This window comes from Hibiscus syriacus, unplaced genomic scaffold (genome assembly GCF_006381635.1).
Source record: "Hibiscus syriacus cultivar Baekdansim isolate YM2019G1 unplaced genomic scaffold, ASM638163v2 tig00117048_pilon, whole genome shotgun sequence".
Taxonomy (NCBI): Eukaryota; Viridiplantae; Streptophyta; class Magnoliopsida; order Malvales; family Malvaceae; genus Hibiscus; species Hibiscus syriacus.
In genome coordinates this window covers 3713629-3857807 of record NW_024063538.1, presented here as the reverse complement: position 1 = coordinate 3857807, position 144179 = coordinate 3713629, and the positions used below count along the sequence as shown (strand labels likewise).

The window sequence follows — 144179 nt, the reverse complement described above, 5'->3', positions numbered from 1 at the left end:
AATATGTCGGATCATTTACAAGTTTAGTTAATTATAGATCATGTTGATAATAGGTCGAGTAATATCAATTATTTACTGGGTTAATCTCGGGTTCGGGTTCATATCAAGTCAGATGCATGTCAGGTTTGATTATCACATTATCAGGTTCAATTCAAGTTCAGGTCATTCTCATGTCGGGTTCAGGTCAACACCAGCTCGAAATCAAATCGATTTCGGATCACCACCACCTCATATCACAAACAATTTTAACTTAAGTCAGTTTTACGGTTCGAATCAATTATTTACCTCCCTAAGTTTGAGTTTGCTTCATTATGTCATTGCCAAGCCATAAGGAGACCAAACCTGTGGCCGCAACAAAACATGCCCAATAAGTGTCAGTTTCAAAAGAAAAGGGGTAAACTATACTAGTTACCACCCAACTATAGCCTTTTTTCCTTTCAACCACAATTTCTAAATTCTTGTCAATTAGACCATCCAACTATTTAAATATAGGGGTGTGCAAATTCGGATATCGGATCTGATCCGATCCGTAAATTTGGATAGATAAAATAGAGATCAGAATCCGATCCAAAAAAATCAGTTATCCAAATTTTCGGATTGGATATCCGATTATTCGATCCGAATATATACCTTATTTTATTTAGAATTAATCAATTTTTAAGCAATGATATTCGATGGTATATTCGGGAAAAATCATTTAATAAAAGCAATTTCATCAAACTAATACGTAAATTTTGTTAACTAGTTATTTTTTTGATTAATTGTTAACTAATTAATATATTTAATATAATATCATTTGAATAATCACGACTTTAGAAATCAAACAGATTTGATCTTTGGTAATGGCTTTAAAAATTAAATTGGATTGACCTATTCAATTAATTAAGTTAGATTTGACAGTTTAATCATATAATTTTAATAAAGAGAACAAAAAGTAGAAATTTGTAAAAATTATATTATTTTATTAATTTTGGATTTTTAAGAAAAAATTAATATTTTTCAGATATTGACTTTTTATTTTTAAAAAATAAAATATAGTTAATCCCAGTTTTTCGGATATTGATTTTTTTTCAATTGTATAAAGGCCAATTTTGAAAGGCCGTGCAGAAAAAGGTGTGCAGAAAAGGCTGAGACTTGGGAAAGCTTTTACGGTTACTGGGTTAGGGCTAAAGGCCCAATAAATTTTCGGATATTCGGATAATCCAAAATTGAGATTTTTTTGATCCGATTATCCGATTCTCTTATCGGATATCTGATCCGAATTATCCGGATTTTTTTTTTTGGATTTGATCATTTGGAACAAATATTTTTGCATAGTCGTATTTAAATGCATTTAATTAGGCCACTAACCGTTAACGATTAATGGAAGTACTGATGTGATAATTAATAAAATTGATATAATTTATATTTATTCTTTATTGCTTATACAATATATCAAATTGGTTATAATTTCAAATTAATTCAATATATATTAATCTTTCAATAATATGATGACACGTGTCATCATATCATTGGATGACTTTTCTAATTTAATTTACATTTAATTTAAATATTTATTCTTCCAATCAGGTGACAACATGAAAGGAAAATAAATTGAATAAAGAGGCTTTAGGAGAGAGTGAAACTTGGGTCTCAAGGAGGCAAAGCAACATACTCAACCACTACAACAACTCTAAAATTTGGTATTGTGATTACAACATTCAACATTTACTTTATTCGATAATGAAGGCCAGAAAAATGAAACAACAACTCTAAAATTTGGTATTGTGATTACAACATTCAACATTTACTTTATTCGATAATGAAGGCCAGAAAAATGAAAATAAAAATAATATATTTATACTAACCAGATTCAAATAAATATATAAAGGGTTAAACTAATCGTTTATATTGGGTTGGGTCAATTCAGTGATTTCTTACTTGAAAATTGCCTCTGCCGCGACCCGATACGAATATATTAATATTTTAAAATAGTCAAAATGATACATTTATAATTATTTATTATAATTTAAATAATAAAAATAATATTTTTTTACCTTAAACCTGATTTGATTCGAATATATATATATAAAGGGCTAAACTAATAATTTATTGTCTTCGTATTAAATTGTTATTATTGGGTCGTTTTTTTAAATTTTGGATTCACAACAGGGCAGGGTCGCGTAAAAAATCAACGATCCGACTCAGCTGGATATAAAATATTAGTTTACCCCTTTATATATATTCGAATCAAATCAAGTTTAAGGTAAAATATTTTATTTTTATTATTTAAATTATAATAAATAATTATAAATGTATTATTTTACTATTTTAAAATATAAATATATTTGTATTGGGTCGGAGCGGAGCGGAAGCGAATTTAAAGTAAGAAATCACTGAACTGACCCAACCCAGTATAAATTATTAGTTTAACCTTTTATATATATTCGAATCTGGTCAGTATAAATATATTATTTTTTTCATTTTTCCTGGCCTTTATTATCGAATAAAATAAATTTTGAATGTTGTAATCACAATGTCGAAAATTAGAGTTGGTGTAGTGGTTAAGTATGCAGCTTTGCCTCTTTGAAACCAGAGATTGATTCCCCCAAAAAGCCTTTCCATTCTATTTATTTTCCTTTCATCGGTGGTGCCAAGTGTTGCCACCTGATTGGAAGAAGAAATAGTTAAATTAATTTGAAATTATTATTAATTTGATAGATTATGTAAGTGATAAGGACTAAATCTAAATTAGACCAATTTTATTAACTGTCAATTCACTAATTTCGTTGATTGTTAATGGTTAATGGCTTGATTGAATGCGTTTAAATAGGTGGGTGGTTTAATTGACAAGAATTCAAAAATGGTGGTCGAAATGATAAGGCGCTATAGTTGGGTGGCCAATTATATAGTTTACCCATTTAAAAAACATACTAAATATGGCCATTTAACCCGAATCCAACAGGTTCCGACCTGATATGGTTGATTTTTTTTTAAAAAAAATAGGTTTGGGTCGGGTCGGGTCAAATTTTTTAAGGGGTGAGATCAGGTCAGGTTCGGGTGGAGGGTAAAAAACTCTGACACGACTCGACTCGAGGATAATAATGTAATTTTCTTAAATTTTCTTATTATTTTTAAATTAAGTTCTTATTTTATAACGGGTCGAATCAGGTTTGTACTTTAAAAATTCGAATCGGGCCTGTAACATCCCAAAGATCGGGTTAATGACTAAAATGAATTTTTTTTGAAATTTAGTGATTAATTTAGGAAAAGTTCAGGGATTGAAAGTGAAATATTATGGTATTGGATTAAATGGTAATTATGGAAGGATTGAAAGGGTATTATAGTAATTTTAGCTTAAAGGATATTTTATCTCCTTATTTAGGAAGATAACACGTAGGGTGTGATAGAAATATCCAGAAGCTTGTTCCTTCTTGCTTTCTTCTTCTTCCCGTTTGTTCTAGCTCCTAAAGGTAAGTTTAATTTTAGTTGTTTAATTCTTGGATTTTTAAGTTGGGTTTTGTTCTTTGGGTGTTGTATAAGCTTTGGAAAAGCTTATATAAGATCAAATCAACAAGAAGAGATAATTAGAAATGAAATTGTAAAAAGGGTGAAGAATTGAATGGTTAGCATGAGGAGGTTTTTGAAGTTCTAATGATGAATTTGACTTGTCAAGGGTCTAATTAAGAAGTTAGAGGTAACACATGGAAAGTTTGATGAAATTCTTGGATTCAAGAATTTTGGTTAGTTATGAAAGATAATGAAGTGTTATAGTGTTTAAAGAGGGTTTACATGTGTATGGATAAGTTTAAGGGCATGAGGAGATGTAAATAATTAGAGTTTGGGGTAAAGTGTTGGAAATTTTTGGGCTAAGAAATGTTTTTTGGGTAAGGGGTATTAGTACCTGTTGAGTGGGTACTGATACTACAAGGCAATTTATGAGGATTTGATGCATGGGGTATCGATACATGTATGAACAGTGTCGATACCATATGGAGGAGGTATCGATACCTATGTGGAGGGTATCAATACCCGGAAACATCAAAGCTAATTTTGGTATCGGTACCGGGGTAGGGTATCAGCACCCTAACATAGAGGTATCGGTACCCTAAGGGTAGTACCGATACTACTTAAGTTGGAAAGTTGGAATTGGAGTTTTATTTGGTTTGCATTAATATGAATCGTATCAAGTAACTTGAATCTTGACATTTATTAAATTGCGTAATTGTGTAGATATTGATCGAAAGTAAAGTTCGGATAGGCTGTCAGAGTAAGATTCGAGAGAGAGAACGAGAACTTGATATTGGCAAGTATGCAAGGTGAGTACATGATAATAAGTGTAAGTTATGCTATGGAATTAAGACTTTTGATAAGTTTAATTCCGATATTAGGTTACATAAGTATGTGAATATAAGAATATAGGGATATGATGCTTAGATGTATTTGAGTTCATGCATATGTTTAGAGGTAAGTGCATTTCTATATGTGATTCGTGTGAATACATGTATGTGTGAATATGCCTTGTATGTATTACATTTATGTGATGTATATGATTATAAAAGGATAAAACATAAGATATATGAAAAGATATGAACCATATGATATGAATTATATGTGCCACATGATATAATGAGTTTTATGAGAAATGATAAGAAGATATGATACTCCAAGTGAGTATTACACGATATATGTGATAAGAAGACATGAGCTTATATGTGTATATGATATGAATATGTGAAAGTGTGATAACATAAATAATAATACCCATGTTATGTGTTATGAGAGCTAGGGGTATAGTTGGCATGCCAAGAGTCGAGGGTTCTATGTGGTTCTTCGGGACATATGTGTTATATGTGGTCCTTCGAGACATAGTGGTCCTTCGGGACAAATTCTACGAGCCCCTAGTGGGAATTATACGAGCTTTGATGACAACATATATGCACAACCTCTATGTACTCACATACATTAAGTTCTCAAAAGTATACATGGGCTTTAAATATAATAAATAACTTGTTATGATAATATGTGTTCCTTTGTGAAATGGAATATGTGTTATATGACGTGTATAAATGATAAGTTCAGGATTATATGATAATAAGAATGATGATAATAATAATAATAAGTACATATGTATATTTGTTATATGAGATGATATGTTCTTGTGTATGATATGATAGTAGTAATGGTTCATGCATTGTGGTGAATTAGAGTTTATATTATATGTTATGTCAAGTATATGCTTATATGATAGAAAGGAATTAGTAATAATAAAATAAGTAATGATAAGCATGTTAATGATGGTTTAAGTATGTATACAAGTATGATGTTGTATTATATGATATGTACATACATTTGTTAGTTTACATATGTATTTACATGTCTCACTAAGTCTATGACTTAGCGTGTGAGTGTTTCACACGTAGCTTCTAGAATGCGAGAAGAGAAGCTAAGAGGAGCAAGACGGGTCAGCATCTCCCTTACTAAGTTCAAATCAGAAAAGAAATGATTTATATGTATTTTGTTATTTTGAATATAGTTGGCATGTACTAATAAAATTGAGTAGAAAATGCTATGATATGTTTTGTAAATCAATTGTTTTTTTAAAAGAATTTGAAATTCTTCGTTATTTAGTAAAAGTAAAGGTTTTAAAAAGTCAATGTGACACATCAAACTCGTATTCAGGTCGGGTACAGGTTGGGGGTGTTACAGGGTCAGAGTCGGTGGATGATATATATTTTTCAGGTTTGATCGAATTCAGTAGGAGGATGCATATTTTTGGGTCGGGTCAGTTTGACCAAAAACCCAACACGTTGCCATCTCTAAAACATACACATATATTTTGATAGTTCTCTGCGCTCTAATTTTGATCAAAACCCTAAACTATGATGATATAATATTAAATTGTACTTATAACGTTGATAAAATAATTATTTTGATTTATATTTTTAATGAAATATTTTTATTTTCAATTTTATTTTAAATTAAAATATCTTTAAATTCATTCAACATAAGCTGACCCTTTTTCCCATATGTAATGGGGTAAGGGAGAGGTATGATAGTAGGTTGCCCCCAAAGTCAGGTTGAGAGGAACTTCCGTGGGAGACCTCCAAATTATGAAATATCCTCCGTGGGACTCGATCCCACGACCACAAGGTTAAGAGCCTTGTGCTCTACCAACTGAGCTGGATGGACATTTCTTAAATTCATTCAACGCCGTTAGCAATAAAAGAAAATATTGTTCCCCCTTGAGGTCTCATATTCAAGTAGTTATATTTGTAGGATACATATGTGTTACCAATAATTAAGAAAGATTATAGACATGTATTACCTTTTAATCATTTTAGACTATTGAAAAATAAGTAAAATGCTCTTTGGTGGATAAAAAAAACATTAATTACTTAATGACCATATTTATTGTTGATGTGGTAAGTTTTATGTTTTTAAGATGATGATGTGATATGTGTCATATCATTACTTTAGACACATAACATGTATGTCATCACTTTTGACAAATAAGATTTATCACATCAACGATAAGCGTATCATTAATCAGTTAATGTTTTTAATCAAACAAAAGTGTTGAAAACATTTTGATATTTTCGATATAACAAATTAAGTTAAATGAATTTTAAGATTTTCCAAATGATTTTCTAAGTATATTCGATATAATTATTCGAATATCAAAACATTACTCCAAATATTTCAAAAATCATTTTTAATCCTTACTTAAGTGTAAAATTAAGTTTTAATCTTAAAACAATTTCAAAATAATCTTTCAAAGTATTTTGAACCATTTCAAAGCCAAAAATTCCATATTGCTCAGAGGGAACCGATTCCCCCCCAAGGGGGTACCGATTCCCCCCTGAATGGTTTGGCTCCGAGATTTCCAGAATGCTCGGAGGTAACCGATTCCCCCCTATTCAACGGTCGAAATATTTGAATTTTACACTTAGGGAACCGATTCCCTATGAGAGGGTACCGATTCCCCCCACGCTCCAAGCATTTTTAATAAATGTTTTCACACTTAAACGGCTATATTATCTTCATTAATTATCCCTAACATTCAGAAGTGATTCAAGGTGTATTTAAGCAAGCTTAGAAGCCATTGATCAAAGACAAGAAACATCAAGCAACTAGAATCAAGAGAGAATCAAAGAGAAAGCATCAAACCTCAAGTTTGAGCATTTCAAGCCTATTTTCATTCAATATTCATTTTGCTTTCAAGAACACATATTGTGCTCAATTGTATTCATCTTTGAGTGTTCTTTTCTTTGTTCTAGAATTGTGCAAACAATCTACCTTGTGAGATTTTCCTTATAAGTTTGCAAATTTGTAATCTTCTCTTTGGGAAAGATTGTTCTCAAGAATGGGGGTATATTCTTGAGGGTGTTGTAAGGTTATCTCTTTGGCCTCAAAAGAAAGAACAAATTAGTAAATTTGTTGGAAAATCCTTAGTGTGGATAGCTAAGGTAGTGGACATAGACTTTGATTGAGAAAGTCGAACCACTCTAAATCGCTGTGCAATTACTTTCAATTTTCTGCAAAAGCTTCTACCAAATATTTAATTGCCAATTCACCCCCCTCTTGGCCAATTTCGTCAATCGATTAACTCAACAATTGGTATCAGAGCCTAACTCATTTGAAGGTTTAATCGCCTCTTGAGTCGATCCGGGAAGAGTTAAATCGATAAAGATGGCGTCCAATTCCGGTTCATTCTCCATGGAAGAATCCAGACCAATTGACGTGCCTCCACACTTCAAATAGAACAAATTATCGTCATTGGAAGAGGTGTATGATGATATTCATCAAAGCATTTGATATGGAAGCTTGGATGATAATCAAGAAAGGATATTACTCTCCTACTAATAAGGCAAAGAAGTGGAGTATTCAAGAACGGAATGAAGCTCAACAAAACTCAAAGGCTATGCACATGTTGTGTTGTGCAATTTATCCTAATGTATATAAAGGAGTTTCTTCTTGTTCAAGTGCCAAGGAAATGTGGGATAAGCTTGAGGAGATCTAGAGGCAAGGAAGAAGAAGAACCAATAAAAGTGATGTCTCTATTAGCTCTCACAGAGCCAAAGGTATCTTCTAACTCAAATATATCAAATTCAAAATCTTTTAATGAGTTACAAGATGCTTATGATAACTTATTTTCGGAGTTTGAGACCATGAACTCCAAATACAATAAATTGATTTCTAAATTTATTGCTAAAAATGATCTTCTTTTGAAAGCCAAAACAGACTTGGAAAATCAAAATGAAATGTTGAGAAAGGAGTTAGAGCTTTCAAAAATAAAATCTGAAAACTTTGAAAAAGAAATTTTCAAATTAAACAAACTTCTTCTAGAAATGAAAATGGATTTTGAAAATCAAAATGAAATCTTGAAGAAGGATTTAGAACTCTCAAAAATGAAATTTGAAAGTATTGAAAAAGAAAATTTCAATTTAAAAGATAAGCTTGAATGTTTAACAAAAGAAAAAGAGATCATTCTAAATAATTCATCTAGTTCAATAATGGCAATATGTTCACATTGTCATTATCATGGTCATAAGGAACATACTTGTCCTTTAAAGAAAGGAAAACGATTTAAAATTAGACAAGTATGGGTTCCAAAAGGAACAAGAGGCATTGAAACTAATGTTCAAGGATCCAAAGCAATTTGGATACCAAAATCTACTAAATGTCTCTTGTAGGTGTGTGGGAGCAATGGTGATGAGTTGAGTGATGAATTCAAGATGCTCTAGCCACACATGAAAAAGTAATGAGTAACCTCTAAACTTAATTTTTTTATTTATTTGGTTGCTCATTTATTCTATGCATGCATGAGGTTTTAAATGTTAAATAATTCTAAATGATTATGTTTTGTCTCATGTATGTTGAAAAATATTGTATGATGAACATGGTAATTTTTGGTAATTTTTTTATAAACTCTAGTTCATCATATTAATTTTTGGTCAAAATTGTTTTTAAAATGTAATTGATATCTCTTTAATAATTGATATGATTTTTCAAGAACTTTGTTTTTGCAAATTTTGATCTGAAATTTTAATGTTTATGCATAGATTTTTTTAAATATTATAAAGTTTTAATGCATAACATTTCAAAAACTTTATGCATGTGCTCTTACTCTCTATAATCAAACATTGTATAATGTTTTATATGTGAATGGATTAAAGCATAATCTATTGAGTATTAGTCAATTAAGCGATAAAGGATTCAATGTCTTATTTGAAATTAATGGTTGTAAAGTCATTGACATTGCATCTAATCGGATTATGCTTGTTGGTCATAGAATAGGAAAATATACATGGGGCATTTAGATTCTTTTGATATGACTAATTTATGCCTAGTTGCTAAGGATGAACATGATAGTTGGTTATGGCATAGGAGACTAGGACATGCTAGTATGAGTTTTTGAACGGTTAATTCAAGGAGACCTAGTAAGAGGGTTGCCTAAGCTTAAATTTGATAATGATAAAATCTGTGATGCTTGTGCTAAAAGAAAACAAAGCGAGTTTCTTTTAAATCCATTAATGATGTATCAACTAGTAGAGTTTTACAATTGATCCATTTAGATCTTTTTGGGCCAACTAAACTACTAGCTTGGGTGGAAAACAATATGCGTTTGTCTTGGTAGATGACTATTCTAGATATACTTGGGTTCTATTTTTAAATACTAAAGATGAAGCATTAGAACAATTCATCACGTTTTCAAAAGTAATCCAAAATAAAAAAGGTTACTCTATAACTAGTATTAGGAGTGATCATGGAACTGAATTTGAAAATCTTGGATTTACTGAATTTTGTAACTCTAACGGTATTAGTCATAATTTTCAGCACCTAGAACCCTCAACAAAATGGAGTTGTTGAGAGGAAAAATCGAACTTTAGAAGAAATGGCTAGAACCATGCTTTGTGAAAATAATTTGCCAAAATATTTTTGGGCGGAAGCCACAAATACCGCTTGTTATGTTGTAAATCGAGTAATGATTAGGCCAATTTTAAAGAAAACTCCATATGAAATTTTCAAAAATAAAAAGCCTAACATTATTTTCATCCTTTTGGATGTAAATGTTTTGTTTTAAACAACGGTAAAGAAAACCTTGGCAAATTTGATGCTAAAAGTGATGAAGGAATTTTTCTGGGTTATTCCTTAAATTCTAAAGTCTATCGTATTTAATAAAAGAACTTTAGTTCTAGAAGAGTCTATACATGTTGTTTCGATGATAATCCCCTTCCGAGGAAGGATTCTTGTGTGAATGATGATGTAGGTGTTATAAATACAAATGACGTTAGACATGACGTTGGAGAACCATCATCAAAGGAAAAAACGAAAAATGAGGAAACTCATGATCCTCTTGAGAATCCAACCATTGAAGAAAGGGAAGTATCTTATCCAAGAGAGTACAACTATGTCAAGGATGGTGAAATTATAGGTGATCCATCAAAAAGGGTAACAACTCGATCTTCTCTTAGAAATATTTGTAATTATGTTGCATTTATCTCATGCATAGAGCCTAAGAATATTAAAGAAGCATTAAATGATGAACATTGGATTATGGCTATGCAAGAAGAGTTAAATCAATTTGAGAGAAGTAAAGTATGGACATTAGTTGAAAGACCTAGTAATAAATCTACTGTAGGTACTAGATGGGTATTTAGGAATAAGCTTGATGAGAGTGGTAATATAGTGAGAAACAAGGCTAGCTCAAGGGTATACTCAAGAAGAGGGCATAGACTATGATGAAACATACGCTCCCATAGCTAGGATGGAAGCAATTAGAATGTTATTAGCATTTGCATGTTTCAATGAATTTAAATTATATCAAACGGATGTTAAAAGTACATTTTTAAATGGTTTTATAAAAGAAGAAGTGTATGTGGAACAACCTCCAGGTTTGAAGATTCAAATTTTCCGGATCATGTTTTAAAATTGACAAAGCACTTTATGGTTTAAAGCAAGCTCCTAGAGCTTGGTATGAAAGATTGTCAAATTTTTAATTGAAAAAGGTTTTTCAAAAGGGAAGGTTGACACTATATTGTTTTGAAGCATAAAGGTAAAGATTTATTAGTAGTTCAAATTTATGTTGATGATATAATTTTGGTTCTACTAATGAGTTCTTTGCCAAGAATTTTCTAAGCTAATGCAAAGTGAGTTTGAGATGAGCATGATGGGGGAGCTCTCATTTTTCTTGGGACTCCAAATCAAGCAAAGAAAAGATGGCATCTTCATCAATCAAGCTAAGTACGTCAAAGATATGCTCAAGAAGTTTGGACTGGAAAATGGGAAACCTCATGACACTCCAATGAACTCTTCAACAAAGTTTGACTTAGATGAAGGAGGTAAATGTGTAGATGTTAAATTATATAGGTCAATGATTGGATCTCTACTTTATCTAACTGCAAGTAGACCGGACATTATGTTTAGTGTTTGCTTATGTGCTAGATTTCAATCATGCCCTAAGGAATCACATTTACTAGCTGTTAAGCGAATCTTTAGATACCTTAAAGACACTCCTAGTTTAGGACTTTGGTATCCTAGAGATTCTAGCTTTAGCTTGCATGCTTTTTCTGATGCGGATTATGGAGGATGCAAATTAGACAGGAAAAGCACCTCCGGTACTTGTCAATTCCTTGGAAATATGCTGATTTCTTGGTTTTCAAAGAAACAAAATTGTGTTGCATTATCTACTACTGAAGCCGAATACATTTCAGCTGGTAGTTGTTGTGCACAAGTTTTATGGATGAAACAACAACTTTTTGATTATGGAATTGAAGTTGGTACCATTCCTATCAAGTGTGACAATACTAGTGCTATTTGTCTCACTAAAAATCCCATCCAACACTCTAGAACTAAGCACATTGAAATAAGACATCACTTCATTAAAGACCATGTCACTAAGGAAGATGTAGTTCTAGAATTTGTTGATACTTTGCACCAATTAGCGGATATCTGTACAAAACCATTAGGCAAAGAAAGATTTTGGACACTTAGAAGAGAATTAGGTTTGACCAACCTATCTTCACTTAGTGTTTAAAATAATTTTAGCACTTTTAAGAATAAATGAAAAATGCTTATAATAGTAATTTTTGATTGCATTCGTTGCTATTAGTTAGGGGGAGTTTATGATTCTTGATGAAAAATTAATTTTATGTTCAAATATCGTTTAAAGATTAATTTAATTGTTTGAACATGATTAATTTTCAATATATGAGTTGCCAATACCACTAGAGGAAATTAATTTAGCATTTTGAGTGTTTAAAATCAAATATTAGCATTTTGGTGCAGAGGGAATCGATCCCCCCATGAGGGAACCGATTCCCCCTTTGAAGGGGAACCGATTCCCCCCACAGGGGAATCGATACCCCCCTGGGGTTCTGGTTATACACGGGTAGAACCCTTCAAAATCCTCAAAAACCATCTATTTTCTTCCTTCCGTCATTTCTCACCCTCTAAGCACTCAAATCTCCATTTTTGCCTCAAATCAACATTTTTAATCGGAATTCACTTCAAATATCATCCTCTAAACCTGTTGGAATCATCAAAAACGAGCAAACTTCATCTAATCTCACTCAAATCTGAAATCATTCAAGGTATTTTTCCAAAACTTCTATTTTATCAATTTATGAACATAGAACTAGTTTTGATTAGTTCTAAGATGAACATTACATCGGGCATTGGTTATATGATGATTTTACAACCAATTTCATAAAAACTATACGTATTATGATTTTCAAACATTATTTTCCAAATAGTTTTTCAAAACATTGCCCTTTAGGATTCGGTTTAGAGAACCTTGAAATATTGAGGACTCATTTGAGTTTTGAGTTTGATTATATTGCATACGTGTGTTTAAATTTGCAGGTTACATGTTTTATTCTGATTCTTAAACCACGTCAAATCCTAAACGACCTAGGACATTATCTAGTAGCTCAAGTAAAAATCTACCTCTTATTCCTCCACCCAATCCAGATAACCCAAATATGACCATTATGAACTCTTGTTTCAACATACCTGGTTATGGACAAAATCTATACCATATGTACCATACTTGTTTGAGTCATACAAAATCTGGGAAGAGCGTATCCTTTCGATCCAAGCTATAGAAGATATGAACTTCCAATATCTTCCTACTCTTAAATCCTAGAAGTTTGATAAACTCTTTAAACTCAAACCTTTGGTTTATCATCAATTAGTCCACATTTTTTATTCCAATGTGGTATGTGTCCATAGATAACTCAGGTTTAATGAAAAAGAGACTGTGGATTCATCCTATAAGTCTAAGGATAGTGAGTACCCTAAGAACTCATCGTGATAGATTCATTCATTATTTGATCTCTTGGTGGTTCAGACCATCCGGAGCTAGGTACTCCTCCTTAGGAACATAGATATATGGTGGATATATTGTATCCAACATAAAAAGAAGATTAATCTGCCATAGATCATCTTTAGTGAGTTTCCATAAACATTGTTCCTTCCAAGAATATAGAAACCTTGGTTTATGGTTGTCTCCTTAGTAATTTGTTATCAAACTCGGTCTTAGGGTCAATGGATTTATCGTCCCGAACTCAGAACTTTAATTGTGAAACATTTTGATGTTCATGGATTGTTTATTTTGGGTGTTTGAATTTGTTGAATAATTGGATATTTGAACTTACATGCTTATATATTTGATTTGATTTTGACTTTCATTTTGAGCTTAATGTTTATTTTTGCATCATTTACATAATTTAGCATATGACCAATTTGTCATGTCACATAATATGAATATTGATTATGGAACTAATGGCTAACGTTCTCTTGCTTGTGATCTTAGCAGCTTAAACATATAATCAATTGGCTAAATGATTCAAAACCTTGTTTAAATTCTTTAAAATGTCTTTTTGATTTAACAAAAAGGGGGAGAAGTGTTCAATGCTTTAAAATGGGAGAAGTGTTAGAGTAAGGGGGAGTAATTTCAAAACTTGATTTCAAAATCTTAAAATTACTAAAATGTTTTGTTATATCAAAAAGGGGGAGATTGTTGAAAACATTTTGATATTTCGATATAACAAATTAAGTTAAATGAATTTTAAGATTTTCCAAATGATTTTCTAAGTATATTCGATATAATTATTCGAAATATCAAAACATTACTCCAAATATTTCAAAAATCATTTTTAATCCTTACTTAAGTGTAAAGTTAAGTTTTAATCTTAAAACAATTTCAAAATAATCTTTCAAAGTATTTCGAACCATTTCAAAGCCAAAAATTCCAGATTGCTCAGAGGGAACCGATTCCCCCTGAATGGTTTGGCTCCAAGATTTCCAGAATGCTCGGAGGGAACCGATTCCCCCCTATTCAACGGTCGAAATATTTGAATTTTACACTTAGGGAACCGATTCCCTATGAGAGGGTACCGATTCCCCCCACGCTCCAAGCATTTTTAATAAATGTTTTCACACTTAAACGGCTATATTATCTTCATTAATTATCCCTAACGTTCAGAAGTGATTCAAGGTATATTTAAGCAAGCTTAGAAGCCATTGATCAAAGACAAGAAACATCAAGCAACTAGAATCAAGAGAGAACCAAAGAGAAAGCATCAAACCTCAAGTTTGAGCATTTCAAGCCTATTTTCATTCAATATTCATTTTTCTTTCAAGAACACATATTGTGCTCAATTGTATTCATCTTTGAGTGTTCTTTTCTTTGTTCTAGAATTGTGCAAACAATCTACCTTGTGAGGTTTTCCTTGTAAGTTTGCAAATTTGTAATCTTCTCTTTGGGAAAGAGTGTTCTCAAAGAATTGGGGTATATTCTTGAGGGTGTTGTAAGGTTATCTCTTTGGCCTCAAAAGAAAGAACAAATTAATAAATTTGTTAGAAAATCCTTAGTGTGGATAGCTAAGGTAGTGGACGTAGACTTTGATTGAGAAAGTCGAACCACTCTAAATCGCTGTGCAATTACTTTCAATTTTCTGCAAAAGCTTCCACCAAATTTTTAATTGCCAATTCACCCCCTCTTGGCCAATTCCGTCAATCGATTAACTCAACAAAAAGGTTTTTTATTTTCAGAATGAAATATTGAATGATAAAGTGTTTTAAAAAAATAAGAGTTAAAATGATTCTTTTATTTTTTAGGGACAATTCTTGTACTATATAAATAAAATCTTTTTATATTTTTGGATTATATAAAATAAAATTAGGGTTATCAAAATGAATTGCCTTTTTTTTTTAAAAATAATAATAATTCATTGAATTATTATTTAAAACTACGATACTGAGTTTTTTAATTTTACTAAGAGTCTTTTTACATTTCATATTAATTAAAAGGATGTGATAGTATTTTAATTTTGTTTGTAAAATTCAAAGTTCAATTATTTTTATACTAAGTACTTATCTTATGTCATCAAACACTATACTGTTTTAATATTTAGGATAAACTACACATTTAATACCTAAAGCTTCACTTTTGGTATGTTTTCATATTTGAACTTTTAATTTTTATAAAATCATACTTAAAATTTAATTTTTATTCCATTTTAGTACATCGCCGTTAAAAACTTAACGGCAGTACTGTCGTGATATTTTTAAACTATTTTCTTAATTTTTATATTATTATTTAATTAATTTTATTCAACTAATAAGTATCACCACCATATTAGAAATGGAACAAAGGAAAAATCCCCTTAAAGGAGACTGCCAGAATTAAAACCCAGGCATTCTTGGAACAAAGAAGAGCGTCCAACCATCTAGGCTAGGCATAACATTGAGATTAATTTGCTGAAATGTGTATTTAACTTATATAAATTATAACTATAAAATGAAAGAACTTTATTAGATCTATTATTTGAACTTAAGACATATCAAAAAAATATTCAAACATTTAACCGATAAATCAGATTAAGAATTGATGTAATACATACCAAAATTATTATTTAACTTGTAAAATATTAAATTAAAATTAAATAATTTATCATTTCAATTTAAAATAAAATAAATAAAATAAAATTCCTTAAGTTCAAATAATAGAACTAATAACTTTCTTTTATTTTATAGTTATAGTTTATATAAGTTAAATACAAATTTCAGCAAATTAATCTCAGTGTTCTGCCTAGTCTAGATGGTTAGGCGCCCAAGGATGCCCGGGTTCAAGTCATTTAAGGAGATTTTCCTTTTGTTCCATTTCTAATATGGTGGTCACACGTATTAGTTGAATAAGACTAATTAAATAAGAATTTAAATAATAAAAATAATTTAAAAATGTCACTTCAACTCAGTCGTTAATTTTTTACGGCAATTAACAGTGGATATTAAAATAAGAAAAAAAATTAAACTTTAGGTATATTTTGTAAAAATTGAAAGTTTGGGTACTAAAACGTACTAAAAGTGAAATTTTATGTACTAAATACATAGTTTACCCTAATATTTATATTAGATATAACAATTGTAAACATATTCCTTAAAAAAATTCAGTGATTCTAGCGTGATTTTTAAAAGTTCAGTAACAAAAGTGCAAGGTCTTTAAATATTTATGGACTGTCGGAGTAGTTTACCCTTGAGCCAAGAAACAAGGGTAAAGTACACAAATGATCCCTGATTATAGAGTTATTTTGTCGAGTCTCCTAACAATTAAAAGTTACAAAATAATTCCCGATTATATGGTGTTATTTTGTTGAGTCTCTTGACTATTAAAAGTTATAAAATGATTACTCGATTATTCATATGTTTCAAACTCATCATTTTTTGTTAAAAAACTAATGGCTTTTTGAGTTGGACTTTAATCTGTTGACTTAGACATAATAAAAATTATATTTTAGTGATGTCTACGAGCACGACTATTGCTTTTAATTATTGGTTCGACGTCATAAAGTTTCAAGCACTGACTCAATGACATAAGTAAAAGGAGAATCAATCCATAAAATACAACTCAAATAATTTTTGAGTCTGATTTTATTCATATGTCAGTCAATAGATTAAACGTTCAACTCAGACGACTATTAATTTTTTAACGAAAAATGATATGAATAGTCTGGTAACCATTTTGTAACTTATAATAGTTGGGGACTTAACAAAACAGTATCATATAGTCTATGAACTATTTTATAATTTTTTAATAGTTGAAGGAATGAATAAAGAATACTTTATAGTTTGGGGACCATTTGTTTACTTTACCCAAAAACAATTCTTCCCACATTTGGCGCGTGTGACAGCCTAAGAGGAAAGCTAGTGGGTAAAAAACCAAAGTTCAAAACTTGAGAAATGGCAAGTAAGCATTGACCAATAACAAACGAATTAAAGCAAGACACCAACTCACCTAGGGGTATTCATTCGGTTAAAACGGTGGCCGATCGAACCGAATTAACCATAACCGAATTAATCAAAAAAAAAATTCTTTAACCATTAACCGAATCGAACTTTTTTATGAAAAAATTAACCGAACCGAACAAATTTCGGTTAATTCGGTTAATTTTTGAATTAATCGAAAATTTTTTAAAATTTTTGAATTTAATATTTTTTTAATTAAAAAACAGTTTACAATATCTAATTAATTTGATTCAAACATTATATTAAAATAAGATATTTGTATCTATCAATTTAGTTCAAAAATAACCAACAATATTGCACTTCTACCAAATAAATCAGAACAAAGTGCAGAATGCAGAACTGGAAGCATAATTCAGTATACAAACCAAGCATAATTCAGTATACAAACAGTTTACAATTTAAGTGTTGGTGCATGAAGAAGGTTGTGCTAACTACTAAGTTGTTTACTGATGCTGCCATACCAACCAAGATGTTCTCTATCAAGTGCAGAATAATTCATATCATAAGAGAACATATTACATGCACAGTGCACAATATAAAAATAAAGAGATGCAAAATTCAGTTCGATCTATCAAAAACAATAAAAACAATCCAAGGTATAAACATCAAATATATCTATTAAGTATCAACCAATGCTAAAATTATAAGTGCTAAGCTAACTCAATCTAATGTAATACAATCTTATTTCAGGTTGATGAAGCTCTTATTAAAAATGAATGTAAGGGAAGAAATTACCACAAAAAAACAGTATTCAAAATACTCCTTTTGCACCAACTGAATCCTCCCAAAAAAAATTCCATTTGCATTATCTCTACAAGAAAAAGATATTATTTTAAATCTAAAAATACAGTATAAAAAAACATATATATAAATTAAAAAATACATTGCAATAATGCAATTTACAATCAATGCATACCCTTCAACTCATACAGTCATACTCACAGTGCTGCAGTGCAGAATCCTATGAGCTCATGAATTGAGGGTAGGTTGTAATGCATTCCAAGATAAATCTAAAAGTTAAAATGATTAAATCAATTAATGTTGTGTCAATTCTCCTCAAAGTAAATTCACTTATTAAATTAAAATTAATTAATAAAGAATCAACATACCATTATCAATCTTGTCAAGCTCTTGAATTTGTTCTTCAAACTTCTTGATATCCTCTTCGGTTGATGACTTTTTAATATAGTCTTGAGTACACACAAGAGCTTGTACCATTTTAGGAGTTAAAGAACTCCTAAATTGATCAAGCACACGTCCACCGGTACTAAATGCAGACTCTGAAGCGACGGTAGAAAGCGGTATAGCTAATACATCTTTGGCCATATTTGACAGAACTGGAAATCTAGGGCTATTGACTTTCCACCATGACAAGATATCAAATTCATCATCATAATTCTCAACAGCCTCCCCTATTTATCTAATTCAGATGTTTGATCCTCACCACCAATTTCAATCACACGCCTTTTATACAAATCTTTCATGCGTCTTTTCACTTTTTGTTGCGGTTCAGAAATTCTCACATTTAAATGGTTTCCATCACTAGAGACTCGAGACTTATACTCATCATACAATTCATTCAAAGTCTCTTTCAGCTTTTGCATCACTTCAAAACTTTTTTTTGAATCATACATCTCATTAAGTGCAAATTCAAGATAACTTAATTTCTGCCTAGGATCTAAAACACAGCCAACAAAAACAAGCATATTCATCTTCTCAATATCACCCCAATATTTCTCAAATTTATCTTTCATCCTCATGGCCATAACACTAAATTCAACATCAGCACTTAATTGAACATCCCTTAAAAGTATGCAAATTTCAGTAAGTTCATCAAAAAAATTGTTAGATGTGACATATGAAGTACCTGAAACTCGCAAAGTGACTTCATAAAAATGTTCCAAGAAATCCCTCAAGTTTCTAACACAAGTCCAATCATTTACAGTTGGCCAGCCCTCTCCTAACTCAAGTTCAGCCCTAAAATTTGTATCTTGCTCCTCAAATCTCTCGAAAGCTCTCTCAAATTTTTCAGCAGTGTCTAACATTAAATATGTAAAGTTTCACCTAGTACAAACATCAAGACATAACATTTTTTTGCTCTCAATTTTTTCCATCTCAACACACTCCATGAACTTTTTCAATCTAGCTGGAGATTGTCTCACATATTTCACAGCCCCCCTAACACGTGCAACAGATTTGTTCATTTCCTTTAAACCTTCAACAACAATCAAATTCACAATATGTGCAATACATCTTATATGAATATTTACCATTTGCAATGCAACCCCCTCGAGGACTAAATCTCTTTCTTAAATAACCAATAGCAACATCATTCGAAGTTGCATTGTCAACGGTGACAGTGAACAACTTATCAATCCCCCAATCTAATAAGCATTTTTCAATCATCAGCCCAATTGCATCTCCTTTATGACTAGAAATTGGATAAAAACTTATGATTTTCTTATTCAATTTCTAATCGTTATCAATAAAGTGCACAGTGAGACACATATAATTAACTCTTTGCATAGAGGTCCACGTATCAGTAGTTAAACAAACTCTAGAACATGAAATTCTTAAATATTGTTTCAGCTTAGTCCTTTCATCCAAGTACAACTGATAAATATCTCTAGTTATAGTCAATCTTGAAGGAATACGAAACTTGGGGCATGCTACAGACATAAATTTTCTAAATCCTTCACTCTCAACAAACTTGAAAGGCAATTCATCAGTCACAATCATTTGGGCTAAAACCTTTCTAGTTGTTTCTTGATCAAATTTCCAAGTTGTGAGATGTCCTACTTCTCCTCGAATATCCTTACTAGGTAACACTAAATTGCTTTGATTAGTGTCAATGTTGTTAGGATTTTTCTTACATTGTTTCATGTGATATATTAATGAGCCAATTCCATTTTTTTCCCATCACAACAAAATTCTTTCTCACAATGATTGCATCTACCCTTGCCTTTACCCTCACTATTTAAAAACTTAGTAAAGTGAGTCCATACTTCTGACCTTAAAGGAATAGCTTTCCGTTTACTTGCAGTCCCTCTTGTGTTGTTGATTTGACTTGAAGCTTCAGTCGTTGAATTTGTAGAATTTGATAAAGGGGGTGAAACACTTCCCTTAGCAGATGCTGCCATATTGGATATCTACAGCAAAATATGAGAAGTAAAAAAAAGTAATAAATAATCACATTAAGATAACATAACTCAAAATAAATCAGAAAGCATAACTAAATACCATTTTTTTATTACAAAAGAATACATTTCACGAATGACTATTTAAAGACTGACACCAAAAATATCAAGTAGAATATTTACACTGGAGTGATAAATAAACCAAATACAGGGAAAAAGGATAAAAGCAAATGGTTCCCTACTTGTTCATTATAATTATCGCTTTACCCTCAAAATTTTCAATTTGCATAAAAAATATTTAGTTTTGTCATTGTTTTACTTGTTAGACCACTGGACTTCAATTTTCAAATTCTGTGGTGGCCCGCTTTTTACTTTTCCAAAGGAACTTAAATACCATTTAATTACTAAAGCTCATTCTCATTTGGATTGTAAAGAAGTTGGGTAAATATGCAATTGGAAAGAAAGTTGAAATTCGCCAGGCCTCTGACAATTTATGCTAATTCCTAAACACAAAAACGATATCAAATCACAAACCCTAAATCAAACAAGTGATTAAAATTTTAAGGAGAGATGTAAACTAATCAAAGAGAAAATCTAGAATTTTTAAGTTAGAAAACTAACCTGAATCGAGATTAGAGAGACTGAGAGAGAGATAGAGAGAGAAGGAATGAGCTGATGAAAGGCGAAAGCTCGGGGGTGTGAAAAGTTTACATTAGTTTAGGTTATTTATTTATTAGTTTTAAAATTTAAATGGGTTTTAAAATTTAAATGGGCAGTGGGTTGTTGTATGAGTCTGATGAAACTTCACCTTTTATATGAATTGGATTCATAGTTTCTTGATTTTGGTTATTCTTATGTTTTGTTGAGTTTAAGCTATGGTGAAAGTATAGATGTTGTCAACTAAGAAGCTGCTCTTTTGCTTGGATTTTGGGATTTGAATGCTATTGTTGTCTTGTTAGGGTTAGTAGAGTAAATAGGAAATCAGTGGATAATGTTTCGATTAGAGTCTCGTCGAAATAAGAGGTTTTCTTCGATTGAACTTTGATCCATGGAGATGGTTTACTTCAACTAAGAAGCTGCTCTTTGGATTTGGATTTGAATGTATTGTGTCTTGTTAGGTAGTAGAGTAAATAGGAAATCAGTGGATAATGTTTCGATTAGAGTCTCGTCGAAATAAGAGGTTTTCTTCGATTGAACTTTGATCCATGGAGATGGTTTACTAGTGCATAACATTCATGTGACTTCAAGCATCTGTGCTTAAGACATTTGATGGCTGATCAAGAGGTTGTTTTTTTAATCTTTTCTCCAGCAGCTGTGTCTGCGCAAGCATTCACCGGAACGTACGGCATTAACTATGGAAGAATTGCAAATAACATACTCTCACCGAATGAAGTCGTCACACTTCTTAGGTCGTCGAAAATAAAGAATGTTCGGATTTATGATTTTAATCACAGTGTCATCGAAGCATTCAGTGGGACAGAGCTGGGAGTGCTAATGCAGATCATGCTATGAATTGGGTCAGGGACAACGTGCAGGAGTATCTTCCCTATACGCAGATTCGTGGGATCGCTATAGGGAATGAAGTCTTAGGAGGGAGTGACGAATTTTCGGGATTTCTTCTGGGCGCGGTTAAGAACGTTTACAATGCATTAGATAAGCTTAAATTAAGTCATGTGGTTCAGGTTACCACGGCTCATTCACAGGCTGTTTTTGGTGAGACCTTCCCTCCATCGGGTGCATTCAAAGATAATGTTGTTCAGTACATGAAGCCACTCTTAGAGTTTTTTTCACAAATCGGGTCGCCGTTCTGTTTAAATGCTTACCCGTTTCTAGCCTACATGTATAATAAAGACCAAATTGATATCAATTATGCTCTCTTCCTACCAACAGAAGGAGCAGATGATCCGAAAACTAAGTTGCATTATGATAACCTGCTTGATGCTCAGATCGATGCAGCATATGCTGCGTTAGAAAATGCCGGATTTGGAAAGATGGAAGTCATCATCACCGAAACCGGATGGGCTTCACACGGTGATGAGAACGAAGCTGCGGCGACTGCAAGTAATGCACGGACATATAATTACAATTTGCGGAAAAGGCTTGCGAAGATGAAAGGAACACCACTCAGACCAAAAAATGTGGTCAAGGCATACGTTTTTGCAATCTTTAATGAGAATATGAAGCCTGGACCAACTTCTGAGAGGAATTTTGGACTGTTTAAACCCGATGGGAGCATATCATACGACATCGGGTTTAAGGGACTTAAATCTTCGTCCGCAGATTCATCATTGCCGCCTTTGAAGGTACGATGTTTTCTCCCAACCTTGAAATTTATGTTACTTGATTGTTCATATGATGCTGGCAAGATGCCAAATAGCCATAGGTGTGTCAATTTGTTATCAGAAATGCCAGTGTCACTAGGCCAAACCAATGCAGTCTAACTATTTCCAGAAATTACCTGCGACCGGAGTTAGGCCTGTAAACGAACCGAACGAACACTAACGGAGGTATGTTCATGTTCGTTTGTTTAACTTTAAACGAACAAATGAACCAACACGAACATAAATGAACAAAAAATTTCTTGTTTTGTTCGTTCGTTAAGGAATGTAGATTGTTTGTGTTTGTTCATGTTCGTTCATTTAAATGATAAACGAACGCAAATGAACTAACGGATGTAAACAAACATAAACGATAACAAACGAACGAACATAATAAATGAACATAAACGAACGTAAACGAAAATATATTTTTTTATTTCCCAACAATTTTAGGATTATATTTTATTTGATTGTTTTGGGCTTTTTTTAATTTGTATTTAAAATTAAATGAATTTTAAAATATTTATGGGTATCAGATTAAAATTTATTGAGATTTAATATTTTTAAATGGGCATAGAGAAATTAGGCTAATAAACGAACATAAACGAACGAACATAAAAGAACATAAATGAACGATCATAAACGAACATAAATGATAAAACATAAACGAACATATTATCGAACATTCACGAACGTAAATGAACGAACGAACTCTTTGTTCGTGTTTGTTCATTTAATTAAACGAACACAAATCTTGTTCAGGTTCATTCGTTTAATAAATAAACGAACATAAACGAACTTCCCGCCGAACGGTTCACGAACGGTTCATTGAACGTTCGGTTCGTTTACAGGCCTAACCGGAGTTCTGCTTCATCCTGTGTTACCAACCGAACAATCATGCCGTTAGCCCGTTCCACCAATGCTAAACCTGACGCACTAACTTCAATAAGAAGCATCTTAATGCCATATGTTGTGTAGTATTTTACTTGCCAGTACTGCATTCATACACTGTACCTCCGGATTGATTTCTTAATAACACGAATCACAATACGGATTCGAATTTAGTTGTACGCCTTTGGGACCGATCAGTAGCTTCTATATTCATTACAGTTGGAAGTATAAAATTGCTGCAGTATGTTCTTTTACCTTCCTATTCCATTGTATTTTCTTTGATGTGAATTTTCACAGGAAATTCGAGTTTTCGGTTGGTTTGGCTCCTGCTCCATAATATTAACAATGAGTACTGCATTACTGCTTCTATTCTGAAGATGGTGATTGAACATTGAATATCTGTTCTGTTCTGTTCTGTTCTGAGTTTGCATCTGCATTTGATGCTCAAGCCAAAATCCAGAAATTCTATATATTTTCCATGCCATACTTCATAGAACAATCCAATACACCTGATTTTTTTACCTTTACAAAACACATGATGGGAAGTTGCTGATTACTTTACAGATCTCAGAAGAAGAATGTATATTTCTTGTGCCTCAATAAATCTCTCTTATAACTTTAGTTAGGGTATATATAATATAATTATAATACATTGGGGTTTATGCTTAATGTAAGCTTTTTTTTATAATCCTCGTATGGTCAACTAATTCAAACTGAATACTGCATAAAATTCATTATGAGATTGATCATTTTAACCTAATTTGAAGAAAGAAGTTGACACATCACTATTTGATTGAAAGATTAGATTTATTGAATTAAATTAAAATTAGGACTAAATTGATGAAATTTATAAGTATTAAGAATTGTATGTATAATTATATAAATTTTATTAACTGACACGCAATTTTCCTTGCCAAAGGTTAATGGCGTTGATTTGATTGACATCATTTAAATAATTAAATAGTCTAATTTTAAATATTGAAAGATTGGTTGTCAATTTAAGATCTTCTTGTGGTTATGAGTGCAATTTACCCTAAAAGAAGTTTTCCAAAAGAAACAGGCTTAATTATAAAATGAGAGCCCAAAATATACCTATTTTACAGATAGGTGCCTAAACTATTTTTTAAATCATTTAGATACCTAATGTTAGAAACGTTGTCACTTTCGGTTCCTCAACTGTAACAACAGTTAAAAATCGTTGTTAAATTACATATGTCATATTTATAAATTTTAAAAATATTAAATAAAAAAAACTTAAAATGGTATATATATTTTTAGAAAAATCCTCATATTTTTCTCAAATATTAAAACAAAACTCTCAAAATATTTCTAAAATTTTAAAATCACCCCAAGCTTTTAAAATCTCTAGTCCTTAAATCCATTCATCATCTCCAAGTATCGGTTCTGTCACCATCATCGATCACCACCCACCACCATACACACTCGCATAATTCCCAATACTCAACCATGTAGAAGGCATCCATTTTGGGGTTTCTTTTTGTTTCGAACCAGCTCCGTAGAAAACTCTACTAGACTTTTTCACAACTTTAGTTTATTTTTTTGGTTCGAGGTTTAAAATTTAGAGTTTATGATTTTTTTCATAGAGAGATTGCTTGAGAAATGACATGTGTCTAACCCAGCTCAGATATTGATTTTTAATCACCTCATGTTAAAAAATGTTTTCAAACTTCTCCAAGACTACGTTAAAGCTTAAATTTTTAATCACTCAAGGGTGTTGATTTTTGGCATTTTGAGAGCAAGATCAACACCAGTTGGAGTCTAAGGAAATTCTTCAAGCTTCGGGAAGAGGCTACTCCTATTATAGCTTCCGTTCGTATTGGGCAAGAGGTTTCTACTACTCGGATATGCGGTGAGATTAGAGGTATGCAGGCCCGTGTATATTGACATAAACTTATTTGATTTCCTCTCCATATTCTTAAATATTCTTTGTAACACCTTTATCTAGTATACGACTTGATATACGAATCAAAGATGTCACATTAACTCACAAAATATTTACTAAACTGAGATTTACCTAAAACTTTATTTCATTTTAAAACGTTTCTATTTAATATTAAAAACTATTTTATGATTATCTCAATTTATAAATAAATTCTTTGTCGTAGGAAAATAAATTCATTTCTTAACTAGTGATTTTACCAAACCATGTCTTTTCGTGAAATCTTTTTAAAACATAATAATATAACATGTTCTTTTCATGCATAAATACTGATAAAACTAAACTAAATAAAATAAACTAAAGTAGTTCTAGTTTACTATTACAGACTATTTAAAATAAATATGATAAATATAACTACTGACATAATTATACATGCCACTAAAAGTCAAAAGTAACATCATAAATGTTTTAATGATACTGATGAAATGTATGTCTTTCCAAAAAGATGCTCTAGTGGCTCCTTATTGCTCGAACTTATCCTTATTAAAACCTACAAATGAAAATCATCATAACTTAGTGAGACAATAATAATCTAAGGTGAGAAAATATGAAAATATCATAAACATAAATAAAATAATTCTAATTAAAACATTAAACTAGCAAACCAATTTATCCAAGTCGATTTCTTTATTGAGACCTGAAATTTCCTTTAAATCATGAACTCATGAAAATTCTAATAAACAATACACGATAACATAATCATATCATGTTTTCTGTCATCTGGAAGAGAATATAAGATACGTGAGTAAAGTGCGCACTATGCACAACATGATGTAAATCAAAACTAATACTGAGATATGACGCACTTCAGTGCAATCATAACCTGAACATCAACGGTACAGAACATTGGTACATGAAAGTACCAAAGCTGATATGATAACTGATAACATTGGTACACGAATGTACCTGTAACACCCCCAACCCGTACCCGACCCAGATACGAGTCTGAGGTGTCACATTGACTTTTCAAACTTTGACTCTTAAAGAAACTCAATGAAATTTTAAACTTTCATTAAAATAAAAGTTGTTACTTTACATAAGTTGACCAAAACAATACAAAATCGATCAGAGCATTCGTAACTAACACATTTCTTACATGACAACACACTATATACAACAAAATACATACTTTATCAGTTACTTCTGGTCTAATCTTCTAGTAATGATGTTGTTCTTGCCACTCCTATTTTTGTTCTTCTTGATACTTGGTACCTATGTGTAAATCACTTACACGCTAAGTCATAGACTTAGTGAGTCATAGACTTAGTGAGGCATAATAATAAACACATAACAATAAAATCATGAACATGTACTACCATCAATCTATTATGACATTGCAATGTACAAGTATACTACACTATAACATATATAAATATCATATGCACAAATGAACTTTCACTGCTTATAATAATTTTCGTTTAATTTATCTTTAGGTGCCCATGTACATTATTGAGAACATGAGGTACGCGAGTACACTGAAGTTGTGCACGAATGCTGTCACCACAACTCAAATAAATTCCCACTAGAGGCATTGAATATTTTTCCCGAAGGGCCACTGAAAATCCCTCGACTCTTGGCATGCCAATTATACCTGCAGTTCTCATATTGAATAACATGTGCTTAAATATGAATACATTTCTCATTTCATATCTCTTTTATAACTTTTCATATAAACACATAATTCACTTCACATGCACAAATATGATCATTTCCAATATTTCACATACCTGGATTGATTCTCTTGTAATGGCGTTCATTCATATAATATCATATTAAAGCATAAATGAATTATGCATGAAATCACTATAACATCAATATATAAAAATGTATATAAATGCAAGTACATGGATATAAAATCATGAATTCAACTATAAGACACATACTTAGCGCAAGTCTATCTCTACATACTCTATCTAGGGTATGCACTTACCTTAGCCTTGCTTGCTTTGACTTGATCTTAATTCTTTGATTGTTTCAGAACGGGATTACGCTCTAAATCTACATAATAATACTTTGATACATATCAATATACTAATTGGTATATTCTAATCTATCACTTCTTAGACTAAAAGAAATATTAGTTTGATTTCTTCATTAAGGTAGGTATCGGTACACTCTACAGTGTATCGATACATCCCTTAACGTGTGTATCGATACACTACTTATGTATCGGTACACAAATTACATTCGATGTTTTTATTTTAATTGGTGTATCGATACACTCTAAATATTTTCTGGAAATTTGCCCTTGATGTATCGGTATATGTTGGATGTGTACCGATACACACCAGCCCAAAATTCACCTTTTATGCACGAGAATTACTTCATTTCCAGCTCAACACTTCCTATTTCATTCCTTTACATATTCTTAGTTCATCTACTCATGCTAAAACTCATTTCTACTCAATAAGAACCTCTTTAACCTCAAAATCTTATCCTTCATATGTAATTCAAAAATTACACCAACTTTGCAACATGTTCTAAATTTAATTCTAACACTTCATACTCCTTAATTAGCTTGATGACAAGTCAAATCCAACTTCCAATTCTTATTAAGAACTCTATTCCAAGATTTCATTCAATAGCTCCTAATCTTTAATCTCTCATAACCTCATCATCCTTTGATTTTAAGATAACTTAAGCTTTCCTTAAGCTTAGTTATCATCTAATGATCAGAAACCAACCTTAAATTCAACAAGAAACTAACTAACCAGAAAAATTACATTTGTTTTTGCTCTTACGTAGGAAGGAAGAAGAAGAGGAAGAGAACTCTGGAAGCTTGTTTTTTTACTTCCTTCACTTCCACGTGGAAACATATATAGCCATAACAAATCAAATTATTTCCCTTACAAATGATCATTTTGTCCTTCAATTCCTCCTTCATTGCATTTCAATCCTACACAATATTTCCCATATAAATCCTTGAACTATTCAATTATTCTACTTTAATCACCAAATTCTGAAACTTTACAATTTAATCACTAACCCGGTATTGAGGATGTTACAGTACCAAAGTTGTTAACTGAAAAATACTCAACTAATAGCATGCCAAGTGTACCAACAATTCTCAATTTAACATACAATGGGATCATGTATCATAATAAAATCCATCATCAAAAATATCATGCTTGGGCAGTTCATACCCTAAATCATTCATAAAACTGATATAAAATAGTATAAAAATATTCTTTATAAACTTTATATATCCTGTTGTAAATTGGAATGAGGTTGACTTATCGCAAGTCGTCATCAATCAAAATAATTAAATAAATAAATGCACTCATCTTTGCCTCACTGTAGTACCTTGTACGCGATATTCCTAATCACGTGCTTTTCCTTTTCCTTTTGAATCGTTAGAATTACTAGATTTATCGTGGTCTGACAATATCAAATAATAACACAAAGTATTCAAACTACATATTAATATCGTACTAACACAAGCTGATTTTAACAGGAAAATTTATAAAATAAAACAGGGATTAAAACGATATCAAACTAAATCATATCTCCACTATAATTTCTAACTTCTCAAAATACTCATACAAATCCATGAATATTTATTTTCATCCTCAACCCTTCGTCTTTTGCTAATTTACACAAATAAGCCATAAATTGTGAATTCTTTTTAGAATTCACCTTAACCTTTCCATTTAGTTCATAATGGTTCCTCACCATTAAGATCATTGCACATTAATTACAAAAATTCCATCACTTTAATAAAAATCAATACCTCAACATTCCAAACATTTATAATTTCAACTCAAACTTTCCTAACTTTCGATTTTCAACTACCTAACCTTATAAATTTGTAATTCAACCCCAACTCAATATTCAATTCAAAATTCAGCATATTAATAAATTTTACAGAATTCAATAATTTACCCAAATAATACTTCTACATTTAATAACTTGCAAACAAGTCCCCAAGGTTTTGGAACCTTTAGAATTCCACCTCCAATTTTACCAAATTTGCAATTTGGTTTCCAAACAACTTTCCAACAAAATTTCCAGAATTACAAATATCAATAATCAACATTGAATCCTTCAAATATTTCAACCTTACAATATTATCCCATAATTTCAAAAACTTGTAAACTAGCCCTTTTGCACTTTAAGGTTCCAAATTGATCCAAATCAATCTCCAAACAATATAGAATACTTCTGATATCATTTCTAATCCATAGGAAATTTTTTAACATTTGTAACACCCCCAACCCGTATCCGACCCAGATACGAGTATGAGGTGTCACATTGACTTTTCAAACTTTGACTCGTGACAAAATTCAAAGAATTTTTTTAAGCATTTCATTAAAGTAAAAGCGGTTTAGTTACATAAACTGACCACAATAACCAAAATCAATCAGAGCATACTTAATTCAACCAATGAGTATATGCCAACTGTATTCAAAATAACAAAAATCATTTAACTCATCTATTTTCTGATCTGAAATCTTGTAAGGGACATGCTGACCTGTATTGCTCCTTACAGCTTCTATATTCACTTTCTATAACCTGCATGTGAAACACTCACACGCTAAGTTGATGACTTAGTGAGGCATAAAGAAAAACACATCTAATGGAATTCATACCCACTAATCATGCATGACTGTTTTATGCTATCAAATTATACAACTCATTTACATATACATCAACATATTTCATGTATATTATGTAACAGATACCATAAACCCTATCACACATATCATATCATGCAATTCATATCACACATCATATACATATATCACATACATTGTTCTCATATCACCAATCTGTTTATCCTTACTAATTCCCTTGTCATTACTTCAATTCTGTCATATGAGCATATAATGAATATAAACATATTATATATTTTAATATGCCACAATACATTACTAATTTCTATAATCATATATACATAAACGCATAGCATCTCATATCACCATGACATATATGCACTTCTACCATGTCACGAGAAATACACATATCATTATATCAAATTATGTTCTCTTTTCAAAGCCCATGTACACATGTGAGAACTATAGATATGTGAGTCTATAGAGGTTGTGCACTATGCTATCACCACAGCTCGTATAATTACACCGAAGTGCCACGTATAATTGCACCGGAGTGCCACATAGAATTGCACCATAGTGCCATATAATAATGTCCATAAGGACCACATATCATTCCTTAAGAATCATATACATATACTAGGGATCAAGTGTGTCTCACCAGACTTCACACATGTTCCAAAGAATACATATATGTCCCGAAGGACCACATATCATTCCTTAATAATCATATACATATGCCAAGGATCAAGTATGTGTCTCACCAGACTTCACACATGTTCCAAAGAATACATATATATCCCGAAGGACCACATAGACCCTCGACTCTTGGCATTCCAACTATACCCCTAGCTCTCATGACACAACATGGGCATTAATTTATGTTAACATACATTCACATATACACATAGTCATGTAGTCCTTTCACATAGCTCATTGTCATATAAATCACATATCCCATACATATAAACACATGGTTACCTACGCGTATAACATTTTTATAAATCACATAGTATAATATTTCATATAACATATTTTCTCTTTCATATCTCATATCATGTATCATATCTTGTGATCATATAATCATGTTACTTATAATCACATAACCTCTACTCATAGGGTTCAACATCATTAAACTTAATTCCCTTTTTCATATCATCATACATTTATATATTCTTATATGTCCTATCAATAACCTATAAACTTACTCATATTCTCATATATCATTTTAATATAATTTGTATAGTAATACTCTATAATTGTATCATAATGATTTTACCCAAGTACTCATTTATAAAGTTTATATTACAGGTTCAATTAGTCTCATTCTATCTTAAATAATTTCCACTTATTTATATCATTTCCTTTTCCACTCACATAAACCATCTATTTATTTAGTTCAATTTCTCATGACTTCCACAATAGTCTTTAATAAACTTGTAGCTCTTCACTTTAAAACATAACCATAGTTCCTTTAATTTATCAATCTTCCCTATATACTTATGTATCCTTATTTATGTTATGCCCTCGAATTTATACTATCCTCGTAGAGTCTCCTAAAATTTCTCGTATAATCACTTATACCATATCATATGACTTATACTTGATTATCTTATTCTCTTATGTTCATTTCATTTCTTATGACTCTATCATATAACTTATTCCATGTTTTTTCCATTATTACATAATAAAGTTTTACATAAATCATATAGCATATACAAAACATATCATTATCTTTAGTCATGCATACATATAATCAATGTAATACAGATAATCACATATAATTATAACAACACATAATCATGTCCAGACTTCATGCATATTACTCTAGGAAATAGACTCATCGCAAGTCTTATTTCCATTAAACACTACATATCACTAGTATGCACTCACCTTGGCCTCACTAGTCAATTCCAATCTCTTATCTTTCCCTTGATCGATCTTACTTGCCAAATGTTCTGGAATTGCTTTACGCGCAGAATCTACATAAATGTACATTTTGAGGCAATCATTAGATACCTACACCTTGTAATTGGATACTAGCAACTTAAACGAACTTATTAAACCAATATTCATATTTTTCCTTTAGGGGGAATCGATTCCCCAATCGATTCCCTCCTGTGGGGGAATCGATTCCCCTATGAGATTCTGGAATTTCTGGTTCGCTTGAGGGGTATCGATTCCCCATTGAATGGGTACCGATTCCCTTGAATGGGTACCGATTCCCCTTGCCCAGAAATCATATTTTCAGCACGAAATTTACTTCATTTCATCTTAAACACTTCATATTTCAACCTCTTCTATATACTAAACTCAAACACACATACTTAAGCCCATTTGTACTCATTTAATCCATCTTAATTCTCAAAATCCTCTCCTCTTAATGAAATTCAAGAATTATACTCAAATTTCAACATGTTCTAAATTCCTTTCTATCACTCCAAATCTCTTAATTCAACTATTGACAAGTCAAATTCAACTTAAAATTCAACTTATCAACTTATTTCAAGATTCATTCAAAAACTCAAAATCTTAATCTCTCCTATACCTTTCATCTTGTTGTTTTAGAACCAATTAAGCTTTCCTTAAGCTTAATTACCATCCAATGATCAAAACCCAACCTTTAGTTGAACAAATAATCAACTAATGAAGAAACTTACCTTTGCCCTTGAGCTCCTACGGGAGGAGAAAGAAGAAAGGAAGAAGAGATGAAATGTTTTCATCTTCCACGTTTTAATCTCCTATTAAAGGGGATAAAAATATCTTTATTGTCAAATGACCATTTTGCCCTTTACTACTTTGGATAATTACTAAAAACTTCCAGGGATTATCTCCACATAAATCATTGAACTTTTCAAATTTTCCACTTTAATCACCAAATTCTAAAATTTTACAATTTAGTCACTAACCCATAATTTGGGATGTTACAACATTTCCCCCCCAATTTGTTTCCCTATGGTCGAATACATTCAGGTCACCTATGGGACTTTTTGTTCAATTTCAAGCATGAATTCAACCTCCTATGATTAAATTCATGCATTTTCAATCATCACAACATCAAATTAAATCAAAATCTCATCATTCTCATAAACCCTAACATGGCCAAATCTTAGATACACATGTACAATTAATTCTAATCATTGTACATGCTTTGGAAATATTCACTAACATGAAAATATAAAAATCCTACAACAATTCTTTACAATCACTAAACTCTTCATAACCCTAATCATCAAATCTCATCACACAATCATCTTCACCATGAAATTTTGGTACCAAATGATAGAGAATTTCATGTAGATTAATTCTCTATCTAATAACTAAACTCAAAAATCAAGTAAATAACTCTAAAAAATTAAAACTTTTACCTTAAAGAACTTCAAGTTTCGGCCCTTGGAGAGGAAGAAGCTGAAAATGCTCAACTTTTCTTGATTATTCTATGATAATTAGCCTTAACACATGGCTTAAAATGGAAATAATTGAATTTTTATTCAATTATTAGGAAATTCCATTTTTGCCATTAATGAAACTTAAAAATTACCAATTTCCTTTGTCATATTCTCCATTAAAATATTCCTTGGTCAAAAATGAATCAACTTGGGTTCAAATTTTCACTTTGGCAATGCAATTTTTAAAAATTGCATTTTAGTCACTAAAATTCCACTGCTTTAGTCAAATCTGAAAAATTGCATTGTTCTGATCCAAATTTATCTGATCTAAAATATGAAATTAATATTTCCAACTATGTTCTAACATCCTTAAAATTTTCGTAAAATTCTGGTTTGATACGATTATCTGATTTCAATACTGAACTTTACAGCTTTATAGTTTTTAACATAAATCCCGTACCGAAAATCTGATTCCCACTAAAATTTTTGTTTTAATCCAAATGCTCCTTTAAAGTCTAAAATATATAACTTTTAAAATTTATGATTTTGGTCCTTAAACTTTTTTAAGTTTATACTTTAGCCACTAAATTTTCAAAACCTATATTTTAGTCACTAGAAAATTTTAGGGTATTACATTCTTTTATAAGTTGATTGGCTATTCTTGATCATTTGAGTACTAAAGATAGGTTGTTGAGAATGAGTATTGTGGTTGATCCCTTTTGTGTTTTGTGTGCTACTGGTTTGGAGTCCAGGAACCATTTATTCTTTGGTTGCCCTTTATCTTATTTTGTATGGGAAAGGATTCTTGGTTTATTTGGTTTTTTAGGCCTGTTTCTGTGTGGAAATAGGAGCTTCAATGGGCTTGCTCTCAATTGAGGGTGAAGTTTTTCCTGGTCTTTATTCTAAAGACTACTTGGTGTATCTTTATATATTTTGTATGGGAGGAACGGAATCATCGGGTGTTTAGGGGGAGCTCTCGGTATATTGATGATGTTGTTGAGGTCATTAGAAAGGTTGTTTGTATTAAATATAGGGGCAGACATAACTCATATTATGTAAACTCTAGTTTTTGTGTTGTATAGGGTATATCATAGGATGTTTGTTATTCTTGTGTTCGTTTTCCGGTTATAGTAGGTTTCCCTGCTTTCATTTTTAGATAATATATAACAGAAGAAGTTTATCTAAACAAAGTTTCAATTTATAACACCGTAATCCAGTCTGACACAAAGATCAATAGATTACGATGCCACACAGAATCACCGAGATGGTTAAACTGATAATTTTCTTTTCAAAAGGTTTATGACATCAAAATATTCATTGTAGCATAATCGAAATCATATTCAGAGTTTACAAAAGTATGGGAGTCTCCCAATTACGTACAAATGCAACAATTATGTTTAAAACAAAATCAAGTTATGACTTAAATAATTACAAGGTCCATATAATACATGCCCTCTAAAATATACTCAAGACATACTCTGCAAACGTCTGGTCTGGAGTGTATTGGTACGATAGGCTTCTCGTCGATCCCGTATTAACCTGTGCATGGAAACACATTCCATACACTAAGATCGCAAGATCAGTGCCATGAAAATAACTATACAATAATATATGCATTTATTACATGAACATATCAGTGCGTAAAGTCATAAACATGCGTAGCAAACATACAAACATGAGATAGCGAGTGATGTGGTCAGAGGAATTTTACATGCAACTCAGACAACATACCAGCCATCTAGGACGTGATAGCTTCGGGGTAAGAATCAAAATTTTACGTGCACCAGAACTTAAAACTCTTAGTCTATCTTGGATCCTCGATAGGACGGGGTGAGGTTCAAAATTTTACGTGCATCGGAAGCTCACTTCCTAAATATGTTCGAGCATAAGGGTATGATCCGAAATTTTATGTGCATCGGATTTTGTACTGGTACGAAATCCGGATATTTTACAAACAAATGACAGTCATCATAATACTAGTGTAACTCGAGTATCCTAGTCGTTTCTTGAGTATCATACAAGGCTAATCTTATGTCATCCTATCTTGCTTGATTTCTAGGTGAGAAATTAGTTAACTTGTTTGTTTTCATTTGCATTGAATACTTGTAACTTATACGAACTCAAAACACCCAAGCTCGAACACCCAAACCAAGAAAACAAAATTGCCCAAAAATCAGCAATGATATCGATATTGTGCTTGCAGTATCAATACCGACACAACTTCGATGTTTTGAAAAACGCCTGATATCAATAATCATATGGTGAGTATCGATAATCTACCCTTGGTATCGATACTCCCATTAGTATCGATACCAAAATTGTATTCTGGAATCTGAAACTTTCCACCAGTATCAGAGTATTGACACTCCCATTAGTATTGGTACCAAAATTGTATTATGGAATTTGAAACTTTCCACCAATATCGATACTACCCTCTGAGTATCGATACTAGACCCCGAGTATCAATACCCCTTGAGGAAGTATTGATACTTCCTTTATAACTTGCCTTGTTTTTTCCTTTCACGAATAACAATATCGATATTGTTCTTATATCGATATCAACGGCTTGAAGTGCCCTTTTGGGCACAAAAATGTGTCCAAATCACACCCCAAACACTCCCCTAAGACTAGCAAAACTTATTTAAGACTTATTTGAGGTTTTAGAGATCAAAAGGTATCATCTTTCATGCTTACAAACAAAAAATAAAAATCTTGCCATGAAATTACTCTAGCATGCTTTCATAAACAAAACATACCATAATGCACATACAATGACCTACATGTGGTATATACAAGTTAGAATCATGTCACCTTGATTCCATGCTGTTGAAAAACGTCATTAACTCACACAAGGACCAATTTCTCCTTGCCTTTAGCTTTGGAACTTTCTCACTTCTCTTGCACTAGCTAAAACAAAGAAATTGAGTTACCAACTCATTTTAGAGCTTAAGGAAGTACTAGGATGATTTCTATAACTCAAATTTTCCCCAAGAATATATTAAAATCCCAAGTTTTCATAAACACCACTAAAACTCGTTTGTGGTGAACATGCCCAAACATTGCAAATAAAAGCTTAATTTGAAGCTTGGGAGGAGTAGTTCATGAATCTTACCTTGATAATCTTAAAGGAAACTTAGAATTCTAAAAGCTTAAATCTTTAGCTTGGCTTGGAAATGAAGAAAATGAAGAAGATGAGATGAAGAAAACAAACTCTTGGGTGAAAAAGACGAGGGGTTTACAAATATGAGATCATCCCACATAAATGGGATTTAACTTTAGTTCAGAATAAAACACCCTTTTAAATATTTGTTGTTTAATACCCTGAAATACAGGTTAGTAGTTTGGGTCAACCTGAGACCTTTAAGTTGAGCCAATTAGACCTCCCAAAATAGTTGGACCAAGTTATATAAGTATTGGCCTTAAGTAAGAACCAAGGGTTAAAGGTAAGTGATGGTTTTAAGCAGAGGTAAAAATGAGAGGGACCAAAAATATAGTTTACCCATAGTTGGTTTTAAAGGTTATAAACCCCTATATTATTATAGAATTCACGTGAACCATCATCCCCCCAAAATATCTTCCCTTTTCTTCTTCCTTTCCTCTCACAGGATCAAGAAAAAAATGTAATAGCCTTTAAGATTTCAAGCTTAGATTTAAGAAATCGAGGTAAGAACCTTAATCTCCTTCCCTTAAGCTTCAATTTAAGCCATAAATCATATGTTTTGGGTTAAGATTTCAAAAATAGGTTTTTGGGAGTTTTTAGGAAACCAAATGATTTAAGTTAGTTTGGGTGAATTTGAAGTATTAAATAAGTTAGTAACTCTTAGATTTGTCTATGATTAGCTAAATATTTGGAAGAGAATATTAAAGCTAGAAGCAAAGGAAATGTAATTCCTAGTTGTTTGAGAGAGGTTATACTATCCAAAGAATCCAGGTAACACACTTATAGCTTTCTCATTCTAGTTGTAGAATCATTAGAAAGAAATTTAGCTTAAAGGTTTAGTTTGAGCGTGTTTAGTAGATTTTCATGGTAGATTTTATGTTTGATTTTTAACATGTTTTAAGCCTTATTTATGCTCCCTTAATATCACATAAGACTTAATAATAAATGGGAAACCTCAAGGTAGGAAATTGGGGATTTTGGAAAGGATTTTATAGTGTTATGGAGAGTTTTCTCGATTGAAAAAACGAATTCTAGAGTATAGGTTTCGAAACCCCTAGGTTGGTTTCGAAACCCCTTGTCCAGAATGATATTTTGCCAGAAAGGTTTCGAAACCCCCCCAGAGGTTTTGAAACCCTTGACCAAAATGTTAAAAATGGCCTAAAACGTTGTCATGGAGGCCCTAGACCCATAGTATGACCATAAAAAAGATCGAAAATGCGTAAAACACTATAATAAGTGTTATAGAAGGTGTTTTATGTTGGGTTGCAATTGATCAAATAATTATAGAGGTATCGATACCTTAGGTAGGATATTGATACTGCATAGTGGGTATCCATACTGTAAGATTAATATCTATACCAAGGGTATAGTTTGAGCTTAAAGCAAGATAAAGTGTAGAGGTAAGTGAGGGTATCGATACTGTAAGGCCAATATCGATACTAAGGGTTTAGTTTGGGATTTAGTTCAAGATATCTTTAAGAAGAGTAGAGGTTTTCTCAAAAGCTCATAATTACTCTATAATAAGACTACAAGTGAGAACAATATTAAAAGATTTTAATCAAACTTAGAAACGTAAATAAAGTATCCTTGTTTGATTCTCAGCAAATGATTCATACACCAGAGTTCATTTAGTTGAAGGAGTCAAAAGTATAGATGCAGTCCAGATATATCCATAGGTAGGGCGCAAAGCCCTTAAAACCGACTAACTAAGGCCGAGGCCTGACACTCACAAGGGGTGGGTTAGTCAGAGGTATGGTGTCCGATGCAGAATTTCGACAGCCATATCCTCAGTAGACTAGAGGGGTGCGTGAGCTCCGAGATGCAGTAATCACTCAACCGCGCCATAATATCTACCATAGTGTAGAGAGTGAGTATACAAGTATACTCACTATGCAGATCAGATTAGTAGACTTGATAGCATAAACCTTTTAGTGATACGCAGTTTGTACGTTTTAGCTATTAGTGTGGCACTAAGCTAGTTATCTCAGCCTTCGGATGTTTATGTTGGCAAGTTAGTAGATCGAACAGTTGAAGAGCCTTAGAAAGAGACTGAGGTCCAAACCTTGTACATATCAAAGTATGTCAGAAGTTTCTTGAAGTGTATGTATATTCATAAACCCATTTGTAATGTAAATTCAGTTAAAAGTTAGTTTGTATATTTTAAAAATGTATTTATTTATTTATTTATTTTGAGGGCACTCCGATGTAAAAGTTTTATTATATTTTAAGATAATTTCTTTATTTAAATGGTCATTTTAAGTTAGAGAAAGAAAGAAGAAAGTTGATCAGCTACTCCGGTGGCTTCGTGTAGTAAGGGTGTACAAATCCGGGTACCTGGTTTTTGGGTCGGATTTTTAGGTACCCAAAAACCGGGTACCCGGAACATCTGAGTCGGTGATTTCTCAGCCCGTGTCTCGACCCGGATATTCCGGGTACCCTTTTTTTTTAAAAAAAAGTTTGATAGATAAATAATTTATACTTGTACATTTACATAAAATACATGAGATTCACAACATTTAGATAGCATCCTCATAAAATAATACATAATCCAACAGAAAGTGAATAGATAAATAATATTATTGTTAATCCTTTGGTTCACTCACAGAATAGATGGAATGGATACTCTAGACGACGTAGCTGATGAAGATAACATCTCTATATCATCAACATTTTATCCTGTCATTGACATTATCTGGAAAAATAAGTCGGGCATTTTTCAATAAACTTTCAGTCGAAGCAAACATGCAAGCGCATTTATATATATTGATTGGCTATGAAATTAAGCACATGAAATTAAACACTCACATGCTAATCACAATCAATCCCAAAGATTAAACGCAAAGGAAGATAATTTTAATAAAAATAACATTATTCTCAGTTCAACAAATGAGTTGGACAAACCCGATTTAAGAATAGACTGCAGATTTATCCCAAACTCTCATCTGAGTACAAACGAATTGCCTTAAAAAACATATGACAACTTAGTAGCTTTTTACCCTAGTAGAACAGGAAAATCAATCCACGCTCAGGCCATGACACCAACAATCCATAACGATAACATCGACGGCAACATTAGAGGTACAACATATCTTACAATAACAGAAAAATGGGTAGCACGGGACAGATGATTAATACAAGATGTCATAAATCTGGAATTAGAACAAATTTATCCCAAACTCTCATCTGAGTACAAAAGAACTGGGCTTTAAATGCAACAACAATCCAGCTACTTAACCTCATCGACCCTAATTAACACTATACCCATTTTCCCTAGAAATCCAAGGATTCATTCATGCATTTCGAGATAAAAGCTACACTAGCCCAGCTGATGTGAAATCAATTTCATCAATCTTTATCTGAATCCAAAACCATATAAAGATTACATATATCAGCAACAAAAATTGCTAAATCGAATGTTCTTATTTTTCCTCTGGGCTTATTATCAACTTTACCTAACCCAGTCTTCCTGCTATTCCAAGGACGAAGTCAGAACCTTACGTTTTCAATTTCAAATAAACGAATTGCCTCAAAAAACATATGATAACTTAGTAGTTTTTTACCCTAATATAACAACAAGCGTGGAAGGCATAGAAGTTAGAACTAGGGGTGTTGACTTAATACTGTTGAGTGGATTGTTACCTGGCTAAGTGGCTCGAGCTGGCCGAAGGGTGGAAGGCTTCCACGGAATTTGAGGTTAGAACTTGGCGTGCAAAGTGCATCGTGGTCGTTTTGAGGTATGGAGCGTGGCTACCTGTTAGAGATTTTAATCAGAAATAATTTCGTTTAGGGATTTTAATTTTATAAATTAAATATTTAGTTAATATATTAAAAAAAAACTTAACCGGGTACCTAGGGGTGTTCATTCGGTTAAAACGGTGGCCGACCGAACCGAACTACCCTTAACTGAATTAACCGAACTTTTTTTTTCTTTAACTGTTAACCGAACCGAACTTTTTTTCAAACATATTAACCGAACCGATTTAATTTCGGTTAATTTTCGAATTAACCGAATTTGTTTTAAAATTTTCTAATTTATATAAAAATTAAATGTTTTTAATTCAAAAAAAGTTTATAATTAATTTAAATAATATATAATTATAAAATAAAAATTTCAGATAAATTTTTTAATTAATTAATATTGATTTAGATTTAAAAATTATTGGATCTTAAATTATTAATTGAGTTTTAAATTGTTTGGGCTTAGCCCAAATGTTATATATAATATATTTAATATTTTTTAATTAAAAAAACAGTTTACAATTAATTTAAATAATATATAATTATAAAATAAAAAATTTATATAATTTTTTTAATTAATTAATATTGATTTAGGTTTAAAAGTTATTGGATCTTAAATTATTAATTAGGTTTTAAATGGTTTGGGCTGAGCCCATATGTTATATATAATATATTTAATATTTAAAATTTAATTTCGGTTAATTCGGTTAATTAACCGAATTCGAACCGAATTAACCGTTAACCGAATTCTAAAAATTTTCTTAACCGTTAACCGACCGAACTAATTCGATAACCGAACCGAATTAACCAAACTAACTCGGTTCGGCCGGTTAACCGAATTAGTTCGGTTATTTGAACACCCCTACGGGTACCCAGAAAAAAACAATTTTTGTGACCCGAGCCCGACTCGTAAAGTGCCCGGCCGGGTAATTTTTTTAGAAAATTACCCGATTTTTTTAATCCAGGTCAGCGGATCGGGTCAACAAGGTCGGGCAATTTTGCACACCCTACCGTATAGCACCCAGATTGGTCGATGGTGAGTCGTACTGATCTAGGGTGTTAAATATTGGGCTTATCTCAAGCCCAAATCAAATGTCACTTGGGTCAAGCTCTTTATGGGCTAAGGAAATTTATTCTAAGGTCCAAATTAAATATACCCAAAAATCCTAACCCAAAATTCGGGTATTACATAATTATTCCATTTTTATGGAGATGGAACTGGAGTCGAAGTTGGAGTCGGAGCCGGTTCAAAACTCAAAGAATCTTGATCGTCGTCATCGACAAATAACAATAAGACAATTGGCCATTTGGGCCAAAATTTGTTGCAACTTGGGGGTTATGGCGGGTGGGATTTTCCCATTTTTTATGAAAAAATAATAATTTTTAAATAATGTTTTTAATATTGTTTATTTTTTTTAAAATTATATAAATATGACATATATCACTTAACGGGTCAATTTAATGGTCATTATGATACAGACACCTAAAATAATAATTTTTTATTATTAAATACTGAATGATTTAGATAATAATTTAAACATCAATTTGTGAAAAAACATATAATCTGAATACTTATTTTATAAATTAAGCCATAGAAATACTTATGTGATCAAAATAAAAAAATAATACTGATGACTGACTGCTATTGTAGTTCTTAAAAAGAAGTTAATAAAGAGGAAGAATCCTGTGCAGCATGACTAGAATCTGCATCGTCATCGTCAATATCACCATCATCAAATATCTGGTCAAGAAGTTAATAAAGAGGAAGAATCCTGTGCAGCATGGATAGAATCTGCATTCTCATCGTCATCGTCATCTTCATCGTCAATATCACCATCATCAAACATCTGGTCAAGAACGAGGATCAACGCCATCGCAAATGCACTGTCGAACCCCGGACTAAGACAGAGCAAAAAGACATCTTTGCCCAACATCACGTGAGTGGAGGGGTCCACTTTTCTTTTGATCTCAGCCTTTGGTAACTTTGATGAGCTCTCCAAAGAAGTGCTGTAGATCGCACAGCAACGTTTGGGATAGGAGCCGTCGATATTGTACTCGTCGCCTGGATCACCGTACACATCAACCACAACATTCGATCGTCCGATGATGGATGATCGACGGACACAGAAAATCGGGCTTTCTTTTTCCCTTTTCTCCCCTAGTAACCCTTCCCACCTTTGATGGAGACTTGGCTTCTGAGATTTAGCAAACAGTAAATTAATTAAATATAATTTCAAAAATTCTCTAATTAAATTGTTTTCTTAATTAATTTTAACATTTTAGATTAATTAAGTTTATAAAATATTTAAAATTACGTTACTCAAAGTCTTAAAACAAACTAAATAATGTACATTCACAAAAGTGTGTGAAAGGAAAAAAATTATAATGACACTTTAAGAAGATAAAAATTAAAATATTTTATATATTAAATTTAAATGAAAAAATTACTTCAAATATCGTATAATAATTTACATCAATTTGATTTTAATGTATTTTTCAATCGAATTAATGTCAATTAACTTCCGACATTAAACTTGTTAAAAATTAAACTAATAATATAATTTTTAAAGTTATACTAATAATAAATTTAAATAATAAAATATGAAATTTAAAAAATGTATATAAAAATATTAAAACATGATGAATTTCTTGAAAGTGACGGAGATATTATGTTCTTCGATTTTTAAACAACATTTATGACTTCGATTAGGCGATAAACTCGAATTTAAACAACATTTATGACTTCAATTAGTCGATCGACTTGAACTCGACTCAGTTAAAATGTAGTAAAAGTTTAATTCGGGTTGACTCAAACTCAAACTCGACTCAAGACTTTAACGAGATAAGTTGAGCAAAGTCTAACTAGACTCAATAGTAACTCTTTAATTTTTTTTATAATTTTTAATAGTTATTTTAAAAAATTCAAAAATTATTAATTTACTAATAGATAATAAAAAATGATAAATAACTAATCTATAAATTTATACTATTAGTATATTTTACATATAGTTAAAAAATAAGATAAAAATTTTCGTGAAATTAACGAATAACGAGCTGAGCAACGGGTTTAATGAGCACGAGTCGAGCAACAAATTTTTTAATGAGTACAAATCAAATAAAATTTTAACGAGTTTAATGAGAAACGAGTCGAGTAACAAAATTTTTTAATCGACTCGTTCAATAAGCACCCCTAAGTTCAACGTAGAGAAATGATTTTTATAAAGATTATTGAATCTTTTGAGGTTAGTTATTACTTTTTAAGATAATATTTATTTTTTAAATTTTTGTGTCTAAACTTTTTTTATTTTTATATGTGTTTTTTCGATAATTATTGTCATTTTTTTATATATTTAGATGCATTATAGGTATACTTTTTGTTGTTGTTATTAATATAATCCAGTTACTTCTGTTCGAAAAAAAATTATTTATAACTTCATCTCTTTAACTTTAAAAAAAGAGATACAATGAGAACTTTGAGTCTCATAAAATATAAAATGAAAACCAAAATAGAATATAAAAAATATATACTTCAAATTTAATAAGATCAAAGATAGATTTTATGTTATAGATGTTAACCTAATAAGTTATACTAGAAATTTAAAAATTATAAAATTTTAAGGATATAAAATAAAATATTAATAAAAAAATATAAAAAAAAATGCTTGAATTATATTGATAATTTAAATTTTGTATGGATGTTAAATTATATTATTAATGAAAAATAATTGAATTATATAGAAATTTAAAATTTATATGAACGAAAAATTAAATTATATAAAAGATGTATAAATTATATGAGAACGGGATCGAATAGCACTTCAACAATCTTCTGTCTATCCCTTAAAAAGCATTGGATTTTTTTTTTTTTTTTTTTTTTTGCAAAAGGAAGTGAAGTTGGAAGATGGAAATTGTGATTGGATGAAGAAAGTGACCTTGCGGATAAGGGTGAGGAGACCGTTGCCGGCAGCGTCCATGAGGACCAGCTCGTCCTTGGGCAGTGAATCGGGGCCGTAGTAGGAATCGAACCTCAAAATCACTTCTCCTCTGGGGCTGTACACAACGAATCCATCTCCCGGGAAAAACACCGACGTCTTGTGGACTGTTAGCTGCGTTTCTTCCTCGAAGCAGAATTTCTCGTCCACGATCACCACTCTCCCCATCCTCTCGAATTGTGCAGAGAATTAGGGTTTAAAATTCACATAGGAATTAGATCTCAGAGCTGCTATGTGGCTGTGGATACGCCCAATTAAAAACGAGATTGGGTTCGTGGGGTATTCTTTGTAGGCCAGGTGAAGCACCCAGCCAGGAATAAATTGAACTTCAACAAATAAAATTTATATTCGTATTTATTTATTTATTTTTAAAGATATTTGTATTTAATTTGTATTCATATAATTTTTTATTATAATATTCGTTTATTTATTTTTAAAGGCTTTTATATTTGTTCTTTCAGTTTATGTTTGTTTTTTTAAAGTTAGCAAATAGTGATGGATCCATTGCGTATTAAAAGTGGGTACATGTACACCTTAAAATTTAAGTTTCTTCGATTAATCATTTATTTCATCGATGGTGTATAGTTTGAAATTTTATTTATATTCACCTTATTAAAAAATAAATTATTAAAATATATAGATCTAAAAAAAATATTTTTAAATCTTCTATTCTCAATCATGTTTGATAGCCTACACTTTTTTTTTACCTAATCAAAAAAATGATGAAATTATGTCAATAGTCATTAAATTCTTTAGATTTCACATTTGAAACTCTAAAAAGTTACTCATTCAATTTATTCTTTGTCATTACTAATATTTAAAATGTAAAAAGATAAAAGGAAATGAAAACCGAGCAAATAAACTTATAAACGAGTCGATAAATGACTTATAAATAAGTCAAAAAGCGAGTCAATAAATGAATTTATTCATAAACATAAATTAATCGAACACACATCTATTTGTGTCTTTTTATTTATTAAATGACCTTCAAAAATTTTGTTTATATTTATTTATTTAAATTAATAAATGAAAGTTATACCAACTGTTGACGAATAATTCGTTGATGGATCAGTTCATATAGATACCCTTTCATACGGCCAATCTTTCTTTGTGGTTTGCCCACCAAGCTTTACACTTTTCACCACTAATAAAAGACCGAATAAATTAATCAAATCGAATCGACCTTTATTGTATTTTATAATAAATAAAAATTTAAATTTTGGATAGTCATTCGTTGAGTCTCCATAAATATGGGACCGGGGAAATAAAGGAAAACAGTAAGGTGTGTGTTTTTATTTGTGGTATTAAGCTTCGATGGGGGCAAGGGATGGGGATGGGGATGGGGATGGGGATGGGGATGGGAATAGGGAATGGGGAATGGGGAATGGGGAATGGGGAATGGGGAATGGGGAATGGGGAATGGGGAATAGGGAATAGGGATTAGGGAATAGTGCTGTGAGCATGGGCATTGTGGGCAGGGCAACTCGAGAGCAACCGGTCTTGATCCCATCGCTCATTCATCGGTAAAGTTGATTGAATATTGTAGGTAGACAAATTATTAAGGGATATATGATATTTGTTATATCAACTTGAAACTCAAGCTTGACATGATGAATATTAATAAAATATATTTTTTCATTTAAAATTTATATTTCGATGTGATAAATTTTAATAAAAAAATATATTTTATTAAAACTCATTATATCGATGTGATGAGTTTGAATAAAAAATTATTTGGATAAATTCTTCATGTGAGTGTAACGAGTTTTCATACACTATAGTATTTTTTTATAGATCCTAAATTAATTTTAGAGATGCCCTAATAAACTAATTTTTAACCTGTTTACCTATTAAGTTAATTTTATCCTCATTCATATGATGGCAACCCATATCAGAGAAATTTTAAGGGCCCATTTTTTGTGTTAATCATTCTTTATACATAACTAACTTATGAACTCATAAAATATAAATTTTTGATAAAATGCGTAATTCAAAGTTGTTGTTTTTAAATGTTTGTAAAGACTTTTTTATGTATTTGATATTATCTAACTTAAAAAGTTGATGATAACTCTTAATTTATTTTTTCAATTTGTGGGTCTACAAAAAAAAATATTTATTTATTATTATAATTATTTTATTATTATTTATTTTTTTATTTTGCAGAGCCCACATACAACCCCTAAAAATAAGAAACATAATCTACCTACCCACTAAACCACTACACCCCACGTATTTCACCATTACCCCACCTCTAATCACCCACCTACTCTGCTACCTTTTAATTCTTCCCATCCCTTAACACACTATCTGCTTACTTTATATAGGAGGAACTCTTACTTGCTGGGGGCAGAAACGAAAAACACACCGGAGGGAGGTTGCCTCTCTTCTTCTATATTGTAGCTTTATGCTTTGCTTCTGTGCATTAAAAATGGTTGAAAGTAAAACAAGGGGAAATGATGGGATCTGCATCATAATCGTCACTCTCCACCCACTCCTTTTAATTCCCCATTTACAAATGGAAAGGCCCCCTGTACTCATAAACCAAGGAAGTAAATGGAGGAATCAGGGAAGAGTGCCAAGAAAGAGTGCAGCAAGCAACCTGCAGCCTCCCTCGCGTCAAAATACACGTGCCCAGGTTGCTACCTCCGCACCTGCAGCCTCCCTCGCGTTAACGCTCACAAGCAACGCACCGGCTGCAATGAAAAAAAGAACATCACTTCCTTTGTTCCTCTCTCTAAATTCGACGATAATCTTCTCATCCCATGAAGAATTGGTCTTCTATGGTGCTATATAATTGTGCTTATCCAAAGAACAAAGGGTTGACACCAGAAGTTGTCAACAACCAAACTGGCGCTTCTCTTTACAGATTCCAGTGGCTTGAAGACAGCGAAATCTGGTCGGTCTCCTGAAAAGATGGAAGGGTGCATGAAAGAAAAGAAATTGAATGCGAGTTAATCAAAATCCGAACATGGTTCTCTGATATTTGTAGTATTTGCTTAACTACAATGCCAATTAATTCTTGCTGCAGTATTATTATTATTATGATTTCTGGATATTGAATTTTTATTGTGAATCCTAGAACTAAATACGCTTTAAGGAAGAGATGGTTTTCTCTCGGCTTCTCAAGATATCGCATTGGGAAAATGCAGCAGTTAAACAGACAAATGGATTACATATATGAAGATGAGCTCAGCAAATTTGTGAACAGTGGTACACTTTTTGAGCTTGTGGTTGCCTTTTCACGTGAGGGACCTATCAAGGAATATGTGCAACATAAAATGATGGAGATATGGCCACGTTTCTTAAGTGTACCATGTATTACACATTTTTTTAATATTTTTCTCTTAATTTATTTTTTTTCTTTAATCTATTTAGTATTTATTTATTTTAATCTAACATTTTTTTACTTTCTTTTTAGGGACAATTTTAACTAATCAAAGACAATTGATTCGAATAGAATGCATTTTAATTTTAATTTCAAATTTTCGCAATTAAGACAATCAATAAATTAATTGGTACCGAAAGGGCGGTTCAATGGTGCTAATCATTCCTTGACCGTAATCGACTCCATAACCTGACATATTTCTGATAAAACGCAGATCAGGTAAGATGGTGTCCGATCTACCTAAACGTTTTTAAAATGATCGGTGGCGACTCCTAATCCATTTTCCTAAGTCGAAGCCAAATTTTGGGTCCAACCGAAAGGTGGTCGCGACAGCTTGGCAACTCCGCTGGAGACAGGTAAGTGAGCCAGGTCAGAATTAATTTTCGGTTATCTTTTTATGCGAAAATAGTAAATTTTAATTTATTTATTTGATTTCAATTATTTACCTTTTATTATTTTTTAAACAAATAATTGTATTGACATTTTTTTTCAATGATTTCATATTTTTTTAAATTTTCATCTCAAGCTCTATATCCGAACTCTGAACCCTTTTTAAGTAGAGGTGAAAACGACGCGTTCGTGAGAATTTATTCTCCGCACAGGCCTAGCAAGTAACCTTCGAGATTCATATACCTTATGTCTTCGTGTGAATTTATTCACCGCACAGACATAAGGAAATGTATCCTCTCGAGTTTAACTTAGTCCACATAAGCTTGTAATGAGCTTAGGACTAAGGGTCTGGAAAGACCAATGGGGCATCAGCAAGGAGAACTCGAGTACCCTTTTAGAATATAAACCGGGAGATTACAGGGAATTAGAGCCCACCCCAAAACCTCATTTCAAACCCTAGGCTCTTTTGATTATTTCCTAATTTATTTTTTGTTCAAAGCATGTGAACTAGAAATTTATGCGGTTAGGACTTATCAACTTACGGGATATAGATCATGTCCGGGTAGGAATAATAAGCATATTGGGTAGATATCATATAGGGAAGGACTTTTATTTTCATCATTTTTTTATTATCCTTGCCTCATTAACTTTTTCCCTTTATTTTTGTTCTTTTTTTCATTTTTCATCATTTATATCATTCAAAAGAGGTGTTGATCCACCAAAAATGTGTTCATTAAACGTAAATAATTTGCATTAATGAACAAAGGGGTTATAATACAAGAGGTGAAAAACACAAAAGTCCAGAAGGGTCCGGAATTTACGTTGAGCACACCAAAAGTCAACTTTTTGAGTTGGCAAAAGTTTGCAGGGGTATACAAGAAAAATGTTACTGACCTGGAGAACCCCTTCAAAGACAACAAGAACAAGATGGTGAAACCCTAGCTAGGCTGGAGACCACTATTGACAAATTCAAGAAGCAAGCTTCGGATAGTTCCTATCGATGGAGGACTCCAATGGAACTTTCGTTAGGAACAAGCTCAGCAGAGAGTGAAAGTTAGAGATGCATTCCTTCAAGACTTTTTTGGGGCAAGTAGCTCGTCACTTGCACAATTTAGCCAGATGAGCCAGAACGGTCCGATAGGGTATTCAACCAGTGATAAAAGAAGGCAGAAAATGAATTAATTTGTCAGAAGTAGTTTGGGGTCTATACTTTTAAAATGTTTTTTGTCTCTTAAGACGTAATACTTTTATCCCCAATAAGGATTATTTACAATAACAGACACATTTTTTGGATCAATGCCTCGAACATTTCATGCATCATGCATTCTTGCATATTTCGCATAATTTTTCATTTTTTTCATTGCATTCACATGAACTAACAAAAGATGTATCATAAAAAGGGGCACAAAAACTGGACATTCCACCTCAAGCATTGGACACACCTCATCCACATAAAACTCATTCAAATGGAAAAGAGCGGGAATTTTTCGATGAAAGCAATGACACTCCTAAAGCAGAATTTTTTTCATCTGAGAGTACATCAAAAGGATCCCCGTTTGAAAAATAGGGAGCAAGTACATATGAAGGCCCTAATCCTTGACATTCTGAAAATAGTAGGGCATCCTAATGAGACTTTATTCCATTTTGTAGCGTTCTGTTTGGACTTGTTTTTTTAACTTCTCATATTTCTTTTTGTAACTTGTTTTTGAACTTTGACATATTTCTTTTTATGAGTACATTTCAATGAATTTGTGTTGAGCATTGAATTAAATTTACAACTTGCAATTATTTGAATATTAGTTGAATTAAAAAACTATGTAAATGATTCATAGTTACAGATCTTTGACAAAGTAACACGATTAAAAGCCGATAAAATAAAGGACTTGGACCTTACCTATAATATACACTCAAAACATCGTACCATGCTCTTGCAATTACCCAATATAATCTTTTTATTTAATAAGGTGCGGACAACATGGGGCATCCTTTTGCATATGACATTTGTTGAAAACATTTTTGATATTTCGATATAACAAATTAAGTTAAATGAATTTTAAGATTTCACAAATGATTTTACAAATTCGATTCAATTAACCGAATATCAAATTATTACTCCAAGTTTTTCAAGATCAATTTTAATCCTTACTAAATGTGTAAAATTGTGATTTGTACTTAAACTATTTTTGAAACAATTTTCACAAAGTATTTTGAACCAAAAACAAGCCTTAAATCAATTATTCAAAGGCATGCACCGATGCATCAGTCGATGCATCGATGAATTAATTGAACATCGAATACATTCCATGCATCGATGCACTCTCCATGCATCGATGCACTCTGAATATTTTCAAAACATCGAATGCATTTGATGCATCGATGCACAAGCCATGCATCGATGCATCAGGCTATTTTTCAAACATCGAATGCATTTCATGCATCGATGCACACTTGGTGCACCGATGCATCAAGTGTTCCAACGGTCAAAATATTTGAATTTTACACGAATGCACCGATGCTACTTGATCATGCATCGATGCATGAGACGCTCCACCTAGAAAAATTAATTGTTTTCACACTTAAACGGCTCTATTATCCCCACTAATTATCACCAACGTTCAGAATTGATTCAAGGGGTATTTAAACAAGTTCTGGAGCCATTGATCAACAACAAGAAACATCAATCAACTAGAATCAAGAGAGAATCAAAGAGAAAGCATCAAACCTCAAGTTGAGTATTTCAAGCCTATTTTCATCCAAATTCATTTGCTTTCAAGAACACTTTTGTACTCAATTGTATTTATCCTTGAGTGTTCTTTTCTTTGTTGTAGAATTGTGCAAACATCTTACCTTGTGAGGTTTCTTGTAAGTTTGCAAATTGTAATCTTCTCTTTGGGAAAAAGAGTGTTCTCAAGAGTTGGGGTATACTCTTGAGGGATTTTGTAAGGTTATCTCTTTGGCCTCAAAAGAAAGAACAAATTAGTGAATTTGTTGGAAAATCCTTAGCGTGGATAGCTAAGGTAGTGGACGTAGACTTTGTTTGAGAAAGTCGAACCACTGTAAATCGCTGTGCAATTACTTTAAATTTTCTGCAAAAGCTTCCACGAAATTTTTAATTGCCAATTCACCCCCCCTCTTGGCCGATTCCGTAGATCGATTAACTCAACAATTGGTATCAGAGCCTCACTCATTTGAAGGTTTAATCGCCTCTTGAGTCGATTCGGGAAGAGTTACATCGATTACCAAGTCATCAATGGCCTCCACTTCAAATTACGACTCCGATCTTGATTCGATGCCCGTCAACAAGCCTCCTTTCTTCAATGGAGCTAATTACGCCTATTGGAAGAATAGAATGATGTACTTCATTCAAGCAAGTGACATGGGAGCATGGAATGCCGTAGAATAAGGATACATCAAGCCTATCACTCATCCAAGGTTGTGGAGTGAATGAGATACAAGAATGTTCCAGCTCAACTCCAAAGCCATCCATATTATTTTTTGTGCTCTTGGACCAGATGAATACGGAAGAGTTTCATCGTGTACAACCGCCAAAGAAATATGGGACAAGCTTCAAGTCACACATGAAGGTACATATGAGGTAAAGAAATTAAAAATTAGTATTCTAACGCATAGCTATGAAAATTTCAGGATGAAACCAAATGAAGACATCAAAGCTATGACGGATAGATTTTCAACGATTGTCAATGGTCTCAAATCATATGGAGAGATCATCTCAAATGAAAAGCTTGTGAGGAAGTTAGTCTACTCCCTCCCAAAATCATGGCAACAAAGAAGACGGCAATCATCGAGTCTAAGGACCTATCGTCCTTAACTCTTGAAGAACTTATCGGTTCACTCCTCACTCATGAGATGATGCTCGAAGATGAGGTGGACCTTGATAAAGTTGAAGAGACACCAAAGGAAAAGAAGAAGAAGAAAAATATTGGAGTTGCTCTCAAATCCACAAAAGATGAGAGTGATTCTAATAATGATGATGATGACGAGGAAATGGCATTGTTTGCCAAACGGTTCAGAAAAATGATGAGACCTTACCAAGGAAGAAAATTCAAACGAAACGAAGGCCTCAAAAATGAACCAAAAGAGAAGGACCCAATCATTTGCTATGAATGCAAAAAGCCGGGGCATGTCAAATATGATTGCCCACAATTGAAGAAAAAGGGTCAATCAAAGAATAAGAACAAGGCTCATGTGGCTACATGGAGCGATGAAGAAAGTTCCGATGAAGAGGAACAAGAAGTAGCAAACTTTTGCTTGATGGCATTCGGGGAAGATTCTAAGGTAACCTCTAACTCATCCGATTTTGATGATTTATCTTATGATGAGTTATTTGAGGAGTACAATGGGTTGGCTTAGGATTATGAGAAATTGTTTTTAAAATATAAAAATGATGTTTCAAAATTGAAAAATGAAAACAAACTCATATCCAAAACCAACAACGATCTTGAAAGTAAAATCAAAGATTTGCAAATCAAACTAGAAGAGTTTGAAAAGAAAAATTTAGATTTGCAAAATTTACTTTCAAAGATCAATGATGATCATCAAAATAAAATTGATGATCTTAAAACTTCTTTGATAAAGTTGGAACAAAACATTTGAAAGAGGTGGAAATTCAAAATCCAACTTTGTTAGAAAAAGTTTTAGAAACTACAATCATAGAGGTCCCCAAAGAACCTCTAATGGAAAAATCATTAGAAGTATGTGGGTTCCTAAAGAACTCATTACTACTAAAGATAAAAATATCCTACACAAATGGATACCTAAGGGGACTAGGATTTTGGAAACTAATGAATATGGACCCAAAAGAATTTTGGTACCAAAAATCAAAAATTAATCTATGTTTGTAGGGAAAGGAGCATTGCTACAAGGCACGGAAAACAAATTCAAACTCATGGTACCTTGATAGTGGATGCTCAAGACATATGACCAGAGACAAAAGCCGGTTCATTGAGCTTAACGCCAAAAATGGAGGAGAAGTGACTTTTGGAGACAATTCAAAAGGTCACATTGAAGGTATTGGTACAATAGGTAATACCTCTTCCATACAAATTAAGAATGTTTTATATGTGAATGGATTAAAGCATAATCTTTTGAGTATTAGTCAATTATGCGATAAAGGATTCAATGTCTTATTTGAAATTAATGGTTGTAAAGTTATTGACATTGCATCTAATCGGATTATGCTTATTGGTCATAGAATAGGAAACATTTACATGGTGCATTTAGATTCTATTGATATGACTAATTTATGCCTAGTTGCTAAGGATGAGCATGATAGTTGGTTATGGCATAGGAGACTAGGTCATGCTAGTATGAGTGTTTTGCAACGGTTAATTCAAGGAGACTTAGTAAGAGGGTTGCCTAAGCTTAAATTTGATAATGATAAAATCTGTGATGCTTGTGCTAAAGGAAAACAAAAACGAGTTTCTTTTAAATCTATTAATGATGTATCAACTAGTAGAGTATTACAATTGATCCATTTAGATCTTTTTGGGCCAACTAGAACTACTAGCTTGGGAGGAAAACAATATGATTTTGTCTTGGTAGATGACTATTCTAGATACACTTGGGTTCTATTCTTAAGTACTAAAGATGAAGCATTAGAAAATTTCATCACATTTTCAAAATAATCCAAAATGAAAAAGGTTACTCTATCACTAGTGTTAGAAGTGATCATGGAACTGAATTTGAAAATCTTGGATTCATTGAGTTTTGTAATTCTAATGGTATTAGCCATAATTTTTCAGCACCTAGAACCCCTCAACAAAATGGAGTTGTTGAGAGGAAAAATCGAACTTTAGAAGAAATGGCTAGAACCATGCTTTGTGAAAATAATTTGCCAAAATATTTTTGGGCGGAAGCCACAAATACCGCTTGTTATGTTATAAATCGAGTAATGATTAGGCCAATTTTAAAGAAAACTCCATATGAAATTCTCAAAAATAAAAAGCCTAACATTAGCTATTTTCATCCTTTTGGATGTAAATGTTTTGTTTTAAACAACGGTAAAGAAAATCTTGGCAAATTTGATGCTAAAAGTGATGAAGGAATTTTTCTGGGTTATTCCTTAAATTCTAAAGCTTATCGTGTATTTAATAAAAGAACTTTAGTTGTAAAAGAGTCTATACATGTTGTTTTCGATGATAATCCCCTTCCAAGGAAGGATTCTTCTGTTAATGATGTAGGTATTGTACAAGCAAATGACGTTAGACATGACGTTGGAGAATCATCAAAGGAAGAAACAAAAGATGAGGAAACTCATGATCCCCTCGAGAATCCAACCATTGAAGAAAGGGAAGTATCTTTTCCAAGAGAGTACAACTATGTCAAGGATGGTGAAATTATAGGTGATCCATCAAAAGGGGTAACTACTCGATCTTCTCTTAGAAATATATGTAATTATGTTGCATTTATTTCATGCAACAACAAAGAAGCATTAAAAGATGAACATTGGATTATGGCTATGCAAGAAGAATTAAATCAATTTGAGAGAAGTAAAGTATGGACATTAGTTGAAAGGCCTAGTAATAAATCTACTGTAGGTACTAGATGGGTTTTTAGAAATAAACTTGATGAAAGTGGTAATATAGTGAGGAACAAGGCTAGACTTGTTGCTCAAGGCTATACTCAAGAAGAAGGCATAGACTATGATGAAACATACGCTCCCGTAGCTAGGATGGAAGCAATTAGAATGTTATTGGCATTTGCATGTTTCAATGAATTTAAATTATATCAAATGGATGTTAAAAGTGCATTTTTAAATGGTTTTATAAAAGAAGAAGTGTACGTGGAAACAACCTCCAGGTTTTGAAGATTCAAATTTTCCGGATCATGTTTTAAAATTGACAAAAGCTCTTTATGGTTTAAAACAAGCTCCTAGAGCTTGGTATGAAAGATTGTCAAATTTTTTAAAAAAGGTTTTTAAAAGGAAAGGTTGACACTACATTGTTTTTAAAGAGAAAGGTAAAGATTATTAGTAGTTCAAATTTATGTTGATGATATAATATTTGGTTCTACTAATGATGTTCTTTGCCAAGAATTTCTAAGCTAATGCAAAGTGAGTTTGAGATGAGCATGATGGGGGAGCTCTCATTTTTCTTGGGACTCCAAATCAAGCAAAGAAAAGATGGCATCTTCATTAATCAAGCTAGTACGTCAAAGATATGCTCAAGAAGTTTGGACTGGAAAATGGGAAACCTCATAACACTCCAATGAGCTCTTCAACAAAGCTTGATTTAGATGAAGGAGGTAAATGTGTAGATGTTAAATTATATAGGTCAAAGATTGGCTCTTTGCTTTATCTAACTGCAAGTAGACCGGACATTATGTTTAGTGTTTGCTTATGTGCTAGATTTCAATCATGTCCTAAGGAATCACATTTACTAGCTGTTAAGAGAATCTTTAGATACCTTAAGGACACTCCTAGTTTAGGACTTTGGTATCCTAGAGACTCTAGTTTTAGCTTGCATGCTTTTTCTGATGCGGATTATGGAGGATGCAAATTAGATAGGAAAAGCACCTCCGGTACTTGCCAATTCCTTGGAAATATGCTGATTTCTTGGTTTTCAAAGAAACAAAATTGTGTTGCATTATCTACCACTGAAGCCAAATACATTTCAGCTGGTAGTTGTTGTGCACAAGTTTTATGGATGAAACAACAACTTTTTGATTATGGAATTGAAGTAGGTACTATTCCTATCAAGTGTGACAATACTAGTGCTATTTGTCTCACTAAAAATCCCATCCAACACTCTAGAACTAAACACATTGAAATAAGACATCACTTCATTAGAGACCATGTCACTAAGGAAGATGTAGTTCTAGAATTTGTTGATACTTTGCACCAATTAGCGGATATTTTTACAAAACCCTTAGATAAAGAAAGATTTTGGACACTTAGAAGAGAATTAGGTTTAACTGACCTATCTTCACTTAGTGTTTAAAATAATTTAGCACTTTTAATAATACTGAAAAATGCTTATAATAATTTTTGATTGTATTCTTGCTATTAGTTAGGGGGAGTTTATGATTCTTAATAAAAATTAATTTTATGTTCAAATAAAATTTGAAGATTAATTTGATTGATTGAACATAATTAATATTTGATATATATGAGTTGCCATTACCATTAGAGCCAAATTATTTAGCATTTTAAGTGTTTTATTTAACAAGGCATCAATGCACCCTTGAATATGCACGATGCAAGCCATGCACCGATGCTACGTCGAGTTTTAGGTTTAAAATCTTCATCTTCTTCTTTTTTTCTCAAACCTCGGGAAAACTCTCGGCCGTTCGTCCCCCTCTCACATCGGAAAACATCTTCAAGTTTTTCATCCTACAAACCTGCTACACTCATTAAATCGCGCAAAACATCTCCTCATTCCCCTCAATCCGAATTTTTCAAAGTATTTTCACAAAAACTCTATTTCATTAAATTTTTGAACTTAGGACTAGTTTAGATTAGTTCTAGTTTGAAATAATTATCGGGCATTGGCTATATGATGATTCTAAACTAGTTTCTACAACGAATTTCATCAAAACGCATAATTTTCAAAATTATTTGGAAATTTCGAATTCAAAAAAAAAATTATTATTATTATTTCGAAAATTATTGATTCAATTGTGTTGTTTTCATGAAAACTATGCATATTATGATATTAATTTTAAATAGTTTTCAAAACTTTGCCCATTAGGATTATGTTAGAGAACCTTGAATTATTGAGGACTCATTTGAGTTTTGGGATTGAATTTTGTGCATACATGTGTTTTTAAATTGCAGGTGATATTTCTTTTCCGATTTCCCTAACCATGTCTAATCCCAAACGCCCTAGATCATCCTCGAGTCGGTCTCACCAAAACCGTCCTCCCACTCCTAGACCTCAAAATCCATCCAATATTCCTTCATCCCTCATTAGTACTTGTTTTAACATGCTTGAAAACCGTAGGGATGAATTGTACTCTAGGTACATGAACTCCTTCCAATCCTATCGTATTAGGGAAGAGCGTATTCCTTCTCTACAAGCTATGATAAAACTTGAATTTGAATACCTCTCAATTCTTCGCCGATGGAAGTTTGATAAATTTTCTCTTCAACCCATCGTCTTTCACCAACTTGTCCGCATCTTTTATTCCAATGCGGTTTGTATTCAGAACACAACTCAGTGCGGTACTATAGCGATTAGATCCTATCTTTTAGGACAATATATCACTATTACTTCTGAATCAATCGCATCTCATTTTGGTTTAGATGACGAGGGTTTATTTAATGAGAAGGAAGATGTGGAATATCCATATCTTCCTAATGCTAGTGTCAGTACCTTTAGGTCTCACCACGATCGATTTCTTCACTTAATGATCTCTTGGTGGTTTAGACCATCCGCAGGTTGGTACTCCACACTACGTACTACAGACTTATGGTGGATGCACTGTATAAAGAACAAAAAGAAAATCAATTTTCCACATATTGTCTTTAGCGCGCTTGTCGATATCATAAACATCATTCCCTCAAAGCATGTAGAAACCCTACCTTATGGTTGTCTACTAAGCAATTTGTTTATCAAACTCGGCCTAGATGTCTCCCTTGACAATCCTATTCCGCTCCAAAACCCAATCAATATCACATCCTTAAAGAAATCGGATTGGAAATTGGATGAGAACACCGGACTATGGTCTTTTCGACCCGGTAAGCAAACCCCGGGAGCTAGTTCTTCACGAGCTGCTCCTAGTTCTTCTCGTGCTCCTCCTCCTCCTCCAGCTCCTGACGCTGATAATGATCCAGAGCTTCAAAGGCTTATGAGAGATATTGACGAGGAAGTACCAGCTCGGCAAGATGATCAAACGCCACCTTATTTCTGATCTTTTCTAGAGTTGTTTGATCTACGTTTTGCCTCCATTGAGTCTACGATTTCTGAGTTTCAGAGGGAGATGCGTGATCGTATGGATGCTCTGACTCTTGAAGTTCGAGCTCATTATCCTCCTCCTCCCGATCCTCCGATGGAGTAGACTTACTTGCCATGCTTTCTTGTTCTTAAAACTTGGATTTTCTTAGTTGTTGGATGTTTGTTTGAGGATGCTTGAACTTATTATATATATTTGGTTTGACATTTTAACGCTTTCTGTTTATTAATTTTGTATCATTAGAAATTTATGACCAAATTATGCCATTTCACATTTTATTATGAATATTGTTTATGAAAACTAATGGCTAATCTCTCTTTTGATTGTGATCTTAGCAGCCTATTATTAATAAATCAATTGGCTAATGTTTTTCAAATTCTTGTTTAAAAACGTTTTTATAGAGTCTTTTTGATTTAACAAAAAGGGGGAGAAAATTTAAGATGTGCTATAGTAAGGGGGAGTAAGTTTTTCAAAATCGATTTCAAAAATAATTTCTTAAACAAATCTTAAAATTATTCAAATGTTTTGTTATATCAAAAAGGGGGAGATTGTTGAAAACATTTTTGATATTTCGATATAACAAATTAAGTTAAATGAATTTTAAGATTTCACAAATGATTTTACAAATTCGATTCAATTAACCGAATATCAATTATTACTCCAAGTTTTTCAAGATCAATTTTAATCCTTACTAAATGTGTAAAATTGTGATTTGTACTTAAACTATTTTTGAAACAATTTTCACAAAGTATTTTGAACCAAAACAAGCCTTAAATCAATTATTCAAAGGCATGCACCGATGCATCAGTCCATGCATCGATGCATCGATGAATTAATTGAACATCGAATGCATTCCATGCACCGATGCACTCTCCATGCATCGATGCACTCTGAATATTTTCAAAACATCGAATGCATTTGATGCATCGATGCACAAGCCATGCATCGATGCATCAGGCTATTTTTCAAACATCGAATGCATTTCATGCATTGATGCACACTTGGTGCACCGATGCATCAAGTGTTCCAACGGTCAAAATATTTGAATTTTACACGAATGCACCGATGCATATTTGATCATGCATCGATGCATGAGACGCTCCACCTAGAAAAATTAATTGTTTTCACACTTAAACGGCTCTATTATCCCCACTAATTATCACCAACGTTCAGAATTGATTCAAGGGGTATTTAAACAAGTTCTGGAGCCATTGATCAACAACAAGAAACATCAATCAACTAGAATCAAGAGAGAATCAAAGAGAAAGCATCAAACCTCAAGTTTGAGTATTTCAAGCCTATTTTTCATCCAATATTCATTTGCTTTCAAGAACACTTTTGTACTCAATTGTATTTATCCTTGAGTGTTCTTTTCTTTGTTGTAGAATTGTGCAAACATCTTACCTTGTGAGGTTTTCTTGTAAGTTTGCAAATTTGTAATCTTCTCTTTGGGAAAAAGAGTGTTCTCAAGAGTTGGGGTATACTCTTGAGGGATTTTGTAAGGTTATCTCTTTGGCCTCAAAAGAAAGAACAAATTAGTGAATTTGTTGGAAAATCCTTAGTGTGGATAGCTAAGGTAGTGGACGTAGACTTTGTTTGAGAAAGTCGAACCACTGTAAATCGCTGTGCAATTACTTTAAATTTTCTGCAAAAGCTTCCACGAAATTTTTAATTGCCAATTCACCCCCCTCTTGGCCGATTCCGTAGATCGATTAACTCAACAACATTATTATGCTTTTTATTTAAGACGTTTAGTGACAATTATTATCTTCACAGATGGAATAATCGAGTAATAAAATCTAGTTTAGGTCAGTTGTTTGGAAATTGAACTCTAAAGATGAGATTCCTTGACTTTCAAAAACACTTAGACTATAACAAGTTCTTCTTGACAATCTTAAGAAATTAAAACCGTAAAGCTGAGCTATTCCACTAAGGTAATTGGTTATAAAGGAAACTTGAAAGCCCTGACCTTATGAATAGATTACATTCCAACCATGACATTGCTCGAACACCTGGCAATTCGGTGTTTGCTTCACTGCTATTGTCCGGCCGAAGACTTTGTGATAAGATGAACCCTTTAGTTAACTTGATAAAAGTGATTATAATGTTAAGTTGTCCCTCTAAAGCAATTGGTTAAATGCCCCGGCTTTATGGATTCAACAATCCATATAATGGCAAATTAAATCAAATTTATCTAAGCGAGAAATTTTCGGTAATGATGGACTAAGGGAGTTAAGAAACACATGTTATAGTCAAATTCACACAAGCACTCAAGAGTTTCAGTTTTAGACTGATATTTCTGCACTACCTTTGTTAGAGGAGCTTACAAAACTTGAACAAATGGAAGATTTCAGAGAACCAAAATAGAAGATCTAGTAATTGATTATGCTAATTGCGTCATTTTGTCCGCATCTGATTAAAATGGCAAACCAAGAAATAGGGGTATGTTGCGATATTCAAATGGAACGAGAAAGAAACCACATTTTAGTGGCCAAAACCTTAGAAAATAGAAAGCCAACCTGAAACCAACTCATCAATTTTGGACATTTGTCAAAGAGCTATAACTCTGAAAGCGATAAAGAGCTATTGATTATTCTGATATTCTTTGAACTCATGTTTATGATTTGATTCGATTCGATTGCGAGCCTAGATTAAGGGGCAACGTTTTACAAAATTCTTACATTTTTATATATTTTTCTTTCCTTCTAAAATAAGAAAAAGGAGAAAAAAACATTTTCAAACATGAATGTCTCAAATGTGAAAAGTCTCGGAAGTTGTTGAGGCTCATTTTGCTTCCATTAAAGAAAGAACAAACAATGCTCTTGAAAACAATCAGTTTGAGAGACCAGATAGAACTTATGACATCGTCAACATCCAGAAAAGAAAATGAGGCATTCCAATGATCAAGATTGGCATGCAAAGCACAAGACTCCATCCAAGATTAATTCATGTTGCATGCATCTTAGACATACTTAAGAGCATCGCATTAATCATTTTAGTATACATAATTTTTTGTAGCTTTTTGAGTCAAGTTCCAACTTCAAAATGAAAGATACTCGATTCAAAAGTACATTCAAAAGTTAATGGTGGTTGCTCAACCTCACAGTGAAGGGGCAACTATCTGACGACAAAACAACTTTTCGAGTTTCGTTCAGAGTCAATTTCAACTTCACAATGAAGGATATTGAACTCGAAGCGACACAATTTGTTTGAAATAGGATTTCAACTCCACGACGGAGGATATCCAACTCAAAACCAACTTTCTCGAGATTGGATTTCAACTTCACGACGAAGGATATTCAAGTCAAGGCCCAACTTCACGACTAAGGGGCCATCCATGATTTCAACTCCACGATGAAGGATATCGTGGCAAAAAATCCACGATTTCAACTTCACGGTGAATGATATCGTGCCCATCAACACAAGATTGGATTTCAACTTCACGACGAATGATATCTAATTCAAAGCTCAACTTCACGATGAAGGGGCCTTCCAGTTTCATTCAGAGTCAATTTCAACTTCACGGCGAATGATATTGGACTTGAAACAATACAAGCTTGGATTTTAACTTCACGATGAAGGATATTCAAGTCACGGCTCAACTTCAAAATGAATGGGCCATCCACGGTTTCAACTTCACGACGAAGGGAATCGTGCTCACCAGTAACATTCATTGGATTTCAACTTCACGACGAAGGATATTCAATTCAAGGATCAACTTCACAACGAAGAGACCATCTACGGTTTCAACTTCATGACGAAGGGAATCGTGCTCACCAGCAACATTAATTGGATTTCAACTTCACGACGAAGGATATCCAATTCAAGGCTCAACTTCACAACGAAGGGGCCATCCACAGTTTTAACTTCACGATGAATGGAATCGTGCTCACCAGCAACATTCATTGGATTTCAACTTCACGACGAATGATATCCAATTCAAGGCTCAACTTCACAACGAAGGGGCCACCCATGGTTTCAATTTCATGACAAAGTGAATCGTGCTCACCAGCAAAATTAATTGGATTTTAACTTCATGACGAATGATATCTAATTTAAGGCTCAACTTCACAACGAAGGAGCCATCCACAGTTTCAGCTTCACGATGAAGGGAATCGTGCTCACCAGTAACATTCATCTTTAGATTGGATTTTAACTTCACGACGAAGGATATCCAATTCAAGGCTCAACTTCACAACGAAGGGGCCATTCACGATTTCAACTTCATAACGAAGAGAATTGTGCCCACCAGCAACAATCATCTTTAGATTGGATTTCAACTTCACGACGAAGGATATCCAATTCAAGGCTCAACTTCACAACGAAGGGGCCCTCCACGATTTCATCTTCACGACGAAGGATATCGTGCCCACAAGCAGCATCAATCTTTAGATTGGATTTCAACTTTACGACGAAGGATATCCAACTCAAAGAAGGAGTGTCTGTCAACAAATAACTTTCCAGTTTCATCCAAAATCAATTTTGTAACATCCTCAATATCGAGTTAGTGATCAAATTGTAAAGTTTTAGAATTTGGTGATAAAAGTAGAATAGTTAAATAGTTTAATGACTTATTGGAAATATAGTTAAAGGTTGTTTGGTAATTATTGAATGAATTAAAGGGTAAAATGGTCAATTGACAAGTAAGATTTTTATTTCCCTTTATAAGATAAGGGAACAACGTGGAAGATGAGAGATTTCTCCGGAGTTCTCTTCTTCTCCTTTCTTCTTCTTCTTCACGTGAAGCCATAAGCAAAGGTAAGATCTCTTGTTGGTTGATATTTAGCCGAATTTAAGATGAGGTTTTGATCATTAGATGATAACTAAGCTTATGGAAACTATGGTTCACAACAAGTGTTTGTCCAGTTCTCTTTGATTTGAGACTTGATAGTGTTTGTTGTTTTGCAGATGACTCATTCGTCGTGAAGTTGACAAACAAGGTTGATGAGAACGACCCCAAAACGTTTCCAAAAGCCATACATTATACTCGCGGTGGACCATAGTTTGAGGCATGGAAGAATTGTGAGTTTGCTGATCTTTGGTTGAAAGAGATAGAAGAGTGCATTAAAGAAAAGAAATCGAATGCGAGTTAATCGAAATCCAAACATGGTTCTCTGGTATTTGTAGTATTTGCTTAACTACAATGCCAATTAATTATTGCTTCAGTATTATTATTATTATGATATCTGGATATTAAATTTTTATTGTGAATCCTAGAACTAAATACGCTTTAGGGAAGAGATGATTTTCTCTCGGCTTCTCAAGATATCGCATTGGGAAAATGTAGCAGTTAAACAATGCAAATGGATTACATATATGAAGATGAGCTCAACAAATTTGTGAACAGTGGTACACTTTCTGAACTTGTGGTTGCCTTTTTCACGCAAGGGACCTACCAAGGAATATGTGCAACATAAAATGATGGAGATATGGCCATGTTTCTTAAGTGTACCATATGTTACACATTTTTTAACATTTTTCTCTTTTATCTATTTAGTATTTATTTATTTTAATCTAACATTTTTTTACTTTCTTTTTTAGGGATAATTTTAACTAATCAAAGGTAATTGATTCGAATCGAATGCATTTAAATTTAATTTAAATTTCAAATTTTCGCAATTAAGACAACCGATAAATTAATTGGTACCGAAAGGGCGGTTCAAGGGTGCTAATCCTTCCTTGACCGTAACTAATTCCCGAACCCGACACATTTCTGGTAAAACGCAGATCAGGTAAGATGGTGTCCGATCTACCTAAACGTTTTTAAAATAAAAAATTTATCCGAACTTAAAGATCCTATTGACTACTTTACCAATAATCATTAATCTTTTAAAATGGAATGTTATAATTAATAATTATATCGCCTGAATTAAATATTGTTACATCATAATTGGTAGGTTTTAAAATGGAATGTATAAATACTCCAATAGTCCATTCCAATTCAACATCATGATTATGAAAAGGCAAAGTTCATCACTTTCTTCAATGTTATTTAACAAAATCATTACTTGTGGGATTATTAATGACGATTTTTTTATTAATCTAGGGTATTTACAAGTGGTAGTATCTATTTTAAAGACTCTCAATTATTTAACAATGAACGCTCAAATATCCTATATTCTCTAATGCTCAAACATGAGATCCCTAAAAATAACAAATATTCCTATGACCATTAAGATAGATTAATTCGTGCTATTAAAGATAAATTAAGTCTATTTTAGTTTATATGGATTAATAAAAATGAAGTTACACTTGTAATTATATTTTATATTTAAATTATTTCTAAATAAAAATGTTATACAATAACATTTTAACAATAATAATATCAACAAGAATATCAAGATTCGATGAATATATATATATATATATGGTTTAGTATTCACTTACACTGTGTAAAACTCTTTTAGATTTACATCATTTTAAGACTATTGGACTGAGGGAAATCAAATATCGAGATTAACTCATTATTTTTTTCAGTGAACATCTTCTCATTTTCTACTGTTAATCAGTCTTTAATTTCTCTCATCCAATGGTTCTAAAATGGTGTAAAACTAAAAGAGTTTTACATAATATAATTGGATTTCACCCTTATATATATACAATATATGTATATATGTTAAATTAAAAACAAAGGAGGGTTAGAGTCTCATTATAATATATAGTTTAGGAATAATTATGGATTGAGTCAGGTCAAATTTTTAGTTCATTCGAACCTAATTAAAAAATTACACCTCTAAATATGCACTTAACCACAGTTTAGAGAAACTCCACTCGATATATAAATTAATATGTTTTAAGGTAAAATATTATATCTAATCTAATTTAATTAAAAAATTTAAAGAGAAGTATATACTTAAATTATCCATAAATATATGAAAGTAATAGTACTATTTTTTTAATTAAGTGAGATCATATTTTTTATTCTAAATCAAACCCAATTTAATCTTTAAAAAAAATCTAACATGAATCTACTTTTTTTCTCATATTAATTTTATCAAATCGAATATTAAAACTCATGGATTCTAAATTAAATGTCCGTCCTTAACGCAGGCCATATAGTCGGACAGAGTAACGATGGAGTCAGCATTTGAGGTTGAAAGAAACTGAATGTCCCCTTTCCCTTGGCCTCGGCGTTAGGACAGTCAAAACTGAATTTCCGAAATTGAAGCAGTTTGTTTTGCCCCTGAAAATGTCGATCCCGATCACTCGACCGTTACCCAACGACTCCTGGGATACAACACTCCCCGGTCCACCCAGTCGCAACAACTTCGGATCTGCCGATCTGAACCCCTCCGGCCTCCTCGCTTTCGCCTCCGGCTCTTCCGTTTCCGTTGTGGACTCCCGTTCCCTCCAGCTCGTTGCCACCATTCCTCTCCCGCCTCCCTCCTCTTCTCTCGCCCCTTTCGTCACTTCCGTCCGCTGGATCCCTCTCCCTCTCCGCCGCGACCTCCTCTCCACCGAGCCTTCCTCTTCTCATCTCATCTTAGCCGCAGCCGACCGCCACGGCCGTATAGGTCTCCTCGATTTTCGCCTCCGTTCTCTCATTTTTTCTATTGATCCTCCCGATCCTTCTTTTAAATCTGGTGTCCAGGATCTTTGTTGGGTGCAGGCCCGGTTCGATTCTTTCCATCTAGCTGCTCTCTCTGGCTCTTCTTATCTTTCTCTTTATAATACTTCCTCTTCTCGGTGCATCTTCAAATACAACGCTTCACCCGAATATCTATCGTGTATCCGCCGCGATCCTTTTGACTCCCGCCATTTGTGTGTGGTTGGACTTAAAGGGTTTCTTCTTTCGATAAAAGTGTTGGGAGAAAGAGAAGATGATATTGCCCTTAAGGAACTCCAGATTCCAACTGATTGTACCGATTTACTTAAGCTTGAAAAGGATGCTGCTGCTGCTGCTGCTACTACTGCTGGAGGGAGTTCTTCTCCCGTTTCTGCTGTTTACCCGCTCTATGCGGTTCGTTTGGCATTTTCGCCGCACTGGAAGAACGTCATTTATGTGACGTTTCCTAAGGAGCTGGTGGTTTTTGATTTGAAATATGAAACAACGCTTTTTTCTGCCGCATTGCCGCGCGGGTGCGCCAAGTTTCTTGATGTATTGCCTGATCCGAATCAGGAGTTGGTCTATTGCGCCCACCTTGATGGGAAAATCAGCATCTGGCGAAGAAAAGAGTAAGCATTTTCCATTTCCATCTTATTCCTGCAATATATGGCCTCGTTCAAATTTAAACTTGATACGGCCAAATAAGCTCCTACAATGCATAGCACTTTGGGTTATTTAAGGAATCATAAATGCTATGTAACTAAATTAAGAAAGGAGATGGATAAGGTTTTGAATTGAGGACTAGGCAATGTAAAACACTTGGAAAGAGATGAAAATATCATTTTAAGTTATTATAAAACGAGAGATTTTCAGCTTCCTGCACATAAAATCATTTTAGTTGATGAATGTTTAATGTCATTTAAAACATCTCATTGTTTGAACTATGATATGGTTCTCTTCAACTTGTGAACTATAAATATCCACTGCTTTAGTCATACAAAGCTATTTATTAGTTTGTTATCTTGTAGAGATAGAATCATATTGGCAACCAACTAAAGCTGTTGAAGCATCAGCTCAAATTTTCACATTTTATCTCGTCATCTATAAATATTTTTGTTTTATGGAGTTGTTTTTTTTCTTGGCTGCCAAAGAAGTTAATGATATGTTAATTCCCAAATTCGCCTTTATGGGAACACTCTCATTTGGGTATTATTACAGAGGAGAACAGATACATGTAATGTGCGCAATGGAGGAGTTGATGCCATCAATTGGCTCACCTGTCCCTTCACCATCAGTTCTTGCAGTTCTCAGCCAATCAGAGTCGACGCTTCAAAATATTAGCAAGATTTATTCAAATTCGTCAATAGCTGCATCTGATGTGGATTTTGATAATCCTTTCGAATTTTGTGATGACACTCATCTGGTTACTAAGACACGTATTATATCCATCTCTGATGATGGCAAACTATGGAATTGGATCTTGACTGCTGAAAGGATTGGAGTTATGGAGAAAGATGTTAGAAATTCTGGAAATATTGCTGATGTCTCTGATGATTCAACTAATACAACCAACGTAATGTCTTCTAAGGATGGACTTGCTACAAAAGGCAGCAGGCAGTCGGACAACATAAATGGTGGCAGAATTCAGCTACCAAACTCCACTTTTGGCTTTGCGGATGTGACTTTTAAGGTTTTCAAATAAATTCTTAACTTTGCCAGAAGTCTCTTTTTATATAATTGACATAATCTCCATTACAAATCCTTTATGTATTTTGATGTTCCTAGCCATCCACCCATTTTTCGTTCAACCCCCATTTGTTTAGCAACACATTTATGGGAATCCATACAAAGGATAGCAAAAACTCTATACATTGAAATTTTGGGCCTGCTTCGAGCTAGATTGACTAATCCACCCAAATCGGATCACCGAACACCCCCAAAACATAAGGTGCTTAGAAATAGTTGAATAGGATTGCTATGACTATAGCCATTGGCAGATTTAGCAAAGTTGGAAATGATTTCCTGTTTAGTGCCTCACGGTTCTTGCTGAAGACTTTACTTTTATCAATTGAACCAAGGGATTGAAACTTTGTTCAATTTCCCCCCTTAACTAGCTCCTTTCTCTGCCATCCCTTATATGAACTCATGGTTGTGTCATTACTTTTCTTTCTGTCCACACATATACACTCCTAAGAGATAAACATCACATATTGATATCTTCCTTTTACTATCATACATTTATATGAAGACTCAGTTCCCCTTTGACATAATATCACTGCTTTGATAAAGAAACAGTCGTTATTGCATTCAAAAATGGTTTTCTTATTTCTTTTATGATAACCCAAATATGTTCTGCTAACGATGCGGTAATGATTTAGGAATAACTTACTATGACTAAGTGGTTGATTAGGTATTTCCCAAGCTAAAAGGCATTTTGAGCTGAAGGATTCTTGTTAAAAATATGAACTTTTTTGGGCCTTGTTTCTAGTGCAGTTGGTGTGGTAACCATTCAATGCCAAAAGGAAAGTATGCATAAGTCCATGGGTAGTTATGGCATGATGGAAGCTTAGACATGAACTTGACAAGTATAAACTAGACCAAATTTTGCTGGTTCAATGAGCTTTTAGATTTATAACATATTTTGCCTTCTTCCTCACGAGTTCTAGATTGATGAGTCAATTGGAACTGACAACAAGTGTGATAAAATGAAGTGATCGTAACATAAGTTAATTTGCTGGGGGTTGGGATTCACAGTACTCGTCAGATACTCAGATGGTGTATTGAACTTATATAGGACAAGAACATGGGGTTAATTAGTATGGTACTCTTCTGGCCCTACCTTGGGTCTAGCATTTTATTTATTATAAACCCTCAATGAACTTCTTGTCCACTTTTTGCTGCAGAATGTTGATCTTTCAAATTATTAGAAAAATCAAACCTAGTTTTCATGCTTGGTCAAAAGTTAAGGTTGGAAAATGATGTCATGAGATCAGTGTAACTACTGCATATTTGAACTGTATGGAAGATGCGTATGAAATCCATGGGAAATGGAAGAAGTGGTATTGACCAGCAAGCTTATTGCTTGCCAGGTATTTTAGGTTTTGTGATCTATAAATCATGGGTTTCTTTGTTGGGTGAACCTTTGTTGGCATAACTGCATTATTTTATTTTAGTACAATATTCCTTGAATATCTCTTTTTCATCAAGAATACTTTGGTGCACAGATGGAAGCCTATAGTTTTCTCCTTTTTAGTTATTCTTGAGAATGAAATGAAGAACATTTACTAATGCTAAACAATTTCCTTTTGTTTTGCATTAGTACATATTCTGTGTTAATGTCTACGTATAAGCCAAATCGTTCATTGTTGCAGATTAGCTTAGTTGGACAACTTCAGGTTCTTTCTTCAACAGTGACCATGCTGGCAGTACCATGCCCTTCTTTAATAGCTACTTTGTCTCGTTAGTTCCACCTCAATCTGTTTCCTGAGTTTCCTTTTCTGTTGAACTTTCTCAAGTTGATTAATCACACTATTTTATATGAAGGTGGGGGAGATAATCCTGCAGTAACTGTTCCACTAGTTGCTTTGGGTAGTCAAAGTGGAACAATTGATGTCATCGATGTCTCTGCCAATGCTGTTGCTACAAGTTTTTCAGTTCATAATAGTACAGTGAGAGGCTTACGATGGCTTGGTAATTCAAGACTGGTTTCGTTTTCATACACAAAGGTAGCCCTATCAAGTTTCCAAGAATCATATTTCTCTGTCGTATCATAGTTAGCTTTGTTTCTTCTTTCTCTTCACACCTTCCTTTATGGTAATTATCATAGCTTTGTTGGCAGTTTAATACTTGAATAATACTTCTATGGACTCAGGTGAATGAGAAAACTGGAGGCTACATTAACAGACTTGTTGTGACTTGTCTAAGAAGTGGGCTTAATAGAACTTTTCGGGTCTTACAAAAGCCAGAGCGTGCACCTATAAGAGCTTTAAGGACTTCTTCATCTGGAAGGTTTCCTTCTAAATTCTCGTATTGATTACACAATGCATTCATTTGGCAGCATCCTTTAAATTGATAAACATGAACTTCCCTTAACGCAAATATTTTCCCTCAATATGACAACTTTCCATTTGTTTCGATATTAAAAATTGTATGATGTATAAGAAGTGTGCTACCACTTCAAGTGTTTCTATCATGGATGCTCGACTGCCCATGTTTCGTGTTTCTATCATGGATGCTCGATTGCCCATGTTTCGTGTTTCTATCATGGATGCTCGACTGCCCATGTTTCATGTTTCATGTTTCTATCATGCATTGCCATTTGGGTATGGTTGTTGTTTAGGAATTATTTAGACAATGCAACTGACGGTAGCTGCTATAGTGTGATATGTTTTGATTATAAACCCTAGACCTGTAAATTTACTCTCTTATGCATTATCAAAACTTGTGTTTTGAAATGTTTAATAGAGTTGGGGAATTTAGTAAGACGTGGAAGGAAAATAAAACTGCAGTTGCACACAAGTTTGGTCATAAAGGTTAATTGAAAATTTTAGAATATACTTCCTAACATTAAATTTTGATGATAGAGAATTCGGTTACTTGGTTTTAGGGGTGGCAATCGGGTGGGGAAAAATCGAAAACCGTGGGGATCCGAACCGACGGGGATGGGGAATAACCGAAATCTTCACCCACAGGGATGGCGATGGGGGAAGTTTTCCGAAGCTCAAATACGAATGGGGACGGGGATTGCTATATCCGAACCATGGGGATAACCGAATCGTACCTTTGTGAATAACCGTGGGGATCCCCGGAAAATATCCGTAGGAATCCCTAATATTTTAAAAAATTTTAAAAATATATTTATAACCATTTACCTATATACCCTTAATATATATTTTAATAAAAATTATATATGAAAAGATTGTGAGATTACGTGTTGCATATTTTAGATAGAGACCAATTTGAGATAATCTGATATATCTTACAAGTTTTAGGTGTTGCATTGATTTTAAAAATGTTTGTTTATTTTTTTGGGGATGGGGATTAACCGAAACTCGTAGAGATCTGTAAGGGATGGGTATGAGGACAAAAAAATCCCTGAAACATATAATGGGGATTCCCCAAAATCGTACTCGCAAGTGTTGGGGATTCCCCAAAATCGTACTCGCAAGTGTTGGGGACAGATTGGGTAACGCAAAACTGTCCCCGCCCCGCCCCGTTGCCGCCCCTACTTGGTTTCGGTGGGTGATTAATTATTGTGGCAACCAAGGTATCTCAAAGTATTTGTTATGCATTCTTGTCTGTTAGATGGCCATATCATCTATTCCTGCTTGTTGCCAAAATTCTCATTTCTTATGATGAAATATGTAATAACCTCGTTTCTGGAAAACAAAATTTTTGTTTATAGTCAGAGGATGTCAATAATGTGATAAATATAATTCTTGATATGTTTTGAATATGACAGACTTGTGCTGATGTTTTTCTAATTTTCTCCCTTCTTGTCTAATCTGCAGCCTGATTTCAGGAATTTGCTAAATATCTTGTCATTTTAAACCTTTTCAGGTATCTTCTGATTTTATTTCGTGATGCACCTGTTGAGGTTTGGGCTATGACAAAAAATCCAATTTTGGTAAGTGTGATGCTCAACTTTGTCTCCTTCTGGCTTGTAGTATTTATGAAGAATTAAAGATATTTAGATTTGATGTCTGGCTTTCTGATACTTCATCATAGTAAAGGGTTAAACATTTTATTGTTTGATATTGACTAGCTTCTCTTATTTGTCTGTTTAGTAGTTCTCTAGGTTTCTCAAATGGGTATCAGTGCTGTTGCACAGAAAAAAAGATTGTGCGTTTATAGCAAATGAAGGCATTGATTGTTGGAGGAAAAAAGGATTGAAGGGAGTTGTCTTTAAGGTGGACTTCAAAAGAGCTTTTGATTCGGTTGATTGGAAGATCTTGTTGAAAATAATGAGTAAAATGGGATTTGGAGCTAGATGGAGTTCTTGGATGTATAAATGTGTTTCAACAGCTTCCATTTCAGTCCTGGTAAATGGCACTCCTACGGAGAAAATCAACATTACTAGAGGTCTAAGGCAGGGCTGCTCGTTATCCCCTTTGTTGTTTAATTTGGGAGGGGAATTGCTACATTTAATGCTGGTGAAAGCAGTGAACAAGGGGCTTTTCTCGGGTTTTGAATTAGGCTCTAATGACCGTTCTTTCATGTTATCTCATTTGCAATTCGCGGATGACTTAATAATTTTTAGTAAGGCTTCTAGTCATGATTTGGTGAATATTAGGAGGGTGCTTCTAATTTATGAACTGCTGGTGGGTTTGAAGTTGAATTTGTCCAAGAGTAGAATTTTTGGAATTAACGTGGGAGAGGAGGAGTTAGTTACATGGGCAAAGGAAATAGGGTGTGTAAAGGGAGTTTTTCCATCGGAGTATTTAGGTCTTCCATTGGGGGCCAAGAGGAATTCCTTTTCCATGTGGGAACCGGTAGTTCAAAAATTTTATAAGAGTTTGGCTGGTTGGAAGGCCAAGTCTTTATCTCTGGCTGGAAGGGCTATCTTGGTCAAATCCGTTTTGTGCTCTCTTCCAATATACTACCTTTCTATTTTTCGGATCCCTAGTAGCGTTCTCAACAAATTAAACTCTATCATGGCATCATTTTTATGGGGGGGAGCATCAGAGAAAAAGAACATTCATTGGATTAAGTGGGATTTGGTGTGTAAGCCTAAGAAGTTGGGGGGTTTAGGGATCCCGAATCTGTTGTTATTAAACAGGGCTCTTTTGGGGAAATGGGTGTGAAAATTTGTTGCAGAGAAAAACTCTTGGTGGAAATCTGTTTTGTGCTGTGTCTACAATTTGGATCCTAATTCTTTGATGATTCGGAATTCTTGGACAGCTCGTACTTCTTGGATTTGGAGAGGAGTTGTTAAGAATTTCTTTTCATGTGATGCATTTGGGGACTGTTTTCGAAGAAATTTGTGCGTTAGAGCAGGAAATGGAGAAATAGTTAAGTTTTGGCATGATGTTTGGTTGGGTTCGGTTCCTCTTAAAGATAGGTTTCCAAGGTTATTTGCTCTCTCGAATAATAAAGAGGGTAAGGTTGCAGAATTCAGATTGCATTCTGATGCGGGTTGGGTTTGGGATATTCAAACGAGAAGGAATTTGGTAGATTGGGAGGTTGAACAGTGGCTGCAAATTATTTCTCTGTTGAACAACTCTTCTTTGTCCCTAGTTGAGGAAGATTGTTAGATTTGGTTGGGAAATGGAGAGGGCTGTTTTACAGCAAAATCATGTGTGAATGCTTATTTTGATAGAGAGGGTAATGTTGAATTAGAAAGCAATTGGGAAAGATATGTTTGGAAAGGAGTAGCTCCACCACGTGTGGAATCTTTCGTTTGGCAACTTGCTCATCATAGAGTTGCGGTGAAAGAGGAACTGCTGAAGAGAGGAGTTACTGGGGTTGAAGACTCTGTCTGCCCTATGTGCAGGAAGTATAATGAGTCGGTCGCTCATCTGTTTCTTCACTGCGAAGTGGTATGGGTCTTGTGGGCTAAGTTTTTAAAATTATGGAATGTTTTCTTTGTGGTTCCTGGTTCGTTGATGGATTTCTTTATGGCCTGGGATGATCTAGTGCCACGATCTCTCATATGGAAGTTTATTCCAAGAGCGGTATTGTGGTCTGTTTGGAAATGTAGGAATGAGGTGATTTTTCAGAATGGGAAGGTTGATCCGGTGTTGTTGTTCTTCATTACACGTTTCAGAACTGTTTCTTGGTTCGAAACATCAGTTAAGGATGTTCACTTTCATTTCGATTCTTTGATGGGTGATTTAAAACTTGCAGATCAACTTGGCAATTCGCATAAGAAGAATCTTCCTTCTTCCAGGTGGAGTCCTCCTCCGGAAGGGTTTTTAAAAGTAAACGTTGATGGTGCAATGGTTAAAGATTGGGATAAGGGTGGTATAGGTGGCTTGATTAGGGATGGCAGCGGGTTGGTGCTTGGGTCATTTTCAGAGAAGGTTGGGGGAGGTCCTCCTTTACTCGCTGAGCTTTTGGCTATTAATAGAGGGTTGATTCTTATTGAGGAAGTTGAAACCGATTTCTTTTCAAAACAGAGGATTATTTTGGAATCAGACTCTTCTAATGCTCTGAAGTGGATTAATAATCCGATCCTTAGTCTTATCAAAAAAAAATAATCCGATCCTTAGTCCTACTTTGTTCCAATCCTTGATAACGGATATAGCTTCTGCTGTGGAGAGGAAGGGTATTATCATAAGGCACATCTCGAGAGCAGCTAATTGGGAAGCTGATGAATTAGCTAAAGCTGGCATAGGCTGATTTTAGTTGTGTAACTGTTAAGGTGTTGTCTTGGTTGTTACTATTAAAAGTGTATTAGGGTGTTTTATGCTTTCAGAATTATGGTTGTTTTGTTGTGTAAGAAGTTGTTGTTGTAGAGATGTGGAGGTGTATTATTGTTCCTATTAATAAAAGTTAGAGGCACTCTTTCCCTCCTTCCAATGTCCTTCATGTTATGTTTGTAACATGGAGGATAAGAAGGGGGGTTTTAATGAGGCCTTATTCTATCAAAAAAAAAAAAAAGAGTGAAGATAGAAAGATCATTCTTTTTATTGTAGTTTTATTGAGAATCACCTCAAGTTTTCATTTATGGTTTGTTTTGAACTAGGAAATAGGGATTTATTAGGAATTTTGTACATACATTAGGATCTTATGGATGACATCTATAACACTTTGGTATACTTTTTTTTAATGAATTGAGTTTATAAGTTATAGATATTCCCGTTTCCTCTATTCTACTGCAATTTCCTCTTATTGCTCTTCTATCTCTCTATTTTTTTTTTCACTCTGAAGTATGTTTTATTTCTCTTTCCTTACTTGAAACATCATTAATAAACCTGAAATGATGTAGTCATACTAAAGGATGTGGTAACCAAATGTGTAAATAAGAGTGATTTTCAAATTTCAGAAAATTTTCACCGTTGTAACATAAAATTGCTGTTGACGATGCCTTTTTAGTTCTTCCAGTGACCATCAATTCATCAAAAAACATGGCTTTGCTTTAAAAATACGCAGAATATCCTGAGACCCAAAAAACCAGATGATGTTTTTCATAATAGTGTCATTTATAATGTTTATCTTAGTGTAAGGAAAAATGGCATTGTTTTGCTCATTTAATAGCTCTTTAGTGGAATTTTGGCTGATTAAATTTCTTGAGCATACAAAAGCCGCCAAAGAAATGAAATTTAATTCATTTGCATATACTACCATCTTCATATGAGAGGCAAAATATTGTTTCTCTGTCTGTTCGATCAAAAATCAAATGCCATAAACGAGTATCGGAATGTTTAGATATTTTTTTTGTAATTGTGCCTTTCTACTTCCCTTCCCAGCGCGTGGCTGTATACATTTAAGTTGTAAAACGGCATTAAGGCCATAGCTGACTGTTGGAATTTGTTCCTCCTGAAATCTATGATGTCCACATGTTCTAGGAGTTTATAGAATACCAAAGTACACTCATTTTTGCATAACTCAAAGAAGCAAAATGAAAATAATAATTTGGAGTTTCACAGTACCAGGGGAAAATGGATGAGATTAAAATGAGTGAGAGAGAGAAAAACGTAGAGAGAGAGAGTTTCAAAGTTAAGTCATTCTCCGATGAGAACTGGACGGTGTTTATCGACAATCTTAGTAGGAGGGTGTCCCGACGTACGTTAAGGGAAAGTTTCTTAGTCCATGGTCCTATTGAGAGTTTTCATTCCCAAAGTAACTAGGAATCCAAAATACAAAATTTCAACTTGTCTTTGTTCAGTTTAAAAGTGAGGCAGGTTTGAAGAGGGCAGTCGATGATTTAAATGGTGTACTGATAGATGGGAGAAAGATTTCAGTTGGTCCTGCAAGATACAAGGGAGCTCCTTCCTGGTTAGCTGGGAAGAATATTGCCTCAAAGAAGGTTCTCAGCCAGAATATCGCTGAAACATCCAATTCCAATCAGGCGAAAGATTTAAACAAATGTTTTAGGGATGTTAGAACTTATAAAGATGCTTTGTTGTCAAACAGAAGTGCAATGGGGAACAGGGCGACTTCATCCGATGATCTTCATAGGGGGAAAGGGAAGACAAATATTCTGGAAATGCATATTCCTTCCGAAAGCTCAAGTTGGGTTAAAAGGTCATTAACAGGGATTATTAAACATTCATTTCAGTTTGAGTCAGTTCAGAAGGCTTAAGGATGGCTATGAAGTCCAAATTGCCAGATGGGGACATGTTTGGAATTCTTGTGTTATAGTCTTTAAATCATCTGAAGAGATGCGGGATACATGGTTGAAGAGGAAAGAAGAATTAGAGTTATGGTTTAATCGATTGGCACCATTGTTGAATGATGAGGGAGTCCTAATGGCCTTTTGTCTGGTGAAATTGGTGGGGGTCCCTCTGTTATGCTGGAATGATCAGTTCTTCGAACAAATAGCAGGGAGATGGGGAATAGTGGTTGACATTCATGATGCCACTAGGAAAAAAGACCTCACAAGGGAGAAAATTTTATTGAGGGTGACAAGCTGTTTTGATGTTCCGGAGGTGATCTCTCTTGGTTCATATGGAAGATCATTTAAAGTGTGCATTAAGGTTGGATCGGCGTGCGAGTCTTCAAGTTCTTTTTTCAGCAGCTCTCCGGTGGAAGATTACGGTGGGGGACTTTTTGGAGAGATCACTGTAGAGGTAGGAGTCAAATTGATGTCAGAAAGTGGGAAAGATACAGACTGTTCAGCAGAAGATTTTCGGCAAAGAGTTGACAATTGGTTTGACAATGCAGCTTTTCTTGGTTCTGGGGGAGTTGGTGGGGAAAAACAGCTTCCAAGACTTTCCATAGATAGGAATGGCATTAATTGTGGGCTGTCAGAAAGTCAGAATATTGGGAGTATAAAAGTGGGTGAATTTGCCGGGTTAGGATTAAGAAATTCAAAATTTTTTGCTTATGGATCATAGGCCCAATCAGATGATGAGGGACATTCTGGGCTTATTGTCTCAAAAATAATTCCAGCTGGTCCAGCAATTAATATAGACAAGTTTGGTAGAATGATCCATAAGCATAATTCAGTAGACTCTGGAAATATTAATAAAGATGAGGGGAATAAGTCAGATTCAGAGAAGTGTCTTCTGGCTGGATTAGGGCTTATTGGATCGGAGTTAATGTTGTTAGTTCCAAGTATTAATATGGCATAAATATTTTCAAGGGGGAGAACTCGGTGCAGAAATAAAAGACCGTTGTCGTAAAAAAGTGTTCCGTTAGAGAGAAGAAGAACAAGTAGCTATAAAAGGGTTTATACAAGGTCTAGGGACAGAAAATACTGGCATGAGAGCGTTTTGAATGTTATGCCTGAAAGAGAGGAGGAATTAATCAGTAAGGAAGGGGAAGTTCAGTCCTCAAAAGCTGCTCAATAGATAGTGGATGCGGAGGTTGAAGGAGGGTTGTCAATAGGAGAAAGCACAAGATTCATTTCGGGTTTTGACATCAGAAGAACTAAAAGACACTTGATAAGGGAAGCTTTGGAACAAGTGACCATTTCAACAGTTTCTTCTTCAGCTTTTTCGAATGTAATGGAGGAAGCCCTAGCAACTTGGGATATAAGCAAGCTTTTGGGGGTGTCCTTTAAGCAAGGGAAGGAGGCTTTTCTGAAAAAGATTATCAGCTTGGAGAAAGATTTGAATATGGTCAATCAAGGTGATCTTGATGGGGGTTTAGATTGTTGATTATTTAATGAAGATTCAGTTATTCATTGTTTCATGGAATGTTAGAGGTTTGGGGAGAAAAGAAAAGCAGAGGGTTGTTCAGCGGATACTTGATAAAAATCACCCTCAATTTCTTTGGCTGCAAGAAACTAAAATGGAGAAGATTCCTAGATCTTTTCTTAGAAGAAAGGGATTAAATAATTTTAAAGGTGTTATTGAATCTCCATCGGTTGGTTCATCAGGGGGTTTATTGAGTTGTTGGGATGATAAAATTTTCGAATTGGAAAATCAGTTTATTTGTAGAAGATTCATTGTTTTATCAGGAAAATTTTGTGTCAATAATTTCAGCTGTATTTTCATCAATGTTTATGGACCTTCAGTGGAGGAGGAGAAAGATAGTTTTTTTTGAAGAGTTGAGTATGTTCATAGGTGGACAGAGTGCTCCTATTTGTGTTGGTGGAGATTTTAATGTCTATCTACATGAAGAGAAGGTTGGAAGAACTCAAAACAGGAATTCTATGAGGATATTCAAACAGTTTATGCTTCAAACGGGCTTAATTGATATACCCTTGAATTGGGGTAGGTTTACTTGGTGCAATAACCAAGATACCCCTATTTATGTTAGATTGGACCGGTTTTTGGTTAATGGAAAATAACATCGGGTTACAGAAAACTCACCCACACATCGACTAGGCCGTAGGGGCGGCCCTCAATGGTGTTCACAAGACACATACCTTTACTTGTAGATCAACTCAAACTCTGTCGGCTGTCCACCCCCTACATATATGCGAAAACAAAATAACAAAAATGCTACATATAGACATCAAAATGCTCGAACTAGGGACTGTATGTCCTACCCCCATTCCCTACCTCAAACATTGAAATGCTTGAAAAGAGGATAAACTTTTTCTACCCTGCCAATAGGCCCTATACATGGTTGGCCTTTGCGTACTTACCTGGTTGCGGCCCCATAAAAAGGACAACCATGACATTCTCCCCCACCTAATTTGTCGACGCCCTCGTCGACTGCACTGCTTGAAACTCTTCGATCTTTTGCTTGAACGCCTTGAGGTCATACTCTCTTTCCCAAGTGTTCTCTTCATGATCAAGGCCTCCCCCACTTGACTAGGTACTCCCGTTTTTGCTTTCCGCCCACCTTAACCACTCTACCTGCAAGAATCTCGTCAACATGACGCTGTGAAGGTGGTTGCATACAAATCGACTCCCTGGTAGACTGACTCTGATTAGCGACATTGTGATCGATGTGGAACGGCTTCAAATTGCTTACATGGAAGACTGGGTGAACTCTCATCCAAGCAGTTTTTCTGATTGGCCTGAATGAAGTGCCTCAGATACACCTCCAAGAGCCCATTAAAACACTCAGTCTGGCCATCTGTTTGAGGGTGGTAACTCGACGAAAAGTTGAGTTGTGTTCCCATTAACTGGAACAAACCCTTCTAGAACTTCCCAATAAATCTTCATTCTCGGTTACTGACTATGCTCTACGGAATGCCCCAATATTTCACCATGTGTTTAAACAATAACCTAGCAGTCTTTTTTGCCGAACAATACTTCGATGTCGGTATGAAAGTGGCATACTTCGAGAACCTGTTCACTACCACCATATTTGTTCCAAAAGATCTCCCACCCGTGGCAAGCTTGATATAAAATCCAAGGAGATACTCTCCCAAGGTCGAGCGGGCACCAGTAGTGGTTCGAGCAACCCAACTGTCTTCTGTCGATCCACCTTATCTTGTTGACAGATGAGACATGTCTTGGTGTAGTCCATCACATCTTGACACATTTGAGGCCAGTAATACCCTTGTCCCAACAAAGCAAAGGTGCGCCTCCGATCGGGATGCCCAACCCATGGTGTATCATGACATTCCCGCAACAACTTCTGCTGTAGATTCCCAGCTCGGGGAACAAACATTCGTGGCCCCTTTGTCATCAATAAACCATTTTCTATCCAAAAACACTTCGAATGACCCTTCTTAAGCATCTCCATGAGTGCCACCACTTGCGGATCTTGCTTGGAAAAGTTCACAATAAGCTGACCAATTTCGTTGGACACTCTACTGGCAGATATGGGAGCCAAACGTCTGAGTGCTGTCAAATCCGCCTGCGGCTCAGCGCATTAGCTATCTGATTCTTTTTCCCTGCCTTATGCTCGAAGTTAAAATCAAACTCTGCTAGAAACTCTTGCCATCTAGCTTGCATTGCTGTCAACTTCGGTTGCGTCAAAAAAGTAGTTAACTGCCATATTATCTGTCTTTACCACAAATTTGGAATCCAACAGATAATGCCTCCAAAATCCTCAAGCAATGAATTACTGCTAGAAGTTCTTTCTCTGGGGACATATATCTCACTTCAGTTTCATTTAGCTTCCTACTCTCGAATGCCACAGGCTGTCCGTCCTGTAAGAGTACCCCTCCAATTGCATAATCTGATGCGTCTGTCTCTACTTCTAGAGGTTTTTCAAGATCCGACAAGGTAAAAACTGGTTCACTGACCACCACCTTTAAATCATTAAAGGCCTCCTGACAATCCTTGGACCAAACCCGCTCACTACCTTTCTTCAACAAATCAATGAGTAATTTTACCCTACGAGAATAACCCTCCACAAAACATCTGTAATAATTGGCCAAACCGAGGAAAGATCTAAGCTCACTAACGTGTCGTGGGGTCGGCCACTCCTGGATAGCCTTCACATTCTCCTTATCCATACGAATGCGCCCTTGCTCAATGATGTGGCCTAAAAATTGAACTTGGGTCTGGGCGAAAACACATTTCTCCTTCATCACAAACAACTGATTCTCTCGCAATCTCGCCAACACCAATCGAAGATGCTCCTGATGCTCTTCCATAGAAGTGCTAAATACCATCATATCATCCAAATAGATGACTACGAACTTATCGAGGTAGTTATGGAACACCTGGTTCATCAAAGTGCAAAAAGTGGCGGGAGCATTGGTTAGTCCAAAAGGCATAACAAGAAATTCAAATGCACCATACTGAGTTACACATGCCATTTTCGCTTCATCCCCTTCGGCCATCCTCACTTGATGGTATCCCGACCTGGTATCCAACTTTGTGAAATACTTAACATCACTCAACTGGTCAAACAAATCTGCAATCAAAGGAATGTGATATTTATTCCTGACAGTCACTTTGTTTAATACCCTATAATCCACACAATCTCAAACTCTCATCATGCTTCTTCTGGAACAACATAGGCGCCCCAAAAGGTGACTTCGAGGGTCGAATGAATCCTGCTTGGAGCAACCCATCCAATTGTTTCCTTAACTCTGCCAGCTCCGGAGGACTCATTCGATAAGGGCACTTCGTAGGAGGTTTTACTCTCGGGATTAATTTAATCTCATGGTCCACCGATTTTCTAGGAGGCAACTCTTTTTGCAATTCATCCGGCATTACGTCCTCAAAGTCCTTCAACACTTTCTGAACACCCTCGGGCACCTTGCCAGAAATGGCATCCTCCTTGGAAACTGGAGAGACCAAGAATGAAGGCTCCCCCTTCTTCACTCATTTCTTAAATTGGATAACCGATAATATCTTCTTCCCAGGACGAGGGAGAACTGTAGCTGGTACCATACACGGTTGCTCCCCCATGAACATTAAAAACTTAACGCTGGGACAAGAATCACTTGGGCTGCCATCATAAAATCGAGCCCTAGGACCCATCAAAATCATCCATGTGGGAAACAATGAAATCTACACTTTTTTCCCAAGACCCAAGTTTGATACTCACCCTCTTCGCGCTTTCGCATATTGTCGAAGCAACTGAGTTAACCGCTTTCATTTGTCCCACCTCCCTAGTGACAATCAACCCACATCTCTTAGCTTCCTCTGGAGAGATAAATGTATTTGTGGCTCCCTTGTCGACTAGAGCTTTAAAGGTTTTCCCATTTATTGAGATGTCCACATACATCAATCCCCTTTCTGGATCCTTCCTCAAGCTACTCAGCTGAGATTGTAAGGCAATTATAAATCGGATGGAGCCCATTCTAGTTGGCTCAGGCTCGTTATCTTCTGTGGGAGCGTTTACTCGTGCTCTGTTCTTTGTTGATGCCACCATGGCATTAAAAACACTTCGTTGTGGACACTGCAACCTAATGAGACCCATTATAAAGAAAATACTTCAATGAGGGTTTATTTCCTCCATTGCTCGATCCAGAACCAGTAGGAACACTATTTTTGGCTGGGTCCCTTCCAGGGTATCTTCTATTTGGGTGCTAGCTCCACTCGTAGAAGGCGCCCTGCGCTTTACAAGATGATCGTTGTAAGGCACTCAACAGCAGCTATTGCTACTGTCAGATCTTGCACCTTCTGTCTCTGCAACTCGAGCCTAGCCCACGACTTGGACCCTTCAAGGAAATGAAACAATTTATCCTTTTCAGACATATCATTGATATCTAGCATCAAAGTTGAGAACTCTCTCACATACTCCCGTATGGTTCCTGTATGAGACAATACCCTTAACTTCTTACGAGTGTTATAGTCTACATTCTCAGGGAGAAAAGAAGTCTTCAACTCCTTCTTTAACACATCCCAAGTCTTAACGGAGCACACTCCATCTTTGAACTTGGACAGCTACCATAACTTAGTGTCACCACCTAGATACATCGAAGCTACTACCCACCTTGTCTTCCTCAGACTCTGTGCACATTGCCCGAAAATATTGCTCCATGTCAAACAAAAATTTCTCAAGCTCTTTAGCATCCCTTGCTCCATCAAAATGTTGAGGATCAGGGATCTTGGCTCGTAAGCCTCTCCTTCACCAAGGTTTGTTGTCAAACTAGCTATAGTCGCCTGAAGCACACTAACTTGGGCCTTCAGCTCATCTTATCCAAGTTGTATAACACCTATGGCTTCTCTTGCCTCGTTCCCCAACTCAATCACTTTCTCAACCAATTCCTCTTGAGTCTCCTCGACTCTCCTCATTCGATAACCGGAGATCATATGAGCTCTAAGGGACGCTAGCGCGACTTCGATCTCCTCTAACTTTTGCCGATCCATAGAACCCATCTCCTGTACGACCGGCGATGCAACTTCTTGCTCCTCAACTCTGTGAGAGCTTGTTGATCCATCATCACGTGTGCGAACCATTCTCTTTCGTTCGTTGGCACCTTTATGCTTACAACACAAATAAGCACCACCGTGCCTAAATTAGAAAGAAAAAGAGCACCGTTGTGCTGAATTCACAGCACCTCTGTGCTTCAATCGACAATCTGACACCTCTGTGCAGTTAAAAATGACTGAGCACCTCTGTGCTTTGGTCTAGAATCTGACACCTCTGTGCTTTTAATGATTGAGCACCTATGTGCTTCAATCTAGGATCTGACACTTCTGTGCTTTAGGATGATTGAGCACCTCTGTGTTTCAATCTAAAATCTGACACCTCAGTGCTTTGACAAACGATTGAGCACCTCAGTGCTGCAATCGACAACTAAGCACCTTTGTGCAAAGTTTAACAATTGTGCATCGCTGTGCATCAAATAGGCAACAAGCAGCATCATGCTTTACTTAACAAAACGAGCACCTCCGTGCTTCTAATAAAAAGATCACACACTTCTTTGCTCTGATACCAAGTGTTATGGTCTTAACCTAGTTGATTCGGCATGCGTCACTCGAAAGGGACGCTTCCCCACTAAGTTAACCTTAATCTCGTATATCTGATCAAACACATACACATCATGTTAGATCTTCGCAACAGCAAGGTCCTTCGACCAAGAATCGAGACCGTGAGGCATAACAGATGCACACAGCCGACCTCGGACTTCTCCGAAGGGAAAAATGTTTTATTAATGGAAAATAACATCGGGTTACAGAAGACTCACCCACACCATCGACTAGGCCGTAGGGGCGGCCCTCGATGGTGTTCACAAGACACATACCTTTACATGTGGATCAGTCCAAACTCTGGCGGCTGTCCACCCCCTACATATATGCGAAAACAAAATAACAAAAATGCTACCTATATATATTAAAATGCTCGACGTGGAGACTGTATGTCCTACCCCATTCTCTACCTCAAATATTGAAATGCTTGAAAAGAGGACAAGTTTATTCTACCCTACCAGTAGGCCCCATACATGGTTGGCCTTGGTGCACCTACCCGGTTGTGGCCCCATAAAAGGGACGGCCACAACACCTAGCACCCTCCCCTTTCATTATGGTAGGTTTCAAGCTGAATTATTTTGTATCTTTGTATTTCATTTTCCTTGAAATGATATATTGCCATTTAGAAAATTCAGTGCTTGTTTCAGTCTGATTTTGTTTTTGTTCTTATTTTTCTTTTAAAACTTGTATAAATCAACATGACATCTGTACTAAAGTTCTTATTGATTTATAATGTCTGATATTTTAATTTGGGTTATTAGTTTGCTCTATAATTCTATGTAGCTTAGATCTTTAGCTCTTCCATTCACCGTAATGGAATGGACTCTTCCAACTGTTCCCCGACCAGCTCAAAAAGGTCCTTCTAAACAATCTGTAGTATCCCATAATGATAATAAAGCTGTGGCACCAGAAGTGGCAGGGTCATCCACAATGGCATCTTCATCAGATTCAAGTGAGATTTTTTTTTACTTGGCATCACTTATTATATAGACTTCTGTCTTGCTTTAATGATTATCGTATTCTAACTGTAACTTCTGTATGCAGAGGCTGGGAACTCAGACAACTCGCAAGATGAGCTTTCTGAAAGTTTTGCATTTGCTTTAGTTAACGGTGCACTTGGAGTCTTTGAGGTTCATGGCCGTAGGATCCGAGACTTTAGGTATGATTTGTTGTAAATACTAAAAGAAAAGTTATAGAATCAGGTTGAATTCACATGCTACTAGAAAATGTATATTCCTCTTTGTTCTGGTCTATACGTTAGCCATTTATTATGTGTTGGTCCGGTCTTTACATCTGTGCTCCATGAACTGGAGTCCTTGTAGTAATCTTGAAAAATTAGGACAATGGCATTTGTATGAGCCACCTTTATTGAGCTGTAAGTATAATATTTTGGTGAGGGGACCTCGAATCAACAACAGTATTGGATATTTAAAAATTTGTATGTGGCTATAGATTTTTGCTAATGTCCATTGCATGGAAATCTAGATCCAATATTGTGTTGAATGAAACATGATTACCTTCTCATCAAGTTTGTTTTAAAGTACTTATGGACTAAAAGGGGGGACGGGATGGGGTGGCTCTGTGTTGTGCAATTTATTTATTGTGCAATTTTTCCTTTTATTTTTCATCTTTCTACAGAAGATATCTACTTTTTAGTCCACAAACATCTTTATTTATATCTGATCAAGTATTACTGCTATTCTGTTTCTCCATTCTGCATTTCTCATAGCATATAACCACATTTTGTTTTTCTCTCACTTTTTTTGGGCACTGATAAGGATCCTTTGCTTGTCTCTCAGACCGAAATGGCCTTCTTCTTCATTTGTTTCATCTGATGGATTGATTACAGCCATGGCATACCGCTTGCCTCATGTTGTACGTATCATATTTATATTATTGCATCCTATTAGTAAGTTTCTTGTTTCCTTAAAGATTTTTGTCTTCACTGATATCATTAATTTATCAGGTTATGGGGGACAGATCAGGTAACATAAGGTGGTGGGATGTCACTACTGGGCAGTCCTCCTCATTCAACACCTATAGGGAAGGAATTCGAAGAATGAAATTCTCACCTGTTGTTGCTGGAGACCGTAGCCGAGGGCGTATAGCTGTCCTATTTAATGACAATACATTTTCTGTTTTTGATCTTGTATGTGTGAAAATGCATTTATCAATTCTTCCATTCATATATATGTTTTGCTATTATCTTGCTATGCTTAATAATTTATGCATGTTATGTGCTTAAAGGTTGCTGCTGTGTTTTCTTAGCTATTAGAAAGTTGGATTCTGTTTCCCCCTGACAAGTGAGAAGGGACTACCGCCTCCAGTAGGAAACTAGGAATCAGATTCTCATGTTTATGCGATAGTAATTCCAAAAAGAGAGTTACACTCCCAAGAAAGTTGGGGCTTTTCAGCATACCGAACATGAGAATCAGATATCCAGCAATTAGATTATGAGGAAAGTGAGTGTAGAAACTAAGGAGTTTTAATCAGATTCTCAATGGTGAGGAATTTGTATTTCTTTTCAACTGCATTTTATTGATAAGAATGGTGCCTATTTATAGTTTACAGAGAGAATCTAATCTAGGAAACTATACACAAAATCAGCAAATCATCATCTACATTATGGTAAGATCCCTAAATATCAGCAGCTATAAATTGGGGAATTATATTCCTAAACTCCTGCAATCTGTAAATTTACAGCCTATAATCTACTTATTTACAGCCGACAACTTACATTCACCTTCAAGCTGGTGAGTATATGTTGTAGAGTTCCAGCTTGGATGTAATTTCATCAACGGTAAATCTTGGAAGGCACTTAGTGAGAACATCAGTTAGCTGGTCTTTAGTAGAGACAAACTTCACTTCAACAACTCCATTGTTCACTTTCTCAGAGAGGAAGTGTCTATCTATCTCAACATGTTTAGTTATGTCATGATGCATAGGGTTTTTAGCTATACAAATGGCTGTTTGCTATCAGTCAATGATAAGGGTGATAAACCATCTAGACCCATCTAAATTTTTTACTCTTGAAGGGCTCCAAATGTCACTATAAACAATAGAGAAAGGGTGGGAGTATTTATAAGTGGAAGGATGGTAAGAGTCTTTTGTTTGTTTTGACAGGGGACAAATGTCACAGGTAAACAACTTTGGATTTTTATTAATATAAGAGAGTATGTAACATTTTTGCAAGGTAATGGAAATTCGGATGACCTAACTTGAAGTGCCATAATAGGCTTGTTTAGAAGGTGGCTTCCCCCGAATATTGTAGAGTCCACCAGACAGCTAGCACTGCTAATCACCTTCCCCAAATCCATAGCCTGAAATTTACGGAAGTTTGAGAAAAATTTAGTAGCGCATTGTAAGTCGTGAGATTATCGATGAACTGATAGAAGATTGCAAGCCAAAGTAGGCACATAAAGAACATTAGATAACTCAATATTATGGTTAAGGGGAATTGAACCACTCCCTTCAATAGTGGATAAAGATCCATCTGAGTCTTGACATGGGATTGAGATAATACTTTCTGAAAGGTTTGGAATAATTGCAAGTCCCCAGTCATATGATCTGATGCTCCGGAATCTGCAATCCATGGAGTAGAATCACTCAGATGGGATAAATGTGCAAAAGATAGACAACTTTCATGTGTTGTAACAGCCATTGAAGATGGATCGTGTAACCTAAACTAATACCATGTAGAAACTAGGTGTTTGAATCAGATTCTCAATGGTGAGAAATTTGTATTCTTTTCAACTGTTTTTTATTGATAAGAATGGTGCCTATTTATAGATTACAAAGAGAATCTAATCTAGGAAACTATACACAGAATCAGCAAATCAACATCTACATTATGGTAAAATGCCTAAATATCAGCTGCTATAAATTAGTGAATTATATTCCTAAACTCCTGTAATCTGTTCCAATTTACAGCCCCTATAATCTACTAATTTACAGGCGACAACTTACAGTGAGAACTTCCTATATATTTAAAATTATGTGCTGGAGGGTTGGAACCCTCATTTTGTAGGTTTTTGCTGGGCATCTTTCCAATTTGGATCTGTTTGCTCACCTGCACATTTTATCCTTTCTAAATTTAAGATTATGCACCAGAGGATTGAAACCTCATTATATGGTTTTTGTTGTTAGATTCCTTTCTGATTGGGACCTTGAATGCTTCATGTTCTGTCACCTTAATATAAGTTTGAGCTAGCATAAATGGTTGTTTTTTTTGGCCCAATGGAACTTTTGAAGGATATTTCTACGTTTGAGCTTAGTGCTTAGTATTTGGTATTTGCAGGATTCACCAGACCCACTAGCCAATTCTCTTTTACAACCTCAATTTCCCGGAACCCTTGTATTGGAATTGGACTGGTTGCACTTGCGGACTGACAAGAATGATCCACTGGTTTTGTGCATGGCAGGAGCTGATAGCAGCTTTCGGATTATTGAAGTTAACATGTATGTGCCACAATCTGTTCTCTTTTCTCAAGCATTTTTCCTTGTAGATAGTCCCTATATGAGCAGATTCAAGCAGGCTCTCTATGCTTGTTAGCATATGTTATTGTAAACTTTTTTTTGTTAAAATATGGCTGGAGCTGTAGAATTGACTTTTTGGTTGCTTTATTAGAATGATAGCTCTGATAGGTTTGGATTGGCTAGGAAGGAGACAGGGACTGATTAGGTCAAACAATCTATGTTTAGTTTTGAAGTGAAATGGATAATTGCTAGTTAAGATATGATTCTTATGTAATTAATATACCTTGCTTTTGCTAATGTAGAAATGACAAAAAAATGGGTTCTGGGACGCTGCCAAGAAAAATAAATGAGAGATTCCGTCCAATGCCTTTATCTTGTCCTGTATTACTTCCTACACCTCATGCTCTGGTAACGATTATTCTGCCTTTTCACTGGTTTGATAATTTATAGTTCAATATTACTGTATTTTTTTTCCTTTTAGTTTTATGTTTAGAGCCTGCCAACTACTGGAGAATCTTTTAACAAATGATGTTAACAGATCTTTTGTACTCAACATAGACATGTACAACATTGCATGTTTCTTTAAAAGTAGATGGATTGGACCACTATTAGCTTAAGTATTACATTGAAAAAAAAGAGAGGGAAAAAAGGCTTAAGCAAAATTGTTAATAGTGATACATTGGAGTTGGCTTCACAATCCTGAACAGGATGAGAAATGTATTTGGAAATCGGCCTACTGGCCTTGTTCTGCTTGGCTTGACGCTTCAATTTATTTATTTGCCATGTCAACACATAAATGATCATTCAAATTACTTACAACTGACCCCTAATTTCATGACATTTCTGTTATTACAGGCACTGCGAATGATATTACAATTGGGTGTAAAACCCTCTTGGTTTAACACTTCTGGTTCAACCATTGATAAGAGGCCCGATTTCATTCCAGGAACTGTTTCATCTTCAGGGGATCTTCGCAGTTACCTGATTGAATTACCACCTGTTGGTGATTCTGTAGTGCCAGAATTGCTCCTAAAAGTATTAGAACCTTACCGTATAGAAGGTAGGCTCTATACCTATTTATTGTTCTAATTCCACTTAAAACAGTTGACTGGTTTTCCTTATCCTTATCCTTGTTTCATTGCTCAAGGCTGTATACTCGATGATGAAAAGGCGAGATTGTATGCTACCATAGTCAATAAGGGTTGTGTGGCAAGGTTTGCCTTTGCTGCTGCTACATTTGGCGAGGTCTCAGAAGCACTTTTCTGGTTGCAGTTGCCTTGTGCTATTAACCACTTGATGAATAAATTAATAAATAAGTCTCCACAGAAAGAACCTATTTCAGTGCCAAATTCAGATCTTGATGATATATCACTACTTAGTAGAATCACATCAAAGGGGAAATCAACATCAGAAACCGGGCAGAGGGATGCATTAGTAAGTACCAGTTAGGTGACCGTGTATTTCTCTTATAACTTGTGATGTAAAACTTTTGATGGCAAGACATGTTTCTGGTTAGCAGACTCAAGGTCAACTAAGATTAATGGCTTTTGAGCAAGAAGACATATGGGAAAGGGCTAAGGAGCGCATCCCTTGGCATGAGAAACTGGAGGGAGAAGAGGCAATTCAGAACCGTGTGCATGAGTAAGTTTATGTTATTTTATTGCTATTGTTAATTAGTTGAACAATGAAATTGCTGCAATATCTTCCTCCAAGTAGAAGTTCTGAATCTATTTATATATATGTTGAACCTTGTTAGTTTTGCAACTTATTTTGCGTCCAGTAGAAACAGTGGAAATTTGTTTCAGATTGAAAAACCAATATCACTTTTGAACTGCTACTTCAGGCTTTTAGCTGGGTATGACCTAAAATTTCTTGTTTTTGAAACTGCTACTTAAACTGCACTTTTGGAATTTGAGGCTTAAACCTTCATTTGAAGAATAATGTTCAATAGGCCAAGTCTGTTTTTCTGTGTTTGCCACACTAGTAGTTATACTTTGTATTTGGCATATGCAGGCTTGTCACAATTGGAAACTTGGAAGGTGCTGTCAGTTTATTGCTTTCTACTTCTCCAGAGTCTCCATACTTCTACTCAAATGCACTACGTGCAGTTGCCCTTTCTTCTGCAGTGTCAAGATCTCTTCTTGAGCTGGCAGTTAAGGTGAGGCTTAGCTTTGTTTTCCTTTATATAGATTAAAGCATGTGATTTTTCTAGTTTTAACGATATTGCCTGTCTATTTTGGTATTCTTTCAAACTTTCCTTCTATATTTTGAGTGCTATTTACTGCTGTATGATGATGATCAGGTTGTTGCTGCAAACATGGTCAGAACCGACCGGTCACTATCTGGCACCCATCTTCTCTGTGCTGTTGGAAGGTATCAGGAAGCTTGTTCACAGGTTTGGTTCTGTTTGGAAAAAAACTCCATTCAGTTTTCTTGAAGCCAAACATGAAACTCCAACCCAGTATTAAGTTTATCCTAATCTAAACTAACCACTCTTATTTAAACTTACGATAGAGTATTTCCTAATCTAAACTAATTTACAAATTACAATCGGTTACAACGTACACTCCCTCTCAAGTTAAGTTGGTGAGTATACATTGTATAATCCCAACTTGGATAAGAATTCATTAAAGGTAGCCTTTGGTAGTTTCTTGCTGAGCACATTAACAATATGATCTTTTGAAGGAACATAAGTCAGTTCTGCAACACCTCCATTGACCTTATCTGAGATGAAGTGTCTATCAATTTCAACATGTTTTGTTTTATCATGTTAGATTGGATTCTTGGCAATTCTATTGGCTGATTGATTATTACTTAGGATTTCAAATTTCTCCCCTTGCTCCTGTAACACCCTAAACCCAAGTGGGCCTAAAGTGCCACATTGGGTTGCCGAGACAATCATTGATTTAAAAAACTTTTCATTTCCATTTCAAAATGTACTGCATGGTATCAAAATAATTTTCTAAATCGGAACTCCATGACACATTATTTAAAATAAAAAATAATACAAACTTAGAATTCGATAAATTAAATACATGAGTAAGGTTCTATGAATATATATGCCTGCTAAAGCTATTGTACAGTACTTTGAAGGATGCTGTAAGTCCTGTGGCGACGGTGCTCCACGATCGGCTCAAGCTACTAACCTGTGAACAGAAACATCTGAACGCTAAGCTTATAAAGCCTAGCAGTATAATCGCTAATCTAGAGCAGCATTATGAGTTTCATAAACACAAGCATGCTAAAGACATGGTACAAAGCAGTAGATCGGTAAAAGCCCCACTATGTTGTTGAATGATCTCATGGTCTCACATAGCAATTAGGTAGATCATAGAGGGGAACCCGGTTATCGCATGGCAATCAGTACAATTACCGCTCAACTGAAGCATTAGCTCGGTCTCACACAACCGTCAAGCCAAACTTTAAGGATATCTGTTTAACTGGACTGATGCAACTACACATGCATATCCTAGGGCCCTAAGGCCACACAACATCGACAACGCCCCACTAGGGCAACTGAGGTTTATTATCTAGATCGTTATGTGAAGGTTTATTAGTTTGTTATTTCTTTTACTTTATTAAGTTGCTCTATTCTGGTCATTAGCATATAAGGGTATTTTAGTCATTTCTATCTTTAAAGAGGTCTCTATGCATTTCATAATTTTACGACGATTACTGTGTTTGCTGTTCTTTGCTGTAATACTAACTAGCCTGATACCTGACTCGGGTTTATTATTGGGTAGCAACACTCTAATCGCTCTTATTGTACTTCTTCCCAATACCCCTTGAATTGGAGGGGCGGCTTATACGTTCTTGGTTCACTGACGTTTTTGAAGCACACGTTTTCCCCTATTATGGAATTTGACTTACTTATTGTACCACTTGTCAACATCCTCCACAATGATCCTCTTTCTTAACTATTCAATATGTGCTCGACTGAAGATACTTTAATGTATTACGCTTAGTATGATTACATCGGTTGTACCTCACTCGTACGAGTGTTTTTAGATATCTTTGGTCATTTATGTCCCCATGAACTAAGTTCCACCATTACAGATCATCCTTAGCTCTTATGGGCTTTAAAGATGTCAAATCTAACCACCCAAAGTGGGTAGTATCGATACCCTAGGGTCAAGTATCGATACTCCTATGAGTATCGATACAAAAAATGGCTTCTCTTGCTGAAAATTTGGCCCAATATCGATACCAGAGGGGTCATATCGATACTCCAGTTTCTAGTATCGGTACCCTTTTTTGGTGTTACAAATTGGTACCTTTTCGGCGTTGGAAAATGGTATCTTTTTCGGCGTTGGAAAATGGCTCCTTTTCCGGTGTTGGTATCGGTACCAGATACCCTTAGTATCGATACTCTCCACAGCAGTAAGTCAAAAAATGTCCAGAATTCGTCTCAGTTCATCTAATATCGATCCTGTTCATCCAGTATCAATAATCGAACCTATAAATGTCTTATTTAAGCTCGGGAAACACCCAAAAATTATCTCAAAGGCCTTAGTTTGGTTCCTAATCATGTGCTAAAGCTTTAGAAAGTTATTTAAGGTCATAAAGTGTCATAAAAACCCATGTTTTACATCTAAAACGATATTTAATCATGAAATCAAGCATAAACTCTAAAATGTTCATATACATAAATCTTAACAAATCATCATGCTTATAAAAGCCTTAACACCACAAAGGATTAGAAATATACTATCTTGGTTAAAAAATTTCGAAATGAAGCTCTTTTTGCTAGTTATCACTCTCCTCTAAGGCTTAGATGATAAACCCTCCCCAACTTTTTCTAGACAAAACATGAAAGCAAGCTTTTGAATCACAAACAACGATGCTAGAAGGTTTAAGGATGGATTTGAAGTATGAAAAAGGATTAAGAACTTACCTTTGAGCTATGGAACTTGGAGAGGAAGAAGAAGGAAATGAGAATGAAGAGAAATGAAGGGAAAAAGATGAAATGAAATAAAAGCTCTCATCTTTACAAAATGGTGAGATTACTCATTTCCTTCCTTATCTTTCTACTAATCAAAAATCCCATTTTATTAACAATTGGGTCGATCCAAACCCAATTAAGCCCATACTTGGCGCAACGACTTTAATTATGAACTCCATGAGGTCTACATACCTCTCGGATAAACCCAAATCTACTAGCCTGGAATTTGGGGTGTTACAGGTCCAGTTGTAGCTCCTTAGTAGTCTTTTAGGCTATATTCCTTTGCAAATCTCGAGTGCCAAGGCTCTATATCCTTTTTCAGCATTGCTTCTAGCAACAACGATCTGCTTCTTGCTCCTCCAGGTCACAAGATTGCCTCACACAAATGAGCAACAACCACTTTTTGACTTTCTATCAGTTAGTTCACTAGCCCATCTTGAATTAGTAAACACCTTTACTGTTCTATTCTCAAATTTTCTGAAAATCAAACCATATCCTCGAGTCCTTTTCAAGTTCCTGAGTATTCTGTATGTTGGTTCGAGATGGTTCTCTCTTGGATCCGTCATGTGTTGACTGATTATACTCACATAAAAGGCTATGACTAGCCTTCTAAGGGACAAATAAATTAATTTCCCAACCAACCTTTGATATTAACCTGAGCTCCTAGTTTCTCTTTTCTAGACTGCAAGTTTGTTTCCATTGGATTGTCATGTGTGCATCCCAACATGCCTCAGAAAGCAGATCTAAAACATATTTTCTTTGATTTATAATGAGCTCCGTTTTTTTTATCTTTGTACTTCCATACCTAAGAAATATCTCAAGCTTCCCAAATCTTTTGTTTCAAACTCATTGTCCAACAATTCTTTTAGTTTGTTAATTTCATTAATATTATCTCCAGTTATGATGATATCATTCACATATACAATTAAAGTAACACTCTTTTTACTAGGTGTTACCTTAATGAATAGTGTGTGATCCGTTTGGCATTGATTGTAGCCATCTTCCACAATTACTTTGGTAAATCTCTCAAACCAGGCCCTTGGTGATCGTTTTAGTCGATAAAGGGACTTTTTCAGTTTGCAAACTTACTGTTTCTTCAATTGTCCCTTTATCCCTGGAGGAACCTTCATATAAACTTCTTCCTCCAATTACCCATTGTGAAAAGCATTCTTGATATCTGGTTGGTGAAGTCCCCAATCTTCATTCACAACAAGACTAAGAATTCTCACTGTGTTGAGTTTGGCCACTGGAGCAAATGTTTCATTGTAAATAATCCCATATGTCTGTGTAAAGCCTTTGGCCACAAGTCTTGCTTTATACATCTCAATGCTGCCATCAGAGTTAACTGTAAATGCCCACTTGCAGCCTATAGGCTTCTTTCCTTGTGGCAGATTAGTAATGGTCCAATTCCCATTCTTTTGCAGTGCTTCAATTTCTTCCTCTAGTGCTTTCTTTATTTGGGATTCTCAAGAGCTTCTTCAATGGTTGTTGGAATCTGAATCTTGTCCTCATTAGCTGTAGAAGTTCTAAAGGAAGGCATTAAATTCCCATAAGCTACAAACCTTTGTATAGGGTGATTTGTGCACTGTCTTACCCCTTTTCTTTTAGCAATAGGTAAGTTAAGATTATCTAAGTCAGGAATAACAACTTGAGGCAACTCATTAACTACAGTACCTTATATATTTGAAGAGGTAACTGGACTAGGCGACTGTTCATGGAAAGAGTCAGGCTGTATGATGGTCTCTGGAACAAGTTTCTGCCTTATTTTGTAGACTTCTAGCTCTTCTCTCTCAGTTCATGGAGTTTGGGCTGTGTGAGGGTTAATTTAAAGTGTTTTGGAACTTGGTGAGGTTATGGCAGCTTCTGTAGGAATGGATATAGAGCTGGTAGAGGTGCTAGTTTTGCTGGTGGCATAGGGATCAAGTTTGTAGAAATTTCTGGGGCTGCTGGTGGAAATAACGGCTGTTGCAACAGAAGTAATGAAGGCTGGAATTCACTCAATGTCTCCCCCTGAATGCCAGACTTGGGATAATAGGGCTCCTGTCCAGAAAAGGTTGCATCCTTAGAAATATAGGTTTGGTTAGTAGTAGGAGAGAGACATTTGTAGACTTTCTTAAGTAAAGAATAACCCAAAAAGACGCATTTAATGGCTTGAGGATCTAATTTAGATCGAGAGGGACTAGTATTGTGAACAAAAACAGTGCAGCCAAAGATCTTTAAACTTTAAAGGAAGAATAGATGAAAGCACTTTGAAGGCATAACAGTTTTGAAGTAAACCTAGGTGTTTGAAAGGCCAAGACTTTGCTAGGCATCCTATTAATTAAGTAGGTTGCTGTTAAGAGAGCTTCACCCCAAAAATGATTAGGAACATTATAAGAGGATAACAAAGATCTGGTTACCTCTAGCTAGTGTTTATTCTTTCGCTCAGCCGCCCCATTTTGTTGAGGAGTATCTACACAATAACTAAGTTGGAGAATGCCTTTTTCTTGGAGATAGGATCCTAAGGTCATAGCAAAATACTCTCCCCCATTATTAGAGAGTAAGATCTGAATGTTGCTATGAAATTGAGTTTCTATCATAGTGTAAAATCTTTTAAAGATCTAGTGTGGTCATCGATGAATGAGATAAACCATCTACAGCCATTAATGTTTTTACTTTAGGACCCCAAGTATCATTGCGTATAAGAGAGAACGGTTTGGAAGGTTTGTAAGGATCTGTTACAACTTAAAATTATACATACATACATACATATGCATGTATGTATTTGAAGCATGTAGTCCTGAATGTGTTTGATTTGTTCTCATTTGTGGTGGGTTATCAAGCTCAATAAAACATATGACAGACAAATTCAAGCACATTGAATACATGAGTACGAGTTTTGAATATATGCAAACTTGGCTCAACAATCAAGTATACCCTTTTTTGGTGTCAATATTATTCCTCAAAATTTCATAGAGCAGATACATATTATGTTTAATTCTTTAAAGTACGTCTTTGCCTGAGTTATTTTTACCATGTGCAGCTACAAGATGCTGGATACTGGACTGATGCTGCTAATTTAGCTGCCTCCCATTTAAAGGGATCTGATTATGCAAGGTTTCTTCTTTTTCTCCTTCGACAAGGACATTTTAGTTTCTCGGCATTTAAATTCCTAGTATTTGCATTAACCCTTATTTAACATTTTTCTAATTGCAGGGTCTTACAGAGATGGGCAGGGCATGTCTTTCATGCTGAACACAACATTTGGAGGTACAAATATTTTTCATATTGTTCTTCTAATACTTGGTATCCGGTGCTTAATTTTGTATTCTAAAGGCTAAAATGCGGTTCAATGCAGGGCTCTTATCTTATTTGTTGCAGCTGGTTCAATCCAGGAGGCATTGGCTGCCCTCCGTGAGGCGCAACAGCCAGACACAGCGGCTATGTTCATATTGGCTTGTCGTGAAATTCATGCAGAATTCATCGCTAATTTAGTAGGTTCCGTGGATGAATCGGGATCATTGATCAATGATTCAGCGATCGACTTGCCTGGTTTAAACCCAGCAAACGATGATGTTATTGCTGTTGGGGAGTATTTTGAGGAATACCAAAGGAAATTGGTGCACCTATGCATGGACGATCAACCATTTTCAGATTGAACCAGGCCGTTTCAAAACTTAGTGTGGGTATTTTGTTGGTAAACGACACACCACCCGAGGGCTAGCAGAACGACACTCTTTCAGCCTCTTATCCCCTGAATTGTCGAGATTTTTCCGGCAACGTTTTGGAGTAAACCTGTTTTGCAGAGGCATAGCATGATGAATGGTGAAGCCTAGATGTTGTAGAAACCATTAATGAAAATGTCAAATATGTTGTAAGCTGGATCCAAAACTTCACCCCTAAGAATTTGATATTTCGGGAGTGGGCCGAAGGGGACAGTCGGGGTAATGGTTCTCTTCAAAATTTTAAATTATCATATATTTTAGATATTTTTTTGCAAAAAAAGAGTTGTGGAGTCGTATTCCTTGACTGTTTAGCTGCACGATTGGTAATCTCTAATATTGATCAGTTGTATTGATTCGCACATTTTTGCCACAGTTGTTTTTGTTTGGCCGAAATTGATGAAACTGTACATCCGTCAAATTTGAATATGTATTATTGTTTAAATACAATTTAAACTTGATACAAATTTTCTATTAAATTTTAATTTTTCAAATCAAACATATAGATAAAGTTCATTTAAACATCGAACTACTCCGAAGTGGCAAAGAGAAGCATGTTCCCCACAATTGCTTTCATTCAACTGTGTTAAAAAATTTGAAGGAACGATGGACGTTTGTGTGAAATTAGAGGAGTGATCCAATTGGTTCCCCTCGATATCGTGGTGAACTTGTTGCGTATGCCGATTTTTAGTAAGATGTATCATTTATGACTTTGTGTTAATGTCTTGCGATCACGGTGTTTTATTTGTTATTTTATTATTATTGTTACTCCCTAGTTCGATCCGACTCGAAATCCAGAGGATTGAAATATTACATGAAACATTGAAGTGGCTAACCAATTTTTTTTGAAATCATTTATATTTTGTTGCTTGTATTCACGTAATGGCTTTTTTTTAAAAATAATTTGATATATTGCCTACTAATATTTTTTAAATTCTTTCTTACCCATTGTCAACACACCTTTTCGTCATACTAGGATTCAAACTGCTAAAAATAGTATAGAATTTTGCTAGGATTCAAACTCCTAAAAATAGGATAGAGTTCTACTATTATTTAAACTCCTAAAGATATGATTCACAAACATTATAAATAGTCATTGTAACTCACTATTGTAACACATTCGGAGGAGGATATACGAAATACCAAGCAAAAAATTACAAGCAACTCGTAGCAATTTTTCGAAGCATTTATATTTTGAAAGTTAAAGTTCATACCTTCGCATGTTATTTTTCCTTACCCTTGCTTTGTTTTGATTTCGAAAGAAAACTGAGAGAATTGTTTTTGGCCGATGAACGGGGGCGTTTTCGAGATCTATTTTGTAGATCTAGTCCCCGAGGCTTGTGTTTTTAAAAAACTATTCGGATTTTTATAAACGGGTCTTGTGGATCCACGTGTTTTGTCATTTTTTTCTTCGATTGGCTTTTAATTTTGACCCCTAATTCATTTTTTATTTTAATTTAACCCTTATTATTTATATGTATATATGTATATATTTAATTATATTTTATTTATTTATTTATTATAATTTTTTTCATTTTTCTTTGCGTTATATTATATTATTTTCATATTATTATATATATATATATATATATTATATTATTATTTTTTATATATGTTTACTTATTTACTATGTTTTTCTTTACTGTATTTTTCTAACGTTATATATATATATTCTTACTTTATTTTATTTTATACTTCTATGATTACTATTTTTTAGTTAATATTATATGTATATTTATTTTTCATTTATTTATTATTATTATTACTATTTAGTATTTTATTATATTATACATACATTTTTATATTTTTATATATATATTTTTTATTATTTTATTTATACTATTTATTTATTTTCATCATATTTTTAGTTTCTTTGCTCTTATTATTATTTTTCTTTTAAAAAAAACACTTTACCTTTTTTATTATTTTTGTATATATATATTTTATCTTCATTTATTTTATTTTATTCAATTTCATTTTTTTTCATCCAATTATTTTATGTTTATTATTATTGGTTTCATTTATTTCCTTGGTTTACTCTTTAGTTTTGTTACTTTCTTTTATTATTATTATTTTCTTTTAAAATCTTATTTTTAAGGGTATTTTCGTAAACTCATTAAGGGTAAGTAATTCGGATCAAATTTTACCTTTTAATTTAACTTGCAATTTTCTTAATCAAAGACAACTAGAAATTACGTAGTACCGAAAGGACGGTTCAAGGGTGCTAATCCTTCCTTGACCGTAACCGACTCCCGAACCCGACACATCTTTGGAAAGACGCAGATCAGGTATGAAATAGGGTATCCGATCAACCCATTTGTTTTAAATAAATTATCGGTGGCGACTCCAATCCACATTTTTTAAGTTGAAGTCCAATTCCGGGGCCCAACCGAAAGACGGTTGCGACAGCTTGACGACTCTGTTGGGGAGATAGGTAAGTGAGTCAGGCTAAGGTAATTTCCTGTTGTCTTTTTAATGAAAAGGGTAAGTTTAAATTTTAAGGTAACATTTCGATCCTTATTACTTACTTTTGATTATATTTTCGAGTAAATAGTTGTACTGATCGTTTTTTTAATGATTTCAGCCCTTAAAGATTTTTCATCTAAGGCTCTAAACCCGAGCTCCAAACCTTGCTTTAAGTGGGGGTGAAAGCGACGCCTTCGTGTGAATTTATTCACCGTGCGGTCCTAGCAAGTAGCATTCGGGATTCATATACCTTATGTCTTCGTGTGAATTTATTCACCGTGCGGGCATAAGGGAATGTGTCCCCTCGAGTTTAACTTAATCCACACAAGCCTGTGATGGGTTTAGGACTAAGGGTCTGGCAAGCCCAAGGGGGCACCGGCAAGGAGAACTCGGGTACCATTTTTAGAACCTAAACTGGGAGACCATGGAGAATTAGAGCCTACCCCGAAATCGCATTTCCAAAACCTAGGATATTTTTACATTAACCATGTCTTTTTTTTCCTTTCGTCATTTATTTATTTATTTATTTTACTAACATTTCTGCCTTTGTGTTTGTTTTTTTAGCATTTGCATCATAACAAGAGGCTATTGATCCTTAAAAAGCGTTTGTTACACACAAAATAATCTGAATTAATGGACAAAGGTGTTGTAATACAAGAGATTAAGAACACCGAGGCACGACTATGGTCCAAGATGACTCAGAAAGAGAAGGGAGACAGTCTTCAGGGGAACTACGTATCAGAGCTGGTTAGCTATGCCTCTGTCAGCCTGAAACAGAATGATGTCCAAGAGTTACGAAACATTTGGGATAGTTGGAAGAATGACGAAAGTAGAAGTTCAACCAACGATATGGTGATATTGCCCTCTTACTTCATGTCAAGACTGATAAGCCACTGCTCCGAGCACTGATTCAATTCTGGCACCCGAGATATAGTTGCTTCACCTTTAACCGGGAGGACATGGTGCCCACTATCGAAGAATATACCACACTACTACACTCCGAAAGCATCAGACTAGAGAAGGCATATATCAAACATATCAAGGGTCAACCTTTTAAGAACGGACTGACCAAGATTGCAGGGGTTGATGAAAAGTTGGTGACTGATCGACTCCGACACAAAGGTAGCGGGGAAGGAATCGAGTGGATCCATATAAAACAACTAATGAAGAACCACCTTGATGAATGGAAGACTATAGATCTTTTTGCACTGGGTCTGTACGGTTTGATTATCTTTCCAAAGACCTTGGGGTGCATCGACGCAGCCGTAGTAGAACTATTTGAACAACTTCCAAGGCGAGTCAACCCAGTACCGACCATCTTAGTCGAGACCTTTCGGTCTCTTAATCATTACAGAAGAACTGGTGGAGGAAGGTTCATTGGATGTGTTCAGCTCCTTCAAGTCTGAATTCACAACCACTTCTAGAAGACTAACGAGGTTGCCTACCGCCGATTCTACACTACCTATTCACCATTGGGAGAGTTCATCACTATGAAATGGCATGAAGGCGCTTCGAAGAAAGAATGGACGAAGGTCTTCACTCATCTTCAGGACCGGGATATTACTTGGAGAGCCCCCTAGTTGTTCCTCAGTGACGTTCTTTTCCGATTTGGGGATTCTGACACTATGACCTTACTTGGACTTTGGGGTGCAGTTGGGTATGCTCCGTTGTTGGCACTTAGACAGTATGGGGCACGTCAGTTTATCCCAACAACATACGAATTATCTACATCAGAGTTTGTGTATCACGGTGACAGTTATAAGAAGAGGATCAAAGAGGCAGCCGAGTCATGGAACAAAGTATCCCGGATGGATGTCGTGGCTGCCAGAGATATGCTTACTCCGGATTATATGGAGTGGCGAAGATTGAGAAAGAATGATAGCATCCCGATGCCAGACTGTGAAGACACCCGGACCATGGAGGAACATCTCAGGCCTGTCCCTTATGAACTTGAGATAGTCAAAGCAAAGTTTGAAGCTGTGAATAATGAGCTGAAACAGAGAGTTAAGGAACTTGAAGATGAACGTTATCAATGGAAACTAGATGCCGATTCTTAGAAAGATAGAGCAGACAAACTGGAAAGGGAGAAGAAAAGAGTCTATTTTGAGCTTGAAGACTTGAGAAAGGGGTACCAAGATAAAGTCAAGAATAACTCCTGAGAATCCAACGCCTGAGAATCCAAATGGCTAATCTGGAGAAACAACATGAGAAAGATGGTAAAACAATAGCTTCAAAAGCAAGTGAGTGAGCTTCAGATAGTGCCCTTCGACGGGGGTTTGCAGTGGCGTTTCCGTTGGGAGCAAGCACAACAAATGGTGAAGGCCAGAAACGCAATCATCCGAGAGTTCCTGGATCAAGTACAGAAGGCAGCTCGCCATCTACACGGCCTGGCAAGGGAAGCTGGAGTGGTCCAACAAGGCATATAAACAGTGACAGATGAAAACAGAAGACTTGTCAACCTGCTGGAAGTTGTTCGGGGTCTAAAGGATTTAGTCCGAATGTACCTTTGATTGTTTTTATGTCTCTTACAAGATAAAACATTTTTGTCGAAATAAGGATTATTTATAATAATGGGCACTTTTCTGGATCAATGCCTCGAACATTTCATGCATTTTTTTTCATTTTGCGTTGTGCATCTACATAAACATGAAATTTCTTCAAGGAGGATTCGATGAAGTGGTTTTAACCACATGACACCACATGGAAGCAAGATTGTAACATCAAAAGAAAAAAAACTGAAAACAATATAGTGGGAGCCTGATCAGCTGATTGTAGGACAAAGCCTGCCAGGATGATCTAAGAAAAGAATCCCCATATCCTAAGGGCTACAATATTGAAGCTGTTAGCTGTTACCACATAAGAAGCCCCAAACATTCCTCTGAAAATTGTAAGGCGCTTGCCGAAGAAGGGGCATGGCATATACCATTTGCACTTAGAGGATTGTTTTGTTTGAACACGTCTTTGATCTTTCATGTTTGCTTAATCTTTTAAATGATTGAATTTATGCTGCTTTCTAAGGTGGAGTAATTAAACAAAATTTAATCTTTAGTTCTTCAAATATTAAATGAATTAATGATTCTTTTAATTCTTCAAGAATTATAGATTTTTGACATATGGAAAGATTAGACCTTTCTTACCCTGTCTCAAACCCCAGAATAAAATACCTTGATTCTTTGCCCAAAATAACTCGTGGTCATTACCAAAAGACGAAATTTTGATATTATCTCCTTTTGAAATTCTTGAACATTGCCTTTATCTTTTTAATACACTCATACCTTTCTTTGAGTCAATAAGATCACACCACTGTCTTTTTTAGACTAAAAAATAACCTTTCTTACCATTAAAACCCAAGGCATTGAGTTGTTCATTTTAACATGAGCATTCTTCTAAAGAACCAACTTGGGGCATCTTGCGGGGAGCCTGAACATTGAGACATCTGGGAAAAAAAGAAGAAGAATTCATTCAAAATAATTCTATCATACATTAATTACACTATTTTCATGCGAATAGAATTAATCTTGAAAATCTATCCCCCTGGGGATACCTCTTCTGTGAAGATTTACATGTATGAAATGATGAACGACTTTCTTTCTTTATCCCTTCACAACAGGAGAAAAAATATATCCCTTGTGTCCCCTTTTGAGCCTGTAGTATTTTTCTTCTGATTCAACCCTAACCAAGGATCACCCTCAACACTGGGGGGCAAGGTGGAAGAAATATGCTCACATGAGCGAAGACATTGATTCAGATGAGATACCAAAAGGTGAACCAAATGCCAAGTGCGAAGATTCAATCAGAACAAAAAGGGCAAAAACAAAAAAGAAAAGAAGCAGCAAAAAAGAAGAAAACAAAAAAAGAAAGAACAAAAATCAAAAAGCACATACAAAGATTCCCTAAAGACAAATGGTACATCAAGCTTCAAACTATGAGATTGATCAAGCACAATCATTCCCGAATCACTGAATCACTTCATTCGAAGATCATAGAGCATCAAGAGAGAGAAACATTTTGAGCAAGATTGAAGGCATCAGAATGAATTGATCATTGGTTCAACACCCTGAAACACTTGTTTGGGCCTATTTATCCTTTTCTTTCATAACCATGAACCCTGGCCTACATTACGTGCCTTAAAAGTCCCTTCTAATCATACATGGATTTCTAAACAAAAGAGAATATCTTCAGATTTCATCCCTCCCATCAGGATTAATCTTTGTTTGCAAAAAACAATGTAATTAATGCATGGTAGAGAAAAATAACAAAGGGGGTTCAAGAAGTAAATCCTGAATAACATCTTGAAACCAAAGGAGGATTCGAGTTGAAAACCTGAAAAGGCGGCTCAAATATAAAAATTGTGCAACTGAGGCGATCACACAAATTTCTTGATAAGGCATCGCACAATCCAAATGTGACTATGAAAGCTGGGAGTCGGAGAACACTTCCAGTAGAGGAGCATGCAAGCTACCCAATCAAACCTTTGAGCATCAAATGCCAAACCTTTGATCAAACACAATAACCTGAGACCTTTTTATCCTTTCCTTACTTAACCATTTCCCAAAGCTAGCTTTGATCTTGGCACGTGTCAAATAACTATAATTTATTGAAGGATTAACATTGTAATTAAACATTTGATATCCAATGAACTCTAGTTTTATGATTCGTCTCAATTGTAAAAGCGTGAAAGAGACAATATTTTCAAAACTTTTGATTAAACATTTTTCGAAACTCTTTATTGATATTTTCAGAACTTTGAAAATAAAAGAGAAAGAAAAACATTTTTTTTCAAACAAGACAGTCTCTCTAGAGTGGATCTTGGTAAATGACATGTGGCTCTTAGACACAAAACTCATGCTCAGAATCAATGCTGAAGCAAGAAATGAGGAACATTTGGGGCATCTTTGGAGATTCAACATCAAATATTAGGGCATTTTTGGATATTGGGGCATTATTTGGGGATTCAACATCCTAATACAAATTATCAGACCTTTTTCAGGAGATAAAATATAACCAATTCATGTTACATGCATCTTATGCATACATTTTAGAGCATCATATTTATCATTTTCCACATACATAATTTTTTGTAGCTTTTAGAGTCAAGTTTCAACTGCAAGACGAAAGATACTCGATTCAAAAACACCTTTAAAGATTCATGTTGGTTGCTTAACTCAGCAGCAAGAAGCTACACTTTGACCAACTCGATAGATTGAAAGTTTCTCTCGAAACAACACAATTTGCTCGAGAGTGGATTTCAACTTCACGACGAAGGATTTCTAGCTCAAAGCCAAACTTCACAATAAAAGGGTCTTCATGGTTTCAATTTCACGGCAAAGGGAATTGTGTCCACCCGCAACATACAATACTTGGATTTCAACTTCACGACGAAGGATATTCAAGTCAAGGCTCAACTTCACAACGAAGTGGCTATCCGCGATTTCAACTCCACGACGGAGGATATCGTGCCACTTGAGACAACACAAGTTCAACTTCACAACGAAGGGACGACTGGTTGTCAACAAACAACTTCCCAAATTCAGAGCCAATTTCAACTTCACAGCGAAGGACATTGGACTCCAGACAACACAAGTTTAACTTCACGACGAAGGGACCGCTAGTTGTCAACAAACAACTTCTCAATTTCAGAGCCAATTTCAACTTCACAACGAAGGAAATTGGACTCCAGACAATGCAAGTTCAACTTCACGAAAAAGGGACCGCTGGTTGTTAATAAACAATTTCCCAATTTCAGAGCCAATTTCAACTTCACAGCGAAGGATATTGGACTCGAGACAACGCAAGTTCAACTTCACGACGAAGGGACCGCTGGTTGTCATCAAACAGTTTCCCAATTTTGGAGCTAATTTCAACTTCACAGCGAAATATATTGGACTCCAAACAACGCAAGTTCAACTTCACGACGAAGGGACCGGGACCGCTGGTTGTCAACAAACAATTTCCCAATTTCGGAGCCAATTTCAACTTCACATCGAAGGATATTGGACTCCAGACAACGCAAGTTCAACTTCACGACGAAGGGACCGCTGGTTGTCAACAAACAACTTCTCAATGTCAGAGCCAATTTCAACTTCACAACGAAGGATATTGGACTCCAGACAACACAAGTTCAACTTCACGACGAAGGGACCGCTGGTTGTCAACAAATAACTTCCCAATTTCAGAGCCAATTTCAACTTCACAGCGAAGGATATTGGACTCGAGACAACACAAGTTCAACTTCATGACGAAGGGACCGCTGGTTGTCAACAAACAATTTCCCAATTTTGGAGCTAATTTCAACTTCACAACAAAGGATATTGGACTCGAGACAACACAAGTTCAACTTCACAACGAAGGGACGGTTGGTTGTCAACAAACAATTTCCCGATTCCAGAGCCAATTTCAACTTCATGACGGAGGATATTGGACTCGGAACAATGCTAGTTACTTGGATTTCAACTTCACGACGAAGGATATCCAATTCCAAGCTGAAGTTCACGACGAAGGGGCCACCCGCGGTTTCAACTTCACGACGAAGGAAATCGTGCACACAAGCATCATCCATCTTTATACTGGATTTCAACTTCACGACGAGGGATATCCAACTCAAAGAAGAATTATCTGTCAACAAAGACCTTCGAGTTCGACTATGCTCAGCTCCAAGGCACATCATTTACAACATAACTCAAGGCTAGAAGGGTTATCTGCCATCAAAATTGTCGAGTTCGATTCCATTCAGCTCGATGACACATCAATCGCACTACTTTTCGGTTGCAGTCGAGGTTTTCAAGTCGAGAAGAGAACCTAGGTTAGCCGTGCCTGAGTGACAAGCAACCATTTTCAAGCAGCATAGCTTAAGTCAAGAAAAAGCTATATGTCAATGAAGATTTTTGAGTTCGATTCCGATCCAAGGTCTTTAAACCGAGAAGAAGACCGAAGGGCAACGGGAAGCCACGTGCTGATTCAAATTCCGAACTACGGCTTCAATTTCATATCATTTCAAGATGAACTTGACTTCACGATGGAGGAGTCATCCGTAACTCAATTCGACAGGGAGTTATTGAAACATCAGAGTCAATTTTCAACTCCACTGAACGAAAAGTGTGTCTTTTAATCTTTGCCCTATCCCCGTTATACGACTATGGGCAAAGAGGGGCAGCTGTCAACACACCTTTTCGTCCTACTAGGATTCAAACTCCTAAAAATAGGATAGAATTTTTCTAGGATTCAAACTCCTAAAAATAGGATAGAGTTCTACTATTATTTAAACTCCTAAATATAGGATCCACAAGCATTATAAATAGTCATTGTAACTCACTATTGTAACACATTCGGAGGAGGATATATGAAATACCAAGCAAAAAATTACAAGCAACTCGTAGCCATTTTTCGAAGCATTTACATTTTGAAAGGTAAAGTTCATACATTCGCATGTTATTTTTCCTTACCCTTGCTGTGTTTTGATTTCGAAAGAAAACTGAGAGAAGTGTTTTTGGCCGATGAACGGGGGCGTTTTCGAGATCTATTTTTGTAGATCTAGTCCCCGAGGCTTGTGTTTTTAAAAAACTATTCGGATTTTTATAAACGGGTCGTGTGGATCCACGTGTTTTGTTGTTTTTCTTCGATTGGCTTTTAATTTTGACCCCTAATTCTTTTTTTATTTTAATTTAACCCTTATTATTTATATGTATATATGTATATATTTAATTATATTTTATTTATTTATTTATTATAATTTTTTTTCATTTTTCTTTGCGTTATATTATATTATTTTCCTATTATTATATATATATATATTATTATTTTTTTATCTATGTCTACTTATTTACTATATTTTTCTTTACTATATTTTCCTAACGTTATATATATATATATTCTTACTTTATTTTATTTTATACTTCTATGATTACTATTTTTTTAGTTAATATTATATGTATATTTATTTTTTTATTTATTATTATTATTACTATTTTGTATTTTATTATATTATACATACATTATATATATATATATATATTATTTTATTTATACTATTTATTTATTTTCATCATATTTTTAGTTTCTTTGCTCTTATTATTATTTTTCTTTAAAAAAAACACTTTACCTTTTTTTATTTTTTTTGTATATATATTTTATCTTCATTTATTTTATTTTATTCAATTTCATTTTTTTCATCCAATTATTTTATGTTTATTATTATTGGTTTCATTTATTTCCTTGGTTTACTCTTTAGTTTTGTTACTTTCTTTTATTATTATTATTTTCTTTTAAAATCTTATTTTTAAGGGTATTTCCGTAAACTCATTAAGGGTAAGTAATTCGGATCAAAATTTACCTTTTAATTTAACTTGCAATTTTCTTAATCAAAGACAACTGGAAATTACGTAGTACCGAAAGGACGGTTCAAGGGTACTAATCATTCATTAACCGTAATCGACTCCCGAACCCGACACATCTTTGGAAAGACGCAGATCAGATAAGAAATAGGGTATCCGATCAACCCATTTGTTTTAAATAAATTATCGGTGGCGACTCCAATCCACATTTTTTAAGTCGAAGCTCAATTCTGAGACCCAACCGAAAAACGGGTGCGACACCCATAATTCAAAAGATATTGAACATTTAAGTATATTCAATCTTATATTCTTTTGTATATTATATCAATTATATATAATCAAAATAAACTTAATTGACAAATGTAATAAAATTTAAAATAAAAAATAATAGAAAGGTATACCTATCTGTGGTTAATGATAATAAGATTATAAACTAATGGGGTGGATATTAAAAAAATATAAGTTAATGTATGGTAGGATACGACAACTTTATTTTATAATAAAAATTAACTAATTCATTAATGATCATATTACTAATTTAAGTAGAAATCAAATCATAGTATTTTAAATATATTTAAAGCCAAATATTACCAGAATCATTAATTTAATACAATGAGAAAACTATTTTTATTTTTTAAATTAAAATTAATTAATTGATTAATATCTATGTCATTTAGTAGAGTATAACTAAACGAAGAATTAACTCTAAAGACCCCAACAATTTTTTTGAAACTAAAAAAACCAGCTTTATTACAAAACTAAAAAAAAATGAAAACAAACAAGTTGTCAAAACATATTTTCGTCCTACTAGGATTCAAACTCCTAAAAATAGGATAAAATTTTGCTAGGATTCAAACTCCTAAAAATAGGATAGAGTTCTACTAAGATTTAAATTCCTAAAGATAGGATCCACAAGCACTATAAATAGCCGCTGTAACTCACCATTGTAACACACGATTTACAAAAAAATATAGAGGAAAGCACGAGAAGATACAAAGGCAAAGCTATTGTAAAGGATTCGAAAAGGAAATAAAAGGTAGCATTTTCTTTCTTTTGCATGTGCACGTTATTTTTCTTGAGATTTGGTTCGAATAACCCAAAACGTGGGTTGCGCCAATGACCAAAATGGGTGGGGTTTCGAAGTTTCGAACCTAGATCTACCCCAAGGCTTATTTTTAAAAAACGGTTTGATTTTCGGTTAAAAGAGGGGAAGAGCTTTTTAAAAATCTATATTAGTCCCTTTATTTATTATATAGATATTTTATTCATTTATTTTTATTATTCATGTTATTATTATTATATGTATATATATATATATTAAATTATTTTCATTTATTTTTTTACTATATTTTATTATTATATATATATATATATATATTTCTTTAATATTTTACTTATAAGTCTAATATTACTATATATATATTGTAATTATCTTTATTTGTTTTTTACCATTATATGTGTATATGTTCTTTTCGTCATTTAATTTATTAATTTATATATATTTACTTTTTTATTTATTTTATATATATATATATTATTCGTATTTTGTTATTATTATTTTGTTTATTTGTTTTATTTATTTTCTTTTTCTTTTTCTTTTTTATATATATTTTATTATTTGTTTTTTTTACTTACTATTTTATCTTTGTTTTCTTTATTTTATCATTTTACTTAATTTGTTTTCTTTTCATTTTAATTTAATTAATTAATTTCTTACCATTTTATCTAACATGGCTTTTTTACTTTCTTAAGGGTACATTTTCAATCAATCAAATGTAAGTTTTGGATCGTTATTTTACCTTTCAATTTAAACTTTCAACTTTCTTAATTAAAGACAACTGGAAATTACATAGTACCGAAAGGGCGGTTCAAGGGTGCTAATCCTTCCTTGACCGTAACTGACTCCCGGATCCGACATATCATTGGTAAGACGCAGATCATGTAAGAAATAAGGTATCTGATCAACCCACTTTTCGTAAAGTAAATGATCGGTGGCGACTACCAATCCATTTTTCACGTCGAAGCCCAATTCCGGGGCACAACCGAAAGACGGTTGCGACAGCTTGGCGACTCTGCTGGGGACGGTAAGTGAATCAGGCTAAGGTAATTTCCAATTGTCTTTTTAACGAAAAAGGTAAGTTTAAATTTTAAGGTAATATTTCGATCCTTTTTACTTACTTTTGATTATTTTCGAGTAAATAGTTGTACTGATCGTTTTTTCATGATTTCAGCCTTCAAAGTTTTCTTTTTTTCATCTAAAGGCTCTATACCCGAGCTCCGAACCCGTTTTAAGTGGGGGTGAAAGCGACGCCTTCGTGTGAATTTATTCATCGTATGGGCCTAGCAAGTAACCTTCGGGATTCATATACCTTATGCCTTCGTGTGAATTTATTCTCCGTATGGGCATAAGGGAATGTGTCCTCTCGAGTTTAACTTAGTCCACACAAACCCGTGATGGGTTTAGGACTAAGGGTCTGGTAAGCCCAAAGGGCACCAAGGGGAACTCGGATACCTTTTTTTAAGAACCTAAACCCGGAGACTACAAGGAGTTAGGGCCCACCCCAAGACCTCATTTCAAACCCTAGGATGCCAGAATTATTTCCTGCTTTACTTTCTGTTCAAAGCATGTGAATAAGAAATTTATGCGATTAGGACTTGTTCAAAACCAACTTACGGGATAGAGATCATGTCCGGGTAGGAATAATAAGCATGAGGGGTAGATATCATGTGGGGTAGGATTTTTCATTTTTATTATTATTTTGATTTACCTCACTAACTCTTTTTGTTTTTGTTCTCTTTTATTTTGTTTTCATCACCTGCATCATTTAAAAGAGGTGTTGATCCACCAAAAATGTGTTTGTTAAACATAAATAATCTGAATTAATGGATAAAGGGGTTGCAATACAAGAGATAAAAATGCAGAGGACAGTCTACAAGGCGACTATGTGTCATATTCAATCCTGAAGGCGTGGTGCCCACAATTGAGGAATATATCACTTTGCTACGTTATAAAGGACTTAGAATGAATCGGGTCTGCATCAAGCACAATGAAAGACTATCTTGGAAAAACTGACTGTCAGAGGTTGCAGGGGCAAGATGAAGGTTACTAATCTTAGGAGTCCCTTCAGAGATAACAATTACAAAACGATAGCTGGAATTGGAGATCATTGCTGACGAATTCAAGGAACAAACTAATGACTTTACATATTTCCTATCAATCGAGGGCTCCAATGACGCATTCGTTGGGGACAGGCTCAACAAAAGATAGATGCTAGAGATGCAGTCATTCAAGACTTCTTGGGCCAGTGCAAAAAGTAACACAACATTGGCACGACCCATCTAGAGAAGCCGGATTGGTTCGACATATTATTCAACCAGTGACATACGAATACAGAAGACTAGTCAACATGTCAAAAGCTGTCAGAATATTTTTGTCTCTTAATAGATAAAACACTTTTGTCCCCAATGAGGATTATTCATAATAACAGGCACATTTTTTGGATCAATGCCTCAGATATTTCATGTATGATGCATTTAGACATATTCTGCATTTCGTTATTCACATCAACTAACGGAAGAATGTCCCAATAAAGGAATAAATACTGGATACACCACCTCAAGCGTTGGACACACCTCATCCGCATAACACCCGCTTGAAAAAAAAAACAAATAGAGGCCAGAATGGCTCAAATCGAGGAGAACATGGAAAAATTGCAGAAAGAACTTGAAGATAAGATAAACCAGATTAGTCTGAGTACTCTGAATACAATCATGAAGAACCAAGAATCTTTGGTTGATCAGATCGTTGCCAAGTTAGTTGGCCTACAACAGACCAGTGCGCTTGGGTCAGGTTTACCGGAAGGGGTAACTATACCACCTACCCCACAAGGGGTTGTCTCACCTGAAATCTTACCCGGATTACAAGAGGACTCATATGCTATCAAGGGGAAAGCTATAACTGGTGCAAATATACAAGCTTCCGCGACCAACACTCATCCGGAAGACTATCATGTCCCGGATTTTGACGAGGAGGATAAGGAAAAGAAGATGGAAAAGAAGATCAAGATGTTAGAAGATCAAATGAAGATGGTCCAAGGAGACCATGATTATTATGGAGTGGATGCAATGGAGCTGAGCCTGGTTCCAGATTTGGTGCTTCCACCAAAGTTTAAAGTTCCTGAGTTTGAAAAATTCGATGGAAACAGCTGCCCATCTTCCCATATCACTATGTTCTGTCGAAAGATGACAGGATATGGAGGGAATGACCAACTCCTGATCCACTGCTTTCAGGAGAGCCTGTCCGGTTCTGCTATCCGTTGGTACAACCAGCTCAGCCGAACTCATATCAAAACATGGAAAGACTTAGCCAAGTCCTTCCTGGAATAATATAAACATATCAACGATATGAGACCAGACCGGGTTATGCTACAGAGTTTGGAAAAGAAGCACAATGAAATTTTTCGACAATACGCACAGCGTTACAGGGATTTGTCTGTCCAAGTTCATCCACCCTTGGATGAAAATGAAACTAAAAAGCTATTTTTACAGACCCTGAAGGCACCTTACTTCGGGCACCTGGTGGCAATTACATTGGGAACTTTCTCAGATCTAGTTATGGCTGGTGAGATGATCGAGCTAGCTATAAAACAAGGAAAAGTTGAGGGAGATATCAACAATGTCAGTACCTACAACGCCAACAAAGGTGTTACAGTCTCAAGTCCAAAAACTGTTGCAGTTGTACCGTCTAGTACTTCTAAACAAACTCAGAGAGGACCAAGGAAATAAAAGATTTTCATCAGTCCAATCCCAATGACATATGAGGAGTTACTCCCAACGCTAGTTGAGAAAAATCTTGTGACTCTAGTTCAATCCAAACCTAGAGAGGCCCCATATCCTGAAGGTCAAGATATTAACGCCGTATGCAGCTATCATATTGGGAGCTCAGGGCACACCACTGAGAATTGTGGGACATTGAAACGTAAGGTCCAAGATCTGATCGATTCAGGGGCATTCACTTTCAATATGTAATGGGGCATTCTGATCGAGAGTCATATGGGGCATCCATTAGGAATTTTGTTTCATTATCAAGTATATCATCTTGTTTGAACTTGTTTTTCTTTCGTACTTCTTATGCGTGAACATTTTAAGTCACTTGACGTTTAAACATTTTAAATAAAATGCTTCCTTCTTAGGAGATGAGCAAATTTTAATCTTGAATTCCTTGAATATCACCTCAATTAAAAACTGTTTAATAATTGAGGTTGTAAATCTTTGACAAATGACAAGATTGAACCCTGCAAAACAAAGACCCCTTGGTCCTAATTTAAAAGATACATCAGACTACATATTTTTCTCTTACCGAGCTAAGTTTTTCTCTTCTCATGAAGAGTCCATCCAAGGTTTGGTATTCAGACACGTATTAAGAGCGAACAGAATAGGGCAACTAGCACATGAGATTGCAAAACTAATTGGTTTATACCCTTGTTTATGATGTTCAAGGATGATAATGATCTTCACAGATGGAATAGTCGAGTACGCAAATCTAGTTGAGGTCAGTTGTTTGGAAATTGAACTCTAAAGATGAGATCCATTGACTTTCAAAAACACCTAGACTATAACAGGTTCTTCTTGACAATCTTAAGAAATTAAATCCGTAAAGCTGAGCTATTCCACTAAGGCAATTGGTTATAGAGGAAACTCGAAAGCCCTGGCTTTATGAATAGATTATATTCAAACTATGACACTGCTCGGACATTTGGCAATTCGGTGTTTGCTCAATTACTTTTGTCAAGCCAAAGACTTTGTGATGAGATGAACCCTTCAGTGATTTGTCCCTCTAAAGCTGAGCTATTCCACTAAGGCAATTGGTTATAGAGGAAACTCGAAAGCCCTGGCTTTATGAATAGATTATGTTTAAACTATGACACTGCTCGGACACTTGGCAATTCGATGTTTGCTCCACTGCTTTTGTCAGGCCAAAGACTTTGTGATGAGACGAACCCTTCAGTGATTTGTCCCTCTAAAGCTGAGCTATTCCACTAAGGCAATTGTTTATAGAGGAAACTCGAAAGCCCTGGCTTTATGAATAGATTACATTCAAATCATGACATTGCTCGGACACTTGGCAATTCGGTGTTTGCTCCACTGCTTTTGTCAGGTCAAAGACTTTGTGATGAGATGAACCCTTCAGTTAAACCTGATAAAAGTGATTATAAGCTGTCCCTCTAAAGCAATTGGTTGAACGCCCCGAATTTATGGATTCGGCTAGCCAGACAATGGTAAAATAAATCAAATTCATCTAAAAAGAAATTTTCGGTAATAATAGACTAAGGGAGTTGAGAAACACCTGTTATAGTCAAATTCACACGAGCACTCAAGAATTTCATTTTTTAGACCGATATTTCTGCACTACCTTTGTTAGAAGAGCTTACGAAACTTGAACAAATGGAAGATTTCAGAGAACTGAAACAGAAGTGTTATGAAAGGTCTAGTCATTGATTATGCTAGTTGTGTCATTTTGTTCGCCTCTGATCAAAATACCAAATCAAGAAAGAGGAGCATGCCATGATCTTCACGATAATCAAATCGATGAAACAAACCCATCTCTAGACCAACTTTTCGATCTTGATATTTGTCAAAGATTTACAGCTATCAAAGATTAAAAGAGTGTTTGATTCTTTTGATATCCAATGAACTCATGTTTTATGATTTGATTCAATTGTGAAACCTAGAAAGAGGTAACTTTTTCAAAAGTTCTTTTTGATATTTTTCAAAATTTTGAAAATTCGAAAAAAGAAAAGCATTTTCAAACAAGATAAGTTCTCTGGAAGCATATCTTGGAATTCAACAAATATCGCTCCGAAGCTCAAGATCGAAACAGAGGCAAAGGAAACAATCTTTGGGGAAAAATTTGATAAGGGAAGGAAAAATTGTCTTGAGGTCTGCAAGAGTACACCCTGGTGGAAATGAAGACAAATTAAGTCAGAATGAAGACTGCACACACATCCATTCCCCTCACATCTCAACATATACATCAACACGTACATACATGACGCATGAAATTTGCATCTTTGAATTCATCATCATGAGCAATAAAAACCTTGATTTTTCCTTCCTTGAGGGAAAATTCAACAGCAAATAAATTTCATTTGGGCATACATCAAGCATACATCATCAGGATAGTTACATCCATATACATTTTACAGATCTTTCAGGAGAAGATGAGATTAAAAGCCAACTCAACAGATTGAAAGATCGACATTCATCTCCAGATTCAACATTTACAATATAAACTGTCTCACTTAAGACAATCTCATTTAATGGAGATGATTATCTCACTCAAACTTGTTTTTCTTAAAACATACTTTGTCTCACTTGAGACTGTTTTTCTCGAAAGAAGATTTATTTCACTCAAGATTGTTTTTCTTAAAACAAGATTTGTCTCGCTTGAGACCGTTTTCACTCGAAAGAATACATTTCATTTCACTCAAGGCTGTTTTTTTTAAGAAGATTTTATCTTGCTTGAGATAGTTTCCCTCGAAACAGAAAATTTCGTCTCCCTTGAGAGAGTTTCTCTTGAAAACATTTCCCTTAAAGTTAATTTTTTCTCTCCTGAGAAAGTTTCCCTCGAAACAGAAAATTTTGTCTCCCTTGAGACAGTTTCTCTTGAAACATAAACATTGAAAACATTTCCCTTGAAATGATTTTTTTCTCTCTTGAGAGAGTTTCCCTCGAAACAAAAAATTTTGTCTCCCTTGAGACAGTTTATCTTGAAACATAAACATTGAAAACATTTCCCCTGAAATGAATTTTATCTCGCTTGAGATAGTTTCCCTTGAAACGAATTTTGTCTCCCTTGAGACAGTTTCTCTCCAAACATAAACTTTGAAAATAATTTAACGAAATCTTTGAATATGTTTTCCTTCAAACAAATTTTGTCTCCCTTGAGACAGTTTCTCTTGAAACGACATAATTTGCTCGAGAATAGATTTCAACTTCACGACGAAGGATGTCTAGCTCGAAGCCAAACATCCGCGATTTCAACTCCATGACGGAGGATATCGTGACACTCGAGACAACACAAGTTCAACTTCACAACGAAGGGACGGCTGGTTGTCAACAAACAACTTCTTAATTTCAGAGCCAATTTCAACTTCACAACGAAGGATATTGGACTCCAGACAATACAAGTTCAACTTCACGACGAAGGGACCGCTGCTTGTCAACAACAACTTCTCAATTTCAGAGCCAATTTCAACTTCACAACGAAGGATATTGGACTTCAGACAACGCAAGTTCAACTTCACGACGAAGGGACCGCTGCTTGTCAACAACAACTTCCCAATCTCAGAGCCAATTTCAACTTCACAACGAAGGATATTGGACTCCAGACAACGCAAGTTCAACTTCACGACGAATGGACTGCTGCTTGTCAACAACAACTTCCCAATCTCAGAGCCAATTTCAACTTCACAACGAAGGATATTGTACTCCAGACAACGCAAGTTCAACTCCACGACCGCTGCTTGTCAACAAAATTTCATTCAGAGTCAATTTCAACTTCACAGCGAAGGATATTGGACTCGAGACAACACAAGTTCAACTTCACAACGAAGGGACGGCTGGTTGTCAACGAACAATTTCCCAGTTCCAGAGTCAATTTCAACTTCACGACGGAGGATATTGGACTCGGAACAATGCTACTTACTTGGATTTCAACTTCACGACGAAGGATATCCAACTCAAAGAAGGATTATCTGCCATCAAAATTGTCGAGTTCGACTCCATTCAGCTCGATGACACATCAATCGCACTAATTTTCGGTTGCAGTCGAGGTTTTCAAGTCGAGAAGATGACTTGAGTTAGCCGTGCCTTAGTGACAAGCAACCATTTTCAAACAACATAGCTTAAGTCAAGAAAAAGCTATCTGTCAATGAAGATTTCTGAGTTCGATTCCGATCCAAGGTCATTAAACCGAGAAGAAGACCAAAGGGTAACGAGAACCTCACGCTGATTCAAATTCCGAACTACGGCTTCAATTTCATATCATTTCAAGATGAACTCGACTTCACGATGGAGGAGTCATCCGTAACTCAATTCGACAGGGAGTTATTGAAACATCAGAGTTAATTTTCAACTCCACTGAACGAAAAATGTGTCTTTTAATCTTTGCCCTATCCCCGTTACACGACTATGGGCAAAGAGGGGCAGCTGTCAACACACATTTTCGCTCTACTAGGATTCAAACTCCTAAAAATAGGATAAAATTTTGCTAGGATTCAAACTCCTAAAAATAGGATAGAGTTATACTAAGATTTAAATTCCTAAAGATAGGATCCACAAGCACTATAAATAGCCATTGTAACTCACCATTGTAACACACGATTTACACAAAAAACATAGAGGAAAGCACGAGAAGATACAAAGGCAAAGCTATTGTAAAGGATTCGAAAAGGAAATAAAAGGTAGCATTTTCTTTTTTCTTTCTTTTGCATGTACACGTTATTTTTCTTGAGATTTGGTTCGAATAACCCAAAACGTGGGTTGCGCCGATGACCAAAATGGGTGGGGTTTCAAAGTTTCGAACCTAGATCTACCCCGAGGCTTATTTTTAAAAAACAGTTTGATTTTCGGTTAAAGGAGGGGAAGAGCTTTTTAAAAATCTATATTAGTCCCTTTATTTATTATATAGATATTTTATTCATTTATTTTTATTATTCATGTTATTATTATTATATGTATATATATATTAAATTATTTTCATTTATTTTTTTACTATATTTTATTATTATTATATATATATATTTCTTTAATATTTTACTTCTAAGTCTAATATTACTATATATATATTGTAATTATCTTTATTTGTTTTTTTTACATATATATATGTGTATATGTTCTTTTCGTCATTTAATTTATTAATTTATATATATTTACTTTTTATTTATTATATATATATATATATATATATATTCATACTTTGTTATTATTATTTTGTTTATTTGTTTTATTTATTTATTTATTTTTTATATATATTTTATTATTTGGTTTTTTTACTTACTATTTTATCTTTGCTTTCTTTATTTTATCATTTTACTTAATTTGTTTTCTTTTCATTTTAATTTAATTAATTAATTTCTTACCATTTTATCTAACATAGTTTTTTTACTTTCTTAAGGGTACATTTTCAATCAATCAAATGTAAGTTTTGGATCGTTATTTTACCTTTCAATTTAAAGTTTCAACTTTCTTAATTAAAGACAACTGGAAATTACATAGTACCGAAAGGGCGGTTCAAGGGTGCTAATCCTTCCTTGACCGTAACCGACTCCCGGATCTGACATATCATTGGTAAGACGCAGATCATGTAAGAAATAAGGTATCTGATCAACCCACTTTTCGTAAAGTAAATGATCGGTGGCGACTCCCAATCCATTTTTCATGTCGAAGCCCAATTCCTGGGCATAACCGAAAGACGGTTGCGACACAAGTGTTTACAACTAGAACCCACTAAAACATGCAACAAAACATCCTGAACGTAAAAAAATCACCACAAAAGCTAGCTTCCTCTTCAACTTTTCCAAACAAGAAATTGAAACACCCGAAGCTTGAAGAAAACAAAACCCAGTAATCAAACCTGAGGAAACTCATCGCCACACTATTAGAAGGATTCAAGCAGCCTTCTATCCTCCTCCGCCTGAAGTTCGACACACATTGGCCCTTCTTCCACCCAAAATGATCCTCTGTCCCTGTCTCAGTCGCTGCTGCAAGCAAGTGGGTTGCCATGTTACCGACCCTAGGAAGGAAACAAAAGTGACAAGAACAAAAAGCTTCTCCTCGTTTCCTTTCTTCCCAGGTGAGCGCACTAATTTCATAGAGTTCGTCTCTTCTGGAATTGATCTTGTTGATGACCGTTCAAGAATCCTCCTCTATTATCACATCCTGGAAACCCATCTCTGCCGCAAATAGAAGAGCATGAATTGCCACCTTCGCCTCTTCCATGAAAGTCGAGGTAATGTTCTTGCTGAATCTACTGTATGTACTGAGTATATTACCTTCCATATCTCTCGGTATGATTCCTGACCAAGCTTCATTTCTATCATGCACAAATCGAGCATCAAAATTGATCTTCACATGGTTTGGAGGTGGAGGTGATAACTTCCTAAAAAAAACCTACTTTAAAGGTCTTTTTCAATTAAATTATCGTTTGTTTAAAAGTTCATTTAGGTTATTTTAGATGCATATAGTTACATTAACGGAGGTTGTGCTATTTTATCTTATAAAGGTGTTGAATGAGGAAAAGGTGTGGTTGTTTATGTTGTGCGGAAAATAACAAGAAAAAGATGACCAGAGAAGGAATGTTGTGACATCACATGTTATTGAAGTAGATTAAAAGACAAACAAATATTTTTAAAAAATGACAGCTGGCAAGACATGTATGATGGTTATAACCGTCTGTTGAGGACCACTGTCACCTGGGAGGATAAAATTCACGCCCAAAAAGTGACTCTAAGGATATAATGGGTATTTAAAGTATTAAATCTCATTAATACCTTTGGATATTTTTTATTATTTAATACATCTCACATGAGAGAGGGAAGAGGCTACGCACTTACCATCTCCATCTAGATTTTTTTCATCTTCTCCATCGTTTCCTTCCCTCCATTCTCTTTAGTTTTGTTCCTCCATTAACGAGTTCCAAGGAGTGGTGAGTTAGCCATTTGAGAGGAACTAGCAAGCTAAGACGAGTTGTTGTGATCGAGGAGAGCTCTGGCTGCGCGTGTCGAAGGCTTTATTTCTCTTCCCCTTTGCTGTTATTTTTCATTTGATATTGGGTTGTTAGAACGAATGATTTACATGTTTTATTACTTAGATGAAGGCTAGGTGTTCGAGAGAAACTTAGTCATTAATGCTTAGTATTCGAGAGAAACACAAGTAAGATCCGCATAAACAATGAGATGTAGTATTTTTCTTAAGCTTAAACCCGACATAGTAGTACTATATCCTAATCCCTTAGTGCTTGAGAGAGGCTAAGATAGGATTTCAACGACTAAGAGGGGTAGTTTTTATCAATAGCGTAGGCTGCCATAGTTGGGACTGAGAGGAGATGTCGTGACATTCTATTCTATTAGGTTCATTTGACTAGAGATAGCGAGAGCATTTTTAGCAAACTCTGTTGAGCAAGTGAAACTTAGATAGATTAAATCATCTTGAGAGATAAGTTTTAGCATCCTTGAATCAATTCCTACCATTCATTCCCGTAGGCAACTTATTGTACGAGGATTATCAAACTATAATTTATTTACTATTCTTACCATTTTTCATTGTCTTGACATTTCTATCATTTTTCAACATTATAATATGTTATTTGCCAATACATTTTCATCTGCTACCACATCATACTATCAATCCATATCCACCAACATACTTTTCATTGCCGTGACATTCTCCATTGGTACATATCATGACTAACTATACTTAGATAGACTAGTATTTTGCTTTGGTTAAACTTTGTAATTTCCACAAATCCCTGTGGAGACGATACTCACTCATCACTTTATTACTTGAGCGATTGTGTATGCTTGCACGTTATTTGCATAAATTTTATAGTACTCACAACATGCAACAGGAGGCTTCCAGCGACCAGTCAAGAGTGTTCGCAGTCCATGGAGCTACTCCTTTGCCTTGCCAAAATCATCACATTGAGTTCGAATTAAGGTGATTGCTTCCTCACATCTCGTATCATTCCCCTTATGTAACAATTTATTTCAGGCGAACCAAATAGCCCGAATCCCTACTAAAATCTCTGTATGCTTCTAATTAGAATTATGATGAAAAAGCCAAGATAACCATTCACTAAAATCTAAATAGTTAACCCATATAGGCCAATTAAAACCCAAAGCTCTCCAAACTTGTCTCGGTAAAATACGATCTCTCACTTCATGCACATTATTTTCTACTACCTGAGAACATCTCGAGCAAATTGGGTCATTGAGAATACGCCTCTGATACATGTTTCGTTTAGCGGGGACATAATTGCAGACGAACTTCCAAATTTGAAGTTGGATTTTTCTTTGACATATATAAGCCCACATCTCCTTAAACAAATTCTTATGATATGAGAACTCACCTACTGGAGTTAAAAGCAATTTATACGCATTTCTCACGCTAAACATTCCCGAACGTTCCCCTCCCCTTATGAGACAATCCTCTTGATTAAAACAAGATATGGGAATTTTGCAAATCAAATCAGCTTCAGTTTCGACACAAATTTTCCGAACAAAATCCACTCTCCAAGCTATTGCATTCACATCAATCAACTCTACCACCCATTCCACTGATTCATTACGAGGTGATTCCACTAATTGTGGTCGATCATATGGCAGGCAATAATCGTTCCATATAGAAATACCCCTCCCATTGCCTACTTTCCATCAGACTCCCATTTATAATAAACCCTTTGCACTCCAAATACTACGTAGCTCCTAATCGAGAAGAAAAGAACGTATTTGTAGGAAAATACATAGCTCGTAACAAACGACCAAGGATGTAAGATTTTAGATCAGTCTCCAGCTTCGTTTTGCTAAAAGGGTGATATTAAATTTTGCCAAATCCATAAAGCCCAATCCCCTCCTCATTTAGTCTGCTTAAAGACTCCCAAGAACACCGGTGTATTCCTCTATTTTGTTCGGACCTTTGCCACCAGAAACGCCCCCTTATAGCTTCCAAATCCTGACAAATCATTTTAGGCAGCAGAAAACAATTCATTTCATACAATGGGATTGCTTGCAAAGAAGATTTGATAAATAACTCTTTACCCCTTAGTACAACACCCGAACAGTCCAGCTTCGAATACAGTTATGATACTTATCTTTCAGATTTGCAAAACCCCCTCTCTTGTTCCGACCAACAATCGCCGGAAGACCCAAATACCACTCAAGGTTTGTAGACATTGGAACGTCTAAATGCTCCAAATACCGTGTCTCCTATCATCTGAAACATTTGCACTAAAAAAGATACTAGATTTATCAATATTAATTGCTTGTCCCTAACTCTCCCCATAGACCGTTAGCAAGCTTTTAACCCACACAACCATTTGTTCAGAAGCTTCTCCAAAAAGAATGCTGTCATCTATAAACAAAATATGTATAATAACAGGAGCATATCTATTGATCCGCACTCCTTTGTAGTCTCCTCTCAAAGCCGAACGACGAATTTTGTATGTAGAATTTTCCCCAAAATCTTATCGGATGGGTCAAAATCCATAAGCCTTTCTAACTTATGATCCAAATCGACTCTCGTTACCTTTTTACTATGACATATCTGTTTAAACCACCGATCCAACCCACAACTAACAAAATTTAATTTTTGTGATACTGCCCCTTCAACTACACTCCACAAATTAACTACTTATTCTTCACAAGAGCTCTCCAACAACCAAGAGGCTTCAAAACGAAAATGCCATCTTCGAATGTGCAAAGCCACTACTTTCGTATTTAGAATAAAGGGCAGTGATCAGAAATACTATGTGTAAGGTGTTGAATCACAAAATTAGGGAATTGAGCCACCCACTAATCATTTGCTAGCCCCTATCAAGCCTTTCTCGAATGTTGTTATCTCTCCTTCCCCCACGCTTCCAAGTATACCAGATCCCCGAATAGCCCATATCATGCAAACTATATTCTTCTATTGGCTCAGTAAAACCCAACATTTGATGTTCACTTCGAACCAAGGCAGCTTCTTTCTCATATGAAAACATGATTTTGTTAAAATCCCCTATCACTACCCATGGTAAATATGGAGAGTCATTCAAACTCCTTAATAGATGAAAAGACTACCATCTCCTATTCTCCTCTGGGGCTCCATAAAACCCAGTAAAGCTCCAACTAACTCCATCATCCGTAGAACTAATGATCACATCAATATGCGAAAAAGAGGAAGACCGTAAAGTAACCGTACACTCTGACCTCTACGCTAAACATAAACTCGCTGATAATCCATGTCTACCCCATTACGAAAACCAAAAGACATTCTCACTCTTTCCATAATAACTCGCTGCAGTTTTATCTCCATAAAAAAAATCACAGAAGGATCAAAGTCTCGCAGAAGATGTCGGAGACGACGGATTGTTCGGGGCATCCCCAAACCTCAAACATTCAAGCTGATGATTTTCATGGTGACCGACTGGCCTGGGGAGACAGGCCTACCGATTGATTAATTTTCCCCCACATCATTCTCCACCCCCCATTTTACCTTCCGTCGAACTCCTCTGCCTTTTAATGCCATCCGGTTTGCGCATTGGATCTTCCTCTTCAGCAGCCACCATCACCATATCATTTGTTTTATTGCCCCGTTCTTCGCCCCATTTGGAATTCTAGTCTACGCCCTTTGTTTGGATCCCAGTACATCTCTCTGACCACCACTCGAGGAGCCTTATTACTTACATTAACCGATTCCTCTACCTCATACTCTTCCCTTAACCACGAACTAGGAGTATAATTTTGCCTTCTTGGCGGAGCTCTTAATATTGCATCTCATTGTAACACTAGCTCCTGCTTTGGTTGCAAAACACGTAGAGGACAAAATCCCTCACCATGCCCAAGTTTACCGCAGAGAAAGCAAAACATTTTTATCTTTTCATACTAAAAAGTCACATATGAAAACCCTCCGTTGGCTAGACTAATCTTTTTTCCGCTTCAATGGTTTCCTCGTATCCAACATAACTTGAACTCTTATACTGCCCCTACATCCTAATGTAATCGCTTCCGCATCAAATTCGAGAAAATTCCTAATAAAATTCCCCAATTGTCTGGCGATAAACTCTGACACAAAACCCACTGGTAATTCATTGACTAACACCCAAAAAGCAATATTGTTCAAATCTAGCAATCCCGGATCCTCGCCCTGAATCAGACGATGTAGGATAAGAAGATGGGAATTGAAGTACCAGGGACCCTCCTTCCAAACCCTTTCTACATTGATCTTATGATAAAACCTAAATAGATACTGCCCTTCTCACATATCAACAATAGAAATTCCTCCAATAGGGTGCCGTACATTAGCCATCATAATTCTTATCGCCTGAAAATTAATATTACCCGTTGTAATAAACCTGCCCACCAAACAATTGTCGAAACTCCCCAAAGTTGTACCTCTTCTTCCTCCTCCCCCAGGTCTAAATTAGCTAGTTCCCGATCTAAGTCACCCATAACTCCCTACACAGACCACCTCCTAGACGCCAAAGAAAATCGCAAAGCCAAACAAAGAAAAACCCAAACAAACTAAGTGAATCAAAAGCTGACCGAAAGACGACCAACAAACCCTAATACTGGGTACAAAAAACCCTAATACTGGGTATAGAAAACCCTAATACTGGGTATAGAAAACCCTAATACTGGGTAATTTAAAGACCCCAACTATTAAATTCAAAACCTTTGATTTATAAATATAACGACTAACACTATAAATACAATATTACACTTCATCAACATTTCAATCATCTTTTCACAAAAGAATCAGTTCAATATGAAGATTTTTAATATAAATATAACGACTAACACTATAAATACAATATTACACTTCATCAACATTTCAATCTTCTTTCACAAAAGAATCAGTTCAATATGAAGATCTTTAATTTCTTCTTTCATGTTGTTGCTTTTTCTTCCATTATATTTCATGTCAATGTGTCAACACACATTTTCGTCCTACTAGGATTCAAACTCTTAAAAATAGGATAAAATTTTGCTAGGATTCAAACTCCTAAAAATAGGATAGAGTTCTACTAAGATTTAAATTCCTAAAGATAGGATCCACAAGCACTATAAATAGCCATTGTAACTTACCATTGTAAGACACGATTTACACACAAAACATAGAGGAAAGCACGGGAAGATACAAAGTCAAAACTATTGTAAAGGATTCGAAAAGGAAATAAAAGGTAGCATTTTCTTTTTTCTTTCTTTTGCATATGCACGTTATTTTTCTTGAGATTTGGTTCGAATAACCCAAAACGTGGGTTGCGCCGATGACCAAAATGGGTGGGGTTTCGAAGTTTCGAACCTAGATCTACCCCGAGGCTTATTTTTAAAAACCGGTTTGATTTTCGATTAAAGGAGGGGAAGCTTTTTAAAATCTATATTAGTCCCTTTATTTATTATATGATATTTTATTCATCCATTTTATTATTCATGTTATTATTATATGTATATATATATATATTAAATTATTTTCATTTATTTTTACTATATTTTATTATTATTATATTTCTTTAATATTTTACTTATAAGTCTAATATTACTATATATATTGTAATTATCTTTATTTTTTTTTACCATTATATGTGTATATGTTCTTTTCGTCATTTAATTTATTAATTTATATATATTTACTTTTTTTATTTATTATATATATATATATTATTCGTACTTTGTTATTATTATTTTGTTTATTTATTTTATTTATTTTCTTTTTCTTTTTTATATATATTTTATTATTTGTTTTTTTACTTACTATTTTATCTTTGCTTTCTTTATTTTATCATTTTACTTAATTTGTTTTCTTTTCTTTTCATTTTAATTTAATTAATTAATTTCTTACCATTTTATCTAACATGACTTTTTTACTTTCTTAAGGGTACATTTTCAATCAATCAAATGTAAGTTTTGGATCGTTATTTTATCTTTCAATTTAAACTTTCAACTTTCTTAATTAAAGACAATTGGAAATTACATAGTACCGAAAGGGCGGCTCAAGGGTGCTAATCCTTCCTTGACCGTAACCGACTCCCGGATCCGACATATCACTGGTAAGACGCAGATCATGTAAGAAATAAGGTATCTGATCAACCCACTTTTCGTAAAGTAAATGATCGGTGGCGACTCCCAATCCATTTTTCACGTCGAAGCCCAATTCCGGGGCCCAACCGAAAGACGGTTGCGACAGCTTGGCGACTCCACTGGGGACGGTAAGTGAGTCAGGCTAAGGTAATTTCTAATTGTCTTTTTAACGAAAAGGGTAAGTTTAAATTTTAAGGTAATATTTCGATCCTTTTTACTTACTTTTGATTATTTTCGAGTAAATAGTTGGACTAATCATTTTTTCATGATTTCAGCCTTCAAAGTTTTCTTTTTTTCATCTAAAGGCTCTATACCCGAGCTCCGAACCCGTTTTAAGTGGGGGTGAAAGCGACGTATTCGTGTGAATTTATTCATCGTATGGGCCTAGCAAGTAACCTTCGGGATTCATATACCTTATGCCTTCGTGTGAATTTATTCTTCGTATGGGCATAAGGAAATGTGTCATCTCGAGTTTAACTTAGTCCACACAAGCCTGTGATGGGTTTAGGACTAAGGGTCTGGTAAGCCCAAGGGGGCACCAGCAAGGAGAACTCGGGTACTTTTTCTTTAGAACCTAAACCCGGAGACTACAAGGAGTTAGGGCCCATACCAAAACCTCGTTTTAAACCCTAGGATGCTGAAATTATTTTTTGCTCAAAACATGTGAACTAGAAATTTATGCGGTTAGGACTTGTTCAAAATCAACTTGCGGGATAGAGATTATGTCCGGGTAGGAATAATAAGCATGTGGGGTAGGACTTTTATTTTCATGATTGCTTTGATTATTATCTTTACCTTACTAACTCTTTTCATTTTTTCCTCTCTTTTATTTTATTTCCATCATCTGCATCATTCAAAAGAGGTATTGATCCAGCCCTTGATTAGAGCCATTGTTCAATTCTGGAACCCGGGATACAATTGTTTCACTTTTAACTGGGAGGACATGGTGCCTACTATCTAAGAATACACCACACTGCTACACTGTGAAAACATCAAACTAGGGCGAGTCTACGTTAAGCACACCAAAAGTCAGCCTTTCAAGAGTACACTGGCCAGAGTCGCGGGAGTAGACGAGAAATGGGTAATTGATCGGACTCAGCGCTGAGGCAGAGGATAAAAGAACTTGAGGCTGAGTGCTATCAGTGGAAGATGGATGCCGATTCTCAGAAAGATAAAGTAGACAAACTGGAAAAGGAATAGAAAAGAGTCTGTTTCGAGCTCGAAGACTTAAGAAAGGGGTATCAAGATGCTGCCAAAGATAACTCCAAGTTGAAAATGTCCTCCGAGTACTGGAAAGACGAAGCTCACAGCCTGAAAAGAAAGTTTGAGGGGCTTGATGAGAGAGCCTGGAAGGAAAAGATGAAGATTGCTTAGAGGCGCTTAGCAGACAGTCAACATCAAAACCAACGCTTGAGAATCCAGATGACTGATCTGGAGAAACATCATGAGAGAGATGGCAAAACAATAGATGAGTTAGAAGCTATCATAGATGGATTCAAAAAGCAAGCAGCCGAGCTTCATATAGTGCCCTTTGATGGAGGTCTACAGTGGCGTTTCCGTTAGGAGCAAGCACAACAAAGGGTGAAGGCCAGAGACGCAACCATCCAAGACTTCCTAGATCAAGTACATAGGTAGCCCGTCATCTTCATGGCCTGGCAAGGGAAGCCGGAGTGGTTCGACAAGGTATTCAACCAGTAACGGATGAAGGCAGAAGACTTGTCAATCTACTAGAAGATATTCGGGGTTTAGAGGATTAATCCGAGTGTACCTTTGATTGTTTTTATGTCTCTTACAAGATAAGATATTTTGTCTGAATAAAGATATTTATATAATGAACACTTTTCTGGATCAGTGCCTCTAAGCTGCATACATCATGCATTGCATATTTTGCATTCTATATCTCATGTTTATTTCTATATTTTCCATGTTTTTACATTCGTATTAACAAACAGAACATGTCTCAGAAAGCGAAAGAGAAAACATCAAGTCTACCACTAAAGACATTAAATACGTATCATCCACATAATACCCGAGCAAAGAAGAGACAAATGGAGGCCAGAATGGAAAAACTCAAGGAGAACATGATGAGACTGCAAAAAGAATTGGAAGACAGATTGGCTCAAAATAGTCAAAGCACCCTGGAGTCCATCAAGAAGAACCAGAAGTCATTGGTCGATCAAATTGTGGCCAAGTTATCTGGATTACAGCAAGCTAGTGTAGTAGAGGGAGGTTCCTCCAGAGGGGTAATCATATCACCAGCCCCACAGGTGGTTATCTCACCCGAGATCATACCGACATCACAATAGAACTCTTCTGCTGTCAAAAGAAAAGCACCATCTGTTGTAAAGGTGCAAACTTCCACAACTAATCCTGATAATCGTCCAGATGATTACGATATCCCGGATTTCGATGAAGATGACAAAGCGAAGAAGATAGAAGAGAAGATCAGAATGCTAAAAGATCGAATGAAGTTGGTCCAGGGAGATCATGACTATTATGGAGTGGACGCAAGAGAGCTGAGCCTAGTTCCAGATTTGGTGCTTCCACCAAAATTTAAAGTTCCTGAGTTTGAAAAATTTGATGGAAACAGCTGCCCATCTTCCCATATCACTATGTTCTGTCGGAAGATGACAGGATATGGTGGGAATGACCAACTCCTGATTCACTGCTTTTAGGAGAGCCTGTCCGGTTCTGCTATGCGTTGGTACAACCAGCTCAGCCGAACTCATATCAAAACATAGAAAGACTTAGCCAAGTCCTTCCTGGAACAATATAAACATATCAACGATATGAGACCAGACCGGGTTATGCTACAGAGTTTGGAAAAGAAGCACAATGAAAGTTTCTGACAATATGCACAGCGATGGAAGGATTTATCTGTGCAGGTTCATCCGCACTTGGATGAAAAAGAGACTAGAAAGTTATTTGTACAAACTCTGAAGGCACCTTATTTCAGGCACCTGGTGGCAATTACATCGGGAACTTTCTCAGATCTAGTTATGGCTGGTGAGATGATCGAGCTAGCTATAAAACAAGGAAAAATTGAGGGAGATATCAACAATGTCAGTACCTACAACGCCAACAAAGGTGTTACGGTCTCAAGTCCAAAAACTGTTGCAGTTGTACCGTCTAGTACTTCTAAACAAACTCAGAGATGACCAAGGAAAGAAAAGATTTGCATCAGTCCAATCCCAATGACATATGAGGAGTTACTCCCAACGCTAGTTGAGAAAAATCTTGTGACTCTAGTTCAATCCAAACCTATAGAGGCCCCATATCTTAAAGGTCATGATATTAACGCCGTATGCAGCTATCATATTGGGAGCTCAGGGCACACCACTGAGAATTGTGGGGCATTGAAACGTAAGGTCCAAGATCTGATCGATTCAGGGGCATTCACTTTCAATATGTAATGGGGCATTCTGATCGAGAGTCTTATGCGTGAACATTTTAAGTCACTTGACGTTTAAACATTTTAAATAAAATGCTTCCTTCTTAGGAGATGAGCAAATTTTAATCTTGAATTCCTTGAATATCACCTCGATTAAAAACTGTTTAATAATTGAGTTTGTAAATCTTTGGAAAATGACAAGATTGAACCCTGCAAAACAAAGACCCCTTGGTCCTAATTTAAAAGATACATCAGACTACATATTTTTCTCTTACCGAGCTAAGTTTTTCTCTTCTCATGAAGAGTCCATCCAAGGTTTGGTATTCAGACACGTATTAAGAGCGAACAGAATAGGGCAACTAGCACATGAGATTGCAAAACTAATTGGTTTATACCCTTGTTTATGATGTTCAAGGATGATAATGATCTTCACAGATGGAATAGTCGAGTAAGCAAATCTAGTTTAGGTCAGTTGTTTGGAAATTGAACTCTAAAGATGAGATCCATTGACTTTCAAAAACACCTAGACTATAACAGGTTCTTCTTGACAATCTTAAGAAATTAAATCCGTAAAGCTGAGCTATTCCACTAAGGCAATTGGTTATAGAGGAAACTCGAAAGCCCTGGCTTTATGAATAGATTATGTTCAAACTATGACACTGCTCGGACACTTGGCAATTCGGTGTTTGCTCCATTGCTTTTGTCAGGCCAAAGACTTTGTGATGAGATGAACCCTTCAGTGATTTGTCCCTCTAAAGCTGAGCTATTCCACTAAGGCAATTGGTTATAGAGGAAACTCGAAAGCCCTGGCTTTATGAATAGATTATGTTTAAACTATGACACTGCTCGGACACTTGGCAATTCGGTGTTTGCTCCACTACTTTTGTCAGGCCAAAGACTTTGTGATGAGACGAACCCTTCAGTGATTTGTCCTTTTAAAGCTGAGCTATTCCACTAAGGCAATTGGTTATAGAGGAAACTCGAAAACCCTGGCTTTATGAATATATTATGTTCAAACTATGACACTGCTCGGACACTTGGCAATTCGGTGTTTGCTCCACTGCTTTTGTCAGGCCAAAGACTTTGTGATGAGATGAACCCTTCAGTGATTTGTCCCTCTAAAGCTGAGCTATTCCACTAAGTCAATTGGTTATAGAGGAAACTCGAAAGCCCTGGCTTTATGAATAGATTACATTCAAATCATGACATTGCTCGGACACTTGGCAATTTGGTGTTTGCTCCACTGCTTTTGTCAGGTCAAAGACTTTGTGATGAGATGAACCCTTCAGTTAAACCTGATAAAAGTGATTATAAGCTATCCCTCTAAAGCAATTGGTTGAACGCCCCGACTTTATGAATTCGGCTAGCTAGACAATAGCAAAATAAATCAAATTCATCTAAAAAGAAATTTTCGGTAATAATAGACTAAGGGAGTTGAGAAACACCTGTTATAGTCAAATTCACATGAGCACTCAAGAATTTCATTTTTTAGACCGATATTTCTGCACTATCATTGTTAGAAGAGCTTACGAAACTTGAACAAATGGAAGATTTCAGAGAACTGAAACAGAAGTGTTATGAAAGGTCTAGTCATTGATTATGCTAGTTGTGTCATTTTGTTTGCCTCTGATCAAAATTCCAAATCAAGAAACAGGGGCATGCCATGATCTTCACGATAACCAAATCGATGAAACAAACCCACCTCTAGACCAACTTTTCGATCTTAATATTTGTCAAAGATTTGCAGCTATCAAAGATTAAAATAGTATTTGATTCTTTTGATATCCAATAAACTCATGTTTTATGATTTGCTTCAATTGTGAAACCTAGAAAGAGGTAACTTTTTCAAAAGTTCTTTTTGATATTTTTCAAAATTTTGAAAATTCGAAAGAAGAAAAGCATTTTCAAAAAAGATAAGTTCTCTGGAAGCATATCTTGGAATTAAACAAATATCGCTCCGAAGCTCAAGATCGAAACAGAGGCAAAGGAAACCGAAGCTCAAGATCGAAACGCAGCCATTCCCCTCACATCTCAACATATACATCAACACGTACATACATGATGCATGAAATTTGCGTCTTTGAATTCATCATCATGAGCAATAAAAACCTTGATTTTTCCTCCCTTGAGGGCAAATTCAACAGCAAATAAATTTCATTTGGGCATACATCAAGCATACATCATCAGGATAGTTACATCCATATACATTTTACAGATCTTTCAGGAGAAGATGAGATTAAAAGGCAACTCGACAGATTGAAAGATCGACATTCATCTCCAGATTCAACATTTCCAATATAAACTTTGTCTCACTTAAGACAGTCTCATTTAATGCAGATGATTATCTCACTCAAATTTGTTTTTCTTAAAACATAATTTGTCTCACTTGTGATTGTTTTTCTCGAAAGAAGATTTATTTCACTCAAGATTGTTTTTCTTAAAACAAGATTTGTCTCGCTTGAGACCGTTTTCACTCGAAAGAAGGCATTTTATTTCACTAAAGGCTGTTTTTTTTAAGAAGATTTTATCTTGCTTGAGATAGTTTCCCTCGAAACAGAAAATTTTGTCTCCGTTGAGACAGTTTCTCTTGAAAACATTTCCCTTGAAATTAATTTTTTCTCTCCTGAGATAGTTTCCCTCGAAACAAAAATTTTTGTCTCCCTTAAGATAGTTTCTCTTGAAACATAAACATTGAAAACATTTCCCTTGAAATGATTTTTTTCTCTCTCTTGAGATAGTTTCCCTCGAAACAAAAAATTTTGTATCCCTTGAGACAGTTTCTCTTGAAACATAAACATTGAAAACATTTCCCTTGAAATGAATTTTATCTCGCTTGAGATAGTTTCCCTTGAAACGAATTTTGTCTCCCTTGAGACAGTTTCTCTCCAAACATAAACTTTGAAAACAATTTAACGAAATCTTTGAATATGTTTTCCTTCAAACAAATTTTGTCTCCCTTGAGACAGTTTCTCTTGAAACGACACAATTTGCTCGAGAATAGATTTCAACTTCACGACGAAAGATGTCTAGCTCGAAGCCAAACATCCGCGAGTTCAACTCCATGACGAAGGGACCATTGCTTGTCAACAACAACTTCTCAATTTCAGAGCCAATTTCAACTTCACAACGAAGGATATTGGTGCAAGTTCAACTTCACGACGAAGGGGCCGTTGCTTGTCAACAACAACTTCCCAATCTCAGAGCCAATTTCAACTTCACAACGAAGGATATTGGACTCCAGACAATGCAAGTTCAACTTCACGACGAAGGGACCGCTGCTTGTCAACAACAACTTCCCAATCTCAGAGCCAATTTCAACTTCACAACGAAGGATATTGGACTCCAGACAACGCAAGTTCAACTCCACGACCGCTGCTTGTCAACAAAATTTCATTCAGAGTCAATTTCAACTTCACAGCGAAGGATATTGGACTCGAGACAACACAAGTTCAACTTCACAACGAAGGGACGGCTGGTTGTCAACAAACAATTTCCCGGTTCCAGAGCCAATTTCAACTTCACGACGGAGGATATTAGACTCGAAACAATGCTACTTACTTGGATTTCAACTTCACGGCGAAGGATATCCATCTCAAAGAAGGATTATCTACCATCAAAATTGTCGAGTTCGACTCCATTCAGCTCGATGACACATCAATCGCACTACTTTCCGGTTGCAGTCGAGGTTTTCAAGTCGTGAAGATGACCTGAGTTAGTCGTGCCTTAGTGACAAGCAACCATTTTCAAACAACATAGCTTAAAGTCAAGAAAAGGCTATATGTCAATGAAGATTTCTGAGTTCGATTCTGATCCAAAGTCTTTAAACTGAGAAGAAGACCGAAGTGTAACGGGAAGCCACGTGCTGATTCAAATTCCGAACTACGACTTCAATTTCATATCATTTCAAGATGAACTCGACTTCACGATGGAGGAGTCATCCGTAACTCAATTCGATAGGGAGTTATTGAAACATCAGAGTTAATTTTTAACTCCATTGAACGAAAAGTGTGTCTTTTAATCTTTGCCCTATCCCCGTTACACGACTATGGACAAAGAGGGGCAGCTGTCAACACACATTTTCGTCCTACTAGGATTCAAACTCCTAAAAATAGGATAAAATTTTGCTAGGATTTAAACTCCTAAAAATAGGATAGAGTTCTACTAAGATTTAAATTCCTAAAGATAGGATCCAAAAGAACTATAAATAGCCATTGTAACTCACCATTGTAAGACACGATTTACACACAAAACATAGAGGAAAGCACGGGAAGATACAAAGGCAAAACTATTGTAAAGGATTCGAAAAGGAAATAAAAGGTAGCATTTTCTTTTTTCTTTCTTTTGCATGTGCACGTTATTTTTCTTGAGATTTGGTTCGAATAACCCAAAACGTGGGTTGCGCCGATGACCAAAATGGGTGGGGTTTCGAAGTTTCGAACCTAGATCTACCCCGAGGCTTATTTTTAAAAACCGGTTTGATTTTCGGTTAAAGGAGGGGAAGAGCTTTTTAAAAATCTATATTAGTCCCTTTATTTATTATATGTATATTTTATTCATGTATTTTTATTATTCATGTTATTATTATTATTATATGTATATATTATATATATAATTATTTTCATTTTTTTACTATATTTATTATATTATATATATATATATATTTCTTTAATATTTTACTTATAAGTCTAATATTACTATATATATATTGTAATTATCTTTATTTTTTTACCATTATATGTGTATATGTTCTTTTCGTCATTTAATTTATTAATTTATATATATTTACTTTTTTATTTATTTTATATATATATATATATTATTCTTACTTTGTTATTATTATTTTGTTTATTTGTTTATTTGTTTTATTTATTTTCTTTTTCTTTTTCTTTTTCTTTTTTATATATATTTTATTATTTGTTTTTTTACTTACTATTTTATCTTTTTTTTTTATCATTTTACTTAATTTGTTTTCTTTTCATTTCATTTTAATTTAATTAATTAATATCTTACCATTTTATCTAACATGGCTTTTTTACTTTCTTAAGGGTACATTTTCAATCAATCAAATATAAGTTTTGGATCGTTATTTTACCTTTCAATTTAAACTTTCAATTTAAACTTTCAACTTTCTTAATTAAAGACAACTGGAAATTACATAGTATCGAAAGGGCGGTTCAAGGGTGCTAATCCTTCCTTGACCGTAACCTACTCCCGGATCCGACATATCACTGGTAAGACGCAGATCATGTAAGAAATAAGGTATCTGATCAATCCACTTTTCGTAAAGTAAATGATCGGTGGCGACTCCCAATCCATTTTTCACATCGAAGCCCAATTCCGGGGTCCAACCGAAAGACGGTTACGACACAATGCTTACAATATCACTCACGATTCGAGATCAATCATCATTGATGAAAATCATCGGATTATTCTTTCGGGTTCAATTCATTATCCAAGAAGTACTGCTCAGATAATACTAGAATTCAACTTAAATTTTTAGTTAAATTTTGAATTCGTTTTAATTTTGTTAATTTTGATAGATGTGTTCGGACCTTATAAGAAAAGCCAAAGAATGTGGACGGGATGCAGTTGAAACCAATGTATTTTGGAATGCGCATGAACCACTTCATCGTGAATATGATTTTAGTGGAAATTTTGATCTTATTCGATTTCTCAAAACGATTCAAGATGAGGGCTTATATGCAATTCTTCGAATCGGACTTTATGCATGCGCGAAGTGGAATTATGGGTACATTAATTTACTTGGTTTGTTTTTATATATTACCTGAATAATTAATTTTTTAATACAAATAATTTTACTAATTACTTGAATAATATTCAATAGGGGTTTTCCTATGTGGTTGCATAATATGTCTGGAGTTTCTTTCCAAACCAAAAACGATGTATTTATGGTAATTATTTTCTTCTTCAATAAAAATTTTCCTATTTATTTATTTATCTATTAATTTATATTTTTCATTCTTTATTTCAGAATGAAATGGAAATTTTTACAAGCTTGATATTTAATATGGTGAAAGCAGAGAAATTATTTACATCCCAAGGAGGTCATATAATTCTTGCTCAGGTATACATACATACATATATATTTATGTTTTTATTAATATTATTTTTATGTTTGTTAAACAATATCTTTTTATACAGATTGAGAACGAATATGGAACTGTTATGAAACTATTTGGTGAATACGAAAAATCTTACATTAATTGATGTGTTTAAATGGGCTCTTGATATTGTCCCATGGATTATGTGTGCTCCAAAGCCAATGGTATTCCTTTTTTCACTAATTAAATATTTTATGTGAATTTTTTTTATGTTAATTCGGTTTTTATTTTGTAACCATAATCAGTTGGAGACATGCAATGGTTTAATGTGATCAATACAAACCAAAAGACCCTAATACCCCTAAAATGTGGACTGAAAATTGGACTGGATGGTAAGTTTTCTTTATTTTTAATTTGAAAATTATATATTAGTATTGAATTAAAATAACAAACTTACTTTAAAAAACAATAATTTATTTCTATTAATACTTAACCTTTTTTCCTTATAATTTTCAGTATCATGGCTGTACCAATTTTCGTAGAACTTCGGGTAGACCATACATGACCACTTCATATGACTATAATGCACCTCTTGATGAATATGGTAATTTCATGCCTTTGGTAATAGTTTCTTTAGAAATTTTTAAATAAATTACTAATTTTATTTTATTTAGGGAATCTGAATATGTCGACGCCATTTTTCGTACGGGCGGGGAAAGATTGGTATCGACTTAGGGGTTTTACTTTGAAAAGAATTTTTAAAATGTGAGGAGGTGCGATTGGGACACCGTAAAAAGCAGGTGATTTTAATAAAACATTTTATTTTTATCAAAATACCAAGTTTTAGGGTCTGCAAAAATCCAGAAATCAGGTTCGGGAGTCGGTTACGCGTAGGGAAGGACTAGCACCCCTCAAGTGCCCAAAAATTGGTACCTAGTTGATTACCCTATATTTAAAATTCAAAATTTTGAGTTCGAACTTTATTTAATTTAAAAAATCATTACGGGTGTAAAGTTGAAAAGAGTATTCGTTTATTAATGCCAATAGAATTCGCCCCTAGCATAAATGCGGGAGATCAACTATTGTGCCTAATAACATGACATTGCCTTGATTTTAGAAATCATGACGTGGTTTTGAAAAGGATGTCGACCTATTTCGGGAATCACTAGTAATCAACCCCTGAGCATACTTGCGGGATATATACTATTAATTCCATAATAAGGGAACATTACCTTAGGTTTAAAAATAAAATGCAAACAAACAAATTTTTATTAATCCTAATTAAGCTAAGGGTAAATTAAGGCTCTCTCTATCCTATCCTAAAGTGTCAAATTATGAGAATTAAATAATCTAAAGGAACAAACCTAGAAATGTAGGCTCTAATATTATTCCTATTTTCATTTTAATCAATTATTGAATCAAATAATTGAGATGGTCCCTTGAGCATTTAGGCGAGGGCCATTACAGGTTCTAACATTAACTTAAATTAATTCTAATCAATATTGCAATTTGAATAATTAAATTGGAAGATCGAACAAAAGTGAGGACCAAATTAAGAATTCTCTTAATTTAATGACTAGATATGAAACGAATGATTAAAAGATTATGAACTAAATTTAAAAGGTGATCCATCAAGGACTAAATTAAAAGGATACAAATATTAAAGACAATTAAAATATATAAAAGGACAAAAATCGAAGTATTAAAAATGAAGGGTAAAGAAATAATAAATAAATAAAATAGTAAATTAAAGTAATGAAATTATAGACTGAAATTAAATAAAAAAAATAAAGAGTAGAAATTTAAATGTGCATAAAATTAAATAACAAAAAATAAAAATAAAAATAAAAGAGTAATAAAATGTTAGTGATAATTTTTTAATGTTTAACCTGGACCGTAAATAATGCGAGTCGTACCCCGGGGCAGGTCGTCACAAGGTCGTACGATATTTCGAACATAAAGTAAATAAATAAATAAAAATTAACAGTTAGTGGTTAGCGGTTAGGAGTTTGAAAAGTTAGTTCTTAATAGAGTTTGGACCGTAATAATGCGGGTCGTATCCCGGATCGGGTCACCGCATGGTCGTATTATAATTTGAACAAATTATCAAAAAGGTTAGGAGTTAATAGAGTCCGAACCATAATAATGTGGATTGTACCCCGGATAGGGTCACCACAAGGTCAAATCGAATATTTAGTGCAATAAATAAATAAATAAACAATGGTTCATATGCAATAAAATAAATGTTAGTAGTTAAATAAGAAATAAACAGTGACCAAAATGTATAAATTGAAAATGTAACATCAAAATCATGAATAAATAAATAAAATAGAACTGATTAATGACTAAAATGAAATAAATAAAAAATAATGACTAATTACTAATAAACCATAACCCGAAATGATGATCAAATTAAAATAAAATGCAATAGGATGTCAAAATCGTAATAAATAAACAACACAAACATATAATGATTAAAATATAAAAACACGGCAAAGTTCAGAGGACCTAAATGGATATTTGACCCCGAAAACTAGTGACCAAAATAGAGAAAACATAACAGAAGTTGGAGGACTTGAAAGAAAATAAACAGAAAGTTAGCATTGAAACATAAAATGGAAAATTACAAAATAAGGACAAACATTCTAAATAAATAAGAAATTAATCATAAAATAAGTGACCAAATTGTAAACGAAGGAAAAGGCATGGATTGTGGAAGGGATTAGACCATTGAGACCAAAACACACAACAACATGGTTGAGCAAAATGACATCGTTTGGGGTGCTTAGACAGGTGCCAAAACGACACCGTTTTGGCGTGTTTATAAATAGGTGAATTTTGTTTTTCATTTTCCCCTTTCTTCTCTCTCTCTTCACACTCAATTCTCTCCCCTCTCTCTAAAACTTCCCCAGAAGCCGACGATGAGCGCTACCATTGATCACTGCACTGATCACCACCGGTCGTCGCACTGTCACTGTCGTTGGTGGTTGTTTGGGCCCAAACTTCACAAGCATGCTCGCCTTGACGTCAAGATCTTAAATCGAGCCATGGTTTTGCGAGATCTGGCATCTAAAGCTGCAAAAATGGTCAGCTACCTTTCGGTTTTTGGTGCCCCGATCTACTTTGGTATGTTGGATCGAGGTGATTTCACATTATGTGGTTTATTTACTTTCCTTATCTCTTTTGACCGTTTGGATCTGCGAATAGAGATCCCTACTCTCTTATTAATCTTTCTTTTTTCTGCCTTTGTTTTGCTTAATTTTCATATCAAAATCGAAAAAAAGGAAAAAACTATGGTTTTATGTTAGTTTCAAAAGAAAACCTAAAGAAAATGGCTGCTTGGAAACTTGTCTTTTATTACTTTTTGAATTTTCAGGGCCGAGCCCTGGTACATTGTTTCGCTCGGGGTTTTATACCCATGTTACAATGATTACACTTTTTTTTGCTGATTGTTTTGCTATGTTGTATGGAGTGTTGGAAGCTTGGTGGTGGCAGGACATGGTGGTGGCGTGGAGCATGCCCCAAATGGTAGCAGTTGGGTAGCAGTGGTTGGGCCGACTACACTAGGGCTAGGGTTAGGTTTAGGTTAGGCTCTAGTTTGGGTTCGGGTTGGGTTTGGTTTAGGCATAGGTCGGGTTCTATTTGGGCTAGTTCAGGTTTTGATTGGGTGTTGGTTTGGGATTTTGTTTTGGGTTTGATTGTAAATGGGTGTTAGAAAAAAATGGCGATTATAGTTATCCCTCTTTTCTTATTTCTATAAAATGAGAATGAAGCAAAGATATAAAGCGCCAATTTTTCGGCTCAGTCTCTGTTCTTCAAGCTGCGGGTTTTCTCATTACGAGCTTTCTACTGGATATGTTGGTCTCTCGAGTGAGGCGTCACTGATTCAACTCTAAATACGATGAATCGAGAAAAGGTTGAACAAGTTCTTCTCATTACAAACTTATTCTCCCTCTATCTGATGAGTTCTTGTCATTATAAACTCTTAATTGGAAATGTTAATCCCTAAAGTGAGGCGTCACTGATTTAACTCCATATGCGATGAATTAAGAAAAGGTTGAATAAGTTCTTCCCATTATGAACTTCTTCTCCCTCGATTGGTTGAGTTCTTCTCATTATGAACTCTCCATTGGAAATGTTAATCCCTAAAGTGAGGTGTCACTGATTCAAAATATCGTGAATCGAGCAAAGGTTGAACAAGTGATTCTCCCTATGAACTTCTTCTCCCTCTATCAGATGAGTTCGTCTAATTATGAACTCTCCATTGGAAATGTTAATCCCTCAAGTGAGGCATCGCTGATTCGAAATGCCATGAATCGAGCAAAGTTTGAACAAGTTTTTCTCATTACAAACTTCTTCTCCCTCTATCGGATGAGTTCTTCTCAGTATGAACTCTCAATTGGAAATGTTAATCCCTCAAGTGAGGCATCACTGATTTGAAATACCGTGAATTGAGCAAAGGTTGAACAAGTTCTTCTCATTACGAACTTCTTCTCCCTTTATCGGATGAATTCTTCTCAATATGAACTCTCAATTGGAAATGTTAATTGGTTTATCTTCTCTTTGAAGAGTTTTAAACCTGCAAAAGATAATCATATGTCAGTTATTTATATTTAAAGTACTCAAAGGTAATGATCCAATGGTCTTCAATTTTTCTGAGATCCATTTCTTCCAATGATGAAAAATATGGATTGATTCTTTGTTGAAATCATCATCTTCTTCTTCTTCTTCATGAAGTCGTGAAATGAAATCTTTGTTTACTCTTTGAATTCCTTAATGTTACAAATTATATTATCTAGTGAATCTTTGCTCCTTTATCTTCACTGAGTTTTTGTCTTTGTTGGGTCCATCCTAGAAACGACACTACTCACTCGTATTGAAGCAATCTGAAAAAGTCAAGTTGAAGAAAGGTATTATTGAAAAGGCTTCTAGGGAAAAACCTTGAGAATGACTTAACCGACATCCCAGAAAAATGGTCCTAAGAAGGACTTAAACAATTTTCTAAAAATGATCCTAAGAAGGACAAAATAGTTTTTCAAAATAGACTTTATAGGGATCCCTATGAGAGAGAAATCAAATTTATCATGCGTATGGAATGATGAAATATATGATGCAAAGATGCATATTCATGTATAAATGCAGGTTTTCTTGATCTAATGGTTGCAAAAGTAGTCATCATTGCTAGAGCAATCTTCATTATTTTCCTGGTTCAGTTGTCTTCTTTTTCTGTTGCACCTAAGTGCATTCTTGCGAATCTTACTTGTAGACGGGCGCATCTTGTCCAAATAAATTTTGGCTCCAGATAAATTTGGTTTATCCATAACTTGTGTAGAAATCCAATAGAGATTTCATCTTGGTTAGGAAGTTTTGAAAAGAGAATCTATCATTTCAAGCTCTGGAGACTGTGTACTCACTGCCACCTTTTAACGAAAAATCAACGGCCACTGTCTGGAACTAACCACCGTAGAAACTGACAGAACATTCACGTTCCCTAACAAATCAATACGATACATCCATACCAAATATGATAGTTGGAACCTTAGAAACAAATGGAATTAAAGGTGCGTGCTCAATTGCTAACATCAAATTCAACCCTCCAAGCTTTGCATTGTTTTTTCAAAGTTCTATCGCCTATTTAGCGGAAAGAGAACTTCCCGATTATCCACTTTTAATCTTAGCACGTACATTACATATCCTTCAAATTGGGTGAAATTAAAATTTATAAGAACCCCTTATGAGCTCAATATAAGCTTATCATCATAACTATTGGTACAAGAAGCATTAATCCCTCTTGTGGCTTTGACATTTATGCACAACAAATCACCAGAATAATGCATTTGTATGTTACGAGGCTCAAAGAACTCATCATCGAAAAAATCCTTGGAATTCATTTACATTATCATAAAAAACCCCTAAAAATTAGGCTTATCTTTTTTAGAAATTCATCGGAAGTAATCAAGAAATACCTGAAAATCAAGCTTAGTTCCTTCCCAAATCCATTTGAAAACATCAAGAAACCCTTGAAAATCAAGCTTAGTTTATCTCAAAATTCATTTGAAAACATCAAGAAACTCCTCAAAATCAAGCTTAATTTCTCTCAAAATTTATTTAAAAACATCACATTGTTTGGGAACGTGGCCCCATATCAACGAAATGATTCTTCTAAATTGGGCTCATCGATCCTTGAGGCTTAGCCACTTCGAACAAAATCCCCTCTATTTGAGGATCGATTCATGCTTTTTCTTTCCTCTCTCCTTTCTTTGGACAATTCGTAAAATCCGCCTTGATGTATGAAATGTGAATGCAATAAATATGTATCTATATGTAATGCATGAGGTTCTTGAATGCAGAAATATTGATAATCATTTCTTCTTATGGATCAAGGTGGAGACCTCAATCTTCCTTCACTGAATTATCTTTTCATGGAACCTGCCTCAAAATCGAGGTAGCAACTTGCTAGCTCATGTTTGTAATCTTTTGGGGATCAACCTGATCGTCTTGAGGTCTTTATTTTCTATTTTCACTTCGGAGGAAATATTTTCTCTCCCGAATTCTTATTATGACAAGGTATATAGCCTTGACGCCATTTCTGGCCCTGACTCGACCGCTTAATTGAATTTGTTTCTTAAAACTCATATTCCAACTGAAGCATGAATGACATGTTTCTTTAGGTAAGCTCTGTTTGTTTTCATTCTACCCTTGGCACTCCAAATGACTAGGCTCATTCACCATGTCTATTTGATTTGAATCTTGTGATCTCCACGAGGTCTGGTTTTCTAATGCCCCAATGTGGATACTCATGGCTCTCTTTGTGCCAAAATCTTGATCTCGAATGGTTTTAATCTTGTGTCACCAATCAACAATGTTTTCGAATAACTTGAGGGCTTCTATTTATGATGTCGTAATCAAATGGACACTTGAAGTGACCAATAACTGCTTTTCATTTTTTTTCTATAAAACTAGGATATGTGCCCTTTTCGAATAAGGCAACTTCTTGACGGATTATTGACAATGTCACAAAGGAGTGTTAGAAGTTCTATCCTCCAGTCCTTTTGACCTCTCGGACTATTTGCTTTCAAGATTGTGAAATGTCTTCTTTACTCTAGCATCGTTTGTTCTTCAATAACCGAGGCAGAATGAGCCTTGCCAGCATCAATGACCTTTTTCACTTGAGATTGTCTTATTTGAAAATATTTTCCTTCCTCTTTCAATTTTAGAAATGTGAAAAAAATTGTTGAATAAATTTCAAAAATGCTGTCATTTTCTTCAGGCTCATAATAAAAAAAATGTAAAACAAGACTTCATTGAATATCAAATAAATCATTCTTTTAATCCTTCGAAAATCATATATATTTGACAAGTGTAAAGATTAATGCTGATATAAACTTAGGTTGACTTGGGAAGGTAATGTGTTTCATGTTAATTTGGGAAAGTAATGTGTTTCAGGTTGGCTTCTTGCATTCTTGATTCTGGTGTTCATTGATCTGATGAAGCAGCCGTTATGCTTCTCTTCTGGAAATATTCACTGGTTCCCAGCCCTCGTGAGCGCCTTTGGGTTGTGCAGTACTTTATCAAGAGTTGTATAAGATCGTCTACTGTGTAGTGGTTGATAATGTTCTTATTCTAGCTGCCTTTTTAGGTTTTCAACTCGAATTCTCATTTGGTTACAAGACGTCATCTAAAATTTTACGTCTTAAACCCTCTTTTTGTTATTTTTCCTATCATGCATTAAATATATTTTAGAAAATTGTTTTTTTTAATATAAAATTAACCCTGAGGGGTGGAATGAAATTTGAAGATAACCTATCCACTTAAAAATCCATGTATGATTAGAAGGAGCTTTTCAGGCACGTAACGTAGGCTAGGGCTCACAGTTATGAAAGAAAGGGATAAGTTTAAGGGGGATTGAACCAAGGATCAATTCAATACTATAGGCTCATATGGGGACAATAAGGGATATATATATATTCTAAAGTGATAAATGAAACGAAGTCGTTCATCATCACATACACGGAAATCCTTGTAAAAGGGGTATCCCAAAGGGGACGAGTATTCAAGATTAACCTTATTTAAAATGAAAACAATATAATTAATGCATGATAAAATTAATTAAATGATTCCCTTTATTTATACTTCACTTTGCTCCTAGTATGCCCCAATTATTTGAATTCTCTTACAAAAACTTGATTCGTAACACTCCATCTTGTATTTTTTACAGTAATGGTTCTCGTACACATGACCCTCTTACACTTTACGCCTTCATATTTTATTGAGGTTGGTAAATGAATACGTGAGTTTGAAGCCATCTATCATGGAAAATGAAGTGTTAAAGAAGCATCAGCTCTTGTTGGGAAGGTAAAAGTACAAATTTTGGTGCCTCGAGAAGGATAAGGGAAAGACTTTATTGCTTCAGAGAGAAGTGATATCAAGGTTCGGTCTTTGGGTAGTAAGAATATGTTATTTTGGGTAGGGAACAAAGTAGTGGTTCTTTCGGCTTTGGATGGAGTATGGAAGGTCTAATCGTGTTATTTGTCAAATATATATAATTAATGAAGTAGTAAAAGAACCTTTAATTCATTCAATATTCAAAGACTTACAAGATTAAAACTTGATTTATTGCTCATAACATTGGAAAACGAATAAGTTCAATCAATGAAATATTTATTGAGAAAATAAAGAAAGAACAAAAACACATTCAAACAGGACAAAGTTAGCTCCATAAGGTTTCACGATGAATGAAATATTTTTTCTTAGTTCGCACCAGGATGTGTCATTATTAAAGGTTTATGCTCCTGGGTTAATTAAATTTTGGACCTTGCTCCTCAGTTCCCCACAGATCTCTATAATGCTCCTCGAACTTCAGACGGTGCTAACATAACGTCCATAGCTCTCAATCCTTTTTTTGGTACGAACGAGTGACTTCATCTTACCTTAAAACTTTTATCAAAAGATTCTCCGCAAGTTACTCCCAGGATCTGTGATTAATGCATGTTGAGATACAATGTATGCCATGTAAGCTAATGCAAAGATACACATGCAAATGCAAAGATGCAAAAATAGGTGCAAAATACGAGATGCAAAAATAGGAGTGCAAAATATGAGATGCAAATGCAACAAGTAATTGATCCCAAAAATAAATGTTCATTGAACAATTCTTGAGAAACTGACAATGTCTCGATACACTGGGGAAATGAAAATCTGATCCATCTTCAAGTTGTCTAGCTCCTGCGAGCATTTGGGTTTTGCATCGTCTTCAAATCTTTTACTTCGTCTCCTACTTTCAGAATTTTTTTAAGCTGGTTTGCTACCTTCAACTATTGGCTTCAACGTTGAATCTTCTTGAGTCCAACTTTTTATCTCAGTAGGTAGATGTCTGGCTTGTCTCATTAGTAGGTATACTCTTTCTTGACGTTACTTGATCTACGTAGAGCATCTTCAAAATTCTACCTAACCCAACGAAATGCATTGATGTAGGCATTTTTTTTCAAGAACCTTCTAAAAGATCAGTTATTTCAGGGGTCAATACCTTTGAAGGATATGTCATGTCATGCAAAAATACAACAAAGAACAAGACCAGACAAAAGGAAATCAAGTTAGTAGAAACAAGACAAAAAAAAATCAAGTTAGTTGAAATGATTAGTCAAAGAAATGTAATCTTAGAAAAAAATAATTACATATGACTCAAAGTTGATACTGAAAAATAAGCGTACAAAGGTAATTAAGAGTCCAAGTTAGTAGAAACAAGACAAAAAAAATCAAGTAGTTGAAATGATAGTCAAAGAAATGTAATCTTAGAAAAAAATAATTACATATGACTCAAAGTTGATACTGAAAAATAAGCGTACAAAGGTAATTAAGAGTCATAACCGCATGGGTTCTAATTCTCCTAGGTTATCCTCAAGGTTATAGCGGGGTAAGTTTACTAAATTC

At 34.7% G+C, this 144179-nt stretch overlaps 3 protein-coding genes and 1 pseudogene across 4 annotated transcripts; 2 read left to right on the top strand and 2 right to left on the bottom strand.

Moving 5' to 3' along the window:
- Window positions 1-18704: 18704 nt before the first annotated feature.
- LOC120197376 (zinc finger BED domain-containing protein RICESLEEPER 2-like) lies at window positions 18705-20432 on the bottom strand. The gene is made up of 4 exons (XM_039198918.1): window positions 20305-20432; window positions 19563-19723; window positions 19415-19507; window positions 18705-19330 (listed from the first exon to the last, which is right to left on the bottom strand). Exons 1-4 carry the CDS (start codon window positions 20430-20432, stop codon window positions 18705-18707), a joined length of 1008 nt encoding a protein of 335 aa, XP_039054849.1.
- A 1266-nt stretch (window positions 20433-21698) lies between these two features.
- Window positions 21699-24107, top strand: LOC120197375 (annotated as a pseudogene).
- Window positions 24108-42165: 18058 nt separating this feature from the next.
- On the bottom strand, window positions 42166-44639 carry LOC120197484 (protein LURP-one-related 5-like). Its single transcript, XM_039198996.1, has 2 exons — window positions 44368-44639; window positions 42166-42630 (listed from the first exon to the last, which is right to left on the bottom strand). Exons 1-2 carry the CDS (start codon window positions 44593-44595, stop codon window positions 42181-42183), a joined length of 678 nt encoding a protein of 225 aa, XP_039054927.1. The 5' UTR covers window positions 44596-44639; the 3' UTR covers window positions 42166-42180.
- A 4379-nt stretch (window positions 44640-49018) lies between these two features.
- On the top strand, window positions 49019-96139 carry LOC120197483 (WD repeat-containing protein 11-like). 2 transcript variants are annotated; one of them, XM_039198994.1, is made up of 21 exons: window positions 49019-49023; window positions 65286-66289; window positions 66879-67350; window positions 69032-69119; window positions 69204-69385; window positions 69532-69668; window positions 71220-71286; window positions 83828-83996; window positions 84089-84203; window positions 84844-84919; window positions 85011-85193; window positions 87342-87502; window positions 87823-87928; window positions 88376-88580; window positions 88668-88954; window positions 89040-89161; window positions 89534-89678; window positions 89823-89915; window positions 95485-95558; window positions 95658-95711; window positions 95800-96139. In XM_039198994.1, the coding sequence occupies exons 2-21, from the start codon at window positions 65304-65306 to the stop codon at window positions 96098-96100; spliced, it is 4023 nt and encodes a 1340-aa protein (XP_039054925.1). In that variant the 5' UTR covers window positions 49019-49023; window positions 65286-65303; the 3' UTR covers window positions 96101-96139. The 2 variants fall into 2 exon arrangements, with proteins under 2 accessions (XP_039054925.1, XP_039054926.1); XM_039198995.1 differs by lacking the exon at window positions 49019-49023 and having other exon boundaries at window positions 65212-66289.
- The last annotated feature ends 48040 nt before the right edge of the window (window positions 96140-144179 follow it).

Excerpts from the sequence above, each read along its gene's own strand:
- LOC120197484 (XM_039198996.1), bottom strand. The coding sequence starts at position 44,595 with ATGGGGAGAGTGGTGATCGTGGACGAGAAATTCTGCTTCGAGGAAGAA. Across the intron at positions 42,631-44,367 it reads TCCTCACCCTTATCCGCAAG|AAGCCAAGTCTCCATCAAAG; the intron begins GTCACTTTCTTC and ends GCTAAATCTCAG.
- LOC120197483 (XM_039198994.1), top strand. The coding sequence starts at position 65,304 with ATGTCGATCCCGATCACTCGACCGTTACCCAACGACTCCTGGGATACA. Across the intron at positions 83,997-84,088 it reads GGCATCTTCATCAGATTCAA|AGGCTGGGAACTCAGACAAC; the intron begins GTGAGATTTTTT and ends TTCTGTATGCAG. Across the intron at positions 95,712-95,799 it reads GCTGAACACAACATTTGGAG|GGCTCTTATCTTATTTGTTG; the intron begins GTACAAATATTT and ends GGTTCAATGCAG.
- LOC120197376 (XM_039198918.1), bottom strand. The coding sequence starts at position 20,432 with ATGGCAGCATCTGCTAAGGGAAGTGTTTCACCCCCTTTATCAAATTCT. Across the intron at positions 19,724-20,304 it reads CGGAAAGCTATTCCTTTAAG|TCATAAAGGAGATGCAATTG; the intron begins GTCAGAAGTATG and ends TCCAATTTCTAG. Across the intron at positions 19,331-19,414 it reads ATTGAAAAAGTTCATGGAGT|ACACTGCTGAAAAATTTGAG; the intron begins GTGTTGAGATGG and ends ATTTAATGTTAG.